At 39.6% G+C, this 144179-nt stretch overlaps 1 protein-coding gene across 4 annotated transcripts; it reads right to left on the bottom strand.

Annotated features, from left to right (window-relative positions):
• Window positions 1-47649: 47649 nt before the first annotated feature.
• On the bottom strand, window positions 47650-142909 carry KHDRBS3 (KH RNA binding domain containing, signal transduction associated 3). 4 transcript variants are annotated; one of them, XR_008731378.1, is made up of 12 exons: window positions 142360-142908; window positions 117488-117606; window positions 105569-105685; window positions 98412-98558; window positions 94166-94305; window positions 83496-83606; window positions 81963-82155; window positions 69796-69878; window positions 55314-55372; window positions 52139-52288; window positions 50717-50773; window positions 47650-48387 (listed from the first exon to the last, which is right to left on the bottom strand). XR_008731378.1 is itself a non-coding variant. In XM_055704909.1 (10 exons), exons 1-10 carry the CDS (start codon window positions 142445-142447, stop codon window positions 52197-52199), a joined length of 1146 nt encoding a protein of 381 aa, XP_055560884.1. In that variant the 5' UTR covers window positions 142448-142909; the 3' UTR covers window positions 51681-52196. The 4 variants fall into 4 exon arrangements, 3 of the variants coding, with proteins under 3 accessions (XP_055560884.1, XP_055560882.1, XP_055560885.1); XM_055704909.1 differs by lacking the exons at window positions 47650-48387; window positions 50717-50773 and having other exon boundaries at window positions 51681-52288; window positions 83496-83603; window positions 142360-142909; XM_055704907.1 differs by lacking the exons at window positions 47650-48387; window positions 50717-50773 and having other exon boundaries at window positions 51681-52288; window positions 142360-142907.
• Window positions 142910-144179: the final 1270 nt, after the last annotated feature.

The raw sequence follows: 144179 nt of genomic DNA, 5'->3' as shown, positions 1-144179 counted from the left end.
GGTGTCTCTCTAAAGACCTGCTAACAAACAGCTCCTACCACCTTTGCAGAGGTCTTAATGTAGTCTGTTCCTATTACTTAAGATTCTCTAGCACATCAGCTCCAGCAAAACAAGATTTGCAACTTGGAAAACAGGGATCTCTGGAGAAAACATTTAGGCCCATTGTCTTTTAAGAAAGTGAAAAGCTGTTTCCAGCAAGCCATTATTTCCTTGTTCCTACTGAATGGAACATTAGGGAGCTGTCTGAATATTAGCTATACACTTATTTTCGTAATAACTGGATTCCATTTAAGACTCTTACACAGCAGACCTGACAATAACTGTGCTATTACTGCACATCAGCCCCATCTCTATGGCAATACTTTCTATTTGGGTAACAGAGCTCCTCCTCTTGTTTAATGCATCCTACCTCGGGCTGCTTTCATAAAGTAGGGGAAATGCAATTAAGTGCATTTTGTACACAGGAGGTGAACACAGAAACACTTCAATGACTCTACATGCAAAGCCTGTGCCACAGACATGAATTACACTCCAGAGTCTAAATTACAGTACTGCTGTAATTTCCTTCCCTCTTCCATTAAACTAAATCTGTCTAAACCAATGTAGCAGCAGATTCTCTATGCACAAGGGTTGTGTTGCATTAAAGACTTTGCCTCTTTGCTAGTCACAGTCTGCTAGAGAAAGGGGAATGGCAGGCAGCTTAACCATGGTGTTGCAAGGTGCAAGGTGGTGCAAGGTGGTGCAAGGACTCAAACAGGTAGGAATCACCTGAGCAAACTTTTTTACAGCAATTTTTACTGTAGATGTCTATTACATCTGACCATGACAGTGCCATTTGAGATATCTTAGAGTCTCCTGTGTTTGGCTTCTAGTGTCTGGTCTCGAAGACTCTCATCTGTGAAAGTACTGTTTCATTTTGGACTTCCTTGAGCAGTTCAGACACCTCAAGCCATCTCAGGTGGCACTAGAAATCTGTTTATAGGCTAATGAATCAAGCTCCAACTTGAATCCAGCTAGTGCCACGGAATTTAGTTGGTGTAGAGTCACACAAGGAAACAATGCATGTCTTTCACACTTGGTTAGTGCTATCTCTTTTACAGCCATGTTCACTGCACACTCTTTGCATGGTCAGCAATTTCCTAGTCCAGCAATCTTTTAATATTCCTCCTTGCATTGCTATAAAAGTGTAATCCCCAGCAAGCTAAAAAAGCCTCATTTCTACTATTTTATGAGATGCTGATTTGGAAAAGGTCAGGAGAAGGGGTTCTTATGTTTATTATGAGTAACTGAAGATGTTATTTTTCAGCTTCTTTCCCTCCTTTTGCAGTTTTTGCCTTCAGGTTAAGGCACCTACTTTGGGAGGTCATCAGCTGTATGAATTATAACCCAGCTTTGAGAAGGAGGTTTAAGTACACAATGTGAATCACTTGATTGATGGCCCATTTGATCAATTGTGCAGTTAGGGTCCTTGCTCTGCTGAAAACCTGACTGCGCAGCCAATACTACAGCATCCCTGGCTGGCAGAAGGATTCAGGGTCAGTAGCTGTACTACAATAAAATCTGCATCACTATATAGCTGGCATCTTGCCTAGCCTTCCCCCCCAGCTGCCTTTCCTTGCTCACGTAAAAGATTTAGGTCTGGGGTCTTTCTTTTGTCCTCCATCCTTTTGCTGAGGCCAGCCTGTCACTCTGTCAGTTGCAATAATTCCCGTTAACTTTTATATCCAGTTAGTTAACCAATAATAAGGTCCCTGTTGCAATGCTCCACTTTCACAGGAGTGGATCTAACCCTGAGCCTGAACATAAGGGACATTAGAAATACCACCAGCAAGATTTGGTCTACTTTTATTTATTTGTTTGAGTTTTGAATGAAGTAAATTATTTGGAAAATCTGTGTCCTTTCTGCAAAAGTTTTTATTTTTTTAAACGACTAAATAAAGGCATTTTCATTTTTCAAACAGCAAAATTTCCTTTTCAAAAAAGTAACACATGACTTATTGGGAAAATTCAACAATTAAGGAAACCGCAGTGCCTTGTAGGGAAGGAAACACAAATAAGGGCACCAGCCTGAGGAAGAGAGGAAAGTTCCAGACTACTCCTGTGAGCCACCACATCAACTTAGATAGACATCAACCAATGCCAAATATCTCTGAGCAGTAATAATTTGAATCGGCTTAATAAAATGAAATATTTGGATGTGACGTGGCTGGACTTGAAAGGCAATATTGCATTTCTGCTCTGCAACGTTCACTCCAAAGGCCTGTTCTCTGGCCTCCCAGCTCTCTGACCCTACTAGTGAGTGGACTTTGTGGAAAAGCAGCATTGACCTCCCCAGAGGAAGATGTGGTTAGGGAGAACTTAAGCTAGCTGAAAATGTTCAAGTCCATGGACTAGGGTGCTGAGAGCTGGCTGATGTCATTGCCAAGCCACTCATCAACCTCTTTGAAAGGCCATGTAGGCTCAGGGTGGTTCCTGATGCCTAGAAGAATTCAGGAATCGCTCCATCTTCAAGGAAAAGAAAGAAAAAGGATTCAGTGGAACTAAAGGCTGGTCATCCTAACCACAGTCTCTGGAAGGTCATGAAATAAATCCTTCTCGAAGTTTCTAGCCACATGAAGGACAAGAAAGTAATTGGAAATGGCCACCATGGATTTAACAAAGGCAAATTCACCCGATGAAGCAGGTTGCCTTGTATGATGGCACTGGCCGTGTGGACAAGTGGAGAAAAAGCGGGTGTTGATTCTGTGTGTCCGCAGCGGGTCTGGGGGCCTCTGTGAGGCGAGGCCGGGGCTGCCCCGGTCCGGCCCCAGCCGGCCCCAGCGCCCCCCCGCAGGGCACAGCTGAGCCCCTCAGCCAAGCCGGGGGCGCCGGGGAGGGGGGCAACAGGTTTCCGCAAGGGCCACAGGCGGCCCAGGCAGAGGAGGAGGCAGCCGAGGGGGGAGCAGCAGCAGAGGCAGCCCCAGGCCGCAGCAGGAGGAGGGCAGGAGGTGCCGCAGGCCCGGAGCAGGGCTCCCCTGCAGCCCTGGCGAGCCCCCGCCGGGGCAGAGCCCCAGCCTGCAGCCCGGGGAGGGCCCCAGGCCGCAGCTGGGGGCTCTTTCCTGCAGGAGCTGCGGCCCTGGAGAGCCCCGGCGGGAGCAGGGGGTCCCTGAAGGGCTGCAGCCCGGGGCAGGGCCCGCGCTGGAGCAGGGAGACGGGGCAGGAGGCAGGAGCGGGGCTGAGGGGCTCACACGGGCCGGCACACGGCCCAGACCCGCCCCGGCCCGGGGGACAGGGGCCGGGAGCCCGGGGGGCAGCTGGGAGTGGGGAGAGTGGGTGGAAGGAACATGTTGATTTCATTCGCCTTTTTTCTCACTTTTTTATTTGGCTATAAATTAATTTCATTTTCCCCAAGTCAAGTCTGTTTTGCCCATGATGATAACTGGCAAGTGACTGCCCTGTCTGTATCTCGCCCCATGAGCCATCCTGTTTTCTCTCCCTGCCCTGTTGAGGAGGGGTGTGAGTGATACCCAGCTGGGTGGGCATCAGACTGCAGTCCGAGTTCAAGCCACAGCAATGTTGTATATCTTGGATTTAGTAAAGCCTTTAATATGGTCTCCCCACAGTGTTCTTATAGCCAAATGGATAAGCTATGAGCTAGGTAAATGGATGGTAAGGTGGGCAGAAAATTGGCAGGACATTCAGCCTAAATCAACAATGATCACTGGTACAAAGTCCAACTGGCAGCCAGTTACTCCTGACTTTCCTCAGGGATCAATATGGTTAGATTATGTATTCAAAATCTAATCACTATATTCTATGCTATTTCAATCACCATATAAATAATTATCCTTAAAGGACTGGAATTTCTGTTTAGCAGCAATCTCAAAGTAGAACTCAGACTAGACATCACAGCACTGTAAAAAAAAGCAACTCTAGGATGCATGTCTTAAGCGCCAAGAGCTCAAAATTTTATGTCCTTCCATTGCTTTCACTTTTATATCAGCTTGAGAGCTTCTTTAGACCTCTTTTGATCTATTTAGTAGAGCTAGCCACTACCTTTCTGGACTGTCTCTGCTTTTGTAGTTTTTTTTTTTACTTTTTGCTCTTATCTTTATAACATCAAGGATATTATTTCTAAGTTTATTCTTCATATATACCCAAACTGTTAGAGCCATCACTCTATAATACCATTATGTCTTATCCTAGTGTTTTCCTTATTCTTTTTTCTCTGCATTCTTGAATTTCTCTACATACCTTCAGCCAACTAATTTTTAAGTCAATGTGTTTTATCAAGTTTTTCTGTTCCCCAGCATTGCTATCCATATACCAATGTAACATGCTAGTTAGCCCATATATGCTGATTTTATGGTTATTCTTGCAGATACAATGGAGCAGTATTCAGAAAAGGGGAAAAGGAATCCCTTGATGCAGTAGATTAGGGGTGGAGGAGGTTCACAGAACCGTGGGGGCTTAGTTCCCAAGAACAACCTGGGAGCAGGGACCTACAGCAGAGGATGCTTTCATATTTTACGTAGCAAAAATTTACCATAAAAGAAAAATTGCAAACTAAACTACATCCCTCCCGCTCTGCACTTCACACCAGTGATTCCTCCATCCCTTTGAGGGCAAAGGTGTTCTCTACTTATGCGGTCCCTGTCTGGTAAAATTACTTTTGAACTCTGTATAGTTGCTCAGCTTCAACAGAAGACTGGATGGAGTTGATCACTGCCACGTTCCCTTCTCTGGCCTTTCGACACTGAGAGGGCAGATCACACCTGGAAACAGAGAATAGAGACTGGAACACCAGGCGAGGATCTGTTTCACTGATGGATCTTCCAATCACCTGGGGGGAGAGGGTGGTGTGTAGGTTTTATAGTATATTAAAATATATTATATTATATAAATATTGTTCTTTTTATACAGTTACAGAGGAATTTGATATATACTCTTTGTTATGAATGCCTATGTATTGTGTTCTCTCTATATAATGTATGTTACATGAAATTCATAGCAATTTATATGCAGACACTACAGAAAATCCTTTTTATAGACATCTAAAAATGTGTTTATGAAGTTGGCTATTACATAAAACCACCAGCAACAGCTTCTTGAGAAACCCAGTTCTGTCACTGTATGTTAGGTAAGATCTGATACACTGCACCGAGCTCCTCAGGAGACGTTGGCCTTGCACTGCCTCGTTCCTGCTTCCTGACTACATTTAGACAAGAGGCAGGGGCTCAAAGCAGGCTGTTTTGAGCCCGAGGAAATTTGAAGAGGCAGGAGAGTTCAAATGTCCACAGCTTTGAACAGTGCCTGAAAAAGAGATGGGGGAATGCAATTTTGGATCTAGACACATCAGTCTCAGTTAGACCTTGCACAACTTGTCGCATCCATGCCCAGATCAAGCCCCTAGGGTATTCCTAGATCTCTATTCCTAAATCCAAAGATCTGTCCTATGATTTCTTTCAGGGCTGCACACCTCCAGCCACTCAAATATTACTTAACAGGCATGTTTTGAGTCATATCTCAGTTAGCAGCTGCTTGTGTAGCTTGGTGACATCATTGGATGAAGTATCTATCTCTAGAAATAAAGTACTGTTGGTTTGTACCAAACCTCTTTGCAATCACTGGAATCTATCCCACTTGTTAATGCAGAAGAGGGAGGGCTGAGCAACAGGAAAATACTCTTAATATAAAAGATTATTGCTCCATGGGGCAATTTGTCAGAAACAGTTGGGAAGGTTGTGATCCACATTCACTCCTGCAAGATCACAGCAAGGGAGAGGACAAGAGACAGCAATTTCTGGAATGAGGAGCAGGGAAAGGTTGCGAAGATCAGGATAAGCAATTCTCAGAAGCTCTTTGGAAAAATATAAACAATCTGGTAAGGGGGAGGAGGTGTGGGAGCTGAGCAGAAGCAAATTAAAAGGATAATTAGAAGAGAAAAAAAAATGACTTGCTGAGTTCATTTTAGCTGGTGAAGCCACGGATTTCAGATGTATTCACAGCAGACAGATGGTAAAAAAAGGAGAAAAAAACCAACAACCATCAGCACACCCTATAATCAATTCCTTAGCATGAATATTAGGAGGATTTAGTTAGGGATAGGGAATAAGGAGTTAGCAGCCTTTAATACACAATTACTTTGTTTTGTATCATTGCAACAGTGGAAGAGGGATCAGAGCACCCAGAGACAAAAGCCACAGCTCTGGTTTGTTGTGGGGCGTCAGCTGGAACAGTCACATAATCTTCACCATCCACCTAGACCGAAATTTTAACTGTAGTTTTCATATTTCCCTATGCAAGTGGTTGGGACTCCCCTTTTCCTTGGACACAAATGTCTTGGGCACCTGGAGGTGTCATTAATAGTGTTTATATATATATATATGTATGTATATATATATATATATATATAAACATATGGTTTAAATAGATAATTCATTTTGCCATATCAATAATCAACGCATCCTAAAGAAAAAAAGAGTAAAAAAAGAGTGGAGATAAAAAAAACAAATAAAAAAGAATCCAAACACTTTATTCCCCCCTCTCTGATAACATCAAATAACAGAAGCTCCAATAAGCAAAACAGGAAAGAAGGAAAACCATCTCCTCAACATGATGAGGAAAGCACATGTCTTCCCAATGCAACAGGTGAAGGACAGAGATTTGCGAACAGCCCTGACTGCAGTGTACCTTCATGGCATGGGGAAAAGACCAATGAGGTGAATTGCTTTGGCTCAGCACCACAAATAGCGTTGTCTTGCCCTGGATGCAGAAATGGTCCATACAAACCAGCTTGGACATCTCTACGCAGTATGCTCCACAGCCTTGGGTATGTCTTAACGCTTTGGGGCCAGGTAAGGTGTCCCTGTAACACACTCTTTGGCAGAGATGCTTCTCTTTCTGAGTTGCTTCTTGGTTTTTAGTGGCTAAACAGAGATACTTCATACAGTATCAGCTTTCTTGAGTGATGTACTTCAAGAGATGACATTTCACCTGTCTAGTCTAAAGCTGAGCTCAACATATAGTCAAGATGAAATGTGTCCTCCTGCAGACTTGGAGATATCCTAAAAATATAAACATTTCACTAAAAAATCCAATTCCCACTGAAATTACTAGCAGAACTCCCATTGATTCAATTAAGAGAAGAACCACAGGGTCTACAGTCCCCAAACCTGCTGATACATACGGAAATCTGACTCATGAGGACAGCAACCAGAGGCAAGCTATTCACACACTTTATTATTGATGGAATCATGACTCTGGACAGCATAGATGAGACCAAACTGATTTTAAATAGAGAAGCATTTTTACAGAAGGCCAAAATTTTCAAATAATTTTGCTGATTTCAACAATACTTGAAATTTTCACTGCCTTGCTAATTGAGGAGATTTACAACAGAAGAATTATTTAATTAAAAAAAAAAAAAAAGAGTAAGGGTTTGGGCTTTTTGATGCTTGCTTTAAATGGAGATGAAAGACAAAAAAAACCCACACAACGTTTATGATTCCTCTAGTGTAGTCCCTCCTATGAAGATGATTAGATTCTGAAGTGTTGCAGCATGCACGTTATTGACTCATGTCTGGAAACACATTGTGGTTTGTGTGGTTTGGTTTGGTTTCTTTTGTTTCTACTGAGGTACTGCAATCTGTACAAAAAAAGAAAAAAGATTTTCCTAAGTGTGTATCTCCCAGACATGTGAGATCAGGAGGGAGGGTTACCCACCCCAACTATGGATCTCCCATATTTCCCCTCACTTCATGCTGTGCTGCTCATGAGCTGTGAGTCTCTGGACACAATCATGGCTACAAAGACCACCAACTCTAGGAGAGAGCTGCAGCCTTCCTGGCCCTGGCCAGGGGGGAGGTAGAGACTGGTCAGACTCTCCCTCCATGGTCTTTGCAAAGTCCATGCTGGGCCATAGCTTTCCCAGGAACCCTCTGGCAGCTCCCCAGTCTCCCCGCTCCCTCCAGGCTAGCTGGAGGAATAACCATAAAACCGGTATGAGTGGTAAAATGAGCTGCATTAAACATCAGCAGCTGTGGAAAGTTTCCTGCAACAGCTCTGATGCAGGTCACGTTTCCTTCAAGCCTCTTACCCTCTTGGCTGATGGACGCCCCAAGCTCCTTTTTTGCGTTGCCTGAAGTACAGAATAAAATGGCCTGGAGGACCTCCCACAGAAAGAAATGTCAGAATATGGTGAATAAGACTGGATACACTGGAGGTACAACCTTCCTTTCAGACAACTTCTGAAATATAAAAGCCTCCATTTCTTCCTGACACCAGGCCTGGCTTTGCAACAGCTATTTCTATACTTCACATGTTTCATCTTGGAGGCTGTGATTCCTTCGTAGACCAGAACTTGCATCACTTCTTCTCCCACTTAACTAATTCGATGAGGAAAATGGAACTGCTGTGGTGGCAATTCAAGTGTACTAAAGAAAAAAAGTTAATGTAAAATTTTGATTCACCAAATTTAAAGTCCATTTCCATTACATTTAATAAGTTCAGCCTCTCTTAGTTCATCTGTACTTATCTTTAAGTCTGCATGGCTGGGTGGCATTAGAAATAAGAAGATTATTCATAGTAGGGTGCTCTGCCTATGAACTTTTTCTTAGCTCTCAGTAGAGATAAAAAATCTTTGCTCAACTGCATATCATTTCATAATCACGAGTGGTCGGCTTTTCTGTTCTTATAAAATCAAATCTCACACCATCAGCCACAGACCTTTCAAAACATACCAAAAGAGGTATAATTAATTCAAACAGAGTAATCATTAAAGTATGAGGACTGTCTGACACATGCTTTTTTATTTCCCTCCAAGCATACATGAATTATGAGATCCAAATCACAGTTCCTGTAAAGGACTAGTTCATGCATTTGGGGGGTGGGGGGGTGGGGGGGGTGGAACTTGCTACATGAATTCTCACCCTTTCGCTGTAAATCCATGCACAAACCCTTTGGGTCTGCAGGCCTGAATCGTGATGTAGTACACCACATCAAAGAGAAGTAGGTGAGGAAGTGAGGCCAAGGAAAAGGCTCTGCAATGACTGATGTTAACATGCTGGGGAGGGACCATGCCAGAAGAGTGCCTCTGGGGTGGCAGCAGGTGCTTAAATTCTGAAAGACTGAAGGAGTGACTGGCGGGGGGGGCGGGGGGAAGGCAAGAGAAAAACTTCTACACAGTCTTGCAGCAGCAGCAGCAGCTGGTGCTTCCCTGTCTGTGGAGTCAAGGAGAGAGAGAGAAGCCCTTGGAGCAGGGAAGGGAGCAGGTGGGAACTGTTATTTGCAGCAGACGTTCCTTAGCAACAACCTTCAGCAGATGGAAGCCCAGGTACCACTGCACAGAGGCTTTCCATCAGCAGCCCCTCGTTCTGCTCAGCCTCTGCCCTGGGCAGGGGGAGGCAAGACAAGACAGCAAAGTCTACCAGAGAGCTTTTCTCTAGATAAAAAGAAAGAGATAAGGAGGTCACCTTTGCTTGTGCTAAGTTGGAGCCCAAAGAGACACAAGGAAATTTCATTAAACAAGTTTCATAAGTACCAACAACATCGTTGTAATTAGATATATAGTAGTGAAAGTAATTATGGAAGTGTCATACATACACATAAGTACATACATATAAACATATTTTTTTACTGTGCCTAACTTGGATTTCTGAGTATGCTAAGAAATCTTGAAAGCTTAAAGAACATGTATGTGACCAAGAGTATCTTAATGCTATCCTGGACTACACTTTGGGGAAAAAAAAAAACAAAAGAAAAGAAAAAGGGAAGATACCAGTTTTAATCTGCATCTGAAGTAAAATATGTAGTGATAAAATATAAGTATATATATAAAAATATAATATGATGGGTATATATATATATAAATCATAAAATATAATATGATGGGTATATATATATAAAAAAATATAAAATGATGGGTAATCCACAGTTAAAAAGGTTATTTGAAAATGGACAATTCACAGATGAAGAGTTCAGAGAAACTCTGCATTGACAGATGGACATATTACCAAATTAAACAAAACAGGAACCTTCTGTGGGATAACTAATTAATCTTGTACATGGAGAATGTGGAGGATCATTAAAGTTGAACACAACTAACAGCAGAGGTGGAGCTGCCTGTGGATAGTGTCCATAAAATTGTAACAAATGCCACCAAGTTGAGCAGGCATCCCTTCTTTCTTCAAAATCAGGTATGCAGCATCTAGTATCCTCTCTTATGCTATTGTATATGTAAACACTGTCTTATTATCATTAAAGGAAAAAAAAAATCTACTGCCTGCATCTGATCTGGCAACATGCCCTTGAGACTTGGTTGTAATCTGCATGTAAAAGCCAGGGGGAATAAAAGCACAAAGGCCATAAAACTTCACAGTCTATAAAGAGCCATAATTGTCTCTAGGGGGAAGGACAAAAGCCCTCTTTTGAGAGTTTCCACATAACAAGGAGTGGTGGGATTTCTTGCACCTTCTCAGGGGCAGGATGCTGTTTGGAACACATCTATGGCCAAATTAGGACTGTATCAACCGTACTTGTGACCTCAATGTCTCTTTTCTATTAATATTACCAGTGACAAAAACCTGATAGATTAATTGATTTATCTTTGCTGATTACATTGATTAATCACGACCTAGGCAAACATCTTAAAGACCAAGGAATAGCTCTGTAGCCAGCAAAAGCAGATAAGCAGTTGATTATGTATTCTGGTGAGTCAAGCTCACCCATATGGGATCTCATCTCCTGTGTCTCCATTTCCCTTCTGCTAATCTAACCTCTTAGCAGCATTTTAGCAATTCCTGTGGGTGATACAAGCAGTGAATAGAAATTGGAAAACTACAGATGCGTCTGAACTTACTTCCATTAAAGCCAATGGAGGCTTTATTCCATTAAGTCAGGGACACCAGTCTGAGTGATAATGGTATTTAATATTATTTCTTTGGCAATGTCTGGACAAAAGGAGAACTCCTTTTTCTTGCTTCTGTAGAGGTATAGACCAAAAACTGTGTAACCAGAGTAAGACTGAAGTTTTCTTTCTTGTCAGAGTTCACTGATTAACCAAAACTGGGCAATTTTGAGGAGATGGTTAGTTTTAGAAGCCTCTTGTGTACCTTACTGGTTTGCCTACTTCAAACCTTTCGGTCCACTTGCTCGTTCACCAGGTTACCAAAGTTTCTGACCATTCCATTTCTTGACAGCTCACCTTTCAGATAGGACAAGATCAGAGCATAGAGCTGCTTCGTGGATCCTCAAGAGCCAAAACTCCCTGTCTGTCAGCTAGCAGACCACTATGCTCAGGGTCTCCAGGGGTTCCACAGCACCTGTTCATCAGCTCCAGAGCCGGGGCTCAACACCCCTTCACATATAATTTTCAATTGCTATTTTTCCTTGGAGGACCAGTTAAATAAAATTTCAAAATATCAGATTTTATGGGAAAGACTTCCCTACCCAGACTCCTTAATCCAAAACCTGGGAGCAGCCTGAACCAGCTTTGGTACACAGGCAAGGTGATATCATTTTGTTAAGGATGTGGCCAGACAAGTGTGATCACGTGGTCTCAGATGTGGCCATTTTTAAATTTCCCAATTACTGTCCTAATCAGGTTCATTTCAATGCCATATGAAGCGAACTGGACTAAACAATGGGGGGTATGCAGTGGGGTGTGTGTGATTATTTATTTGTTTATTTATTTATTCTGCACTGTAACAACCAAGGAGGTTTCACAGAATGAATTGCACATCTCAGCTAAAATGGCAGCAAACTTTAATCAAGAGGCACTACCGTCTTACACTGCTCGGATGTGAGCCCTTGTACAGATCTGGCAACACCTACAAACTGTGCAGAATCTATGTATATCTGCATCGACTTCTCTACTGTACTGCAAAACAGCAGTGTTAGCATTTCACCAGGTACTATTCCTAGCTGCCTTAATGTGAAATAAGTTTGATTCAAGCTGATGTAGGAGTGTCCATGTATGAATTTGCAGTACTTTTGCTGTGTTGCTGGCTATCACTTCTTTACTTAATAGCTACAAGTAGTCCAAGTGGGCAGGTGAAGAAAAGATACAGCAAAAAAGCAGTATTATTATTGTTGTTGTTATTTTAGCACAAAAAAATTTGTGGCTGTTATCTTTCCCGTATCAGTAGCAGCAATTACAACCTACCATCTTCTTAGCCATTATCGGGCAACAGTTCTCAAAATGTAGTAGAGGCAGGGACTAAAGTTAGTGGGCAGTGCCTGTATACAACATCCTTGCCTCACAGCTGCTGCCAGCATGTCCATTTTCCTTTATTTAATTAGGTAATTTAAAATAGTGTCTCCCACCCTTCTTCACACACACAAAGCAAAAGCCACTACTGACATTTCCAGGACAAGAATATGTAGTTTTGTATTCTTTACCATTTTATCCTCGATCAGGGCTGATTCTTTTAAGTGGTAGGAGAGCCATCTTCACGTTTCAAAGAGTATGCCCTTTTTTATGCAAAGCATTAGCTAGAATGACATTTCAGCACTGATCCTGAGAAAAGGACATTGCAAAGTGTCTTTATGGTGAGATAAATCCAATGTAGCATGAATAAAAAAATTTCTAGTGCATTTCCATTCTGATTACATATCTACTTGGAAATCTAGATAGCTTGTTTAAATCATCAATCTACTGGGTTCAATGCCATGGAAATTGCACAGAAGCTCTGCTTTGCAGGACCTCCTGTACTATATCTTGTTGAACAAATTCGAATGTGCCTATGTACAGAGCAGAAGAATTTGATTGTGACATTTCTTTGTATGGATTGTGTCAGTTCTCATACTAAACTGACTTTTTCAGGCTTTAGTTCAGCAGGTTATGTCACTTGACTCCAGAAAAATTATTTTGAAAAGGATTTGTTTTTTCTTTACTTCCATAGTGAATATGTTCTGTTTGGTTTTGGTTTTTTTAAAAGGGTTCATAGGATCCCTTTTGTAAAGGATCCACATATTGTATAACTTACCATAGTCTTATTGTGCAAATATTATTACTTCTATTTTCCACTCATAAAAGTAATAACATGGGAAACAATGCCTTACTTCATTTTGTGAAGGTTCATCCTTTTCTAGAAATTCTGGCTAATCCCTAAAGATAAAAAGGAAATTTTCCTGCCAATGGTATAGGCACCAAATAGCAAGTGAAGTATTTCTAGTGCAGTCATTTTAATTGCCATCAAGCATACAGATGATGACCTATGGGGCAGGGAAGATCTTGCAGATTTCTCTAACCGGCCCTTTGGCTTACAAGTTACTTCTTTGCTTTCAATGTACTTCACTTGTTACATAATGCCACAGTCTTTACAGGATACACAGGTACAATGCTGAGGCTGAAATGAACAATTGCAGAACAAACTTTTATATTTACCTCTGATTTAGAGGGAGGAAGGAATATGATCTCAAAACTGCTATTTAAAAAGAAGCTTTCAAAGAAAGATAAAACCCAAGATGGAAGGGGTCATTCTTGGACACCTTTTCTTTTCTTTTTTCTTTTCTTTTCTTTTCTTTTCTTTTCTTTTCTTTTCTTTTCTTTTCTTTTTTCTTTTCTTTTCTTTTCTTTTCTTTTCTTTTCTTTTCTTTTCTTTTCTTTTCTTTTCTTTTCTTTTCTTTTCTTTTCTTTTCTTTTCTTTTCTTTTCTTTTCTTTTCTTTTCTTTTCTTTTCTTTCTTTCTCTCTTTCTCTTTGTCTCTTTCTCTTTCTTTCTTTCTTTCTCTCTTTCTCTCTTTCTCTCTTTCTGTCCTTCTGTCTTTCTGTCTTTCTCTCTCTCTTTCTCTCTTTCTGTCCTTCTGTCTTTCTGTCTTTCTCTCTTTCTTTCTCTCTTTCTTCCTTGCTTTCTTCCTTGCTTCCTTTCTTCCTTTCTTTCTTCCTTCCTTCCTTTCTTTCTTTCTTTCTTTTTTTCAGTTCTGACATTTCATAGTTATTTCATTCCTTTTTGATTTTGACACAGAAAAATCCCATTATATGAAACTCCCTGTATTTCACTTACAGCTAAGGATACTTTAAAATAGTCTTTTTGTGTGTTTTCATGGCATTTCTTTGAATATATCTTCTTCCTTATTTTTAGTTTTAAAAGTTGTCTCACGCTAAATATTTCAGATGTTCTGGCACACTTATTTCAAGCCTCCTGGCACTTCTGCAGAGCCACCTCCTGCAGGAGTGGCTTATGCTTATCCAGGTTTCACGCTGGATTGCCTTACAATTTCTCAGTGACAGCTATCCCTCTCCTTGTTTCCCTTTCTGAAATAATATAATGCCATCTTCATGGTACAGGGGCAGATTAGCAGCTGTGTCCTATGTCCTTGTGTAACAGCATCATCTCTTCTGTGAGGTAGAGACAAGGTCCACCATAAAGGCAGCACACAGAGGGTAGGGGATAAGCCATCTTAATCTCTTCAGTTAGCTTGTGGCATGGCCTGAAAGAAGGTTGCACATAACCAAGGTCTTCTCAAATCCAGCTTGTCTGGGTACCACTGCAGCTGTAGGTCCATTCTGAGCTCTGTTCCGGACAATTTACACATCGAAGAGGAGTCATCCCTCCATATTCTCCACCCAGATATTAGTACACCTTCACTCCTTTTCCTTAGAGCAAAACTCCACACCTGTGTCCAAGCCTCCCACCACCTAGGACCCAGAGCTATGCCCTCATGAACTACTCTCCCAATACTGTCCCAATACTGTCCCAATCTGCACTTGCATCACTAATTTGATGCTTCCTGCCTTATCCTTCCTCACCCGTTGTCTCTCATTAATCCTCTCATATGCTAATGGCCAAGTAGGTATTTAGCCAGAAGTGCACGTGTTCTTACCCCCCAGCTCAGTTATATCTCTTCCAAGAACCCACCAGCTGCCTTGTTCCTTTTGCATTTGCTTGTGCACTATCAATGATATGGGCACAGTGCTTGATCACCTCTGGAATAAACTATTCCAGACTCCTGAGCTGCCTGTCTATCTGTCTCTTCACTAACAATAAGGTCACTTAAAAATAAAGCAAGGAAAATTCTTCTAAATAGAAGGATATGACCTTTATTTGTTGCACATCTAAGTAAACTGCATAAAAATAACATGAAGACTGTGACATGAGATAACCAAAGATGGTAAATTTAGGCTGACACTTTGTCCTTAACTTGAACTGTTCAACAAGAAAGTATACAGTAAAAAAAAAGATATGATCCTAAATCAGATTCCCTCGGAATGTGTCATTGTGCTATATGCTTAGTGTATTTTCAGGTACTTCCTGACCTGTCTGTTGTATGAGACAGAATCACTGGGAAAGCAGGAATGCTGAAAGACCATCACTGGGGTCAGAGTCCTTTTTAGGACCAGATGCTGGAAAGCTAAATCACAACAACAGTCCCTGCCCAGACAACTCAGAAGTTAAATGCCAGAAGGGATGCAACAGGGGAGCCATTCAGACAAACAGAGGGAGGGAAAAGAACAGGAACTAGATGAATTAATCTGATAACAAAAAGAATGAAGGTCAAAAGCAAAAAGCTTGTGAATCTTGACATGGTGGTTTCTCACACATGCAGAAGCTATGGTAGGGAAAGCATCAGTAAGCTTGAAGAAGAGTTCAAGAGAAACATGCATGTGGGGCTATCTTCTGTTAGTCATCTACAACAGTCTTTTGGGTGACTGGGTTTTTTTATGGTCTATCCAGTTTGAAGCTAAGTGTTTTGAGATTAAAAGCATCTTAAAATATAAAATGCGTAATGGGACACTTGGGCAAAAAATTCTGACGCTCTGAGTAGTCAGGCTGCTTTCCAGCCAGGTAGATAATGTAGGTATTTATTTCAGTTCATATTTGGACCCAGCTGAATCCTCATTTCATTTTTTTTTAATATGTAATGGCTACAAATAGTCTATGAAGTTCAAGGGAAAAAAACCCCAAACACCACAAATTTAAGGCACTGAACTGCCTTAATTGGAGGCCACAGTTTTTATTTATATTCTATGTGAAAATATACTCAAGTTATGAATTACAATGTATTGTTAGCTACAGGGTTGTCCCTTGTAATTAATACTCCAATAAGGCTCAGTGCCCCCCAGAAACTGTCTTCCCAACCCTAATAGTTGCATACCTAACTGCTGGCACACTGGTAGCTCCTGAATGATTTGGTTACTGGAACTGATGCTCTTATTTCTGGCCCTGGGAAACAAGGGGAAGACTCGTGGATGATTTCTCAAAAGGCAAAGTCTCACATTGATCACCGGTGAAGCAGTCATTTGTCATCTGATTGTTCCCATCCAGCATGGCAGAAGAAGAATGGGTAGAAGTTATCTATAGAGGCTATGCCAGCTATCTTAGTACCCCAGGGACAAACTGTTGTGGGTCAACACTGGTGGGCAGCTCAGCCCCACACAGCCACTCACTCAAAAGACCAGAAGTTAGGAAATCCCTGGTATACTTGCGCTCACCGTGGCTTTATTGCTGAGTGGTATGGGATATCCCTGTGGTCAGCTGGGGTCAGCTGTCCCAGCTGTGTCCCCTCCCAAATTCTTGCCCACCCCAGCATCCTCACTGGTGGGGTGGGGTGGGGTGGGGTGAGAAGCAGAAAAGCCCTTGGCTCTGTGTCAGCACTGCTCAGCAATAATGGAACATCCCTGTGTCATCCACACTGTTCTTTTCATCACAAATCCAAAACACAGCCCCGTACTAGCTTCTAGAAGAAAACTAACTTAATCCCAGACAAAATCAGTAGACAAACCAAGACTCGTATCTCTGTAGAATTTTGAATCTTCTTATTAGTACAAGTTTTTGAAATTCAAACGTTGATAACAGGACTAGGAATGCAAACTCAGGAGCTAAATGCCAGGAGGTAGTATACTCCCCAGAGATGGTCTTCCTCACCTAGGAGAAAAAAACACAGCAGAAAACATAAACTGGGGGTGAGGGGTGGGGTGGGGACACAACACAAATTTTAATGTAAGAGGTAGTGAAACATTAGCATATTTTACCATGAGAAAATTTTCAGTCAAAATGGTAATTTTTTGTTGAAGTTATACTGCAGATTTGTAATTTTGCACCTCAAGATGCAACACGTGGATCACAAAAGTGATTCTTTCTGGCCTCAAAGTACATAAGAAGTTGTTTATCCCAGGTAAAAGTATGCATAAAGTTCAAAACATTCTTTCTACTTTTTTTTCTGCAGCATCTACTTTTCTCAGATACCATCTTTTCTTCATTGCTATCTTTGTTAGTCCTTGGAAACCCCTACCAGGATGATGTCAGTATCCTGTTACTCCACATACTTCACAGATAAATAGACAACAAAAAGGTATCCTCTACCCCAAACCTCCTCACAGTAGAGCTGAAACTGAACATCTGGGTAGGGGTGGGGAAACCAAGAAAACAAAGGCAAAAAGTCAGGCTGCAGAGGGGGTGGCTGCATAATGTTAAGTTCTTTGCAGGGTTCCTGATGAAGGTGGACTTTAAGGCTATGAATTTTGCCTTTTGTTGTGGGAAATGCACACCAGTAAGGGAGAGGGCAACAACTGGAAGCTGGCAAGTCATGGGTGGAGGCAGAGGCAGGAGCTGACATTGTCATACTTGTCGAAAGAGACTGGGTGGATAGTTCAGTTACAGCAAACAGGTGCTTTGTTTTGGTTTCCTTGTAATAAGAAAAGAGAATCCATAGGGAAGTGACAAAAGATGTCACGAGAGGGGAGACGTGGTCAAAGTAGCAGCCTGGGAGAGCACTCCTGGCAGGAGTGACTGACACAGATTTGAGGAAGGCAAGCTTGTAGATGATGGGGTGACAGAGAAGTATCTTGCTTATCAGAACAAGACCTGACCAAAACCTGGGCAGGAATGTCAGAATGGCTGCAAAAGCTTTTAGTTTAGAAAAGATGAGGACCTAAATTTGAACATAGCTAAGGACCTGCAAGCCCAACAGAACAGCGGGATTAGGTGTAACATATAATTTCAGACAATGATTGGAGACAGTGCCTTTAATAAGAGCAAGAGGGGGACATAAGCTGAAAAGCCAATCAGGTGTTTTTTTCAGGTTTGTTTTTGTTTTTCTTTTTATTTTTTCTTTGAAGATAAGTGAGATAAAGGACCAGATAGGTCAGAGTAGAAATGCTTGCAAGACAGGAGAGATACTGGGGCAAGAAGAGAATGAGTAGAGTGGATTAAATTCTTCTGCCTCTCAGACTGGGGTAAGGAACCTACATCTACACTACCAAATTTGTTCTTGTTTTGTAGAAATACACAAAGACCCAAGTTAGTGTTCTCCCAAGGAATGGTTAACCCCAACCTCAACTACAATTTAAGCACCAGAGAATCCACATGGGAGGGGAATGCTATGAATTCTCCATCCATACAGACACTTAATAAGAGTAATTATCTTGACATGAGAGTTCACAACAGTGGGGACTCCACCATGCCTTTCACTGCTCACAGAAGCACTTATTAGAATAGACTCAATTACTCAAAATCTTCCTTGGTTCCATTTTTGTATTGGTGCCTTTCTGTTAAAGTGAAAGAGAGATATAACACAAACAAACATACAAAAAACCCCTTGCAACTGATGTTTTTAATCACAGTTCTCTGGGAGGCATGACCAGTGATCATGAGTTATTACATGGTTTAACTCCAGCCAGCAACTAAGTACCGTGCAGCTGCTCACTCACTCCCTGCCCTGCTCCCCTCCCTGCCCCCCCACCCCCCCCACTCCACAGTGGGATGGGGAGGAGAATCATGAAAAAGTTGAATAGGTTGAGATGAGAACTATTTAATAATTTAAATAAAGTAAAACAATAATATTACAATAGTAATAATAACAACAACAATTGTAATGAAAAGGAGATAAAGAGAGAGAGGGAAGAAAAAAACCAAACCAAAACCAAGTGATGCACAATAATTGCTCACCACTCACCGACCCATGCCCAGCCAATCCCCAAGCAATGACCAGCATCCCCTGGCCAACTTCCCCCAGTTTATACACCAAGCATGACATTCTATTGTATGGAATATCCCCTTGGCTTGTTCGGGTCAGCTGTCCTGGCTGTGTCCCCTCCCGGCTTCTTGTGCACCTCCTCACTCACAGATCATGGGAACCTGAAAAATCCTGGGTTTGGCTGGAATAGAGTCAATTTTCTTTTCAGTGGCTGGTGCAATGCTGTGTTTTGGATTTAGTGTGAGAATAATGTTGATAACACGCTGATGGTTTTAGTTGTTGCTAAGTAACATTTTACTAAGTCAAGGACTTCTCAGTTTCTCAGGCCCTGCCAGTGAGAAGGCTGGAGGGGTACAAGAAGCTGGGAGGGGACACAGCCAGGGCAGCTGACCCAAACCAGCCAAAGGGATATTCCATAGCATAGAACGTCATGCTGGGTATACACAAACTGGGGGAGCTGGCCGGGCCCTTCTGATTGCTGCTCAGGGACCGGCTGGGAATCAGTCAGCGGGCAGTGAGCAATTGCGTTGTGCATCACTTGTGGGGTTTTGTTGGGGTTTTTTCCCCTTTGGGATCATATTCCTCTCTCCCTCTCTCTCTTTTTCATTACGATTGTTGCTGCTATTATTATTCTTATATTTCATTTTATTTCAATTATTAACTTGTTCTTACCTCAACCCACAAGTTTCACCTTTTTCCTGATTCTCTTCCTCATCCCACCAGGGGAGGTGGGCACTGAATGAGCGGCTGTGTGGTAATTAGTTGTTGGCTGGGGTTAAATCACGATACCCACAAATGAGTTTGCCTTTGTCTGAGGCAGGAATAACCAGACTTTTTTCCTCAGCGTATTTCTTATGTGCTACAGGAACTTTATCGCCTTCTACAGTATGTAAAAGCTTTGATTGGGCAGGGCCAGCTTGACTGGCAGATCCTCTAGTGCTGACTAACCATGTGGCTTTTGCTGAATGTGAATCACAATGTTTGAAATTCGCACCACCCACTGCTGTGTAATCTTTAACAGTCTATTGTATCGTTTGGGTTTTTTTCAGAGGCTGGTTTCATGACAGGGGATGTGATATACTCACTCAATGCCATTTCGCCCAGGTGTCTATGAGGTTGCCTCAGAAATTATTCCCGCCATCTGACTCAGTTCTTTCTGGGGTGCCATGTTGCCATAAGATTTGCTTTTCAAGGCCCAGGATAGTGTTCCAGGCAGCGGCGTGGGGCACAGGATGTTTCCAGCCATCCGGTGGTTGCTTCCACTGTTTTAAGCACGTGGTGCTTGCCTTGGTGGGTTTGTGGGAGCATGATACAGTCGATCTGCCAGGCCTCCCCATATTTATATTTCATCCATCTTACTCCATACCAAAGAGGCTTTAACCACTTGGCTTGCTTAATTGCAACACGTTTCACATTCATGGATAATCTGTGCAATAGCATCCATGGTCAAGTCTACCCCGCGATCACAAGCCCACCACAAGAGTTGCATCTCTTCCTTAGTGGCCTGAGGTGTCATGGGCCCACCAAGCCCAATAATTCACTCTTATGTTGCCAATCCAGATCCACCTGATTCACTTCAGTCTTAGCAGTCTGATCTACCTGCTGGTTGTTTTGATATTCTTCAGTGGGCTGACTTGGGTGCGTGAGTATCTATGTGACATACCTTCACAGCCAGGTTCTCCACCTGGGCAGCAATGTCTTGCCACAATGCAACAGCCCAAATGTTTTTGCCTCTGTGCTGCCAGTTGCTCTACCTCCATTGCTGCAACCACCCCCACAGGGCATCTGCCACTATTGATGAGTGGTATAGAGACGAAGCATTGGCCGTTTTTCTTGTTCAGCAATGTCTAAAGCCATCCTGATAGCTTTTACTTCTGCAAACTGACGTGATTTACCTTCTTGTTCAGCAGTTTCTGTGACTTGTTGTAGAGGGGCTTCATACAGCTGCTTTCCTTTGGGTTTTCAATGCACTTCATGACTGCATCACAGTGTCACTGGTATGTTACTAACAGAATTGTGCTTGCTTCCTTCAGCAGAATGAGTCCTGACTGAAAAGCCAAACATCTCTGGTGAGAGTTCACAAAACACATCACAGCTTCCTCCCAGCATGAATAAGAAAAAATAATACTGAATGGTCTTCTAAATTGACTGAACTACTTTCCGATCTTATTTGGAACACGGTAGAAATTTTACTTTACTGAGTAGATGGCTTATTAAAGTAATTTTGGTAGATAGTTTTGTACATTTTGACAGTGTAAAAAGCTACTATCAGTTTAAATTTATGAGTTAAAACCAAACCATGCTGTAGATAAATTCCCTTATGAGTACTAACACATAAAGGATTATTCATTTTTTATTTTTATTTTTCCATTTTAACACAAAAGTTTTAATGTTTTTTCCATCCATTTAGGCCCAGCTCCAGTTTCAAAGTAAGATGTTGGAAAATATTGTCACTGTGTAAAAAGTATCAAAACAAAGTGGTAGTTCAGCATGACAAGACAACATATCACTGCCCAGCTGGGATGCCAAGAGGAAAATCAAAGCAAGCACTGGTGTTTGTAGGCTCCTGCACAACATGAAAAATGTTGTGATCTCAAGAGAAAGGAAGATGAGCTCAGGAAGTGTGTAATGAACGGTGCTCTGTCTTTGACAGTCAGCAGCACTAGGAACGACTGTGGTTCCAGTAAAGCTCTGCTACCTAAAACACTTTTATATTGAGCTGTTGTTAATCAATCGCAAGAACTCCTGTTCCTGTATATTCTACAGGAAAGACTCCACACAGACCTCCTACAACAGGTTTATGGCTGATGAGGGTCCTTGAGCCCCTTCCGAGAGCCAGCAAGGAAGGGCAAAACTTTTGGGTCGGATCCATCTTGCCTCATCTGCCAAGGAAAAGCTGTATCTTCTGCAGGCTCATGATAGATGATCCCCCATTTCCAGTGGAGGGAGGCAAGAGATATTTGGTGGGTGGCCAGTCCCATCCTAAGGTGACTCCTAAGGGAGTTGTTCAGAGTCTTGGTGCACTGGTGGGATGTAAGTTTGGTTAAAAAGGGAAGAAAGAAAGGAGAAGAGAAAGGGATGGGGATAGGTATAGGGTGACATGGTTCACTTGTACCATTCCTCCTGGGCTACGCTGGTGCCATTGAGGTCCCTGCCTGTCACAGTGTCCCAGTGCAAACAAGAGGTAGAGGAACTGTCATGCATTCACTACACTGCCCTGTAAAAAGTGTCTCTGATCAACTCAGAGGAAAACATGTACCATGTTACTCAGTTGATCACCAAAACGGCAGAGTGCATGAGGAGATCAGCACTGAGACCAGCCCTGGAAAGGGACAGGGGAAGTGGGGAAGGAGGTCGTACCTGGCAGGTAGCTGACTTTCTCATCCTCATTCTGTGCCGTAGGATGATAATAGCTCCTGTGATTGAAAAGGGGCCTACACATAAATATAAATAAATAAATCAAAATCCCTTGCACAAACATGAAAACTGGGAGTGTTTAATTCAGGCTTGACTGTTACTTTCTTCTCCACACCAGGACTGGACCACTGTGAGATATAAAGAAGCATTGACTCGATTAAGTTTTAGCTATTTACCATATTAATCATAATCCAGCTCACCTTTCAAAAAGTAAATAACATCTTTAAGATTATCAGACTCAGTTTCAAGCAACATTTTTCTTATTAAACAAGCACACAGGACTGGGAAAAATCAATAGCAGAGTTAGACTAGCCTCCACATAGATGGTGTTTGTTATCACCCGTAAGTCACTGTAAAAGATGACAAAGCTGCCACATCATGGAGAAAAGTAATTTTACAGGGCTCAGGTGGGTTCAAGTTTCCATCTTCCCCCCTCCTGTAATTCATTGCATCATGTGTTTCCACCAGCTAAATGAGTCTGCTAGCCTGCCTGACACAGATGGTCACCACAGTGACAAAGCTCCCCGTGTTAATTTCCATTTTATGGGCCATGTTTCCTTACCTTTTCTCTTTAGCAATAAAGGAATTCTAATTCTTCATGGACAGTGCAAGTTGGTGTGATTGGGTGGGTGTAACAGCCCACAGTTGCAGGTGGCTGGCTGACCACATCCATCTGTGGAAAGGAGGGAATTCTCGTTTCAGCTGGCAGAATGAGTGACCTCCACCACATTCATCACCTGGGTGACACGGTCTACCTCCCTCTCTGCTCCAGTTACCTCAAAGAGCTGCAAGCAGCAATGTAAAATCAGTGAAACTGGTATAGTTTAGGCTAAAGTTATCAGGTATAAGAGACATTTTAATTTCCAGATGGCCAGATTTTTCTGTGCAGTTTCATAAATATTAAACTTTAAAAATTAATTAGTGATGGTAAGTTGTGGAGGGAAGGGATGGTTTTGTTGGTTTTTTATTTGTTTGTTGTTAAGGGATGAGGTTGTTTTTTACCTAAACGGAAGTTCATCTTAATTTTTTTCTTGGTGTGTAAGAGCTATTATTTATGAGTATTATAAGGCATTAGAGTTTGCAGCTATAGTGGGAAGATCAGTTGGAACAAGATGAGGTAAGTAGCCATTCCAGATAAATGTTTCTAATGCAAAGGAAAGGTGATAAAAGGAAAAACAGAAGCAGAAAAGGATTAATCAAATTGCCTGTGGTTTTAGAGCATATTTGTGTAAGAGAGAGAATCCTTATATTCAACTTCCACTCAGTAAACTACTTGTAGTGGAACTTACTGTACATAGGTGAAAACAAACATATGTGTGTTAGATGTTAAGGACACTGAGAAAAATAATGATAGCATTAAGAAGAAAATACGTAGTTTGCAGTAGTAACCATTGCAGTACCAATCTCAGACATATAAGAAAGATACTACTTTTCCTTTTCCACTCTGTAGTTACTACACGGGTAGAGTAAAACTCTGTTCTACTAGTGACTTTCAATTTCAAATGGGCACTAAGTTTCGCAGTCCACATCTGTTACCTAGATTAATGGGCTATTATTTCCTGTGTTTGTCTCACCACCTTTGTTAATTCTGACTTGAAATGTAGCTACTGATGATCAATAGAGCCTCTAATAGGCACATATTTACATTATTAGAAGTAATAAGTCATGCATAGAACTCTTGGCTGAAAGTTTACTTTGCTAGCTGTGTTTTCCAGACAGTTTCATGACCTTCACCTCTCCTCTGCACATATTTTGATAACTAGTATTGAGTGACTCTCCAAAGTGAACACTGTAACCTGTATCATGAAGGGGAAGGATTGGGCAGGAAGGAGGATCTGGGGAACTACAGGCCTGTCAGCCTGACCTCGGTGCCAGGGAAAGTTATGGAGCAGATCATCCTGAGCACCATCACACGGCACGTGCAGAGCAACCGGGGGATCAGGCCCAGCCAGCGTGGGTTTACAAAAGGCAGGTCCTGCTTGACAAACCTGATCTCCTTCTGTGACAAGATGGCCCACTTACTGGATGAGGGAAAGGCTGTGGATGTTGTCGACCTGGACCTCAGTAAAGCCTTTGACACCATCTCCCACAGCATCTCCTGGAGACACTGGCAGCTCATGGCTCAGATGGGTGTGCTCTGTGCTGGGTTAAAACCTGGCTGGATGGCCGAGCCCAAAGAGGGGTGGTGGATGGAGTTACAACCAGCTGGTGGCCGGTCACAAGTGGTGTGCCCCAGGGCTCAGTCCTGGGGCCAGTCCTGGTTAATGTCTTTATCAATGATCTGGACAGGGGCATTGAGTGCACCCTCAGGACATTTCCAGACAACACCAAGTTGGGCAGAAGTGGTGATCTGCTTGAGGGTCGGAAGGCTCTGCAGAGGGACCTGGACAGCACTGACTGGTGGGCTGAAGCTGATTGTGTGAAGTCCAACAAGGCTCAGTGCCAGGTCCTGCACTTGGGTCACAAGAACCCCAGGCAACACTACAGGCTGGGGCAGAGCAGCTGGAAAGCTGCCTGAGGGGAAAAGGGTCTGGGGGTGCTGGTTGACAGCCGGCTGAACGTGACCCAGGTGGCAAAATTACCAGTGGCATCCTGGCTTGTATTGAGACCGTGTGGGCAGCAGGACAAGGGCAGTGATTGTCCCCCTGTACTTGGCACTGGTGAGGCCGCACCTCCACTACTGCGTTCACTTTTTGGGCCCCTCACTGCAAGAGGGACACTGAGGTGCTGCAGCATGTCCAGAGAGGATCAGCGAAGCTGGTGCAGGGTCTGAAGCACAAGTCTTATGAGGAGCAGCGGAGAGAACTGGGGTTGTTTAGTCTGGAGGAAACTCAAAGCGCATCTTATTGCTCTCTAAAACTACCTGAAAGGAGATTGTAGGCAGGTTGGGGCAGGTCTCTTCTTCCAGATAACAAGCAATAGGACAAGAGGAAACAGCCTCAGGCTGTGCCAGGGGAGGTTTGCATCGGATATTAGGAAAGATTTCTTCACCGAATTGGTGGCCAGGCATTGGAACAGGCTGCCCGGGGAGGTGGTGGAATCACCATCTCTAGAGGTGTTTTAAAAATGAGTAGATGTGGTGCCTGGGGACACAGTTTAGTGATTTACTTGGCAGTCCTGGGTTGACAGTTGGACTTGGTGATCTCAAAGGTCTTTTTCTACCTAAATGATTCTATGAAATTAATCAATAACACTTGCTATTCTTGATATTATATTCTGAGGACATTTAATTGTACATCTCTGGAGCACACGGATGTTTTAACAGCATTAATTTTTACATTATTATTATTATTATTAATAATAGTATTAATAACTGCTTGACATTAAAAACAAACATTTTGATCCTTTTTTAATGATAAAAAAATTGGTCCTCATTTAATGTAATAGAACTTCTAATCCATAACTACACATTCCATAAAAATTGAATTATTTGCACAACCTTCCTAATTTTAAACTGAAATTCTAAGTATTTACAGAATTACAGAATGGTCAGGGTTGGAAGGGATCTCTGGAGATCACCTAGCCCAACCCCTGCTCGAGCAGGCTCTCCCAGAGCAGGCTGCACAGAGCCACATCCAGGTGGGTTTGAATGTCTCCAGAGCAGGAGACCCCACAGCCTGTGCCAGGGCTCTGCCACCCTCAAGGCAAAGAACTACTTCTTCACATTTGGAAGGATCTTCCTGTGCTGCAGTTTGTGCCCGTTGCCCCTTGTCCTGCTGCTGGGCGCCACTGGCCCCGTCCTCTTCACACTCACCCTTAAGATACTTGTAGACATCAATAAGATCCCCCCTCAGTCTCCTCCAGGCTAAACAGCCCCAGCTCTCTCAGCCTTTCCTCAGAAGGGAGATGCTCCAGCCCCCTCACCATCTTTGCAGCCCACTGCTGGACCCTCTCCAGTAGCTCCCTGTCTCTTGAACTGGGGAGCCCAGCACTGGGCACAGCACTCCAGATGCGGCCTCACCAGGGCAGAGCAGAGGGGCAGGATCACCTCCCTCAGCCTGCTGGCCACGCTCCTCCTCATGCACCCCAGGGTCCCACTGGCCTTCTTGGCCCCACGGGCACACTGCTGGCCCATGGGCAACCTGCTGCCCCCCAGCACTCCCAGGTCCCTCTCTGCAGAGGTGCCCCCCAGCAGGTCACCCCAGGCTGTACTGGTGCGTGGGGCTGTCCCTCCCCAGGGGCAGGACCCTACACTGGCCTGTGTTGAACTGCACTGGGTTCCTCTCTGCCCAACTGTCCAGCCTGGCCAGGTCTCGCAGAATGGCAGCGCAGCCTCCTGGGGTACCGACCGCTCCTCCCAGTTTTGTATCACCAGCAAAGCTGCTGAGGGTGCCTCTGTCCCTTCCTCCAGGTCACTGGTGAGTAAGCTGGGCAGGACTGGAGCCAGCACTGACCCCTGGGGAACGCCGCTGGCTACAGGCCTCCAGCCAGACTGTGGCATTGGCCACAACTCTCGGAGCTCTGCCTTTAAGCCAGTTTTGCTGCAAATTTCCTGCCAGTGAACTGAAACCAGAGTAGTTTGCAATATTAAGATAATTGTAAACCAACATCTGCATTTGGTGTCAAGGCTAAAACATCCGTATGAAAGTATGGTTGATGCACACTAGGAGCAGGCTTTCATTACAAGCAATTGCTATTCAAGGGTAAATATGTGGTCACCCAGAAAAGCAATAAGTGGAGCTGTGTGCTGGTTTTGACTGGGATAGAGTTAATTTTCTTCATAGTAGCTAGTATGAGGCTATGTTTTGGATTTGTGATGAAAATAGTGCTGATAATCCAGGGATGTTTCGTTATTGCTGAGCAGCGCTGACACAGAGCCCAGGGCTTTTCTGCTCCTCACCCCACCAGCGAGCAGGCTGGGGGTGGGCAAGAAGCTGGGAGGGGACACAGCTGGGACAGCTGACCCCAACTGACCACAGGGATATCCCATACCATATGGCATCGTGCTCAGCATATAAACTGGGGGAAGAAGGAAGCGGGGGACATTCAGCATTATGGTGTTTGTCTTCCCAAGTAACCGTCACGCGTGATGGAGCCCTGCTTCCCTGGGGATGGCTGAGCTGACTGGAATTAGTGAATGAATTCCTTGTTTTGCTTTGCTTGCATGTGTAGCTTTTGCTTTACCTATTAAACTGTCCTTATCTCAACCCACGTGTTTTTTTCTCATTTTTCCTCTTCTTATTCTCTCTCCTGCCCCACTGGAGGGGAGTAAGTGAAAAGCTGTGTGGGGCTTAGTTGCCAGCTGGGGTTAAACCACAGCAAGTCATAAGCATGGGAAGGCTCTCTAGGTCTTCTGAGAGAAGGAAAGGCCTCTGCAGCAAAACATCTGCCATCTGATTAGACATAAAATCCCACTGGGTACAGTCTGCTTGAATACCCAGAAAATCAATCTAGGTAAAGCCATATATGATTGTTTCACAAAGACATAATTTATATCTCCTTCTCCTTTACACCTTTTTATTATGGAGAACAAGTTAAGGTTGCCTTTTTGCAGCCGAGCCTGAATTTGCCTACGACCTGCAGATACACACAATGGGCACTGCTCTGCAGTGCCATAATAACTTAGTAGAAGTTTCCACCTTAGGCTAACCTACTGGCTGAGTCTCTTGTGGAGCATCTCCTGGGAGCTCTGCACTGGGTGGAGGAATAATATCCAGTTCTTCTGTTTGGTATTCAACTAATACAGGCAAGAAATCCTCCCTTCCCTCCCCCTGCTCTCTTTACTTCCTAATTGCTGCAACAAGCAATTTTTCTAGGCAGTGGAACACTTTCACTACACAGTTCTTCATCTGTGGAGCAGGTCCAACATATACATGCAATATGTGCATGTATTTGCATAAAAAATGGCTGGAATATAATATATATTTATGAACAGCACCAATTCAGCTGTCACAGAAAATGATAGTTCTAGTGATTCCCAGTTACACATTCCCAGTGTTACACATGTTAAAAAACAGGTAAGTTTTTTTAATTACTAAGAGTAATCTGGGTTCTTTTAAGGTTAAAAAGGGAAAGGGTAACACTGCTTTTGGGTTACAATATGGTTAGATAGTTAAGCTACATGTGGCTGAGATTATTCTTTGGCACAGGTTTGCCTGTATCTGTACTGTTAAACTCTCCCAGCCTGTGAAACAGGGTGGGCACATCCAAACTGCTAACTGGGAATGGTCCCTGCTCTGCGCTGATTCCCAAACTGTGTCCAGGATGCATTTGGGAGAGTGCCAGCTGGCTGGGGCCAAGATCATAACAGGAACCATCTAACAGGACAGGCGATCAAGTTCCTGTCCATGGGAACATTCCCTGGTGCCATTCAATTAGCGAGGATAGATCTAGTCCAAAAGTCTAAACTAATTACCCTGAAAAGAGACAGTAATTCTGTGGCGGTGTTTCATTGCCACATGCTGGCATCTTTTGGGTCTGGAGAGAAAATAAAAACATCTTAAGGAAAGCTTTGCCAAAGGAAAGCTCTAAAAGACAATTGCAAAGGGAAGAAATTTCAGACATCACTTCTGAGACTGTGAGCAGAGTGAAGATGAGCAAGGGAAGCGCATAGGAACGGAGCATGATAAAACAGCATTTCCATTACTTCCTTCTACGTTATTTCAATAGATGGGAAATACGGTGAAAAGCTGAAGAAGCAAAATAATCAATTATTTAAAAAGATGTGCTGTTTCATTTCAAAAATACTCTTTGAATGCTGTGTTTGCATTACTGGACTACAAAGTTAACCCAAACCTGTTCCATAGGGAGAGCTCAGACCAGCTTTCATTTAAACCACATTTCAAGATCTGGTATCCTGAGACTGTGTCCTGGACACAGTTCTTGTGAGGAATGTTTACAAGAAACAGAAACACTTTGTTAAGAAGTCTTACCAGAGAAGGCAAGTGTGCCATTTACGCGCTGGGGACTTGTAAAATTCAAACTTTCCCAGTGAAATGGCAATTGTAAGTGATAAATCCCTCTTCAGGTTGAACTGAAGAGGTCGAACAAATACATATATATATATATATATATATATACACACACACACATTTTAGAAAGATTTATCAACTAGCCCTCCCCCTGGCACAGATTTACAAATGGGGTAAACAAGAAAGTAACCTACTTGCCACTACTGTTTAGGGTAGCACATGTGTTGGATCATGGAAGAAGACTGTACTGTGACACTTCATTTTACTACTGACTTTAGATCCATACCTGCCAGACCTCTAGGGCCAGCAAATGTCTGGATCATGGGAAGCCACTGCATCAGCAATGAGGCCAACAACTAGTGCAAAGGCCATTTCTTGCACTATGGCTCTGCATAGTATCAACTACTGGATGTCCTTTGAATAAAGACTGATCTCCAAAGGGGAGGAAGGAAGGTAAATTCTTTCAGTGTTTACTGGGACACCAGCTGGGGTATGACAAATGTCTCATCCTACTCTTGTTAAACGGAGAATATTTGTTTACTGAACACCTCTAATACAGCCTGACAATGAAAAGAGGACTGCTTATAAACTCTGTCTTGCTGAACAGAAAATGTACATGTAGGACACAATGGACGCAAAAGTAACTTGGTTGCATCTCAACAAGTTCTCCTTTATCTGAATAAATACAAAATTTGCTTGAAACGTCTGCATCTCAGATATGCCCTACTGCCCACTTGTAGCTTGTTATAAGGAGAAGTTGTCACAACATGATGTATATACCCTGTTAGCTTCTACCAACTTCCATTCACTAAATTGCAGGAGATGGATAAAGGTCAATTGGTGGCTGAGAAAATTTAGTTTAATCACAAGCCACCTAAGTGAGGAAAGACATTACCATTTGGCATTATGTAGTACATTAAACTGACTCTTCTCTGGCCTGTAAAGGTCATTGTGCATTGTATAGCAAAGGTTGCACCGTGGAAATGCTAATTGATTTTTAATATTGGCTTCTGGTTTTCCTGTAGAGAGTGTGAAGTGCCTATTGGGAGTACTTACTGACACTCATTCCCAAGTCAATCATAATTGCCACCCCATGCCATCAAAATCAGATGGATTTTTGAGGTCTAGTCCAGCAAAGCTGGAAAAAGACTAAGGATCCAGGTAATAATCATGACTCTGCCACTGAATGACTAGACCAACTCTGTCCAAGTTGGGTAATACACTTGCATCTCTCATCTAGAAAGCAAGACAATCCCCTTCTCTTGCCCATGGGATTCAGAGATGGAGAGGGCAAGTTATTATAATTCACAGAACTGGTCTGAGCACTTGGTGCCAGGTCCACAGGGTTTAAAGTGGTTAGCTCTTACTATATTTCAGCTGACTTAAATGTGAGTTAAATAGCTCAATGCAGAAAATACATCAAGAAACTAGAACAAGTTCAGTGGAGGTCACTGAGATGATCAGGGCTGGACCGCCCCTGAGGAGAGGTTGAGGGATGAGCATTGTCCAGTGTGGAGAAGAGGTGGCTTTAGGGGATCTTACAGCAGACCCCAGTACCCATGGGAAAGTCATTAAGAAGATGGAGTCAGGCTTTTCATGTGGGGCTTGGCGGGAGGATGAGAGACAACAAGGTCAGAAAGTTTCAGATGAGATAGAAGGAGAAACACTTTTCTCAGTGAGGACAGCCAGGCAGTGGAGCAGGTTTCCTGGGTACACTGTGCCTTCTTCATAGCCAAATGGATAAAGTTCTGAGCAATACTAGAGGATCCCATAACTGACCTAGTTTTGAGAAGGTTGAAACGGAGATGTCCTGAAGGCCTCATTTGACCTGAACCTGATGACCCCATGAAATGGGTATGTTGGTGCTGGATACACCCTTTGTGTAAGCTGTCTGGGAGAATGGACAGATGGGATGATCTGTCATTCTCCACATCTAGCACACACACAAATCATTATGAATCAGATGTATTTCCCGCAGTTTCCTAAAACACTGCTGAAGAGGGATACTAGATGGCGATACTTTCCCTTCTGAAAATAAGCCAGTTGATAATCTTGTTTTGCATTTGCATACACATCCAGTCGCCTGCTTCTGATTGTCATCTTCAATGGCATGAAATGCATTTGGATTACATACAGTTACACAGTGTACGTAAAGTGCCTGTTAGAGTCAGATGCATTTCTAGGAAATCCTGAAAGAAGGAAAAATATAAGATTTTTGGAAGGATGTGGCTGACAAGGCCACCTGGCTCATAATGATGGGCTCCAATGACAGAAGAATCCCTAGCATGGAATAGGCAAATTTCTGTATTCATAACTCCCTTAGTGCTAAAATGAATTCTGGAAGGTTAACAATTTGTATTGGATCACTAGTATGTAGAACAGCAATCAACTATGAGAGTAGGTAGACAAGTTAATGATGAAGGCACTTCAAAAAAGAAAAGACCCACAAACAAAATAACAACAACAAGAAGAAAAACAACAAAAACCCACAACAGGAAAAAACGCCACTATTTCAAAACTGTGTATTTCTAGGAAAAAAAAAGCAAAACTGAGACTTCTTTAAATGGCAATTCCAGTAGTTTAGACAACATTACCATTTACATTCAACTTGCCACAGCTTTGCACAAATGCTCAAAATGAGAAAAAAACACACATACTCACACAAGCACAAAAACGAGATGAAAAAGCACTAGCAGGGCTTAAAAGGAACAGAAGAAAACAAAAAACAGCTCACTCCCAGTGCAATCCATGCTCTTTTTTTTGTCAGATTTAAAGAATTTCATCCAATTTCCCCATTAATCAGCTGATAAAGTAGACCTACATTCTGACATGAAGCATAAGATAATGTCAACATTATTTGCAAACTGCTACATTACAGTGACAGCCTAATGTTTATTACTGTCAAATTACTGTCATTTTATTAAAAGGACCAAAAGAGCTGGCTTTACTAAGCACAGCTTTCAGTCCCACTAGAGTAGTGAAGCTGCTCCATCTTCCCCCGTGCTGTTCTCTGTGATGGAGCACAGCATATCCATTCATCTGCACAGACAGCTCTGTGAACATGCTAGCTAACAAACAATGCAGGGAATTTTAAATACCAGGACACCTTTTTATCTGAATCATCCTTTGCTTTTTGATAGTTTTTGATGATATTTTTGTTTGGATTTGGGGGTTATGTTTTTTCCCCTGAAGCCTTCGTATGTATTATCACAACCGTTTATTCTCCAAATAGCTGTTCTTCCTGTAGTGCTTGTGTTGTGAGGGCCAGATTCTGCTAGCCTGACTCGGTTTGAAAAGCTTTCTCTGCCGTGTCATTCCTGGCCCTTGTGAAGTGACACGATATGCAATTTTAGGAAAGATATTGCTATGTCATCCTCTAGATTTGCATCAGCTAGTCAAAGAGAATGCAATATTCTCATCATCTATGCTTTTCCAGTGTAAAATGAAAACACTTGGTATCAGATCTGGGCTAATTCATTCCATGGGTTTGCACACAAACAGCCTAAACTTTAACACTGTTAACAGTTGAATAACAAGAGCTGGAAGCTGGAGACTGCAAAATTCAACCTTAAAATCAGTGATGATTTCCTGGAAACAGTATTGCTGAGAGCTGACACAATGCTTACACAAGGAAAGGAAGAGCAGGCACTGTCTCCTGTAGCCTTTTAAACAAGCTTTGAGATCCCTTTATCCAGCTTTTAGAAAGAATTGCTGAATTTGCATTTTTTAAGGGGGAAAGGACACATGAGCCTCTTCTGCTGAATAGCTACGGGCACTAGTAGCAGGAATGGGATTCTTGTGCTGTCCTCAATGCATTCATAACACAGTAGTTTAGCTAAGGCTTAATAATTTCTTGCAGAAGAACTTAACGTGTCAGATTATCACCTATGAAGGTCAGAAGGATTCAACTACATACATAAAAAAAGAAGGAAAAAATCATCAGAGGTAGATCTACCATGTTCTAGTGGTTCATGGTCACAAAACCACTTTGCTTGGTGTGACCCTTGCCACCACTGTTTGCTTTTAAGGTTAGTAATGAGCAAACTGCAATTAGAGTTGGTTCAAATGAGAGTCAGAACAACCATTTAAACTTCTCAGAACAAATAAAATAAACTCATGACATACCTCTCTACACACAGGTGAATACACTGCAGAAATGCACATTAAATAGCAAGTCTCACAGCAACAAATTTAATACGATAGGTGGAAAATGGAATAAAAGCAAGCTGAAGGTTAAAAGCAATTGGCTTTCATTATCACTAGAAGGCCTGTTAGAAATTCCTGGCTAAAATACTCTCATCCCCAGTCCAGCACAATGCCCAAACCAGGCACCATTCATCTCACTGAATTTTAGTAGCTAATTTCCAGGTAGAAACCCACAGTTTGTGGAATCAACCATTGCAAACCAGAACCCAAAGAAACTTTATTATTAAAAGACACTTGCACAAGAAACGCATGCCTCCTTTCACCACTTCTTATGGCCTGTTCAACTCTGAATCAGAGGGTCTCATATAAAATTTAATTACTTTTAATTAATCTGCTCCAGCACAAGCAAGCTATCAGGCTGCAACAAGGCTTTAACATTGGTCAGATTCTACTGTCTGTGCTGTATCCCCTTCCTCCACAGGCCAGACCACACTGCTCCTCCCACATCCAACCCCCTCCCCCACACTCCTCAGGGCTGTTTAACCACTGAGCAGGAACGAGCTACAGCTGCACATCGTCCATGTCAAGCAACCCACTGCCTCTGGGGCAAGGCCACAGCTGCATGTTATCAATGCTGATCGACCCACCGCCTTCATTCCCCTACATTAATCTATTCAAATTTATGTCCTTGCTTCATTTTGATCCATTATTTGATGTCCACCGTTTAGGAAAGCGCTTCACTTCGTCCTCCAAGACAGTGATCACCACCCCTTGTCCTGTTCACGAGACGCAACTCTTCTCTCCTGTCAGATATCCATTCCACACTGTGGAGATTCTTCCAACCCCTGTTTACAGCAGCCCTTGCTTTAAACAAGTAAGGTTGCTGAGATGAACAGGGCTGTGGAGACTACAGAGCAGGAAAGAGCATCTCATATGCAGAGAACCTTTGTGTGAAGAGATTATCTTATTATTTTTTTTAGGTGAGCTGTGGGTACACAAAGACCAATCCTGAAGGTCTTGGAAATTAGCATCCCTGAACTCTGGAGAATTTTCTAAGTTGTCTTGGCTAATACTGAAAACCAGAAACATCTCATGACTGGATTTTTCTCTGGAACAGAAAGGAGCAATCTTGCATACCACACAAGGCTAATTTGGAATTAAATATCTGCAGCAAGGTCACATCTTCATTGTCCTCATTCTGTGTTATGTGCAATTGTCAAAATGGTGTATCTTCCTTTTTGGAAAAATAGGTACTTTGTGTACATTTGTGTTTTGTGGTGGATTTTTTTTAACATCTCATTTGCATCATAGATTATTTAATTTTACCAAAACACTTAGATCAGATCTTCTGGTATAAACTGTGGAAGTCAGCTGGAAAACTACAGTAGGAATAAACACATACTCAAATTAAATATAACTCACTCCAAGAACAGGCACAAAGAACACATCTGGTAGAATCTTAAGGCTTTTTTTTTTTTTCCATTTCAAATACAAATGACCTCCAGTACACTAAAATTTAATTGCAAGCATTTAGTCTAATTTAGTAAGCCTGAAAGTCTGTCTCTTCTAGAAGAATTTAGTAAATTATTTTTATGGGTGGGGGGGACGTGAAAAGAACTAGTCCTCTGCAGGGATATAATAATTTAAGGACACAACCCTACCTATATCCAAACCATGGCTCTTAAATCTGCAGAAGTCTGAAAAAGATTTTAAAGTCAAATAAGGCGGAAGATTAAGAGCTCTTCACTCCTAGCTCTTTACTTCACACGCTTGAAGAACAGCATTTGCTTTGTCTTCTGCTGAAATGCAGCTATCTCTGGGGTAAAGAGAAGCAGCTGTGTAACACCACATAGGGATGCCACACAGGAGCTTGACAGGGAAGGAAAAATCACACGTGAAAGCACGGTGGCATCAGGAACTTTGCTAGACAAACTCTGCAGTCATTACCCTTTCAGTTTATTGGGATAGATATGGGCTTCCTGTACCACAGGGCATTTAAACACCCTATGTGGCAAAACTTGCAGTTTGATATCTTATTTGAAACCTGGCAACTACCACCTCATAGAGTCCTTTGCTCTGATACTGCTGCTGTGAGTGCTGTTCGAGTGTCATAATGGCAGATACATTTTCATTTAGGAGCAACATTTTGTTACAGACTGAGTATGCTGTTACTAGTATCTTGGGCTGCTTCCAAAAAGGGTTAAAAAAAATGGAAGAAAAAAAAAAAAAAGAAAACAGGAAAGGCAGCGATCCAAATATGAATCAAAAGCTGTGCAACCCACAGAGTCAATGGGGATCTGATCTGAGGTAATAAATACCTGGCTCTGGATGAATGTTAGAAGGCTTAGCAATATGGTTCACCTGCTTCTCAAAGTGGGAAATGAAGGGTGAAAAATTAATGCAGTTTCTGGAAATACAAGAGACAAATACCAGAGGTTTAGGAGGTGGTGATGGGTTTGCCCATAAAGGAACTTTGCTACACCTAATTAAAGCATTGGTAAATGTAAAAGGCATCCAAAGAAGAAATACTGAAGCAGTTCTTGTGAGGCTTACAAATTGCTGCTACAAACAACAGGCTGGTGATCTGTTACTACCTTCCATGGGGTTTAAGGCATCAAAGAGATGCCTGTTTTGCACAGCCAACCTTTGCATGACTTCCTTGAATGGTAGGAGTATGCCACCCTGTCACTAACCTACAGCCTACTCAGGAGAGTAAGAGGTGGCCTTCATACGCACGATTTAGGCTTGAGTGAAGGATTTAGAGACAGGTAAACAGATGCTTTTGAGTCCCACTGGAGGCCTGATCTGTACCAAGAAGAAAACCACCATCTGCAGCAATGAGGGAGTCAGATCCTCTCCTCTAATCCATTGCCTATGGACCCAGGGTCTGGCAGCCTGGAGAACTGATGCATTCCAACTATCCATCCCAAGTTTTGCATAGTAAGTGATGCTTAGATACCTTAATCAGATACCCGTACTGGAGATAGGAGCAGGGGACTTACCCAACCAAACTCCATCTAGAGGTCAATACCCCTAACATTTTTTTTTCACTTTATTTAATCCCCAATATATTATTGCAGTATAGTGTTATGCATTACCATAGCAGTACCATAACTACAGTATTGATCCTGGAGCAGAGCACACTGTTAAATAAAAAGAACTCATGATCAGAAATCATTTCAGAGAGTTATTGCAGAGGACTGAGAAATAATACATGGCCTCTGAGGCAGGGCACTCGTAGGGCTGGTAGGAGGCAGTGACATTTTGGTCCTGATTCCATCTGCCATGTTGGAAACGGAGCAATCAGCTACTGTAGGTTACAAAATGAAAATCACTTAAAGGTGATAATGAAAGACAGAGAATACTATAAATACGTTTCAGACAATGTACTGGGTGTCCCTGTGCAGATATTGGCAGCGGGGCTGGGGGCCTGTGTGAGGCGAGGCCGGGGCTGCCCCGGTCCGGCCCCAGCCGGTCCCAGCCGGCCCCAGCGCCCCCCCGCAGGGCACAGCTGAGCCCCTCAGCCAAGCCGGGGGCGCCGGGGAGGGGGGCAACAGGTTTCCGCAAGGGCCACAGGCGGCCCAGGCAGAGGAGGAGGCAGCCGAGGGGGGAGCAGCAGCAGAGGCAGCCCCAGGCCGCAGCAGGAGGAGGGCAGGAGGTGCCGCAGGCCCGGAGCAGGGCTCCCCTGCAGCCCTGGCGAGCCCCCGCCGGGGCAGAGCCCCAGCCTGCAGCCCGGGGAGGGCCCCAGGCCGCAGCTGGGGGCTCTTTCCTGCAGGAGCTGCGGCCCTGGAGAGCCCCGGCGGGAGCAGGGGGTCCCTGAAGGGCTGCAGCCCGGGGCAGGGCCCGCGCTGGAGCAGGGAGACGGGGCAGGAGGCAGGAGCGGGGCTGAGGGGCTCACACGGGCCGGCACACGGCCCAGACCCGCCCCAGCCCGGGGGGGGAGAGGGGCCGGGAGCCCGGGGGGCAGCTGGGAGCGGGGAGAGTGGGTGGACAGCACGTGTTGTTTTCATTCGCCTTTCTTCTCACCCATGCATCTATTTTACCTGGCTATAAATTAATTTCATTTTCCCCAAGTCAAGTCTGTTTTGCCCATGATGATTAATTGATGGCTGTACTGGGTTTATGTGGTAAGGTTTTAGCAGCAGGGGGGCTGCAGGGGCATCTTCTGCAAGAGGCTGCCAGAAGCTTCCCCTGTGTCCGACGACACAGCCAGTGCCAGCTGGCTCCCAGCCAGGCCCACCGCTGGCCAAGGCAGGGCCCACCAGTGATGGTGGTAGTCTCCGTGACAACATATTTAAGAAAAGGAAAAAAAAAAAAACCCTGCTGCACAGCAGCAGGGACAGAAGAGTGAGACTGTGTGAAAGCAACAGCTCTGCAGCCCCCGGGCAGCGCCGGAGGGGCCGGAGCTGCTCCAGGCCCGGAGCAGAGATTCCCCCCCAGCCCATGGTGAAGCCCACGGTGGGGCAGGCTGCCCCCCACCCATGGAGATCCTTGGTGGAGCAGAGTGATGGAGCAGATCCCCACCTGCATCTCAGGTAGGACCCACGCCAGAGCAGGTGGGTTTCATGGGGTCACAGCTTCCTTCAAAGAATGACTGTCTCCCATGGGAGGGAACCCATGCTTAAACAGGGAAGAGTGCGAGGAGTCCTCCCACTGAGGAGACAACGTGTGATGAACTGACTTCAACCTATTCCCCATCCCCCTGCACTGCTTCAGTGGGTGGAGGCAGTAGAGAAATCGGGAGCGAAGCTGAGCTTGGGAAGAAGAGAGGGGTGGGGGAAAGGTAATTCTACATTTGTTCTTGTTTCTCATTATCCTACTCTGATTTTGATTGGCAATAAATGAAATTACTTTCCGCAGGTCTAGTCTGTTTTGCCCATGATGGTAATTATTGAGTGATCTCCTTGTCCTCATCTTGACCCATGACCCTTTAATCATATTTTATTCCCCTGTTCCATTGAAGATGGGAAGTGATAGAACAGCTTGGTGTGCACCCAGTGGCCAGACAAGATAAATCCAACACAGCCATATCCCCATCTTTATCTCAACCCATGAGCTTAAGATATCTGCTGCTTCTTTTTTTTTTTTTTTTTCCCCATAAATATGGCAGCCCTGATCTGCAAATATGACAATGGTCAGGGTTGGAAGGGACCTCTGGAGATCACCTAGCCCAACCCCTGCTCGAGCAGGCTCTCCCAGAGCAGGCTGCACAGAGCCGCATCCAGGTGGGTTTGAATGTCTCCAGAGCAGGAGACCCCACAGCCTCTCTGGGCAGCCTGTGCCAGGGCTCTGCCACCCTCAAGGCAAAGAACTACTTCTTCACATTTGGAAGGATCTTCCTGTGCTGCAGTTTGTGCCCGTTGCCCCTTGTCCTGCTGCTGGGCGCCACTGGAAAGAGCCTGGCCCCGTCCTCTTCACACTCACCCTTAAGATACTTGTAGACATCAATAAGATCCCCCCTCAGTCTCCTCCAGGCTAAACAGCCCCAGCTCTCTCAGCCTTTCCTCAGAAGGGAGATGCTCCAGCCCCCTCACCATCTTTGCAGCCCTCTACTGGATCCTCCCCAGCAGCTCCCTGTCTCTGGAACTGGGGAGCCCAGCACTGGGCACAGCACTCCAGATGCGGCCTCACCAGGGCAGAGCAGAGGGGCAGGATCACCTCCCTCCACCTGCTGGCCACGCTCCTCCTGGTGCCCCCCAGGGTCCCACTGGCCTTCTTGGCCCCACGGGCACACTGCTGGTCCACGGGCAACCTGCTGTCAAATTAAAGCTGTAAATCTTTTAAGGCTTGCTCCATCCCAATCCAGCTATAATATATTATGGTCAGGCACTTAAAATTCTGACCATTGCTCTTCTGAAAGATACAGATGGACCAGGAGGCCTGTCCTTAAATATAGCTGAGGCTTTTTAAATTTTAAAGGCTCTTAGATGGAGCTAATAGGAACAATACATTCACAGATACATGAACTAATGCAGTGTTGTGTTCTACCCACTAGATATGAAACACTGCAGATGCTTGAAAGAAAGTAACAATAAATTGCAGTTTGCCAGGTTTTTTGGTGTTTTTTTAATACTAAGAAACTCTTTGAAAAATAAATGCCTGTATTTAATTGGAAATGTTGCTTGCTTTCTAGATGTTCCTGTAGTAGAACAAAAGATCTGCAGGGATGATTAATAAGCAGCACTGTTTCTCAAGCACTATCTGATTAACAGCGTTCCCGTTTACACAATCCTCCACTTGAAGTAGCTGAACCGGGTATCGTTGCTGAATGACAATAACGGGTCTGGTGGTGGGGTGGCACAGGGAAGTCAACTCTTCCCTGCTAACATATGCTGATCCCAGGGAAGTTATTTATAATCAGGTCACTGACAGTCTGTGTTTGCGCTGGAAAGAAGACAGAGGAGGGAGCAGACTACATCTTTAGTGTGTTTATTTATTACTAAATTAATTCTATTACTATATTAACAACTGCAATTATTTCAAAAGCTGTTCATGTGGGTCAGTATGGAGGTCTCAGCTGACCTCAGGCAACCAAATGAGGCTTCTAGCATAGACGAGTGTTCTCTTGTTTCTCAGGTGAGCCAGATAATACCCGGCACACCTCTCTCTCCCTGTCTTCAATGTCTTTCTATCACAGCTGCCTGTAAAGGATTCTAGAACATTTACAGTACAGAGTTAAGATCACATTATGTGGGGTCCAGCATAACTGAAACATGTAAGCTTCAATATACACTGGAGACATTTACGCTCCCTAACACGGTAAGTACCTTTGAAAAGCCTGCAGATGCCTACAGCATCCTTCAAGACTGCACTGAACAAGGTTGTTGCAATAGGCCCAAGGCCTGTTGTTTCAGGGAGAAAAAAAAGATATCTAAACATCGCTGTTGTACCATGACCAATTTGAGAAGAAAAGGTAACAACAAAGCATTTAGTATACCTTTAACTTCCTTTTCATGTATTTTTACAGAAAGGAAAGGAGGAAGGACCTCTGTAGGTTCAGGTTCCTCTCAATCACCTTCACTTGAATAAATGCTAACTAACTAGTCCAGTGTACCAGGTAATGAAGAATACAGGAAGATTTGGGAGAAGGTTCATCCCACTTCCCCACCCCTCCCCCCCTCCCCCCCCATGACATATATAAAACTGTATAAAGCAAAAGAATTATGTTCTTGATGCCTGGATGTCATGCCCATCATCAAGGATGAGCATCTGCGGAGCTACAGGCTGGCTGGCCTAACATTGGTCTCTGAGAAGGTTATGGAGCAAATCCACCCAGACTCAAATTTCCAGGCACATGAAGGACAAGAAGGTAACTAGGAACAGCCAACAGGAATTCAACAAGGGCAAATCACACCTGACCAACCTGATTGCCTTCTGCGGTGACTGGCATGGTAGACCTGGAGGAGCGGTCAATGTTGTATACTTTGACAAGTGTGGCAGACTTGCAGTCAATCTAGAGATACAGAGTGGTTGGACGGACTTCAAGACATCTGGAAAGCCAGGCTGTATTGAAAAAATAGCTGGACTCCAAGGGCAGTAGTCACTGTTTTGAAGATTTGGTAGCTTTCAGCTCCTAACAGCATGCCTCATGGATCTATACTGGAGCCAATACTGGACAATAGGATGGAGTGCACCATATGTACACCTGTAGAGACTGGGGGTGGGGGCTGGGAATACATTTAATACATTGCAGGACAGGGCTTTTATTCGGGTAGACCTCTGTCTCAGTGGCATTACTCTGCTATGAAATCACAGAATGGTTGAGGTTGGAAGGGACCTGTTGCGGTCATCATATTCACCCCTGCTCAAGCAAGGCCACCTAGAGCAGGTTGCCCAGGACTATGTTAATACAGAGAACTAAAGTGTGAGAGTTCTTTGTCAGTGTCCTGCTATTCTTGTTTCTACTTTTTTTTGTTGTTGGTTTCCCTCTCAATTGATTTTCTCATGTCTTTTGAGTTGCCTAGCAATACTAGGCATGTCCTGAAAGTCATGCTTTGAAAATATAGTACTTTTTCAAAAAAGGTTTGAAATACTTTATTTTAAAATGAAATAGTAACTCTGTTCTCATTATATGTTTTCCTGCAGACCAGTGTTCTTCTGGGAAAATTTTACTTTCTGAGGAATATTGCACCAATGCTAAATTTCAGTCTTTTTTTTGGCTCTTCTTCTGTATAGTGCAAAATGATCTACCTGTTTCACCTATTCCTTAACACACCCGCACTTCAAAGTTAGTCAATTCCTTAAACGTTAAGAACCATAGAAGTATGAAGTCTTAGACTTCCATTAACAGAAGTGCTGCATATTTTCTGTTTCCTAGTTAAAAGATTTCCTGCAGATATTCTGAAGAAGAGATAATCTTATTTATACAGCTCCGGATAACTGGATAAGTACACTGGAGTTTTTATTTTTCTTCTGCGTAGCATCTAATGGTTATTAGTGAGGTCTGGATACTAATATTTTATACACTAGACTGAAACAGGAAATCTTTTACTTCCTATTGTTCTCAATATTTATGCACAGAAATTTGACTGTTTTTTTCTAGTCTCTAGACTTTCCTTCAGCCAATCCCATTTAAAACTTGCCTTTAAGCAGTGACTAACATAGCATAACCATAAATTCCATCTTGTACAAGTCCTCTCAGCCAATATTCTAGCTAATCCTTAGATTTAAGGTGCTTACAAACAAACAAAAACATGTAGGCATATTTAACAGAAGGCTCTGGAAACAAACACTGAGTATGAAAATGTCCTGATAAATACATATGCTAAGAAGGCTATGTCACAGAAATGTTTGGAGCAGAAGCCATCAAAAGACAGCCTGGCTTTTCTGCTTACAAGCAGCAAGGAAGGATGGAGAGAAGGACAGACAGACAGCAAACATGTTACATACAAATAGGAGTAGGTAAGAGGATGTGTAACAGTCCCCTCTACACTGTGTAGCAAACCTTATCTTCTACACACATTGCTATGAGACCTGTCTTCAGTGACTTTCTCCAAACATTTATCTACTTCCAGACCACACCAACTGCTGCTGTTTTCAAGTTATCACCAAAGCTGGATTTAGGACAGAAATGTCAGTGGGATTCATCACTTTTTTCTTCAGACATCTAAGGTTTAAACTTCCAAGTTAAGTTTAACCACCCTCAAAAGTCAAGGGGGAAGAGCCAGGTGCTTTCAGAGGGCGAGTCACCTGATGTCAATGTACTTCTGTCTCAAAAAGATGAATTATCCTTTGAGCTTGTTTCTCTTGGTTGACTCTAAGGGTAGTGTGGGCAACCAATCAAGAGCTTTTCATCCGAGTTGTAGATACATAAGTTAGAACTCAAATATCCAGCCTGTTTCTGTAACAAAATTCAGACTTCTGTTAACTTCATAAGTAGCTGCTGTTGTTCAAAAGGCAGAATTTGCAAGTTAACAGCAGCAATAGACAAGATTTCTAAATGTTGCTTGCATGAAGAGTAAGAGTTGCGTTGCTATGTTAGCATCAGTAAATATTGATTTGCCAGTATTTTCACTGTTTGTAAAGGCAGTAAGACATGCATAACATATATAAAAAATATATACAGAAATGGAGAATTCATCCTTGTAAATAAAAGGTATTTTGATCATAACTCACAGATTATTAGCCTGCAAATCAGAAAAAGCATTTCCTTGTGATGGGTAGAATTATTATACAACAATCATTGATCCATGACTTTCAAGTTCAGACACAGTTATTAGATCATTCAATCCAGCCTGCGATGTAGGAAAACCAACAGAAGCCCATTCTTCTGTATGTTGCTTGTTGCTGTGGTTAATCACTCTCGTTTGAGCCTAATTTCTCATTTATAACTGCAGGGCTTTTACACACAGCATTAGTTCTTACTTTTTTTCACTACTAGATTAGAGTCATTTAGTACTTGTTATTTTCTCCCTCTGCAAGCAATTATAAACCATAATCAAGCTTTTTAAGTCTCACACAGTAAGATATCTTCTGTCCTTTGAATTATTCTTCTGAAGAGCCCTTACCAAATACTTTAACTTATGTACACATGTATATAAATATTATTCGGGAGTACACAAAGTGACCTTTCAAAGGGGTATTAATTGTGGCATTTACAAAAGTTAGCCGTTTACACCTTTGAAGGCATCACCAAAAATTAATAAGCTATTCCTACTACGTGAGGGATTCCAATGCCAAACTAGCTAGATACAGGGGGAAAAAAATGTTCATTATCATAGACCACGCTTGCGACCTGTTTCTCTCACCCTTCTTAATATTAGGATGCATCACTTCAACTTCCTGGCATCAAAATGTCTAAATCGAGACCGAACCCCTGGGAATAATTGTTAGAATAGTCTATGCATAAAAAATAAAAATAAAAAAAACAAACAAAAAAACCCCCCACAACCAAAAAAAAAACCAACCCCAAACCAAAAAAAACCCCAGAACCCCACAAAAGCAAAAAATGCCATTTTAAAGATTAGCAGCTATTGCACGGCTTCTTAAGCTACCTTAGGGAAGATACACGCTGAAATATGGAGGCTTTCCTCTTCCATTGCAGAATTTGAAATCCCAAATGGCTTTTAGTATTTAGATTGGGTTTTAACAACTTATCTTCCCCACCCCCCATCAAGTTTCCTGTTGTGTAATATGCTTATATTATTTTTCCATTTCCTCAAACATGTAATGAGTGGAAGTGTAACTCATGACCACCACTGTAAGACATACCACAAAACTTTACCACAATCCCTTATGCGTTTATCCCACAGTTCTTTCAAGAGGACTGACTGCCTGAAGATTATCTCTGCTTTCTTGACTCGTACTTCCTTAATTTTGTCAGTCCAAGAGGAACTCTATTCCTGGATGTAACAATGATACACTCTTTAAGTGAATAACGAAAAGAAGAAACAGTTTTCTTATTCATATGCTATATGAGCAAATCATCACTGGAATATTTGAAATATGTTTGGGCATTTTCTATTCAATTTCAAGTTAGAGCCTCAAATGCTGTAGAAAAGTGAAACATACTAAATGGAATAAGGTTAGTTTTCACATGTGGATAATTCTGATCATAATCATTAGTCAGATGAACTCCATGCTGCACATAGGTAGCATTCACCATACTTTAGTCTTCTCATTTGCTTTCAAGCCTGTCATTAATTATCTTGAAAGGTCTACTGAACTTTTAAAAGTGCTTGTATTACGATATGAACATTTACTAAATCATTTTGCAAAGCCCAAAGTCAGTGAATGTATATTTAGCAGTGTAAATCTGTAGCAGTCTTACTGTCTGAAATAAAAGGATCTTCATCCATGGATTTTTGAACTGGTAATTGCATTATCAGAAGAATGAACTTAAAATACATTTGTCTCTCCTTTTTAAAATATATCCTTAATTACAGTAGTGAATTCTGTGAGATGGAGTCCGCATATTTTCTCTCAGTAAGAAACAGCTCCATTCACATTAAGAAACCCCAACTTTTAGTACTAGAATGAAGAAACAAGGCAATTTATCAAGTGAATAAAAAAAGTGTTTGACGAGATGTTTAGGGCATCAGGGTCTTTCACAAACAGAGAAACAGCAACAGCACAAGTTGCCACTTACTCTTTTGCCATAGAAGACAATGGCCTATTGAGTTCATAGGTTGCTGCTTGACTAAGTATTTGGAGCCGCTCACTATGTTTTGTGTAAGAGGGAGAAAAAAAAAAATAAATCAGTCTATGGAGGTCCGTAAAAACCCCAACATCACTCATCCTCACAAAGGGGCCAGCATGTCACGTCAGGTGAAAAGTTCCTTTCTTGATTCTAAATTTCAGTAAGATAAGAACATTTAAGCCATGGGTCTAGGCATAAAGGACTGGTTAAGTGTTTAGCTTTGTAAAAGCAGAAACTCGCATCCAAGGACGGATTTACATTTGATTTCTCTCAGGGTAATAAAAGCAGAACCTTGTTTAGTCAGGAATCCTATCTCAGTAGCTTTCCATCTTGAAACACACGAGTTATTTTGATTACTGGATATAAAGATTCTCCAGAAACTTTGTCATAAACCTTTATTAAATCTAAATTACTTTAATTTCATAATTTTCAAGTACATCTTTGACTGAAAAGTGGAAGTTTCCATTAAGCCTGTTCTCTAATTTGCTATTTTTAGGAATGTCGACTTTTCATACTTCCTAAATACTTTCCCAGTGAGGAACCCAAAAAAGAACTACACAGCAAAGCAGCTTTATTTCTGCCCTTGGCTACAGTTTCTAAGCATTTTTAAAACCCAAGTTTGCTAGAGATGTTCTCTTGACTTGTTTTTGTAGAGAAAGCCTGCCTGAACACAAGGGTCAATGCACTGCAAACTCATTGAAGTATCTGAGGCTGCACAAACATTTATCATCTTAGTGATATGTGCTTTAACACTAAATACCTTCAATAATTTCCATTACCAAAGGGGTTTTCCTCCCCATTAAACAAATGCAGCTGTCTTGGACAAAACTGCTGAGCTTGTGAAAATAATTCTCTGCCCCTTCATCCAATTAATCTTTTTCATAAACTTAAGTCAAAGATATTCTGATCCTTGGTATAGCATTTACTGAGCTGCAACAGTACTGAGGTTATTGGATGTTGTTAACCTGGAAATTCTACTACAAGCTGGGACTTTTGGCACACAATTGTGAACCTACTACAAAAATCCATCTATAATGCTAAAACAGTTAAAAGAGACTGCAAAGTTCTGTGTGGAGAAATGGAAGCAGAATCAGCAAGAGCAGATATGATTCTATTTATCGCCAACCATTATATACATTTAACTTCGCATTTTGATCTTTAAATTTTCAGTTCCTTTGCCCAGAAAGATGAAGTTCCAACTTGAAAAGTATGCTCTACAACAACATTTAGAAAGACATGTGGCCTCAAGATTTGTTCCAATTCATAGTCATAAAATAAAATTTCATACCTTTATTATGTACCTAAATGTAAATGTGGTGACATCCCCACAGCAGGATAAACACTATTGGAAAGACTGTGATGCAGACTGGGCAATCCATTTGAAGCAGCAGGCTCATGTCCTTGCTCAAAACTAAGGCAACGTCATATACAACTGGCATCACACAACAGAGCATCATGACTGTCCCACAGCGCACGTTCAAGTCGTCAATGACAGCACAGGCAGGATGCACGTATATGCGTGGTCTCTTGAAGTGAATGACAGAACTATTCCAGCAAGACCCAAATTTCACTCAAAACACAATCACAAGAAATACACAAACCTCTACCTAGTGATAATGAAAACCAGCAGAAACGAAGGCTTCAAAAGACAGAAACAGTCCGTAAATGTTAGTGAAATGAAGCAAAGTACTTGCAAGATGAAGAGCTGGATAGTCTGCAGTCAACCCACTTCGACTGGACCCCAACAGTTCCTGTTTAGAATCTCAGGAAAAATTAGCAGATTTGCTAGATAGTGCTGACAGTCACATATTAAAGTCATGTTTTAGTACTGACATTAAGAAGCTGCTGTTAATGAGTCAAAGGCTTAATACTCCACTCAAATAGTTCATGGCACTCCTCAAATGAGATTGTGTTGGTAATCCTGGTGTCCAGTCCTAGTTAGAGCAAGTGAAATTGCATTCTGCCTATCTAAATTCCCCCCACAGTATTTATATACAATTTTTATACTTGCCTAGCATTTAAAATGTTAGGTGCTGTCCCACACCAGAGGTTCCTGCCTGTCATTTTGAAAGGAATCATTATTATACATCTCTTGTGCTTATTCAAAGGCTTCCGTATTTTGCTTTTACTTAATAAATACTTACTATTGCTTGCTGTGGAAAACATTGCAGAAATGCCGTTGTAGTACAGTGAGAGATGACGGCTGGGAAGAACTTTCCAGATTGTGAGATTAACTGATAAATTCACCTTAAATATTTGAAGGTTAAAAATAAATATATATTTTTTTTTTACACTGTCAAAGGTTTTTTCATCTATTAAAAATGCTCTCTTACTCAAGACATTTTGATCAGTGCCAGGGTTAACAGGAATCTTGTTTTTCTCCACATACCCATAAATTTCCATGCCATTCTTCAGTAGTCAGTATACGGTATTAGAAGTTATGAATACATGTCAGAGGAGGCATTCGCAACAGAGGTGTGAAGCTATTAAGTGATATTGCTTATTTTCAAAATAAAATAAACTGAAATTACGCTTTTCTTGGGATGAATATGAAATTCAAAGAAGAAAAATACATCTGATAAACATGTGAGGAATGGGGGACTCAATTTGCAAGCAGGATTTAAGAAAAAGAACACAAGAAATTAAATTATCAGAATTTTATTTCTGTTACAAATTATCACAATCACAATTAATAGAAATCAGCACTGAGGAAACAAGACTTAGATACAAGATTTATCAAGGTGTAAAAGCCTTATCCAAGACTCTAGTACTAGAAAACCTGTGACTGTATATTACAGAAAACATTTCTATGCATCAAACATCAAGTGAAAGAATAAGCAGCATAGTATATTTGACAGGGATTAAAACACCTTCATGTTATACAAGTTTCTGAACAAAATTGGAGTATCATTTCTACCCGAGAATCTTGTTTTGAGTAGACCTGTTCACAATTAGCTATTAAGAAAAGCTTCAGCATAAAACACCAATCTTCATTTTAACTTATCTATGTTGTTCATACATTAGACAAGCTATTTCCAAAAGCATTTACATTCTAGTCATGAGACTCACACACTCTCTTTACACTTGCTGCATAAGGCTAAAAAGAGCCACTAAAGGAACATGAGGTTGCATTATTGCTTTGTAACAGGAACTTATATGAAAATTCTTTATTGAGCTCCAAATAAAACATTGTCACATCACTAAACAATTAACAGTTTAAGTATACAATTATTTTAAAAAGTGTATATTGTTATACACTTTAAGGCTTTAATACAAGAAATACTGAACAGGATTTTCATACTCCGTAGCCTGTCTCGTTGTCTAGGCACACGGATAAGTACAATGCTCTAAGCAGTCCATATTTAACATGGCAGAAGTTCCTGAAAAAGAGCAAAATATCATTTGTATACATCCTGAGACTAGTGACTATTAATTCTCTGAAGACTGTCAAGAGTAGTGGGATCAGGCAATTATGCCTAAAATAAATTTATGTAGATTTATGGAAACCATTGCAGAAACTGCTACCATTGCTATTCAGCGCAAATGTGATAAAGGTTCAATGAAGGCAAATTAATTATATGAGTAATTATAATCATTAACATTACTTGTTTGACCAGTAACATACAGCAATTAACCAGCGTCAGAATACAAAACCCTACTAGAATGGATAAACACTTCTAGGTTAGTTTGTCACAATAAAAGAAAGGCTGCCTTCTACACGGATTTTTTTTTTTTTTTAAGTTTAGAAGACTTTTTAGATTTCATTCCCCTCTGTTCAAAATCTAATGGATTACATATCAGAGATTACTCCAAAGAAAAAAACCCCACACAAAAACCCAACAAAAAACCCAAACAGAAATTCAATAGCAGAACACAATGCTAGTGCATGTTATTTCAGGAACTGTCAAAAGCAGTTTTGTATTGCAAATGTGTAGTTTCTAAGAATATCTAATACCAGCTGTTTGAACTGATGTAGCTTATTGTACACACGTGTACAGGACATGAGAATTGATACAATCTTTTTTTTTCAAGGACATGAAAACACATTTTCTTAGGGGAAATAAGATGTATCAATGTGGAGCACTGGAAAAGGGAAGACTATGGGTTTAAAATTCATACCACTTATGCTCAATATATGTAGACTTAGATCTTGCAACTCAAAAGAACAAAAATGGACTGAAATGGTTAACTTTTCCATCAAGGTGGGCCACAGCTACTTAACAAGAGCACCATGTGGCTACAGACTACTCCATCTTGTCAGATACACATTGGGCACACGACCAAAACAATCGCTTCTGACCACAGGACGGGTGTGTTCTTAGTCAGGAAGGGGATTTTCTTTTAATGTACTGGTATGACCTTCAACATGCAGTCATTATGCCACCCTGTCACACAATGGTGCACTCAAAACCTGAAACAATTTAAGGGTTTCCAGGACTTCAGGGCAGAGCAGCAGACGTGGCACAAATGCATGATGATTCACCCTCCATATAGGGGGCACCAAGGAAAGATGGCACACCAAAAAAAACCACCACCACCACCCCCCCCAAACCCCGGAGTTGGATAGATACAGAAGACTGAATTCACTTCTGATTCACTTTTTTGTCTACTAGCCATCCTTCCTACTAGATATTTTAGTTTCAACCAATCAAGTCTCATTGTATACAGTTAATATAAAAGTTTGTATTTGCAAATGAAAAGTTGTTATGCAACTCATTATGTGATTTAAGATGTGAAGAGAAATGAGATTTAGCCAATACATGATTTTTTTTAAAGGTATTTATATACCCAGTTTTGCCATAGTGATTCTAACAGCTGGTATCAAACCTTTGCCCTTTGAGCCCCAGAGGGAAGAAATCTTCTCCAAGCTCTCCTAATCTTAAAAGGGTCCTTTGCTTTAAATCTCTAGAATACTCTCAGAATTGTTGTAAAGCCATTTCGTATGTATAAAAAGTTACAAAAAGTTTAGCCTGTGACAGCAGTCTTTTAAATTTACCATGGTATACAAAGGCAGTACAACGTATGCAATATTTCAAAGTATAGAGCTCTGTTTATCTAAATCTTGGCAACTAAAAGCACCGAGATCACGAGGTCAGTAGGAAGAATTACCATTCCAACTAGGAAATAAAAACCAAAACCCTGTTCTATTTAAAATATACACAATGTGAACATAACTTTAGATCCTGAATTCACCAGAAACAGTAAAGCTAACTACTCATGTTCCTCTATGGACTTGTTCTTCATTTGTGCCAAAAAAAAAAATCAGTCTGCTCCTTGGGCAGAAATGCTTGACTTAGAAAGCCATCCTACAAAATGCTTTCTTCAGTTTTGGAAAACCATTTTAGACATGTTTGCTGACCAGATTAAGAGTTTTAAATTCCTATTTGAACACTACAAGCATAAAACCACCTTTTCTTTCACCTTCCTCTGCCCAATGAAATACTTAATTAGCTGAAATGTCAAAGCTATGTATAACTTTCAATAAGCAAACAGCCAGAGGACAGTGTCCACACACTGGCACAGTTTAATGATCATTTAAAACTATGACTTTTCCCACCAGAATTGAACACAGCCAATGATTTTTGCTGGTCTTCAGCTCAGTACCTGTGATCATTATGCAAATTAAAGCCTTGTGTATAAAGAATTAAGGACGTGATTGATGGCTCCATTGTTTATCTAATAATTTCACAGAAGAGTAAAGATACCTACCAAAGCATGGGAAGATTAAGGTTTTTGTTCTCTTGGCTGTCCAAGGAGTTGGGTCTCCTGACAAGAGAAAAAAAGATATTTTTACTAAATTTCAAAGACTTTCAAATATAAAGAAAACAATGTAAATCAAACTATAATAAATACAAACTTAATGATTAACAAAAAGCTTTAGATAACATTTGTAATGTTTAATTTACTAGCATTTATGGAAAAATAATATATTACAAACTATTGGTTATGAGGTTTTACTGTTGTTTAATAGGGAATAGTTTGTCCAAATTTAACTAGCTAAACTAAGGCTTTTTAGATTACTAACACAAATTAAACGTTTTAAAATGAGAATTTAGGTGTCCTCAAAGTCTTTCCTACATTCTAAAAATGAAACTTTCTAAAGTTGTAACCTCCCTGTTTTTATTGGTTATATTAAGATAAATTAAGTGAGATTAAAATCTTATTTGATTTATTTACCTTTGCAAATGAAGACCGTTTTAAGGGTTACAGATCCTCTGCCTCTGAAGAAAGCGACCTCAATTAGTCAAGTCAGAAAGTCTTTAAAAGCTTTGTGTTTATTGCTTCCAGCACGGAGCGAGGTGGTCATTAACGTACCAAAATTCTCATAAAAAATCCAAAGTTGCACTAGTGAAAAAATGCTCAACAAGATGAAACTAGTCACATCTTTTTCAGAAAATTCATTAGCTATTTTAAACCACTTTTAACAGAAATATTTTGATTTAATGTGGCACTCGAGCAGATCCATACCATTTGGATACTTTAAACAGCATTTATATCTACTGTGAATATATATATGTATATACATTTAGGTTTATACCATTTTTTAAATAAGTCGCGCAATGTTTAATATGAGCCTTTTATGCTGATCACTGTTAAACATTTCTCCCTGTTTACTACTATTTATGAAGTTTTATTATAAGATAAAGCATAAAATTAATCTCACACACACTGATTTTCTTTCAAAAGTTTATTTAGTATCAAGCAAGGGTAAAACTTTGCTTAACACTACAGAACATTTCAAGACTTGAGTTACAAAATACCACATTATTTGCATTTGTAATTTGCTTCCCTTTTTACGCATGTTTGCAAAGAGAAAATCTAGCAAATGGCTGAAAATAAAAACTAAAAACTAAATTGTTGAAAACCTTTAAAATAAAAGGTTACGCTTATGTTAAAAGAATGAACTAACATATTTAGTAAACCTATTTTTTGTTTAACACTAGTTAATCAAAGGTTATTTTTTTGATCACCTATTTTTTCAAATACAGTTTGGAAATAACAAAGTTCCTTGTTTTACATATCTTTCTGTCCAGGTTGTTCTTTCAACAAAGTATTTTAAGTTCAGTCCATCCATTCAGATTTTTATGCGCTTTGATTTAATAAAAAGGGATTGTTCATAGAAAAAATTACTTTGAACAGTATACAGGACTGGTGGAGATTGGATATTTCACAACATCAGACAGTACAATCAGTATCTGGCATATGGCTGGTCTCTGTAGACTCCTTTTGTTGTCCTTGCAGAAGGTGCCTTGTGTCGTGAGTTGGTCCATTCTTCTTGCCCTACAAGAAGGGAAAATATAGTTAGACCCCTTCCAAAGTTCTCAGACACTGTACTGATTTTTTCCTTATTTAACTGGGAAATAGACAGTGACATTTTATGTACTGAAACCAAGGTATGCCAAGTTAAGTCGAACACTTGGAACTACAAAATCTGGGCACAACACACCTATATGAGCTACCCAACAGTGCTTTTTCAGCACATAATAGCAAGGAGTGTGACAGGCTAATATGGCAAAAATATGTAGGGCTCTGGCATTCTGGCATTAAACTGGACCTGCAGAAATGGAAGCTACAGTAGCAGACTTACAAATAATGATGCTAGGATGAATTGAATGAAGGATATGAATTATCTACAAACAACTAAACTACCCTCTGAAATGAGCTTCTTTGCATCAGTACCGATTTAGGCTTAATTCAAATATGCAATCAAACAGTTAAAAACCTCAAGTATCACTACAAACACCTACAGCTTCTAACAATCTAGGCATACTATTTAACTTCACTGTAAACATACACTTCCCTCTTAAAAGGACAAGGGAAATTGCTGCTTTGAATTTTGACTGTAAGTTTGTGAAAGCCTTGTGCTATATTTGATGCCTCCTAATCCTACCACATTTACGTGCTTCCATATCTGCTTTTGGAGAATTGCCCTGCCCTAAGCAGACAGATGTCCAAGTGAACCCAATGCAATCCAGAAACTAAAGGGTGGAATCCAAATATACAGTAACCTAAAATGTTGGCAGCACTTTGTCTTTTCTAGTCCATTGAAAATAAATAAATAGATGTCAACAGTCAAAGAACCCTTGCACTTTGAATGTTAAGGTCACTTGCTCCGACAGTAGATATCTGAAATTAGGTGTCAAGAATCCTTTTAAGTTAAGGGTCCATTTTCACAATTTCTTCATAAGAGTCTCATTCTAGCTACTTTTTAAAATTTAGGTGGTTGCCTGCAGAGTCTGGGTTATATATTATACCTAGGTAGTCAGAACATTTGCCTAGGAGGTAAAAGGAACCAGTTCAAATTTGGTGTCAGGCTGAAAGAATTAAACTTGTACCTCAGGCAAGTGCCACAGGAATCTGATAAAAGAATAACATACATGAGAAGCAACCTCTTGGGCTTCTTCATTGCACAGAAAGCAAGGCTTCTATTAAGCAAGGAAAAGAACCCTAACCTGACAGTAAAGGCAGCTGGCAGAGGGGTAAGAATTAAAAATATCTAGCTTTTAAGCACCGCTGCAAAGACTGCTTAAATGTAAAAAGCAGTCTTAAAGAGTTTAAGGGGAATACTTGCTCCTCTTCAAGCAACTGGTCAAATTGGTAGAGTAAGAGTCACTTTACTTTTTATCAGTTCATTTTGGTGCCACTCAGGGCTCTAAATCCTAAAAAATACTGATATTCTTCCTACATCCTCTGGACTGGCAACTGAGCTTCTCAGGGAAGGAAAAGTTCAGGTCCTTCCTGGGAATCTGTTTCCTCCTGGCCAACACTAGGCAACCAACTGCTCACTATACAGTCTTACAGACTTTAGTTTGATACACCTAATGTTCCTTACACACTCTAAGGGTGATTATTAGCATCTAACTGCATTTAGGGATGTACTGGAGGGTCAGCTAGTTAAGAAATGAAGTGTATAACTCTATTTGTATGTGCAAAAACTTCAGTGGCTGCAACCCATAATCATCCCTCAAGGTATTTATAGTCTTCCTCTCAACTTGAGCAAGTACATTACTTAATATTCTGAGTGGCTGTGCTTTGATAAATAGAAAACCAATTTGAAATCCAAAAGCAATGAAAAATCTGTACTTTCAACGTTAAATACTGCAATCCACGTTTTTCCCTATCAGTCTATCTAAATTAAGCAGTTTCATACTTTCCCCTCCCCCCACCAATTCTGCATTCATGGAATAGTCTTAGAAGTATCAGGTTTATAATGGCAGTTTATTTTAATGCTGAAATAAAGTTTTAAGTGATATATCTATCAACACCAATTGGAAGTGCTGTGGGGCAGAGGAATTTCAAGTGACCTCTTTTGATAAACTGACTTTCCCCTTAAGGAAAATGATTAGTTTAAGCAGATAACATTAAGGCATTTATCACAACTTAGTTGAGATCCTTTTGGTTTTCAGCAAAAGAAGCACTTCCAAATGGAGTTCAAGAAACACACCATGGACAATTTCACATACAGCTTTAAAATCATTTAAGCACTCATTACCCAGAATCACAACTCTATTACACAAGTTACTAACAATCCTCGAATGTTTGAGATTTGAGTGATTTAGATTACATTTCTCTGATCTCTAGCCAGAGATTTAACATTTTTCCCTTAATCAAAGGTGCCTTTTAACATGCTTTATGCTTCTAATCCGTAACAGATTTCTTTAATTAAACCTGTCACTACCATACTTCTAACTTAAAAAAATGTGATCTTCACCACTGGCATATGTTTTTTTGCTTCATTACACATTGTTTTGTCTCTGTGTGAGTCACCCAGTGCCCTCATGTCTATTAGCTACCTGAAGTACTTTCATAACCTTTACATAATGACTCCCTGCTTGATTTCCCCAAGACTGATGTATGAAAATGAACTAATAGAAAAAAACCATACAAGACTAAAATGCACTCAATTAGGCCCTGATCCAACTGAGAACTTCAGCATATTCTTACATTGTACCAAGCTTCAGTGCCAGTTGTGTCACACAAAGCATTTGCTTTCAGCTCCAAACAGCTCCTGAAAAAAGGTCCTACACCCCCATTTTTCCCCTTAAATCTCATTGAATGTGACATCAAAAGGGTACCTGAAACATGATTTAGATTTTTTTTTTCTTTGATTTTAGTTTATGTTAGCTAACAGACCACAGAAACTTTCTTCAGTAGTTTTCTCAAACACATCAGGAGCTCTGTGACAGCGCAGGAATCCCTGAACAGCTGTTATCCACTGTAGAACTTAAGCTTGCCTTATGGAAATTCTTTTTTCATATTTTTTCAAGAGTCTACTACTGCAGTAATTCAGCTGAAAGCTACTCACCATAAGAGTCGTACGTTTCTTCACTCAGTCCATGGCCATAGTCATAGTAATCTGCTCCACTGTATGGGAGAAGGGAAGTAGGAAGAAGAACAAGAAATAAAGCAATTACATTTTAAATAGCAATGCCTATCATTACACGTTCTTTGAAAAGAAGAAAGCTTGAAGGATACAGACATGCCCTTAGGTAAGAAAGGTAAAGCATCCATGTGACAGTGACAGCTTAGGTCTTGTTTGTTCATTGATTATAAAAGAGAAAAGAAACCATATTAACTTTTGTTTAGGATTCTTTTTCATCACTGAGCCGCTGGTCCACAGTGTATATGTGGATGTGGGCATTTTGTATTTAAAATCATACTTATAGTTGGCAAGGCTTAAGATCTTACAAGTGCCAATGAAAGAAGAGCAGGAGGTGTTGGTACTGAACCAATTCATTTGTTGTATGAAAACCACTTTTCATTACCTACTGTTGTCTAGTAGTTTGCTTTTGCATCTTTGAATTCACTGATAAAAATGCAATAAAGGAGAAGCAACTTGCTGATCAGAAGACTATATAGTTGCTATACTTGTACAAGTTCCAGTGTCTTCAAAACAAGACAAATGTGCATGTATGTAAATGCTATCACTTTAATAGGCAGACAAGAAATGACACCAGGAAGGAAAAGCAGAAATCTGCAGTCATTAGGATTCAAAAGTATGTAAGAACCCCGTAGCCATGGCCTAGAACAGTCTTCTGTTTCCTAACTGCATTTCTATTTGTATTAAGACCACTGAATGGAAACTGAAGAACAAGCCTTATTACATACTACTTTTCCATTATGCTTTCCTATTTCATGTCGGTAAGGCTATGTATAGTCTTTCACATAGCTGACAGCACAAACGTCTATTAGACATGCTTGTAGGACATCAAAAGCAACTTTTAATTGTTTCTTTCCTTTTCTTTCTAACCACAGCCAGACTCGGGGCTGACTATATCTGGAAAATACTCCACAAACTGATGCTACCAGTCACGACCTTCTGAGTAGAGAAGAAAATCGCTAATGTATGATCATTAGAAAGTAATTACTAATATTGACAAAATGTTTCTAACATTTGATTGCTAATAAAATAAAAAACAGAAAAGAACAATTTATAGCACTAACATGAAATTAGCAGGTAAATCATTTATACGAAAACAACATCACTATCATTTCTAAACTGACACAAGACAAGGGTAATTTGTTGCATTTGGGTTGTTCGTGTTTTAGTTTTTAGTGAAAAAAACCCAAACCCACAACGACATTTTATGGGTTTTGAAATAATCCAGGGCAGAAATAATACGGTTCTGGCATGTACAAATGTGTATCTAAAAAGTGTGGGTGAGTATTTGTTATTGCTAGTGTAAGGCTTCCTAAACAATTTAACCACAATGTACTATGAAGACCCACAACACAGTATCTGCGTACAACCTAAATGTTATCTGTGGTTTGTTGGTCCATGTGATGCGGACCCCAGAATAACAAGGGAAAAGTTCGAAACATAAGAAATAACATAATTTTTCCCTGAAGCAGCCAGTGATAAAATTCTTTATTCTGACAACCAAAACTGACATTCACTATCCTTCCACACACTACTTGATTATTTAAAGCTGTCATTAAGTTTAGAAGCCTATAGCAGCTGAGTTCTATCCCTGTATCTGTTAACCCTGTCAGAATGACTTTTGCAGGGTTTCATTTCATAGATCTAAAACATCTATAAAGCAAAAAATGACTCATTTTATAGCATGGAAACTGCAAAACAAACATCAGAAAAGAAAAAAAAATCTTTTACTTATACTCAAAGTATATCATGACCAATCTTTATTAACAGAAAAACCCTTCAAACGTTAATAATCTGTCCAAAAAGTACAAGTTATAATGGGAAGTAAAGTTGCCTAGTCCAATTCAAAACTCTACTCTGACTGCTTTATTATTTGTGGTTATGAATAATTCCAACGCTCTTGCAATTCAATTGTATGTTAAACAAATTTAAAAGTTCAGATAAGACAACTAAAGACTGTAACCCAAATAAAAGGGTACATACAGATGGCTGTAAAGAAATCAGGGTAAAGAAAACATCAAAATTTGTTTCACCTGTAACACAGTCTAATAGCCCAGAGTTCACAACGAAGTCCAAAGCTAACTGAGGTTTAGAGGAATTACAGAAAAATCTACTACTGTATATGAAGTTAAAGCTTACAGAACTATTTTTTTCAAAGCAATTACCTGCCAAAAGGAAACCTGGTAAAAGGAACCTGCAAACGCCAAACTTCTGAATTATCCGTTTGAACTCACAAACTGCGATAGTTGAGGTCAATTCTGAGAAATCAGCAGCTATATTAAAGAATTCCTCCTCCAGACAGAAGGTATGATTTCAGGTTTTGTTTTAGAAGCATCCTTGACATCTGTGCATTTTTATATAGGTTCTTTGGCATCTTAGCATTGTGACTGAAGACTATTCAAACTGTCTTTCTCTAATGGATTTATTCTGTAAGGGGAGCCCTTTTCTTTGCATTTCTTTCATTTTGTCTCAGAAAGGAGAACAAAACCACAAAACAGGTTCATTTGCTTTACCTCACGTGCCTCCCTCCTTTCAGAACAAGGAAAAAACATGCCCTGGATCCTTTCCATTTTTAACCTAGCAAGATTAAACTTGGAGTTCACCTTGAGTTCCTATGTTTTCACATGTGAAGTGTCTTCTTCAGGCCACTTTCTTCCATTTTCTCTTTTTAATGTTTCCTTACTTCTTCAGGTGTATACTTTGTAAATGGATAATGGCATTATATGGCGCAGTAGCTGAGTTTTCAAGAATCTTCCTAACCATCAAGTAAACAAGTGCAATCAACACTGGAGTATCAGATGTGATTCAGATCTTTTGTACATACAGAGCCCTTGCTTGTATCTCCTCACCTGTAACGTCTTCTGTATTTCCATTCAGCACTATGTCTTTGGGCTGACAGGAGACAATAGAGATCGCAAAGACAAAAAATGGTGGTTTTCCACTTCAACATAAAAACTTGGAACCACCTAACGTTAATGGAAAGATTAGCAAGCAGCAATAAACTTAAATATGTCACTTCTAATTGCTGAGGGCTGGCCATTAATCCTATAGTGCTTACAGGAAGTGTGAGGTGAGGCTTAAGTAGTTTAAATAAGGCCAGGGAAGTGCCTGTTTTCGCTGTTCAAGAAACAGCCTGAGATAGAGAAAAGCAACCTCAGATTTTAGCACTGCATCACTGATGAAGAAAAGTCTTAGAGCAGCTTTTTTTAATCTAGTAAAACAGAGGACTGGGAAGCTTCCTGCTGTTTTTCTAGAACTACCGTGCTGTGACAAGTGTCTTAAAATACTTTAATTCAGAGGTATTCAACAGAAGACTTCAAAGGTCTTGTGGAATATGACCTGAATTTCTCAGGCTTTTCTGCTAAGCTGATTGTTTCTGGAAATATCTTGATGAACCGTAACAGAAGAACAAATCTTTATGAAAAAAACCAAACAGCAGTAACTGCTCTTGACATGATGGTTAAGTCTTAAGCAACTCTTACCTTTTATTAACTATTAGCTTATTCTGTCCAGAGAATATTTTCTTGGGACAGATATGAACAGAATGGTTGAGTTTCAACCATGAAGATGATCATGAAGATCTCCAAACAGGTCATTAGGCTATTTCTGGGACAATGCCAGAACAGGCATGTCAACCACACGGTGGAAGTGTTCTGTAGTATTTAAAAAGAACGCATAAAGATAGTCAAAATATATAGTGATTAATGAATGCAACTGCCATGGCTCTTTAGATTTGATGCAAGCATCTTTTAGAATCAGCATTATGCCATTTCTGTGTTTGAAACAAAAGCGGTATGGCAGGGAGCCTGACTGCTAAGGGGAGAGTAAAATGTCTCTGACTGAAAGCTTGTTTACTGGAAAAGCCAACACTTAAACCTGGTAACTAGGCTTGTCAGTGCTTAAGCAGTGAGTAAACTGAAACTTTCTTCATCTTCAGTGATGAAAAACAGCCTTTGCAATCAATTCAGCTCCTTGTAACGCTTACTAGGGAAAACTGGAAAAAAAAACCCCTGCTTTTCCTTTCACATATTAGTATGACAAGCAGTTTTGGGATGGGTCCCTTCAGACAGAAGTCAGGGCAGTTTCACAAAGTGACAAAAACCCCCATCCAAACACTGAGGTTTCCTTCTGTGCGAAGAGCAGCTCCACAAGCATCACCTCTGTCTTTCTACACAGAGGTTGCACAGAACAGCAGCAAAGCAGAAATAACAAATGAGTCTCTCTCTAGCAAGAGGTCTGATATGATAGACCCTGACTGATATGATCACATCTGAATAGAGTTCTTCTACAAGGACAAAACTCTTTCTATCATTTGTAACAGATCTTCATGCTCAGCTGCCTCTGATATCAAAAACCAACCATCAACAGTAAACAGGAAGAAGCATGTCCCAAATGTTATTGTCAAGAAAACTAATTGTAGTGAAGCTGCTCAAAACTCTGTAATTGTCTTGAATATTCGAGTTGAGCATCTGTTTTTAATGCTTCCGTGGATCACTAGAACACCGTATTCTGTAACCCAGCTTACAGCAGGGTAGCAGAAAACCAGCATATCAAGAGGACACCCACATCTTTTCTTGCATCTTTCAGACATACTTTTATTTAATGCCCAGTTCTACCACTTCTTAGCAGAAGTTTTTTGGCATATACCATCATCCCTGCATCTCAGTCTATGTCTGTAAAACAGGTAACAATCTCAGAAAGCAACTGAGACCTATACGTGAAAGCTTTATAAAATACAGAAAAATGATGCAATCTTCCTTATATTCTATTTCATTGTACTCTTATATGGATAGTAACAATAGCAAACCTAATACCTATAATCCTAAAAGGTGACCAGAGTTGCCCCCTCTAGGATTCCCTTAGCTATCACTATTTAAAAATTACTTTTTATGGCAGAAATTGTAATAAATTTCACTTCTGAACAGTGAAATGCCCTTCAGAGGCATCTGCATTCTGGTGTTACCTACCAGGCACAGAATTACGTCTATCTACAGACTTCTACAGAACACAACACAGTTCCCTAAGCTTAACAGTTTTAGCATCCCAAATGTCCAGTTATTGCTGTCTGAACTAATTCTGTGTTGTCCCCATCCCCCACTCTCTACATCCCATCCCTCAAAACAAGAACGGTACATGGCAAGTAGCAGAGGCGACTAAAGCACACAGTACAAAAGGCTTCTGCTCAGGAACCTTGAAAACTATGAATAGAATACAGCAACAGACCATTCCTAAACACGACAGATACTAAATAAAATGCCAGAAATTTGCTAGATCAAACAAGAAATTTTTGCATTGGCAGAAAACCTAAAAATTCAGGCTGTGTGAACATCAGCGTTTCTGTTTGGCCTGGCCTGTGAATTAGAACCAAGCCCCAGCTACCACACATCACATTTGTCTGGTTTGCAAAGTGGTTTGGGGAAAGTGAACTAGATTGCTAACAGAGGGAATCAAACTGGAAATCTTAAGCGATCCAGGTGTGTACCCAGTGTTCCAGCTGTTAAATGGGGAACAGAGATGTGAACCAACATCAACATTAAGATCCAAAAAAGGATGTGCTTTCTTCCCTTTTCCTCCAAACAGACAAGACTACTCAGGACACTGGAAGCAGCAGAGCACAGTGAAGATCAAAGAAATCTTTAGACCATCCATTTCAATACTGGAAAGAGCTGTGGCTATTATTCCATTTAATTCTCTGTTATCCCTTGAGGTCTGCGTAAGCTGTTAAGAGATCCAAGTTGGCATTACTTGTCACAGACTGGAGTACGGGACAATACTGCCTGTAATACATAATCCACAAAAACTGCACAGACGTTATGTCACCATTCTGTAATTAGAAATACTAGTCAGTAAGATATTTATCATACCTTCTTGTCCTTCTAATTTATCGAAGGAACAGTACAATTTTCATCAGTTTCCTATAAATTTGATACCCTGACTCATCAGTTGAAATTGAAAAGCATTTGAGAGGAAAAATATCATTCCATCGCACTCTTATGTGATTATAAATAAAAAATAATAAAAGTGCCATCAAGGAATATATTTGGTTAAAGAAAGATTGCATTTGACAGTTTTCAGGGCTGTATAACCCCAAGCATCTGACAGACGTTACAAGCAATGCACTACCATATTTAATTATCTTCCCAGTGTTTCCCTCATGCCCCTAATGCCAACAGGGTCTGAGCCTTGCCTCTCCAATTACAATAAGGCAGATTTTTTCCTCTTTCGTTGAAGACAATGCAATCCATTTAACTGCAAAGACTTGTTTCCTGGCCTTACGTGGACTCTGCTACTTCTATCAATATGTATTTTCCAAGTGCATTATATACAGCTCTCACCTGACATGAGTACACCATGATACACCTCAAATTCTGATGGTTACTAAACTGTATTTTTCATGATCTGTCATTTGAATGACACCAAAATTGTGCTTAGAAGTACTTCTACTAAAATAAAATACAAAGACAACAAGTAAGACCATTTTGAAGTTTTCCTGGAACATCTTCCTTTTCTAAAGTTGCTCAACTAAACAGGTATTTCTTTATCAATGGAAAGTCATCAGATTTTTTTCCCCCCTTGAAAGCAAACCGAATACTACAGGATAGTTGAAGAGAGAAAACTGCAATTTTCAATTACTGCTAGTAAACAGACATAGTATGTTGACTGTCAACCAGCCAAATAGTGCCCAATCTTCATCTACAAAAATGTGTTCTGTGACAAAAACATGTTCTGAACTGATAAAGCCTTATTTCTCTTGCATCTCTCATTCAACTAATAGTCCTTGTGAATTTCCAGTGAAGTTCCTTCTCCACCCCACACCAGTAAAGAAATCATCCCTAAATATGGTCTTCATTATCTACTGAAGTGCTAATTTACGATGTTGTCCTTTCTCTAGTCATAGAGAGACTATGTAAGTCTTTTCCTTATCTTGGTGTCTCCATGACACTGATAGAAAGTTAGTTATTCTGTAACACATCTGAAAAGTCATTTCTAAATGAATAACTTTAATTTGTAAGATTTGGAAGCCTGATCCTCCAAGTTCAGTCTCTAAAGACCATACATCTAGCAGCACTGCTGCCTGGCAACTGGATACTCTCCTTCCTCTTTGTTACCTCCATCAAAGCTTAAAGTATGATTATTATTTTTTAAAATCCAAAACACTAATTAAATTGAAACCCTCATAATATTTTAAAGCTATCACTAATTCCACAAGTTATCATTAATAACTACAATATAGCATTTAATATTTAAAAAATATTCACCATTAACGAGTTTTTCTTCCTATTCAGGACCTCCTAAAAGATCTTATTTGACTAACCATTTTCTCATGTATTCACCTGTGTAATCAGTCAAGGAAAAAATCCTAAATCCTACCAAACATTAATCATCTTTGATTATATTGTGGGAATTCAACCACCCAGTTTAAGATGCTCTACAATCACTAGGTAAAATTAAGCCAATCATGCAAAATGAATGCTGATTTTTATTAAATAAATATTTTTTTTGATTTCTCAAATACTTAAAATTTCATGTTACTACTTTTTGTACTCCTATACCACCTCTATATGAGTCTTCTCCAACAGGTCTCGTTTTATTTTAAAATGCATTTTTACTTGCTTTCTAATCACTGAGGCATAGTCATAATTAAGTTTACTAGGAAAGCCATGAAGAAACCCAAAATAGTCTTTCTATCTCAAACCATTTCATTAAGTAGTACAGACGAAAAGTAATCCAAACATTTCTTAAATAGTGAAGTAACATACCAATGTCAACATGACAAGGACTCTAAAAACTTCTCCAATTTTATGAGCGCACCATAAGATATACTTGTGGGTTTTCCATCATTACACTTTAAAGTGCCTTAGTCTTATTTCTGTTCACTGATGTTTCAGACCATATTTCTGTAGACCAATTAAAAAAAATTCAAACATGCATGCTAGACTCACAATTACAACTACCTGTGCTATGAGGCACTTCTGAATATTTTGTCTTGTCACATTTTAACAGGTGACAAAAAAATGAAGACATCTACCTAAACCTGAAGAACTAGATGTGAAAAGCTGCAGAAAATAATCTCATCCAATAATATGAGTGTAGAAATTAAGCAGGAAACCACATGGCAGGTATTTTCAGTTAAAGATACATTAGCTTGTTTATGCTAATGCTTTTGAGGATTTATTTGAATAGAATTATAACCTCCAATAAGCTCATACGTACCAGGTGTTCATAAGGAACCACAATTGCAAAATACCAGCCATTTCCATTGTCCCCAGAAATCAAAGTGCTGTGGATTGATTTGATTTATAAGTCAGAGCACGAAATACAAACAGCTACTAGCATTAAAATAGAGAGAATTACATCTTGAAAAACTACAGTAACAGACACCGTTTTGCATATAATGCATATTTATACATCCTGGAAATGCATGATTGCTGACAAACTTAACAATGTAAATTTAAAACACTGAGCATCACAAACAGAATGTTAGCAATTAACTTTCAAATACCAATAGCAACATCTCCATAAGCCAATTTCAAATCCATACGCTCAGCTCTTTATGAAAATCCTCCTCTTACAGGAAGATTGTCATCTTTTGTATGACTACTAAGCACAGTCTCAGAAGGTACCTTAAAATTTGAGCTCCTAGTGGAAAATGGGGAGGGTCTCACCAAGAACTACATACTAGGAATCTGCTTCTCAAAACTAAGGTGTTCAGGAGTGGCATGAATTCAGGGATTTAGAGACTTGAGGGATTTTAGTAAACCAATGTAGCTGTATTTAGGCCTCAGCTGAACAATGGCCACTGCCAGATTCCAAGGTGTTTTTTTTTTTCTTAGTTCTCTCTTCAATCTGATATCCAGTTATTTAGTTCTTAAGTAACTCTCACAAGCTGTGAATCACAAGCTTCCTCAAACCTTTCAAACCGCAGGGTCTCTGTGCATAGCCTTCCCTGCTTTGCAGAAATTTTATGTCTTGAATCAGTCACTGTTGAAACGACAGGTAAAGACTAAGGCCTCACTGCATGGCATTCACAACACTGCATTTTTAACATGCTTGGGGATTAAAACATCGGCAGTTACCTTTTTATGCTTTTAGATGAATGATTTAAAGTTGCAGCATGTACTTAACGCAGTAACCAATAAACAGAGAATGAATTGGAGGCGCTGTATAAACATAGGTATACTAAAGAGAATTTGCCAATTCCCTCAGACAGGCAGCTTGCAGTTATTTGAATGTATCACATTTTGGTATGATTTGAAATGGTAGCAATTATTGTCATATACACAAGAAGAGCAAAAGAGAAACACTGTTTTTAAGCCAATGGCACAATGGTTGTTGCCAAGAGAAATCTATAGCATTAAATGTAGAAACCAAAAAACATTGCAGAAAACTGACAAAGCCAGCAATTACTCTAAATCCTTATTTTTCCCCTTCTCTATCAGTGTTTAAATTGAATTCTGCAACAGAGTGAAGATGAGATCACGCTGACTGAAGATCTAAAACAGTTTTAAAATTTTAAGTTATAATTAAACACAAAATGAAACTACTACATGAATGACTTGTTCTTGCCCCTAAACAGACACAGGTATGTACTTATATAAACGATCCCTTGTACAGCTGAGCCTCTGTTGTAGGTAAAAAACAATGCAGCTAGACAAAAGCTTCCCCCACCCACACCCACCCAGGAAAAGATGTATCCAGTTTTAAATGCTAGCAGACAAGCCTAAAGAAGTTATTTGAAACTTCTGACTGCCATGAAGCAGACAGATGGGGTTCTCCACATCGTTTTGTACTACAGTAAGCTGTGCTAGCCATTCTCTCGATAGTAAACTTAAAAGTACCCAGTAAACCTTTAATGCTGTTGGAGAGGTAACAAACCCAGCCCCCCTTCTCAGCAATCTTGTCACATAATCCGAATTTTAGTAACAAACCTCATTCTCTGGCATGTTAACTCTCTGCAGCATCTGTCACTGCTATGAATGGCTGATCATAACTACCTCTGTAGTCATCTCAATGCTATTAAGCAGATGGCAGCGCTAAATCCGAATGATGTAGTACATCTCCCTTGTGGACTTTGTTTCCATACACTACCATTATTCTACAGTTCCTCAGTGATAAATCTTATGTATTCTAGAGAACATTAAACAGTGAACTGACAGAGACAATTGATTTATTAGCATCCATTTACCCTTGCCCTATTATTGTCTTCACAAACACTTGTGCAGATCATGTATGGAGCCACTGAGGGACAAAAGCACTTTTGCTCGATTTGAAACGTATTTCAGAGATTTCAAATAAATAGATTTTTCTCTTCATGCTGAAAATGTTTAAACTGATCTACAAATTTGAATGAAGACCCAACTAAATGCTCCTGCTTCCTCCACAATATTCTTGTCTGAATTTTCGTAATAAAACTGGTCTAGCATTAACATCAGGCCATTAAAACACTTGGTAATATCTGCAGTAAATCCAAGTAAAGAATTACAGTTCTAGACAGATTTGGGGAAGTCCTTCAAGCGTCAGCTAGGTTATGTAAGGATGCACACACGCCGGTGAGGGAAGCTGAGAAGTCTACGTGTATCTGACATAGGCAAGCATCAGCACCAGGAGTCATGAGTATCGTTTTTCACACTTGGAATTCACATTCTACCGTAAGATCCCAAAAAGGTTTCTGGCATACAACTGCACATGTTAAACTACTACATATGTATACAGAAGAAATTTTATGAAAGAATTACTGACTGCATCATGTGATATTTGCCCTGCATGAGAACATAACATTCAGCTTAGTCTTGCTGCTCTCCTTAGCTAGGCATTGAATTATCAACCATAAATGATAATAGCTTTTGACAGCATTCATTATGTTCTATTAGGGTAAAACTGTCTCAGCTGCTTCAAGTGTTTGCTAGCCTTTGGTTTTCAGAAATTGAGATATCTTTTGTTAAAATTTTAGATTGTTTTGTTTTTTATAGCCATACCAAACAGCACAGCTTATTAACCATCCCAGTTCATACTGGTAAAACCAATATCTAACAAACCTCTGCAGAAAAACTATACATATAATTCAGTCACATCTCTTCTAAAAATCAGCTAAGATATCTAGTCAAGCTTAGTATAGCTCCAAGGGATTTTTAAAGGTCTTCTCGACCATTAAAATTAATTCTGTTAAAATATGTCCTGAAGCACTATTTGGGGCTTTATTGCACAAACAAAAACTGTGAATAAGAAAATGTTTTAAAGGAAAACAATTTTTATAGGATTAAAGGGCATTAAGATAGATGAGAATTCGGAGAAAACAGGTTTTAACTACAGCTTCAGATTGCCAAGCACAAGCAAGGATACAGTCTCACACAATGTCAAATAAAGTCCATTAAACTGAAAACACACAGGATTTGGTAGCAGCAAGCAGTTAGATTATAGAAAGGAAGAATTGTTGGTAGAGGCATTCACATTCTCAGCTACTTGAATGCACACAGAAATACACAGTGTGCTATTCTTCATATCTGAACATACCACTCCACCTAGTCCACCTTTGATTTTGACATTTCTGGGAAATACAGTAGAAACATCAAAATTAAAACCAATAAAGGACAGTCATGATGTGTCATCTTGAATGGACAAATCTGGAGAACGTACTCACTCCTGCGCACAGATATCAAAGATGTGCTCTCATGCAACGTTACATTATACACCTAAAAAAATTCTAGAGATATTTCCAATTCTATTGCAAGCTTCCATCTTTAACAGATGAATCACAAAAATAAGCAAAAACATTTAAACAAAAATGAGTATTTCAACTGCCTCCACTGCATTGCACATGTACATTGCTCACACAACGTACACTTGTGAATGTGAACCAAGACTGATGGGGTGCAGGAAGAGTTCATATTAAATTTGCAGGAGTTTTTCAGCATGAGTAAATACATCTTTTTGGTTTACTATCTATTTCTCAAGTTTCCTGTTTAATACACAGTACCATTAATATCCCAATCTTCTGGAAAAAATAGTATCAGAAGACATGCTAGAAATACTACTACTTTAAGATTACTACTTTCAACTTGCACAAGAGGAAAAGTTATTTACATATGCTAGTCAATAAATGGTGCATTTTAAACACACAAATGCCCTCTATGTGCAAATGTATTTTCTTTCCATGTTTCATGAGGGCAAAACATCAAGAATGACATAAGGCTGAACTATGAAAATATACTTTTCCCTAATTTCCTTCATAGTAAAGGCACTGTAATGCACCTAAATATGGTAAGTATCTCTTAGTTGTTATAAAATTACATTCTGCAATATGGGCTACTATTTGATACTGAGATTAAAGATAGGAATGCTGTTCTAGGTAGCTCAGATGGCTCTTTATAGTTATTAGGTTTTGCCTGCCAGTATAATCCTAAAAATCTTTTTGCTGAGCCAGAAAATATGTCAGAAAATGAGTGTCGATACCCCATGAGAAACATACAAGTGAATCGTTTCCTGTTTTCTTTTACCATGCAGCACTTAATAAAATTAGCGGAAAAAAGTGAAATAATCATTCAGTAGATAATGAATTCAACAAAATCAAACTGTGCATGTATTGTGAAACTATGGGTAAAATACAAAGTAGTGTCATAATTTTATGAAGAATCTCCTTCCAAGCGGCTAAGCATATGTATCTGTTATATTTAAGAATATTATACATTCTTATGTGTTAGTCCTTTACAAAAGCAATTTCAATTCTCAGGAGATTGTTTTTGCTAATTTTAGTTCAAAGGAAAAAAAATCTTAGTGAAAACCTTCTTAACATGGAAAAAATGAAGTCCAAGTAATGTTTAGTTTTGGCTTAGGCAAATGACTTTGTAATGAAGTCCAAATGTTTGTGTGCAATAAACCCATTTACCAACACCAGCAGCAGTAAAACAGAACAGAATTACCAACATAAAAGTTGAGGACTATTTTGGTAATTTTCTTTTTGGAGAAAACACCATTACCAGCAGCTGCTCTCTAAATGTAACATTCTATAGAGCCTCATATTTTGGAAGTCCTACACTGCTTGTTTCTTAAGTCATATTATTTTTATTAATTTTCAGCAGGTTACAAGACTCCATAGGAGCCAAATGTCAGACAAAAGTACTTTCATTCTGTTAGCTCTCAACAATAATGACACTTGAACTTTCCACTAAGCTTTTTCACACTGTTGTTCAGCACAGGAAAATATGCATTTATACAGTAAAATTTAAGTTAGTTGTTGTCATCCGTACAGCAAAGCAGATGGCGTAAACAGCTTTGTTCTCAACTTTGCTGTGAATGGTTCTGTACTATTTCAGATAAGGCTACACTGTAAAAAGAGTCTTAACTATTTAGCAGAAGGTAAAACAGTCTAAGCAGTACTTATTTATCAGTATCACAATATCCACCACTATCTCCCTTTCCTACTGTCATCTTCTTCAAAGTGGGCAAGGTTTGAAACTTTAGTCACCCCAAATAACCAAAGCAGTAATACAGAACTGTAGTATTTTATTTTATCTTTTTCTCAACATTGTTTCTAACATTTCCAGAAATCTTCAGTATTACAAGATCTAATACTGATCAAACTCTGAATGCTTGGTCTAAGGGCAAAACCAGTAAGAATAAATTAGCACTCAGTAAATTGTGCACAGAAGTTCCCTTTCCAGACATGCACATTAGAAGTACCTAATGCTGAAGATGATCATCACCCGAGCTGCTAAAAAACATGTCGTGTGCTATTTGCCATTGAGTTCAGACTACCACTTGTACTATGAAGTACAAGTAGTTTGTACTTCATAGCATTTTTCTCATTTGGACACAATATTCCTTGTAATTCATGGAGTTTCCAAATAGTGACTCCTTTAAAGAAAGCAAAATTTTACAAAGATAAATCAGAAGATACTGCTGAGAATGAAGTGAGGCAAGCAACACCAACAGCAAGAGGTTCAAATTTGTCACAAAGAATTCCAAAAAGGATTAAAACAAACTAAAAAGAGGTTACTTTTTTACAGCTAAACAAAGGTAAAATACAGGAATATATGCACGTTTAAGAAAATGCAATCAGCTCTGTTTCAGATTATTTAATACTTTTTATAAAGTGGGTTTTTTTCTCCTCTCTCCTCCCTCCCAAACTAAGTCCAAATTAAGTTTTCCTAAATTTCCTGAACATTTTAAAGACTTTCTGATTTATCACTTGGCATCACAAACTCTGTTTCAAGTTCTCATTTCTGTTTCTTCTCAACCACTCAGTAACTTGACTTTTTAAACTTGTGTGATGCTAGAGACAAGTAACACTGGAGATTATTTCTAATAAGCATCTTATAACATTTTTGCTATTTGAAATTGAAAGATTTAAGTAAAACTTGCCAACTGTGAAATATTTTAAATGTAGTTACAGAAGATTTGGAAGACTTACCTTTGTGCTTGAGTGCTATAGCTGTTATTATAGGAGTCATAGCTTTGTTCATCATAAGCAGCTCCGTAACCATCATCATACTCCTGAAATGATATAAAAAGAAAGGTAGTTTTAACCGTAAGCACACTCCAGAAACAAAGCAGTAACCTAGTTCTAAATATGAAAGATAGTACTCCTCTGAAATGCATATATGACACATGTACACCATGAAACAGCAAAAATATTAATGCTGTTAATAGTAACTGCTTCCACATAGGAGGCCACATACATCTAAGACTGTAATGACTTTGAAGATATTTTGAACTATTGGCAATGTGCTTTGAAAAGCCTTTTTTTAGTTAACACTGGCTTGTGCAGAGACAGTGCAAATGCTCCATGGCTCCGTGTACTTGAATTTGAGATGAGTGAATTACTGATCTTCAAGAAAGCTCGGGGAAGCATCTCAGGAATCAAAACATCTGAATAAATATTGTGCAACTAGCTTAGGCAGCTGACATTTGTGGACAATAAATTCAATATTCTATGTAGACTATGGATGCGAAAGAAATTCCCTGGAGACAAGACTAGTAAGAATGATGGGTTTACTTCTTTGAATGCCCTCTGTATACTCTTCAACTTGTGGGAGTTTAGCATCCATTAGGAAACTAAAAATACGGATTACTTACTCCTCCCACATTATCCGTATTATTTAAGTGTACATTGTAGTAACACCCTTCCCAAAATGGCACTGAATTTAAATACCAAGTTGAACAAACCTTTAACTCAGCTACAAGCCATACAGAAGTCAAAGATAAAAACAAGTTACAATGATGCTATGCTTTACCAGAGAAGGATGAACTACATAAATCCAAAGAATTCTCACTAATTTATTGTTTCATCCAAAACCAAGCCGAACTGAGCTAAGAATGAAAAGTAGAAGTGGCACTTCCTTTGCACTGATTCCTAGGAAATCCTAATATCCAAAATCTATCCAAATATGCCAAAGACCTCAAAGGATATTTAGGGGTATCATGTTCAGTTTTGCCAGGTGAAAGTGACCTAACGAGGAGACACTTTGATGATAAAGGGAACCAGAAAAATGAAAATCTGGTATCCTCTTATATATGGTGATTGCTGAGTAAGCGTGCAGTGAACCCTGGCAACATAAGAATAAAGTCTCATGAAAGAACAAACTCCCAGGAAAAGGAACCTCTAAGAACCTTTCAATGATGACAAAACAAAACCAACTAGTGGTATCAATTAGGTAGGGATGACAAACGATGGATTATCCAACTCTAGTAGAGAACATCTCCAATGACTGGAATATAACAGCTTTCTAGACATTGTAAGGAAAGCTTTCCATAGCAGAAGCTAATGACATCCTCAAAACAACTGATAGGAAACTCATTTTACTAAGAGTTTTTAGCATTTTTTTCAATTTGAAATTGTTTATAGGAAAACCAGGCAACTAGCCCATCAATACTGCTTCACCACCACTAGATCAGTGAACACGATTGTTTCCCAGCAGAGGTTAGTAGAAGGGTGCCTATGAGTGACACAGATGAGTGACAGCCTATTCATAGGGGTGAAAAGAAATGAGGATACTTCCAGTTGTCTGTTGTGAGGAGATCCATAGATAAATAGTCCCTCTCAAGAAGGAAATGCATTGCTTTCTCTTTCCATAACGCACTGTCCCGAAACTAAAAATTAATAGTCTTAGCACTTTCTTTGCCCATCTGATATATGGATTTTCTTGACAAGACACACACTAAACCCACAAAACCATTGCCTCCTGGCAGTTATTACAAACAAGCACTTTATTCCTTATTGATGCAATGCACAGACATCTGTTAACAATACATTGATCAACAGCAGAAACTGTCTGAGCCAACTTATTTGCTCATTTCCAGAATATTTACATGACATTTGGTCTCCTCCTATAGAATCTCCCAACTGTGAAGCAGGCATCCTTAAAAGGAGCCCCCAAACTTCAAACCATGCACACACAGTAGTGACACCAAATGAAAGCAGAGGACTGAAATTAATCTCTTAACATTTTAGGAAAGCCTTGCCACTAAGGAATCATAGGTCTGATTGTTTAAGAATTCTCCAATTCTTCACATTTATGTTAACTATTTTAGTAAAAAATAATTGATCATGAAAGAAAAGTGGCAAACAGACTACTCTGAAGTTATGGTATATCTACGATTTCTTGGAAGACAAAGAACAAAGTAAATTGGAACTAGAAAGACCCTTAACCAGATGTCCAGCAGAACAAAAGGAAAAACTGGGGGAGGTCCATGCTGTATCAGATTTAAGTGTTTCTAGTATTAGCATTTCTCTTCCAGAAAAATTTTGCCCACAACTCATTACTTTCACCATTTTGTGTTAATAAATTGACTACTGCAGAAATTAAGCCCTGCATTATTATATTGATGGTGGCTCTCACAAGTTTGAATGGAAAGATAACTGGTTTGTAGTTTGTATGTGGGACTCCTGCCACTTAGCATTAGAAAGATCAACCTGTGCTGTTGCAATTACTATAATCTGCTTGAACAGATCAATTCTTCCTTTTTATTGCTGTATTTACATTTATAAAACCAAGATAAACTTCATGTGCAACAGCTGCAAATACAGAATACGTTTAAAGAGCTGCTTTCAATGCCTTGCTCTGTTAAGAGATAAGAGATTCAAATTCCACAACATTTGTTTACTGTGCACTACTCCCTTAAAGTAGCAATTAGGCAGGGGCAGCTAAATTATGTTTTAGAGCTTTCCTTGAATTAAGGCTGACAGTATTTTCTCTTAGTCACACTGTATTTGAAAACTTTCTCTTTCAGGAGGTTACAAATACAGTTGGCCGAGGCAGAATGTTTTACATTTTGGATTAAATCCATACTACTTGAGCATTTTCCTTCTGAAACGCAGACCTCTTGTAGCTTCAACAAATGTTTTCTTTAACCTTATTTAGTATCTAAGTGAAATACCTTTGGCCACTGGGCATGTTTCAGTACTATAAAATATCATGCTAACTTAAATGAAAATAATTGTAATTTTTACACATCTATAAAGCAAATGGACAGGACAGATCTTAAATATGCACATGTATCCTGTACTAAAGTACGTCACAGATTCACTGGCAAGCATTGCTATAGATTTCTTTCTGTGTACTACAGGAAGAATTACACCTTCATAAGAATATTTTAATCGCATTTTTCCTGCTTATTTTTTGGCATGTTTCAGGTACCTATAAAAATATTTTTTTTTATTTAAAGCCACTATTCTTCTTCACATGCAGGACAGCATTTGCTTTCCTACTATCTACCAAATACAAAGCAATGGACTTCCGTCTCTACTCCAACTGCCTATGTCTATAAATAGCTCTTCCTAAAGATACTCAGTAATCAGAAAGTTTACTGGCAAATGCATATTTCCTCTCTCACTCAAAAAAACCCCAAACCAAGACCATATTTTCATCCCATGAATGCAAGCATTTTGTTTCTGTTAGTCATTATTTAATTTTTCAGGATAACCTAGAAAACTAACTCTCACCAGATTTAGTCTGATCAAAAGAAGGTTAAGTGTGCTGTACAGTTTGAGCTTACAGCAAAAATGTAGACAAAAAATGAGCTGAAAATGGCAAAGTCCTCACATATATTTTCCACACATCATTGGAAATATCAGTTAGGAAGGTATCGGGAACAATTGTGCTCATTTCTGTTAATTTCAGCCTTAAGAATCTTCTCCCAAATTAACAGAACAACTAGAATTACAAGACAGATCTTCCGAGAAGAATATGAAATTATTCTGTAAAAACTTAAACCCTATATTAATAAAACTTCTTTATTAAGCCAGCCTATAAGGCAAAATCACATTACTTCTTAAAGAAAGCTTCTGCCTGCAGTTGTCTCAATGATCATGCATGCAGCTGATGTAAATCCAAAGAGCAGCACTGGTCGCAGTAATTGTTCAGTGCGAAGTGCAGAAATCTTTCATGAACAGATCCAAAGGCAATGTGTAAATATGCACCTTTCAAACATGTTAAATAGTAAGTTACCGTCACAGGTCAAAAGGCAATAAAAGCAATCTTTGTCAAAACCTCTGCGCTACCCAAAACATTTTAAGTCAGGCTAAGCCTTGCTCATCACTTTCTCTAATAATTATGTACTCTAAACGTATCTTGCTTGTGAGGAATAGGAAATGGTGGCTTTAAATTATAATCTGCTGGCAGTGACAATGACAGACTAGTGTTTGGGCCCTCTTTAGGGGAAAAACAACGTTTCAAAGAGAACAAGACAGAAACAGGAAGAAAGAAGGTAAAAAGTTCATTTTAACAAAAAGGCCATTTGCAGTGCTGGAAAAAAAAATCATGGAATCAATAAGAAATCAATTTTCCAGCTCTCCAACTAAGGAAATCCATCCAAGGGAAAAAAAATTAAGGCTATTATCACTACAACTAAAAGGTTGTTGTTTCTTTTCCTCATCATTCTCTGAAATTAATACTTACACCAGTACTTTATCACAGCATACTGGCTGAATGTCTTCCTTTTAGATAAAAACTATCACATTAAAAAAAAAGTCTGCACAGAGATTAACTTGAAGGAGAAGGAACATGAGACATCAGTGCAATGCAATGGAGAATTTTTTTTTTGCAAATTAGAATTGTAATCTTCCCATCATTTAATCAACAGGGAATATGGGGCAATCAAAACAAGTATGGGTAGCTACTACCATCTAAAGTCTGAGTGGTAACATTAAAGACATTAGCAGTGAACACGCACAGACTGTAATCTCTTATTTTGCAGATTTTCATCTGTCTTCATCTAGAAGGAGCCTAGTGCATGTTCAACCAAAACAAATAAGGTTTCTGGAATGAGAGATGTATCAGGGGAGTGTCTTTCATGCACTTCAAAAGAAAAACAAAAAGAAGGAATGTTGCTAATGAATATAGGCAGCAACATTTAAACCAAGTTAATTTCAGGCCAAAACAATTCTGTCTATGTACAACAGCTGGGAGCAGTGTCAGAAGACAACTCAGGCTCATTCAGTAATACCAAGTCATAAAACAGTCATCCTAGATGAGCAGCTTAAACTGAAATACTTCAAAAGAATATTTTATATGCACATTATAGGTGAACTTTCCACTTCAAGATAGACAGGTGGAGAAACTTTTCAGCCTTTCCTCCACAGCCAAGGCTGCCTGAGTTACTGAGAAAAAGATTTTCCATTATCTATCCACTTCATCTTGAAAACCCCAGAGAAGGTAAAAGGCTCAAAATAAAACAAAACAATTGAGGGACTTTTAAATTTAAAACACTTTTTTAGCATTTATTTCTTCTTGCTTGGCCTATTTAGCATGAAAAAGAACATTATAATTGGCAAAAAAAAGCCAAAAAAGAATGCTTTGATGTTATGAACTTGCTTTCCAGAAGCCTTACCTGAACTCACCCTGACCTTAAGAATAGTCTGAGGACTTCTGAAAACCAGAAGTCAATAAATAAAAAAGGCATTGTGGTTTCCACTTAGGTATTACATTATCCTAGAGGGGATACAGAGGGGAACAGAAATGGAACAGCCACGTTTCTCTCATTCTTCCAGAAGAAAGCTACCTCAGGCCCTTTTCCAGGAACTCAAACAAAAAGCTTCACACTCAACACAACCAAGCAAGTAAACCCATTTGGAATTAATGTTACATTTTTAGGAAACCATCAACATTCAGAAGAATGAGGTAAATTAAAACATGGTGTGACTCTTGCAAAGTGACCTTAAAATTAAAATTATACTTGAATTCTATTCAGGGAGAATTTAAATTCTTCTCAAATGTCATCTGGAATAGCCCTTTACCTAGTATTTTGCCACCCCAACTCCAAGAAGCATTCATCCGTAAATAAAAAGCTTGGGGTATATAAAGTTTTTGCTCTTTTTTTCCTACAGATTTTTGCTTCTTCAACCATGAATAGCAAGTGAGCAAGTCAATGTTAATGAGAAAAAAGTCTACTTTAAAAACAGTTCACCATGCAAAATCAGCATTGTATTAAAAAGCTCCAAGAAACTGCTTCCACATTAATTCTACTTTTCATCTAAACTAAAAATTGTATCAATGAGGAACAGGAAATTCAAGCTCAGTGCTGGCGATTAAACCAGAGAATTTGCACGAGCTTTCTAAGAAGATGCACTAAATAATAGGCTATAGGTTATTCAGCTGAATGGGCTTTCACTTGTAAATAGCAAGACTTCGTCTTCATTCATTTCACTAATGGATACATACATGCATATTTTATAATTATTACTGGATCACGAAATCTTTGCTGTTCTTGGCCATCCAGCCAAATGTTATTTGCAAACAAACTTCCCTTAAGTCTTCCCACAAATCTGTAAGGATTTCATGCAAAACTGAAAGAACAGAAGCCACTGCTCCTGGTACTGTGTATGCTGAGATGACCAGTATCCTGGTGGTCAGCACACCACCTCCAGAGAGAACCAAGGGAATACAAACACCTGCAACAGGAATTTGAACTAAGGGCCTTCGACTACTGGAGGAATACTGAGCTTTCAACTAAGACAGACATGTAGCACCACATCATCTGCTCAGTGTTTTGGGTGAGATCTTGTTAGATAGTGTGTTACAGTAATGCCTTTTGCATTTTCCCCATTACTCATGGAAAGCAGTATAAACATAGTCTTACACTATTGTAGTATCTATTTTATATATATATGTACATCACAGTATACATAGTGTAAGTATATACTTAAAATATAGACTCAGTACAAGAATTAAAAACTTAAGTCTGAAGCACTGCTTTGTCCATCAGTAAAATAAACCTATTTCTGGAAATATCCAGAAATGTACACTTAAGGAAATACAAAGCTTAAAAACATAGCAATCCCTAAGCTTTTGGATCTTCCAGAATCGAGCAGTAACTAAACACAGATTTAAAAAAAATAATTTTCAAGTTTTGTTATCAGTATCTATTTTGCATCCAAGTGTTCTGTATGTAGCCTGTATCTGTATCTTTAAGTTAAAAAATATCTTGCTATGTAATTGGAAATAGTTCATAAAGTTCTTTTTCAAATTCCAATTTACTTAACATTAGAAAAGCTCTCTAGGTCTCTTACTGGTAGACATTCCATCTTAATTCAATTTCTTATTACACAAAGCCATCTCACTGAAGCATTCTAATTTTCTAATTGAAACATTCTAATTGAAGCATTAACTGCTAGAAATTATACATGTGGTCACTGCATTAGAAAAATCTGCCACTGAGGTAACCCTTGTCTGAACACAAGACAACATTACCAAAATTGCCAGGAACAGAAATAAAGTTCTGCCACAATCTTCCCACGACACGCACTTGGGAGGAAAATTTAGATCCATTTCGCTTTCCAAAGTAGTGTTGAAGCAAGTCTTGGCCATAACTTCCTAGAATAATGAGTTTTATTTTCCAGTGCAGACATTCCACACTCACAGCAATGGAGTTCAAATCCACATTAAAAGGCCAGTGCCTAAAAATTTGATTATGAACTCAGATGAATTTCACTTTGCATATAACACACTTAAGCAGCCAAGATGGGACTTGACACAGCATCACCACAAATATGGTGATACAAACTTTAATATTGAAATATTTACAGAATATTTGCAAAATATCTACCTTTAAATTGAAAATAGCAGCAAATAAAGATCTATTCTTCAAAGAGCTTCATTCACATTGCTGTGTTACTAATTTGGAAAAAGCATCAAAGGTTTGAAGCTGGTAAGAAGAGGACAACACAAGAGGCAGAGCAGCAACTGTTACTAGACAGTAACTAAGAACAGTTATGTTCTAACCTATGTCTGACTGAACATTCACTAAGTAATTCATACTATTAGAGAGTAGTGAATTTCTCACATACTCTTACTAATTTCCTGCTTATTGAAAATTATGGAAAAGCTATTTCCAGCTAGTAGTTAAATACAATTTCCATTTCTTACCTTAATGGAATAAATTGCCAACTTAAAAGTACATGAAAATATTTTTGTCTACTACACAGTTTGCTTCAATGAGAAAAATTCTCATATAATTAAGAGAGCGATGTGCCTGAAACTATCTGTAAGTGCTTCAATAAATCTAGCAACCATCTAGTATGATTTCCCTTATTCAAGTGTTATAAAAGTAATCCTGGCCAAGATTCACTAGTCTAGATACTAGGCTTTCTCCTGACCTGAGCAGCTGAAGACATAAAAATGGGAGGCACGTTAGCCTTCAGAGAAAGTTTATCACACTGAACAGAGCAGCGAGGTTAGAATAGTGATTATAAAGCTAGCTGGCCATAAGGGCCTGCATTTTTCCTATCATTTAAGGTGATGTTACAGCTATTAAAGACACAATGTTCAAGGAAAACGATAAGGAACTGTCATTTAGTGGCTTCAAAAAAATCATAGTACTAACAATATGGTGATGTTCCAGGAAAAACAGGTCCTGGGACTGAAAGATACATGAGTGAGACTAGCAACAGTGGAGTGGGAAAACAAGTTATATTGAACTGGAAAAATGTACAGACATTGCTGCTAGTCCAATATGCTGCATGACTACAAGCATTCAGAGACAGCATTAGAAGCATCCCAGAAAGCTGACAGACAACAGAGATTGCCTACCTCTATGCAGAGCTTTCTGTAACAGGCAAGTTCTGGACAACTTCCCTAGGGGCTTCAAGCACAGGACAGCAATGGCCATCTACTTTTGTTGATCTTGAGCCTACATTAAAATGCAACTACATTCAAATTAATGATTTTTTTGCCTGTGGCTTGATTTTCCCCATGTACCTCCAGAATGTACCCTTCCAGCTTTTCAGAATGAAATAGGTATTCCCCTTCCCATTTTGATATTACCTTTCAGAAAAAAACTTCCTAAAAAAATCAAGAGGAAGACGACAGATTAGGGTAAGCAGGAAGCAGAGCTGAGTAAATTCCACATAGATGTTAAAGACTTACTGGTCTCAAGGACTGCAGAGAAAAGGTAGCGAAGAGACTGAAGGCAAAGAAGGCTCTTGTGACTCGATGGCCACATTTTCTGCCACAAGGTATGCATAATAGTATTCCACAGAGGAAATGGGCAAGGACATTATGTACTGAAAGCACTACTTCATCTTTGAGATATGTACAGAGTTACACAAGGAAGTGGCTGAAGGCTTCCATCCAGAACATAGTTTCTTTCTGAACTTGCATAGCTTCACATTAATGAGTACAAAGCAGAGGCTTGGAAGCTTAAGCAAATTAAAAGCTTCACGAGTCTTTGCAGACTTTCCAATCCTCAAGGGAAAGCCTTCTTGTGGCGGGCTGGCCCACGCCGGAGGGCAGGTGCCCCCCTGCCCGCTCTGTCCCTGCCCTCCTCAGCCGGGCAGGGGGCAGAGAATGTAACGACAGGCCCGTGGGTCGGGGTGGGGGCAGGGAGAGATCGCTCCCCAGTGACCGTCACAGGCACAACCCAGGTCTGCCCCGGGGAAAGTCAGAGCGGGCCAGTGAGAAATAAACCCGACCCTCAAAGCACCTTCCGCAGCGCTCCCTTCTCCCCGGGCGCAGCTCGGCTCCTGCCCGTCCCTGCCCCCTCCCAGCAGCAGCACAGGGCTACGGGCACTGAGGGCCGCGCTCAGCTTCTCGCTCCTTGTCTCCCCCGCTCCTCGTTCCTCTCTTTCCCTGCCGCAGCGTGTCCCCCCCGCGGGCGCAGCCCCCCCGGCCCAGCCGGCCCCAGCCCCCCCGCCCCCGGGGGCACAGGCCCTGCCCCAGCCCGGCCCCAGCCCGGGCTCCTCCCCGCGGGGCCACAGGCCCTGCCCGGAGCTGCCCCGGCGCCGCTGCCCGCGGGTCACAGCCCCCTGCGGGCACCCCCTGCCCCGGGGGGGGCCCTGCCCGGGCTGCGGGGGGGGAGCTGCTCCCCCGGGGGCTCCGCGGGCCGGGGGCGCCGCGGGCTGGGGGGGAATCTCTGCTCCGGGCCGGGAGCGGCTCCGGCCCCTCCGGCGCTGCCCGGGGGCTGCAGGGCCGCGGCTCCCACACAGCTCGCTCCTCTCCCGCTGCAAGTTGCTGTGCGGGTTGTTCCCGCTTCTTCAATACGTTCTCTCAGAGGCGCTGCCGCCGGCGCTGATGGGCTCGGCCTGGGCCGCCGGCGGGGCCGTCCTGCAGCCGGCTGCGTCGGCTCCGTCGGACACGGGGGAAGCTTCGGCACCTTCTCACAGAAGCCACCCCTGTAGCTCCCCCGCTACCAAAACCTCGCCACACAAACGCAGTAACACTTCTAAAGGCCGCTTTGTAACCTCTCTGGATATCCCCAGTCTCCATGGCTCTGAAACTATATGCTGCTTAAAGTAACTTCTCACGATACCCACAATCTCACTGATGTTCTCATTCTACAGACACTTCCCAGCAAACAGTGACGCCTTACCCTGCTCAGATACTCAGATTGGCAAACCGGCACTTAATACTAGATACAGCTAAACAGCAATTAGTAAGGAAAGGTCAGAAATACTATTAACGACTCCTATTATGTGACCTTAACCAACCCGTAAAAGATACAGTTAAGGCACTTTGATAATGTACTACAAATGACCAGGTAAAAAAAATACCATGCATTAAATTTAACATACAATACACTAATGGTTCATGTTCTAGCAAAACTTTATTCTAATGAATCTCCATTCACAAAGGAGACACAGAAAATATGGTAATTGTAAAATGGACCAGCTAGCATTGCTTCATCAGTTACAGCTTTAAATATATATATCCCAGTTTGGAAGATAAGTGATTCAGTTCTAGAAAACATCCTTTTTCTAAGTTATTTAGCATAGTTTAGTACTATTTTCTAATTATTCTCTCTCAGAAGTGAAGCATACATCAGGATATTGATTCAAACAGCTGTTATTTCTATGCCACTTCCATATACACATGCTATAAACAGCAGATATGTATCTAAATATGAAGTTAATAGATGAGGTTTATTTTCTACCACATCACCACATGTTCTACAGCGTATGACCTGGAAACAGGCTGCTTACTGAGGACTAATACCTTTGAAAACATTGTGAAATAACCACTTATTGCAGTACCCACCTTGACTAGTCAAGTCAGGTCAGGTATATAGCCAGAGGACATTAGATACATTGTTCAAGTACTAGTTCCCATAAAACTAATAGACTACATTAATTTCCTTTGAATTTTTCAGGTATGTTTATAAATGTTTGTACTAACAAACTAACAACTTCTTTCTGCATAAAGCTGTAAGAGTTATATAGAAAACTACCTTTCTGATCAAAAAGGACAAAGGCTGCGGTTTGATTTAGAGGGGTTAGGGGGGCAGTGAAAGAGAGGGAGAAGGTGGAGGAAAGGTTGAAAGAAAAGAAAAAGTGTCTAAACAGCAAAACCATTTTCTGGAACTCAAAAACTCCTTTTTTGCTAGTCTGAGTAAGAGACACAAAAGTCCAGACAGACATAGCTATAAAGAGGGCACGCTAAAAGCTTTAAGATACATAAAGCATTAAAAGCATTGTCCTTGAAAATGTTATTTTTCTGCAAGACTAAATCCATTCTATTACATTATTTTGATTTAATAAGCTTTTTTCTTTGTCTCACTGCTCTGTAAGTTCAATTTCTGTTAAATTTACCCCAACAATTCATAACTGTCTATAATTTTCAGTCATTTAGAATACAAATTTTGGTATTTTTAATTTTTAATATAATAAAATCAAGTATGTACGGCTTACGGAGATAAACCATACACAGTTAAAATTTTAGTATCAATTCTGAAGTTTTCATAGAAATATTTTTATTATCTAATCGTTGAACAGCTATATGACCACAAAGATAGGTTTAGGAAGAAGAGTGGAGTATTATTCTCAGTTTTAGTTGAGAATTAAAAAATCTACTGACAATGTGATTTTTCAGATTTTCGTAAAGCAGAAACCCAATACAATATTTTAAGAGGTACACAACTGTTTTGCCGAATGCACTATGTCTATCGTAGTACATATAACCTGAAGTTTTATTGCTATGAAACACCAAGTCTGAAAAGGTGAGAAGAGATGACCACATCTGCCATAGAATCTGGGTGCAAGACTTAATTAGGTACTAATTAAAGAGATTCTACCAAGTCCTTAAGAGATAGTCAGGATCACCCCTCCAAAACTAAACACTTTACACCTGGTAGGTCAACAGATCAACTTACATATTCACCATAAGTCTCCTGTGCTGGAGGTGGTGGAAGGGGCCGGTAGCCTGCCGGTGGAGGTACTCCTCTTGCTCTGGGTGCTAGAAGTCCACGGCTACGACTGACTGGTCCTCTACTGGGAGGCACTCCTCTAGGTGCTGGTGCCCCTCTTGGTACTCCTGCTGGTGGTGGAGGCACTCCTCCACGGCCCCTGTGAATATATGGATCACTTACCACTAAATATGACACCCATGGCCTCTTTTTCAACAGCTCCCTCCCCCACAGCCAGCAAAAGTCTAAAAGAGATTTGTAGTTTGTCATTTTTCTTTACATTTTAGTGCAAATCCACACTATGCAAAAAATGCTGAAAGATACAAACTAGACATGATTCAGTGAACTTCTCACTAGCTTGAGTCATTCTCACATATAGAGACACCCAAACCAATTTGCTGGAATCAGTCAACTTCACTAGAATTTGACTTACAGTATGTGAAATCACAATCATAGAAGAAGAGGTTAATTTGAAGCTGTCAGGCTATATCATACTCAAACCCTGCACAGAGGAATCAGTTGCAGCTCCCTTCTGATCCTGTATAAGCTTCTAAATGCAATCCAAAGACCACACTGCATGTAAGAGATTGAGTGGGTCAGAAAAATTACATTTTCTTCTGCTTTCAAAGAAGATATTTCCAGCTGCTGCAGGAAACATTCAAACATGTAATAAATGTGCAGGGTGATTATAGGATATAACCTGATGCTCTGTACACACTTAAGAAGAAATAAGAGTATATTTTGGTTTTAAATTTCTGAAAGAATGATGGGCATTAGCTTGCGTTCCATTACTTTGGAGACTTAACATATGGATGAAAAAAAATCAGAGCTAAACCAAAACAGGTTTCAAAATTATTTGATCCATTTAGAGGTGGCATGTCCCATCCCATGTCTCCCCACCCCCCCCCCCCCCATGGTAAAGGGAGAGACCTAGAGGTACAGTCTGTGAGACATTTGCATCATTTACTCTGTTTTTAACAGGATGTCTAAAGCATTGCTAATAGAGATCACCTTTTTAAAGGAGATCATTTCACCCCATGGACCATAACCGAGTTTAAATGACTGCTCTGTAGGCAAATAGACTTGTTCCAAGGAAGTCACACCCTTACTGTATACTGTAACAGATACACAGAAGAAAAACAAGTACAAGCTCTACACTACCCTATCTATCAAGCCATCATCTAAATATTCTTGAGAGTACTGAGTGAAAATACTCTGTCCCAATTTCAGTAGAAATTTCCAATTTAAAAGATCCAGATTTGGCCTTAAGATTTTCTATCCCTTTTCAAGTCAGTCACATAAATTCTCATTGGCAAACTTATCAGAAAAAAATTGAATCATTTTATCACAAATAAATATATTTGAAAAACTGCATCACTAAATGAAGAATGCAAATACGATCAGGATAGACTTTATTAATTCTAATCACAGATCAAAACACGGTCACAAAGTATTTTAAACAAGCCTAGAGAGTAAGTGATGTAAAACTGTGCTTATTACTTGGTTTTGGCTACTCTGTAGAATGCCTCCTCAGGACAGGGTACCAGCTGCTTATTTGACTTCATTGTAGTGGGGGCAGGGGTGAGCAGTGAAGTTCCCAGACACAGCCTGCTGAAGTAATATAAAGAAATAGCAAATGTGATACTTTCCAAGTGAAGCCAAAGAAAGGGAAATGCACCTATTGGCATAGACAATAGTCAATACCAAGTTAAAAAAAAAGTCAGTAAAAAGATTCAAGAATGACTAGCCATAATCTTCACAGCATCCTTCAGACAGGGTGCAAGTGAAAGCAGCAGGAAATGGGACACGCTGAAAAACATGGGGAAAAAAACATTTGAGGGAGAAAAAAAATACATTTTTTAGAGCCAGCATAGATTTATTCTTGAAGAGTAATTAGAACACCAGATCCACATGATGAGAAAGTCTTTTCCGCATTTCAAAAAACAGTTAATAAGATTGCAGTGGTGATGGGTGGGAAATAATCTCTCCTATATTATGAGACAATTTACATGCTTTTTTTAAGAGTTAGTGTAGGAAGAATTAACAATCTGAGATGTATAGTTCTGTACTGCAGCACTCAGATGGTTACTGACCCAGGCTGGAGGAGACTAGAAAGGTGCAGAGATAGGAAACCCAGTAACAGGAGAATTCAATTACCACCATGTAGATTTGAGTCATATCAGGGCATGATGCTAAAAGCAGATTTTTAAAAACAGTAGATTGTTCTTAATTCATTAAGAAGTTCTCAGGGAACTACAGAAGTTTGATTTACATGAATGATGAACAGGAACTGACTCAAAATATTGAGGAACCACTTGAATAAGAACCTTTGCATACCTTTGTAAAAACAACAGATCAGTTCCAGTATTGCTTAATTTATATAGCTTCCCTTTTTCAAATTATGTTTTAAAAGATTTAAAAGAGTGAAATGTATATACACAATATAGGAAGACATTTAGAGAAACCTATGGGATGTCACAGTAAATACATAACTATAGTCAAAAAAGAAAAAGCCTGAGAAAGGGCAAAAGGAGCTCAGTAAGGTGAGAACAGCAGGGTAAGGAGAGGTATTAAAAGAGGTATTGCTTGAAAAGCTGAACCCACATCTAACCTCAAAGGACAAATGCTAATAAAACAAATGTAAAATAATCAGAAAAGCAGGTCAGAGACAATTTAAGGAATTTGTCAAAAGCCTAAAAAAAAAAGTCCTTCAAACATTCTAGAATTGGGAAACCTGCCAAAGTGAGGCTCAATCACCAGTGAAAAACAGTAACATATGTATAGATGTATGTATACATTAAGGTTTTTGCCACACAGTCAAGAAAGCCTGGACAGGGTTCTCATGGTAGAGCCTTTCCTTTTGGGGAATGCATTGGATGGTGCTGCCAACTGTCCTAGAGACAAACTGCAGAACAAAAGGAGCAAATAGAAGTAAATGCTTTCTATAAACTACAACAGGACTTCAGGTGCCTAGCTCTTTCATCTGTAGCTGAATCCCAACCTGAATGAAAATAGCAAAAAAAAAATTAAAAGCAGCAAACTATAAGAGGGGACACTCAGGAGTTAATATACACACATATATATAAACTTGTATGTCCTAACATTGTATGAAGTAATAGATGTTCTACCAGTAGTGAATAGCGCAGAACCTGTAATTAAGATTGGCCCAGTGGTCAGGATAGTAAAATCTAATATAATTTTAGAAATACAGAGAACAGAAAACGTTGTTACTTCTAATTTGGAAATAACATAAATGAACTGGAAGTACATCAGAAACTATGTTAAAGATGACTGACAGTATAGAACAGCTTACAAATAAGGAAAAACTAAGTAGATCAAGGCATTTCATACTACAAATGACAACTGAGGCTTATATGATAGAATCCAATGGGAACCATCAAAGGAATGGAGAAGGGTGAGGGGTGACCTCATCGCAGTCTACAGCTTCCTCGAGGGGGGCAGTCGAAGGGCAGCTGCTGACTCCTCTCTCTGGTGACCAGAGACAGGACGAGGGAACGGAATGAAGCTGCTTCAGGGGAAGTTCAGATGGGACATCAGGAAAAGGTTCTTCACTGAGAGAGTGGTCCATCACTGGAACAGGCTCCCCAGGGAAGCGGTCAGGGCACTGAGCTTGGCAGAGTGCAAGGAGTGTCTGGATGACACTCTTCATCATATGGTTTAGTTTTAGGTAGTCTTGCAAGGAGCAGGGATTTAGTCTCCAGCCTGAAGGGTCCCTTCCAGCTTGAGATATTCTAAGGTACAAAAGGAATTACACAGCAGTCATTTCCAATGTAAGAATCCAGGGCTATCAACATGCAGGGATAGAACAGACTGCCTTACGGCCTCAGCCACTATGACTGCTATGACACAATCACCAAATGACAGACTGGTTTAAGTTTGAAGGGACTGCTGGAGGTCACCTGATCCAACCTCCTGCTCAAACAGGACCACCTAGAACCAGCTGCCCAGGATCATACCCAGGTGGTTTTTGAACACCTCCAAGGATGGAGATTTCACAACATCTGCGGGCAGTGTGTGCCACTGTCCTGTCCCTGGGCACCACTGAAAAGAACCTGCTCTTCTCTAGGTTGAACAGTCCCAGCTTTCAGGCTCTTGTCCAGAAGAGATACTCCAGACCCTTCGTCATCTTTGTGACCCTTCACTGAACTCTGCAGTATATGCCCATGTCCCTTTTGTACTGGGGAGCTCAGAAAAGGAATCAACACTCCAAGTAAGATCTCACCAGTGATGAGCAGAGGGGAAGGATCACCTCCCTCAGCCTGCAAGCAACACTAATGCAGCCCAGGATGCCATTAGCCCTCCCCACAGCAAATGTACATTGCTGGTTTATGTTCAACTTGGTGTCCACCCAGGTTCTCTCCTGCCAAGCTGTTTTCCAGCTGGGTGGCCTCCAGCATATTCTGGTGCATGGGGTTCTTCTCCAGGTGCAGGGTTTTGCACTTCCCCTTGCTAAGCTTCATGGGGTTCCTATCAGGCCATTTCTCCAGCCTCTCAAGGTCCCTTCTGCATGGCAGCACAACCCTCTGGCATATCACTCACTACTCCCAGTTCAGTGTCACCTGCAAACTTGCTGAGGGTACACTGCCCTGGACCCAGCACTGATCCCTGGGGTACACTGCTTGTTACTGGCCTCCAGCTGGACTTTGTACCACCAATCACCACCCTCTGGACCTAGCCATTCAGCCAAATTCCAATCCACCTCTCTTCATCCAGCCTACACATCAACAGTTTCTCTATGAGGATCTTACTAGAGACAGCCTTCCCAAAGTCACAGCAGACAATATCCACTGCTCTCCCTTTACCCACCAGGACAGATGTTGAGCAAGTATGACTTCCCCTTTGTAAATCCATGTTTACTCCTCCTGATGACCTTGTCATTTATGTGCCTGGAAATTTCCACGATTAGCTCCTCCATCACCTTCCCAGGGACTGAGGTGAGGCTGACTGGCCGTAGAGTTCACCAGGTTCTCCTTGCCATTTTTGAAGGGAAGTCTCATTTACTTTCCTCCAGTCCTCAGGCACCTCTCTCAATATCCAAAATTGTTCAAAGATTGAAAGTGGCTTCACAATGACATCTGTCAACTGCCTCAGCACTCATGGGTACATCCCATCAGAGCCCACAGACTCGTGTCCAGTCTGCTTTGCTATTCTCTAAGCTGATCCTCTTCCAGCAAAGGTAGTTTCCCCCCCCATCTTTGGGTCCTAGGATTTCAGAAGGCCCCTCTTATTAGTAAAGGCTGAGCCCAAAAAGTCATTAAAGTACCTTAGTCTTTGCCATGCCCTGTGTCACCAGGGTCCCTGTGCCATTCAGCAGTGGGCCCACATTTTCCCTAGTCTTCCTACTGCTACTTAAGTATTCATAGAAGCACATCTTGTTGGACTTTGACATCCCTCACATCACTTATGACTCCTTTAACCCATCTCTACTCATGCCCATGCAGCAACGTGTCTATCCATGGGGGCAGAACCAATGACCCTAGGGTGGTTTAGTGCCCACACATCCCACAATTCTCGTCTTCTGTCTATGCTTAGCCAACACAGCTCTCAATTCAGATCCATCTTGTCTACTCTTGTTTTCCATTTCAATTCTTTATAATTTCTGTATTTCTCCAGGTGTTTAAGGTTGAAGTAGTTTATTTTTAAGTAAAAGCTTCACTCACACATACTCGAATGTAAGCAACCACTACTACCATTAAGTTTAGTGAATGTGTTAATAGACTTTTCCCTTTATACCCAGTGGTGTGCAAATATACACCGTATTAGAAAGCACTTCCAGTAGGTATCTAATGACTTTTCAGCTAGATTTCCTACGAAGTTTTTCCACATAGTCCATGTTGTATTTACCATTTTTGATCCAATGACATTTTCCTTTTAGAATCTTGCTCTTTCACTTTCCTGGGCTTTCCCCTCTCCTAATGAACTACTTTTGAGGGGTATCCATCAGCTTCTCAGGTCTCTGAAAAAATTGCAGGCAGTCTTTTCTCTACCTTTTTCTTCCACTCTGTCTCACCTATCTATTCAAAAACCTTGGTGCACCTACTAACATTTAGATTCATTTTTATACTTATTTCATCCAAATCAAGATATCGCAGCTCTGAGCTATCACATTCACAGATACACCTTACCATCAAATTCATCATGACTCCCAGTCCTTCCAAGTCTTTCACTGCTTGCTGGTTTGACCAAGGACATCATTCTGCAGGCCAAATTTCAGCTGCCATCACCAACTCTTGTCTTTGCACATGGCCTACAGACTTTTTTCTTTATAAAACCACCTAAAATAACTTTTAGTTTAATTTGAAAAGAAAGGCTACTTGGCATGGAGATTTCAGGTGACATAAAACTTTTAAAACAAGGAAGAGTTCCTCTCCCAAAACCAAATACTCTATCATGTTAATTACAGGTTTAGAAAAGTAGATTTTGAAACTCAAGCATCAGTGATTAGATACCAAATTCCCGCTTAAAAATATAGCACATTTGTTCAAATAACTATGAAACAGTCTTGACCCACAACTTTGGTTCAAGTACGTAATTCATGATTTCACTACAAGCAGCATAACTACTGGAAGTAACTTCCTTTTGATAAAGAAAACTGCTATATTAGCTCTCAATTAAAATGCTTCTGAATCTGAAATTTGATCAGTTAGCCCTCTTAATCCTTCCACTATTTCTTTGTTACAGAAGAAAAAAAATCTTTGTTTCCACTTCTACAGGCCACAAAGCATTATTCCCAAACCTTGAACGTTGTACATTATCAAAACTCATTTGTCAGCCCATGTCAGACTTGACCTGCTCATATTCTGAAGTACAAGAAGGGTCTTTCTGCTTTTATTTTCCTTCCTCCCTACCATGCTGTCATCTCATTCCCTTTCAGAAGCCTTTTGAATATCCTCTTTACCCTGGTGCTCATATGAACATATTTTATGTATTCTGACTGCCAACATATCCAGGCTAATTGTGTGCACAAATGGGCACAGAACCTCCCACATACCTGTCTTCAAAGTTTTTGTACACACTGATTGTGTAATACTTCGAAACAGAGTTAACGTGCCGTATTTTCAGGACATGTGAAATAAAAAAGGTCCTTGCTGGCAATTCCTCAGTTTTACAAGACTGCAAATACAGGAGTACTGAAGCATCACAGAAGAAACTAGTGTTTGGTTTTCTTTTTGCTACGGTTCTAATTAAAACTCTACTCTTCTGAATATTAGGACAGGATACTATTCAGAATCTCACAGATTTCTTTGGATGAGGGCAGCCCTACACTTTAAGTACCTATTAACTGTATTTTCTACTAAATATGCTTTAAATAGGCTTTACATGTCTTTAAATAGACAGTACTTAAACATACTCAGCATATCCTAGCTTCTAGCCAGGTGCCATTATTGTCACCTCCAGACATGCTTTAGCAACTGTGATTATCTGTGTACTTGAGACCATTGCATCCTATTCTCAAAGAAACATTTTACTGCTGTAAACCAGATTATTCTGGCTACAAGAAACTTTGAAATTTTCTTACATCTTTATCATTTTGGTTTTGATTTTCCTGGATTTATTAATTTGGCAGCAGTGAATCCAGTGAAGGAAGTTAACTCTTCCCCATTAAATACACAAGTAATTTAGGTGGTTAATTTAAGAATAATTTTATTCCCAAAGCTGGGTAATCACCTTACAGGCTCTTCATTGCAGAAAAAGGTCTTTTTCAATCTGGTTACCATGGTCTAGACTAAATAAAGCAAATCCCAGTAACTCATTTAATATCTTTTGTTTCACTACACAGAACAGTGTACCAACATAGTGGGGAAAATAATAGAATTTAACTCATATGTCACAGCATTCCTTTAAGATAATGTCATGAAAACGATTTCTGCTGGAACCTGACTCTTTCCCCCATAACATTTTCTCATTACTTATACTTGCAATTTAGTATGTGAGAAAAAGAGTAAATTAAGTACTTAATTTCTGTAAAGGTACCATAAATACCTTACAGAATGAGAGAACAAGCCTTTCACAGAAGTATTAGAATGCGCCAATGTGATTTGTAAATCCAGTATCAAAATTATCTTCTGTAATTACTATATACAAAACCTGAAAAGTGTACCTTACTGTGTACAGTTAAAGTACTACTGAAGCACTGCATTTTGTGATTGATCAACCTCTCACTGTTTGAGTAGTTTAATGTGTGGAAAAACATTCTAAAGAAAATCTAATACCATTTAAAATCACATTATACTATGTTAGAAAGAAACTCAAAAAATCTGTGAATGTTTAGAAGTACAATTGGATTAGTACCTGTGAAGATTGCCAATAAAATAGTATTTTACCAACTCATACAACTAAAATGTTCCTAATGTTCCTCAAACAGTAAATATTTTTGTTCAGGTTTTGTATTAAACATGTGAAACAGACCTGTTATTTTAAAATGTCAGCACCAAAATACCAAACACATCTGGATACCACTCAGAGCTAGGCTTCCTGCCTTTTAATTTTTTTTAAAATGAGCCACTGTTGAAGTTACTCTTATGCAAGTTTTATTTCACATTTTTAACTTAGAACAGTCATATGTATGTCCATGTTTCAGTTTTGTGAGAATTGGGAGATTTATCACAAGACTAAAGACACAAAACACACCGAGCATAATACCTGCCTTTGTCCTGGATCCTGAACTGGCTTTGCCAGTTCAGAATCTTCTGCAGCACAGTACCTACATGCTCAACAAAAAGTTACTCTTCAAAAAATAAACCAGTCTATTCCAGACATGACAGGAGAACAACTGGAAGCTGTGAAGAACTGCAGCAGTGATCCACATCACCTCATATTACTTCTGACATGTAAGACAGCAAATTCTAACCTACAACAGTTATTTTTCCCCAGGTAGGGTGACAGTCATTCAACCATTAGGATTCCAGCCATGCACACACTGAAATATGAATAAAAAGAATAAATGGAAAAGTAAAAAATCCACACACTCATGCAAGCATAAAACAGAATTTTGTTATTTCTTTAATTAGACTGTACCTACATGTTGGCTTTGTAAGCAATTACCTTTTCCTTCCCCCATCTTTGTGAAAACCAAGTCTATCTGCTTCCAAATACAATTCATCTCAATCTGGGGAGTGAACCCAATCAACTCTCCCTTACTGTGGCCTTTCAACATTTAAGGAGTGCTGCTTATAATAAAGATGGAGACTTTTAGTCAGGGTCTGCAGTCACAGGACAAGGAGCAACTGTTTTAAACAGAAAGGGGGTAGGTTTAAATTGGACATAAGGACAAAATTCTTTACAATGAAAGTGGTGAGGCACTGCAACAGATTGCCCAGAGAAGCTGTGCATGTGTCCAAGGCCAGGCTGGATGGGGCTCTCAGAATCTTTCTTTAAAAGATCCCTTCAAACCCAAACCATTCTATGATTTTAACAGTGATGTCTAGCTGTAAGTAACATGAGCTGTTCCCTCTACCCAACCCAAGGTAGCGAGGAAGATTATCCATATGCTCAGGCTTATTATCATCATCCTCTAGAATTTCACTTTCCCAGTATATCTTAATTTGAGTCACAATTGAGTGAGCCTTAAATTTTATGTTTACTTATGCTTGCAATAGGAATGTGAATTTTTAGAGAGGAAAATGCTACTTTATTGGCAAAATGTGCTTAAATGTGCACATTAATAAGAATGGTAACACATGTTTATTTTGAACCTGTAGTTAATCCAGAAATAGCAGAATAAAAAGTTATCAAATTACAACTGTTAGGAATTTACTTACCATACCTGTGCACAAGCTAGAATTTGGTATGCAAGCACAACAAATGTATTGTTTTCTAAAAAGTAAAATTTTGGTATGGAGCTAAATATACACGTAACAAGTCTTCTTAAAAGAAGGCACTTGATAAGATGCATTATCTCCAGTTTCAACATGTCTAATAAGGAGTAAAAAAAGGCATAAATTAGTACTTTTTTAAAGTGAAAATATTCAGGAATAATATAGGCTTAAAAAAATTGGGAACTTAAAACACATTCAGATATTGCATCCTCAACAGGACGTTACATGTATCAAGGTTGATACCTTAAAAGTATTCTATAGATTATAAAGGGAGGTTAGGATCAAGGTTTTAGGCTTCACTTTACAAGGCCAGGAGAGGTTAAAGCAAAGCCTGAGAAATCTCAGGGATGCTCGCTATTAAACCGTTTTAATACTAAGACAAATACTTTAACAAAGCTTTCCTTCAAGAAAAGTATTACTTACTGAAATTAATTTGTGCTAAAAAAGCATCAGAGCATCACAACTGAGTTGAGAACTTTAACTGAATGGCTGTATTATCTCAGTAGCACTGAATTTCACTTAAGGATTATGCTAACAGAGTGCTTCAGTTTCTGAAGGGAAAAAGTCTTTGAGTTTAAGACAAGCCTTGAAGTAAGGACAAGTCAAACCAACAACGTTTGAATTTTCTTTCAAACATTTAAGAAAAATGGAGATGACAAAACCACAATTTTTAGCTGTCACCTCCAAGTCAAATACTAATAACATTTAAATTTGCCTTGAAGCCATTTCAATAGTTGTAGGCCAACTACAAAGGATTTTGTGAACTATGTAACAGCGTATGTGTCTTGCATAAATTGGAGATTGAAAAAAATAATTTACCAAAATCCAGAGGATGGAACTAGTGATGTTAGGAATTCAGTCCTATAAATTAATTATGCATTCATGTACTAGATACTAGTAGTGGAAGTTAGGTATCAAGCTTTAGTGGTAAGATCAAACCAAACAACTTCTATATCCCAGAAACACTAGCTTAAGGACATGAAAAATGAAAACACAAATTAGAACTGTAAGTGTATCTGTAGCGAATGTCTGTAACAACCATTACAGGCATCTACGGCAAAGTTAAAAACAGATATTTAAGAACTGAAGTCAGATTAGCAAAAAACCAACCTCCAAAATCAAATCAGGTCTCTAATTCGCAAGCACTTTTGTATGACTGATTACAGGGCTAAAGAAGTGAGCCTTGGTCACTTGGAACCACTGCTCTGAACATTAAAAAAATCAAGAAGCAGAACAGATATATTACACAATTATTACTTCATAGAAGAACAAAAAATTGTTGATTTAGAGAAAATAGTGATATTCTTACAGGACAACCATCAGTAAGTAAATTCTCTAGATTAAGATCCTTCTGCATTGTGTTTGCAGTCATGATCAGGATACATGTAACTGTGTAAGTAGATCTATATAAATGGAGTAATTCCTCAGTGCCTTTTTTCCCCACCACACTTAATCTGAGTTAAAACACTTCAGAATACTGTTTTGAAATTTGAAAACCTGAAATGCAGGTTTCAAGCTTGCATTAGTAAGAACCATAGCTACAACTGAAGGAAAATAGTTTACTGTAGAAGAGTTACACTTAGCTGCTGCAGCCACAGTCTCTCTGTACTGTAACAGAAACAGTTATGCACTTTGTTTTCACACTTCAGTACTCAAAAGAGTTGTAGCTGTCATCTCAGTACTGCAAAGACAGGGGATGCTAAAGTAGAAACAAAACATCTCCTGTGTCAAAGAGAAACAAAGCAAAGCAGTAGACTTGCCTATTCCTGAATCAAAAGCCACTTTTACTAAGTGCTACTCAAATGAGACTAAATCCAAATTCTACTACCAAAGCACTTCTGTAACTTTCATCATGACTACAAGAACTTAGCAATACAGTAAAAAAGGAATGTGTATTCCATAGGTTAAAGAAATTGCTCTGAAATTTGTATGTCAATCAAGGCAAGCTAAATTTACCATTTTTTTAAAGCTGTGAGCTTCACTGCGCCCACACATAGACCCTAAGTGCACCTGAAGGAACAACCCAGTTAGAAGTCAAGCAGATGCTCACATTAAGACTGAACACCTTGTGTGATGCACACCGTTTCTTAACATAGGTATCATTCAAGTTTCATGCCACAAAACCCACCACCACTGTTAATGCAGTCTAAACCAATTAGGCTATCTCCAATGACTCGACTGTTTCCCTAATCTTTTGCTCATATTATGCGAATCCTTCATGTATTTCACTGGGTACTTGGGGGTGGGGGCACATGGGTAGTGTTGTGTTTAAAGGGAAAAGCTTAAAATATGTACATTCAAATGAAATTCCACTGCAGCTCAGATACTTACCTGGACAAAGCAGGAACTGGCACTCCTCTTGCTCGAATAGATGCTTTTCCACGAACTACTGGAACTTCTGCATTTTCTGAGCCACCATTTAAATATGTTAATTCTTGAAGTTGTGCCTGTCTGATTTCATCATTGTAATCCTAAAACAGGGGGGGCAGAGCGAGAAAAACAAACTGTTCAACCACCACACCAAGTTACTACCAGAATACACTGCTCCTGAAAGTTTCCTCTTAAAAAGCTGAACATCGCACTGAAAATTTTAATATTCATAATATAATAGGCATATTATTCAGTCAAAGTTTCTAAAGGAATTCTACATATTAATTGCAGGTTTTGCTGAGGCATTATTTTCCTTCCCACTGCATATTACCTCCACATAGCTTTACCAATTAAAATGCCAATGTTAGAATGCCATAACTAGGGTGAAACAACAACAAAATCAAGGTGCCATATTCTGAGCTGAGATCTGGTTTGTAGTTCCAGTTGTAGAATGATGTATTAAGAACAGGGGAAATGTCGTTGCCTGGTGTTGCAAAGCAGTAACAGAACCCACTCTGTTGAGAACAGCCCCTCAAAAAGAAGGAATAGATTATAGATAGCTACACTTTTAAAATCAGGAGTTAAAGATTAAACAAGGAAATTCATTCAATACACACATGCACTATTGTCTAATAAAAAGGGCACCAAAAATTTAAATTCTACAATATGCAACAGTAAACAAGCTGAAGACACATGCCTTGTCCCTTATTCTGCACAAAACCTCTTGAGGCCTATGAAAAAGAAAGCTGAAGTTATTTACATGGGATATTAATATGTTATTTCTCAAATAAGCAAGAGTTTTCAGGAACCCTGAGCCAACCTCCAAAACGAGCGCATCACAGTAACAGATACAGCAATGAACTCTTGACATTCCACTTTCCTTAGACTTCTATGAACAGAAATAAGATTTCCTTTACATGCCATTGAAGAAAATAGTTACTAGCATTAAAAAAGTGGCACTCTAAAAGCATTTTGTTCAAACTGTCTTGTACAGGCTCTTAAGTTTAACCCACAACTGCCCATGTAAGATCATACTTACTTAGCAGCAGAAAACCAACCAGTGAACAAGAAAAAAGTCTGAAAGATGAATCAATTGTTTCAAACTGACTGAAGCTTTGGAGAAACCGATTCCATTACAAAACTGCTTGTACCCAAAGCACAGCCAGGCCATCACAAGGAGTAGAACACAATCAGGCAATTGAACACTACTCTGGCCAACTACTGTACAGAAACTCGTTTTATATTTGTAATCTGTTGCTGGACCACAACTGACTAAAAATACAAAATTTCTATGCAACAAAAATTCAGCTTTGAAAGAAAATGCGAAGGAACTGTACCACAAACATACAGGTCTCAAAGTTCTGACATGACATGTATGAGGGATGCCCTTTATATCTTCTGAGAAGAATGTCTTGGGGAGAATTGGGCTCCTGGAAAATCACCTTTGATCATTTCACAATAATTACATTTGATTTCTTAACAAAGATGTGCTTAGGTTGCCAGTACGCATGTTAAGTCCTTATTCTTTTCTCCCTGATGCTTTCTGATTTTTCCAGTAGCATACTACCAGACATACCAGCCGCCTCAGTCACAGACAAGGACTCCACTGTGTAAAGGCAAAGAACCGAAAATATGGTCCATATCACACACGCCAGAAGCTGCAAGAGGGTACAGAGCAAAGGGGTAGTACAAGGAAGCCATGATAAGTACTGTTAATCCATTAGACTGAATTGGATTCTTCAATTAAAAGTAACAGATGGTCAACTTCTGACTGCCCACTACTGGAAAACAGTACACTTCAAGTCAACTGAGGAGACAGCAATCTTTTCCTCACCTAGAACACACGATGGACTTGGAAACCTTTAGACTGTACTCATCCCTGTACAGTTCATGCTGAGGTGACACTCAAATTTCAGTCAAATGTTGCTGACAAATTTCAGTTTAATAGATGTACTCTCTTCTTACGAATATTGCCCATCCTGACTGACTACGGTCTTCTCTGAACATGGAGGATGTTTTCTTCTGTAGGAGTGACCGAGTCATCAAGATACATGCAAGATATTTTCTCCCTACACAGCATTAGGAACAGGACTGAACTAAGCAAATAGTAGTTCTATAGAGAAGACAAAGCTGCTCCTTATTGCTTCCTGGAGCAGCTGCTGCAAGGGCGAGGTGGGCAGAAGAGATTTAGGCATTTTTAGAACCATTCGGCTAAGATTACATTTGAAAAGCCAAAGGGAAATTAAGAGTGCTTGCTTGATTCCATAGTTCCAAAAAGATTATGTAGAATCAGTTCAACTCAGTACAATAAAAGCGCAATGATCAAATGTTGAGATGGAAAAGTGTAAAACCAATGAATGGAACTGCTCATTATCAGTCTAATTCTACTGGCTTCACAGCAGCAGAGTAATGGCTAGGTTTTGACAAGCTTACTTCATTTATTATGATTAGGTGAATCAAGCCTAACAAAGACAAATAAGATCTCTGATGAAGAAGGCATGCAAATACCAGATATATCCTTACTTCCAGTGCATGCAGAAAAGCACTCATCTATAATTGATCATATTTCCATCTAAAAAGAAAGCAGGTATTTGCTCACTAGAATAGCCAAGAAGTTAATTCTTCCTTATCACTTCATACAATCGAATCACAAATCATGCAACTACAGTAACCTTCAACATCATAACAGGCCAGCATTCCTTCAAATATTCTGTTCAGTATCCCCAGATCAGTTAGGATGTTTGAACAATATGTTTTAAATTTACCTATTCGTAAACCTCAAGACAAAAGCCATGTGGAACCTGTAGAAAAAACTATTATGCAGTGCTTGCTTCTTTATAACATGAGAACATAATGCTCAAGACATTTAGTTTTTAACCATCAAAAGCTGCACCTACATTAGTGCGTTATTTCACATCAGGATGTATTCCTGAATGAACCTCCTGATGATCATTACTTACCATGCTCTGGTTCCTGCCATGGAGCAGTACTGGGGCATATGAATTGACTTTCATTGAAAGAAAAACATGCCAGAAGAAAAAACTCAAGGAGCACACCATCAACTCATTGACTTGGGGACTTCAGTTTCATGGGTCTGGACTAGGTTTAGTACAAATTAAAGTCCCCAAAATGCATACATACTGTCAGGTCATCAGCACCAACTGTTTCAGCTCAAAGTAGAGCTGGCAGTTCTACCCACAACAGGCTGTAGTGGCCAAACAAGAGGCATCCATCCCCAGCTGATCCTGAAGACAGCTACACTGACTATACCCTCAAACATTTTGATGCTGCTGTCACTCAGATTATACACCTTAGCAATGTTTGCTTAGCTAGGTCTCCCACATTTCCAAGACCTGACACAAATAAAGACTAACACTTGGACAACATTTTCAGCAGTAAAAATAAATATTAGTCAATGCACCTTGAGAATGCTTTGCTTTATTCATTCATTTGATAACCAATAAAAAGTTAGGAGCTTCATGCCTCACCTCACCTTCTACCCCAGCTTCCACTCAGCTGTCCCAGCTTGACAGTTTGGAATTTTCCAAGCAGTTTAACATCGCAAAGCAATTGAGGTCAGTCCTTACATGAGAAACAAATAAAGGAATCTTCTGTAGGACACTGAAAACCCTGCCATACCACTGCCTATACATATCCCAAACCTGCAGTACACCCTTATGCTGGAAATCACATCTCCTTTTACCATTCATACATCACAAGCTGAAGTATACACCAGAAGTATAACCCATGTATCAACTAGCTATGTGAAAAAGATAAAGTTGTATTGATTCTCAGCACTGAATACTAAACCAGGATTATGGGTGGAAGCAATACTACATTGTCAGATTTATTTATTCTTAATGAAACATCTGAAGCATCAGCATAGGGTTCTGTAACAGGAACACAGAAAAGCCATACCTTAATCGAACAAAGTTGTTTTTCCACATTTTACAAGTTTTTACAATTATCTGTAGACTTAAAATATTTTGCACATAACCAGTTAAGAATAAGTTGCTCTTTTACTATAGGTCGTATCATGAGATGCATGTATATGGACAGTTATGCATTCACCCAATAACTGCCTATATCACAGGTGAAGGAAATCATGCAACATGACCTGACCAGTATTGTGCAGTAAGTTAGTAAAATACACAAAATTTCTCACTCAAGGCTACCAAAATTTTTATTCAAAAATTAAAATACTAACAGGGATAAGGAACTTCTTGATTTCTTCCAATGCATGTCCCATTCTGGCATATGCTTCTGCTGGTGGCGCAAATACTTCAATTAAAACGTGTAGGTCATCATTTAGGTGGAAGTACTTTGCCTCTCCACTTTTTCTCAACTCTTCCTCCTAGGAGATGAGAAAAAAGTTGGGTTTTTTCCATCTTATTTTAAACATATTATAGAGCTGAAATTGTGTCAGAGGCATTTGTACATACTGTTTACTCATGGTCAGATGCAGCAACTAAAAAAAATGTATAATTACTTTTCTGATACACTTCAATCATGTTGCTAAAATAACAGAATAGTATCAGTTTGCTTATCAACATTAAATGATCAGTAACACACAAAATAGGACCCATCAGCTTCTGTTCACATGAGGAAACTAGCACAGGGGAGAGTGTTCCCAGGAGTTTTCCCCAAGTGCACCAGTTTCATATAGAAGACACTGAGAACCATAAGTTAACTTGAAGCCTCTTCTCAAAAGTAGTCTTTAGAAATAGGTTTGATCTAATATTCTGGAAGAGCAAGATTCTTTTACCAATATTATTTTGATCTTAGTGTTACTGCACTGCTCAGATACCTCTGTTTTCCTATTCTCACCAAGATTTCTACCCGACAAGTACATCCTTCACAGAACTGCGCTACGTGGACATGAGAGTAACAGCATGAGACAAAGGAGGAGGACATTAGAGGAAAGAGCTCACTAGCTATTTCAGAAGAGATTTTCTTTTATTCATCCACTTCAATATGACTGAGAAACTATGATTTCAATGTAGTGGAGCAGAGCTCAGTTCTCAAATACTTGCATTCACATGCAAAATGTTCACAGACCTAAAGGACATCATTCATTAGTGTCAGATAGGTTGCCCTCCTCCCATGTGTATGACAGGTGCACTCCAAAGAGACTAAACATCATTAAAAATTTCATTGCATCACCAGATAACATTGTATCAAATTCTTAGCAGTTCTGCTATCTGAAAACAAAAGCCCTAAGAATTCTCCCCTGCTGCTTAGTGTATGTAGCAAGAACCAGGTAAGTACTTCATCCTTTAGGTGACTAAAATTATAGTTTAACAGTTGAAATCTCCCCCCATGCACATCCCTTAATTATGGGTTGAGGTTTATAAGTAACAATCCTTTTCTGCTTCTCATAAATAACATTTTTGTCATCATACTTCACATTTAACTATATGGATGTTTAAAAAAATAAAACAATCTAGTTAGCTGTTAGAGCATTCACAGCAAAAGTATTAGAGGCCAGAGTCAGCAGGATTAGACTTTGTCAGCAAAATCATTCCTTGTCAATACAAGTAACAGATCTTGGAAACTGGAAGTAAACATAAACATTACAGCTCTTAAACATTTTAGTTTTAATAGGAACTGTTTCTCACAACTACTTTAAGACGAACTTATCTATATGAACTATTATCTAGCACTGGAAGCTAGATGTTTTCATCAGTGGAGTTCCCCATATACATTTTCTTTGGCTTTTTAGTACATACATTCTGTCAAGCACTCCCCATCCCTCTTTTAAAGGGAAGAAAACACTGTGCATTTAGATATGCAGAGAACTGAGAATTAAGAAAATCCATTTCTGTGGTTATCAATCAACTTGCCTGGTAATAGCAACAAACAATAGAAAAGTCACAATTTCATCTGCAATCCCTGGTGAAAGGGTTTCAATCAGGAATCTGAACAAATTATGTAAGAAATTTCAATGCAGGTTGTTCTAAAATCTTGCCCATAAGCAAGCTTTTTAAGTAACTTTATCCTTTTATCTTGCTTCACTTGCGAAGTTCACTTTATTATTTTTTTTTAATGCTGTAACATGATTTGGCAACACACTACTCTCCACAACTAACACCACACAAATTAGTTCACTCACTGGCCTACACATCCCAACCTTGGGCATACATGAAGCATTTCAGGTGTTTTTTATCCCCCATGATGACCAAGACAAAAGCCACAGCTTGCTCTCATTCCAGTATCCCTCACTGACAATATTTTTAGCTCCCACAAAATCCCCTGCCTTCCATTACCTGATGGCACATACATTGCCTAGGCTTGCCCAGTGCATGTGGATGCTGCCAGGCTGGCCAAAACAAAGAACATTGTTTTTCCTCACTGTAAGGGAGATCTGAGAGCTGCTGAAAGGATGAAAGCAAACCAGATGTGGAACAAGTGAGCTGAAAGACAGCAATGTCACCACCCCACCTTTTTTCCCGAAAAAAAACCCCAACAACTAAATCCACAACCCCTCCCCTCAAAAAAAAAAGAAAAATGAATAAACCCCTGTCCTTTAAGTTTCCATCTTCTTGCACAAAAGTTATCACACTGAACTATTCATGGTTTGGACAATCTGATTTAACTTTGTGTTTTCCGTACAGACACATCACTACAGTACGGGGCTCTGGAGGCCTTACAGGAACGCTTACCCTGTTTGCTTTGTACCACGTGCTGTTGTAGTTCATCCCTTCATGGTCCAGAACAAAGCACAGCACCAGCACGGCTTACAATGCACAGCGGCACAAGGCACCTGGCAACATGCCTAAGACAGTCAATACACACTTTGCTGTGTGTTCCATTGTACCTATAGAACCTTCTGCTTTTCATCCTACTTGTCAAGCCATCAGGAACCAGATACAAGCCCTAGAAGTCTACTACTTTAAATCAGAAGTTGCATAGCAGTATTTATTAACATATGCTCACAGTACTGTCCATTTTCACCTTCACTACATCTTTGATTTAGGTTTTAGATTTCTTTAGGTACTACCTGATACCTATTTTTAATGGTATCTTAAATTTGGCTTCTGTCAGATTTTATAAACCATTCAGAATATTTGAGTTGTTGAAAGGCCTGTACTAGTGTCAAAGTATTGGTAACACATGAATAACCAATTAGTATGGAAGGCTTTAAGTTATTTCTTCAGATTTACAATATAAAAGCAACCTTTTCATGGAATAAAGAAATTCTGAAGCAGGTCCTTTTTATTTTTTCACTTGCCTATAGACACATGAAAGCCTGAGTAATCTAGCAGAAGGTATCTCAGTACCGACTAGTGAGAAGTCAGCAATAAAGTGACAGCACAGAGAATTACTGAATTTAGATACTATATATCACAAGTAGATACATTAAATGGTCCTCCAGGTGTTGACAAGAGATGGAAATAAAAGCCTAGACTGATTCTGGAACTCAGTTGAAGGAATAAGGAACAAAGATACAGAACAAAAGACTTTCCTGAATGTGCTCTTAAACCAAAATGTCTTATTAGGGTGTCCACTCTGCTTCCTAAAAAGCCAATTACAAGTCAAGAGCTAGAGAAATACTGTTGCCCAAAATGAATTTAAAGTCAGACTGGTTTATCTGTATCTCTCATACTGGTTTATCCAAATCTTTCCTTAAAGAACTTGCACAAAATAATGGTGATCTTTGCTGCATGTTCTTAACCTTTCGCACTAATTAGCTTTCTCCCAAAAGCCTTTGAAGTTCTCACAAAAGTTCAAAAAATTTGAAGAAAAAAGTATTTAGAAATTTAGTTGAGAAATCTGTGAAGCTTACTTCCACTGTTTCTCGGAAGAGGTAACCATCATTATTCACTTAAAACTGGTGATATAGCAGGTATATGAACATGTTAAGTGTTTAGGAATACCTGACAATCTGATCCGAAGCCTCCACCAACTGGTACATCCCAGAACCTGTGATGACCATCACTAAGCAGCTATACAGCATATGCAGTCTCACTTCCAGTGACAGCAAAGGTGCTGCAATGAACTTGTTAAAGAGACAACAGATCAGATCCTCATCTGTTTTGCGGGGCAAATCTGGCTTCAGTGTAAAGAGTACTAATTTATCAGCTGAAGTTTTTTATCTGTGACAATGTAATTCCAAAGATTTTGCTGTCTAACAAAAATTCTAACCACAACAGTGCTTTGAAACTGAAAATAGGGTTTTTCCCCAGAATTTTTTTATTTTTAAATGACAGTTTGTGCCATTGAACATTGTCTTATAATAACGATGCACTTCTGAAAACAAGGTTTGCTCCAATTTTCTGTTCACCAGGAGCAAACAATATTGTTCAGGAGATTTCACTTTCATCTGACCCTTCTATAAATCAAAACCTCAATGAGAATTAGAAGAAAATCCTACATAGTGGCAATTACACTTTTTAATCAATTTCTCCTGTCCTCTAAGATGAAAAGTAGCAGGCTAGGAACTTGTGGATTTTCTGTTTGGTCAGAGAGTGCGTTAGGAAACAGGGAGAAGCAGCTATGCTGGAGAGACTGCGTGGTAGAGCAGGAGCCACATGTATCTCCCATGTGTGTCTCTAGGCTGGCTCATTGCCTTGGTTCACCATTTACCTTCTCCAGACCAGTGCTCTGAGCACTGCCAAGGCAGCACTGAAATTGCCTGTTTTGGCACCTGATTATTTGCAACCAGAAAAATTAGTGTACACTATTTACCTATTATTCTCCTATAGGAGCAACTCAGGTTTCTCTGCAGATTTGAAATGTATCAAACAGTGCAAAAGTAGGGCCTGTAGCAACAGGACAAGGGCTAATGGTTTTAAACTAAGAGGGTAGGCTCAGGCTAGGAGTAAGGAAGAAATTTTTTACAGTGAGGGTGGTGAAACATCAGAACAGGTTGCCCAGAGACATGGCAAAAGCCCCATTCCTAGAAACATTTAAGGTCAGGCTGGACCAGGTTTTGAGCAACCTGATCTAGTTGATAATGTCCCTGCTCACTGCTGAGGGGGGTTAGACTAGATGACCTTTAAAAGGTCCCTTCCAACCCAAACCATTCTATGATTCTAAGAGTGATGTACTTCATTACTTGTCAATACCACACTAAAGACTCAACTAGATTTTCCAAGTAATGCAAAAACTGTTCATGTGTGAGAGCTTGCCAGCCTTTCTGAGCAGAAGTTTGCTGACACCATGTAATTCAGTCCTGGGCTTCTTTTCAGCAAAGACCACTTCTTTCTCATAGAACAAAACTGTATAATTAAGGTTAAATAAGGTTCTCTTATTTGCTAGTTGTCTAGACAAGTTTAATGCAGTGGTTTCAAAATGCTGAACAAGAATGTACGAAGATCAAGGCAAAAATTTAGTTATGTTAGTGAAAGAGGTATGGTTGAAACAACTAGTACACAGATAATCTACGTGAATCCAGAAAAAAATAATCTTAAATTCTTATTGGTTAAGTTCTCCACATACAGAGTGTCTCTGGCTTGCTGAGCCATGTCCCCAGAGAACTAGGCATGAGTGCAAATTCATTTAGGATCCCTGTGCGGCAAGAGTACTTTCTTGCACATATCCTGTAGGTTCAATTGAGTACTCAAACCAGTGTCATTAATTTACTTTGCTTTAGTTCTGAATGATGCTTTCTGAAGGACTAGTCCAAATAGGTACGCAGAAGCTATTCCAGCTGTATTGTTCCAAAGTATCCAACTGGTTCCTCTGCACTGTCCCTTTCAAAAATACAAGCAGACCCACAATGACAGGAATCTTACTGTTTCTGAACTCAGAATTAATCATATTTAAGTTCTCTGCAAAAAATAGCTTAAACTCACAACTTTATTGACCACAAAAAAAAATTTAAGCAGTTTCAGCTAGCATCTCAATCAAGAAAAGTCAAATAAAAATGTGCTAAAAATATACACAGTTTAGGAAATTCAGTAGCCAACCCTCTAAGTCACTCTTCCATATGCATGCCTATCAGTCTTTATAGTGCACAGTATTTTTTAAGTTTCAGATTATTGCATAACCACAGGAATATTTCACCAGAGGCCTATAAAACATGGTATGCTACAGGCAAGAAATAGTTCAGTGTTTTAACTTGCATCACTAGGAATGCTCCAATTAATGCAGCTTACCAGACAGGTGATACCTCCTCACTGATATACACTTATCTGCTACAAATATTGCTAGAGATCTAGGTCAGTAAAGAGTGACACTGATTATTAGTACCCCTATCAAGCTAAAGGTTTCTCTTCGGCTGTCTACTTCAGTTCTTGTAATGGATATGTCCACTCTTAACTAAATACTTCCGATAGAAACAACTGCAATTTGTCAATTGCTTAAGTTGCACAAGTCATCTTCAGAGCTGTGACTTTTCTGGGTGTATTTTATCTCCTAGACAGATAAAAACAGATGATGAAGTGTTATTAAATTTACATGTTTGGTGTAAATTTTTTTTTCCTGTCAAAAAGTTTGTTTGGATCTATCTAGAACTCAGGTTCCTTCAAAAGTGAGGACACTGCCATGCGCACTTGGGCATTACTCAAGCTGTACAAGACCAATCTAGAACATGCTACTGGTAATGCCCCACTTAAGTCCCCAGGATCACAGTTTGGGTGCTACGCAAAATATGGGTGGTATGTCAGTATGGCCGAGTCAATCATTTTACCTCATAAATAGTGGACAGCCCAGAGCTTGTTGAGCTCTCCTGCATGGCAGTGGGCTGCACACCAAGATCTCCCCTTGAGCAGGGACATCTCTCAAGGTCACTCATTAAGGTTGAGAGATTCCTTGCCACAACAGGTTCTCGGTAAGTGATTAACAGCATGCTAAACTTTGAAATCCTAGCTAAGTGGTATAAAGGATTGATTGCGCATATATAATTCTTTAGCTAGAAACTGTTGACCAAGTCTGAGAAGTCTGGATCCAGGTGCAGCTAAACTCCCCCCTGAGGAGTTGAGAAGGCAAGGGGGTCCTTTCTGAACCTCCCCCATGACTCAACAGGAGGATCGTCTTTACAGTTTTATCTGACCCTGTCCTCTGTGCAGTAAACAATCCAGTGGACCTTGCCACTGAAGCTTGTGTTGCTTTCACACTGTTGCATTCACTATCAAACTTGGTTAAATCTGTTCTACACCAATAAACATATTGCTGCTTCTCTTACCAGTGAAATGCATTACTCCATTTTGCGATTATGTACAGCTCATGGTAGCCTCAAAACACTCACTAAAAACAGAGACCTTAGAGAAAACAGACTATCTGAATCTAGCTAATGAGAGGCTAACCTATGCTTTTTATTTGCTGCAATTTTTATCACAGTGTTTGTTCACCTCCCCAGAAATATTAGATAAGTTATGAATTTCAGGTATCAAACACTCCACTAACATACTCAGGGCTTACCTTTGTCTTGTCCCTCATAGAACCCTTTCCCAAAATAGACATTTTTGTCAGTGTTTCTTCCTGTAAGCGCTTTAGAGAATTGCCACGTGGACCCAAAAGTTTTCCCACAAAGTTGAACTGTAAGAAAACAAAAAGCCATTAAGCTCAGTGGATTTTTAAGCATAAGTATGCAAAATGGAGTATTTTGCTGAAACAATTTTGTTCTGGGTGCAAACAAGTATTAGATCATAAACTACACAGTCATTAAGTACAACTCTGTAGGACAGTAACAGCATGTTAGCGGCTCCACCAGATGTCAACAGAAACAAGTATCTGAACTCAAAGAAATCAAATAGTATGAAGAGAACTTTGTGTTTATCCCATTCAACATTGAGAACAGATGTGCTCAAACTGCAATTCAGGTTTTCAACAATTGTTACCAGGTACATGACCATAAAAAAGCTGGCAATCTCACAGATACAAAAAGCTATGAAGAATAGAGATAACAAAGCTCTGAAGAAAAGTAGTATCTTAATTGCCTTGTCCTCCCTTGGAGATTTATCAAGTAACAGAAACAAGCACAGAATTAAATCCGGAGAACATAAGCATAAAAATCCAGTCCCAAACCAGAACTGCTATCTTGTCAACTGCCACTCATACCCCATTATCACTGAAGTTTACCAAAGCCAGTGGTGTTCATACCCATGGCATTACACCATTAAGGTAACTAGGGAGAAGAAAGTGGTGAGCCACAAAAACAAAGACAAAGAAACCCCAACTGTTTCTGTTCATACAAAACATCAGAACATACAGCTGGGTCTCTTTCTGCCCAGAAGGTGCTTCAGAGGGAAAGCAGGCTAAAGAAAACAGGTATCAAAAAATTCATTAAAAAAAACACAGAAAGGGAGAGTCTTCCTATTGTCATGTCAAGGACACAAAACTGGACGTAGTAGAACAAGCAGGTGTGAAAGTTCTCATGAGCACTGCTCCATAGGGCACATATTCCCAGTCACATACACCAGGAGAAAAGTTGTGTACATTCAGCAGTTCTCTTCTGTTATTGCTGCACTGCATTTTGGAAGGTATATAAAATTTGAAGGCTAGCTAGATAAGGATTCACCTAGTATGCAGAGAACTATTTTAGTTGGGGGAAAAAAAAATCACAAAAAAAGATGATAATCATGAACTATACTTGGAAGTTGGTCTGGAATGCTGTAAACACTTGCTGAATGTAGTAATTTATTCCTGTATTGGATTTACACAGCAAAGTTTTCATAAACACTTGCTGAATGTAGTAATTTATTCCTGTATTGGATTTACACAGCAAAGTTTTCGTAGCAGGAGGCTGCAGTGGTGACTTCTGTGAGAAGATGCCAGAAGCTGTCCCCATGTTGGATAGAGTCAGCTCCAAGACAGACCCACCATTGCCCAAAGCTTGGCCCATCAGCTACATAGCACCTATGTGATAACGTATTTAAGAAAGGGTAAAACCACTGCAAAGCTGAGACAAATGAGAATGTGAGCACAACAACTCTGCAGACACCAAGGTCAGTGAAGAAGGAGGGGGAGAAGGCGCTCCAGGCACCTGAAGACCATGGTGAGGCAGGCTGTGCCCCTGCAGCCCATGGAGAGCCACAGTGGAGCAGATATCCACCCTGCCACCCATGGAAGACCCTACACTGGAGCAGGTGGATGTACCCAAGGAAGCTGCAGCCCATGGAGAGCTCATGCCAGAGCAAAGTTTCTGGCAGGTCCTGTGACACCATGGGGGACCCACACCAGAGAAGTCTGTTCTACAGGGTACAGTTCTTCAAGAAGGGACCCCCATTAGAGCAGTTTGTGAACAACTGTATCCTGTGGGAGGAACCCCAGGATGGATCATGGGAAGAACCTGAGGAGGGCAGAGCAGAGAGTGTCATGAGCTGACCAGAACCCCCAATTCCCTATCCCTCCATGCCACTTGGGAAGGTGGTAGAAGAATGAGAAGTGAATTTCGGTCAAGAAAGAACAGGGGGGTGTAGGAAAGGCAGTTTTAGTTTTGTTCTACTTCTCACTATCCTTCTGTTACAATTAATAGGCAATAAAATCATCTTCCCCAAGTCAGGTCTGTTTTAGCCATGACTAATTTGTGAACCATCTCCCTATCCTCATCTCAAGACACTGATTTTTTCATCCTGCTTTCCCCCCTCATCCGCCTATTGAGGGGGGAAGTGATCAAGCAGCTTGGTGAGCACCTGCCAGCCAAAGGTCATCCCACCATAATTCCTGTCAAAACACTGCAATAGAGATTATTTATCAACAAGCAACTATTCAGGAATATTTACTATCCCAAATGCAAATCCGTAAAACTGGGTTATTCACAGTGTTGGAATCTATAGTGCCACAACCATGTTAACATAACGATAGTTCTAGGCACAAGTAAAATATAGTCACAGAATCACAGAATGGTTTGGGTTGGAAGGGACCTTAAAGACCATCTAGTTCCCACCCCCCTGCCATGGGCAGGGACACCTTCCACCAGACCAGGCTGCTCCCAGCCTTGTCCAGCCTGGCCTTGAGCACTGCCAGGGATGGGGCACCCACAGCTGCTCTGGGCAGCCTGGGCCAGTGTCTCACCACCTTCACAGTAAAGAATTTCTTCCACTTATAGACATGTATGTATATATTCACACACACATATATATTCTTCCTAATATATACAGTGATGCTATAGAGCAAACAGGCTTAAAGTACTTGTTTCACAATTTTTGGGCCACAAACACTTTGTAAGCTCTTTGACTGTTCTTCTACTACTGTTTCACTAAAGGGCCAAGATGGGCTTCTTTGATCTTCCTGTTCCTCTGGAGGAATCTGAAAACACTTAACAACGGGGTAGCTGCAGCTCAAAATCTTTTTTTGCTACACTGGAAGTGCTGATGGAAAACAGGCCCAGCTGCAGTCCCCCTACCACATAGAAAGCCTACAGCTCCAGTTCACCTGCTTCAGCTTTAACCAAAAGGCAATGCAAGCATTAGGCCTACTAAATATGAAAATACAGTTTTATTACCCTTAGTACTTGCAATTTCAATTCCCAATGTAGGCCTGAGTTAGAACCAAGATACAATTGAACAAATTGCTTATGGATGACTGTAGCCCACAGAAGCTTTTAAGGCCTTGCATGAACTAGTCTTTTCTGAAATTATCAGGCCAAATCTCAAGAAATCCTCAGGCAATTTCTTTATATATACATTCTTTTTTCTAGGTATATTCCTTTTTTTTCTTATAGGACCTAAGACACAGTGAAGGAGACCATTCATCAGAAATAGGTTGCCCAACAGAACTGTAGAAATCTCCCTTGCTGAGAATATTTGGGACTCAGGGTTGCTGATGGGCCCTTGTGTGATCTAATTTACAGTCATGATTTCAACAGAAGCTTGGACCAGATGTTCTCTAGAGTCCCTTCCAACTTGAACTTCTGATTTTATTATTTCTGGAGGTATAACTGCAAGGAAAGCAAACAAATTGAAACAATTCATAACAAGTCCAAACTTCGAGAATTCAGTAACTCCTCGTCAACAGTCTCCTTAAATAAAGGATCATTACCTAGGGAGTTCATAGTTAAGCTCAAATGAAAGCTTTCATAGTGGAATACCACACCAATTTTTCAAGTATTACTTAAGATTACTTATGTTTACTTTAAAATAGCCTTGTAAGTTAAGAATTAAAATAAACACTGCATACTTTAAAATGAGAGGTTTTCCATTTACAGTAATGTATGCTGAAATTATTTCAGAATGTTGAGTACCTGCAGTATGATACAGTCTAAATTTCTAACAGTAATCTTAGTTAAAATATTCAGATGAAATTTTACTCAATTTTTGACTGCAATTTAGGAGTAGGCAAGCATGTATTTAACTATGTGATGCATAGCTCTAAATATCATTTCCTAACTGGAACAAACAACTACCTGACAATTAAAATACAAACTACTAGTCATAACAAATGGAAGTGCATAGCTGCAAAAGTGAAATCCACTTTGCATGTAATCAAAGTAAGAGGTTTCTGTGCTCAAAGACGACTCAGGTGTTCCAAAACACATTTGTTTATTCCAGCTGTATTGCTTATTTTAATTAATAGTTTAAATGTTGTGCATATCTAAAACTTGACCTACAAAACTAATACCACCAAAAGTTGTCATCTTTTCAAAATCGAAAAATCTCTAGCATTGAAGCCAAGACATTATGGTAGCTATACAAGTAGCTGCACAGATGACATGTTCTAGACAACACATTTAATGAACATGAAAATGTATTAGCTGTATCCTGAGATCCACTGAACCATTCTTTCCTGTGCACCGAGGCTCCAAATATTAGATTTGACAAGTCTGAAGCACGAGAACCCTTGCTGCAAGTCTGAAATTCTGCTGATTTGAAAACACAGTACCTCTAGATGTAGCTTAAAAACACAATGAACACTGAAGGTTACTAAAAAATTGCTTACAATGCAGTCCCAAAGCCTTTTTGTTCCCACATAACAAAGCTGAAAAGCTTTGGAACATTTCAGTTGATTATTCTATAAATAAAACCCATTTATGATATTGAATTAATCTTTCAGTAGAAAACATTTACTTTGAACAGGTACCGAATTTTGCTTGAACTATTTGTTTATCTCCATTTTACATCAAATTGTAAACTTCTGATCAGCAAAGGTTTGTTTAGAAATATTTCATAGACATACAGGAACACCTAAAAAAAGGTATCAGCCACTAAGTTACTATCATTGATTGTAACACTATCCCCTGTGATCAAGGAGTGGAAGGACTCAAACCTAAAGGTACAGAACTACCACCCGTAAGACAAATTTTCTTTACAAAATTAACAAATCCAGCCTATCTGCTGGTGAAACAGAAGCAAATAAGCCTGATAGCTCATGTACAGGTTTCATGGGTGCTCCCCATGCTTCACATTCACAGTTTATTTGCCCAAGAACACAAGAACAAAATACAAATTCAGGCCTAGTAGCCAACTCAAGCTTATTAACGATCTCTGAATTAAGAGGCACTGGATAGTAACAAAGACATCTGAACAGCTCAATACCAACCATTTCAGTCCCATTCACTAGCCTGGCTCAGAGACACAGCAGACTCTCCTCTTCGCTTGCCCTTCTCTCACCCTTCTCCCTAGTACCACATAATCATATCCAAACTGCTGTAAATACCCAAAACCATCCTCAAGTTCACTAGTTTCAGCTTAACAGTGCCTTAAAGCAGTCATCCTGCTTTCCAGCACAAGCTGGTCTGGAAGCTGTTGCCATAGCCAGAGTTCAGCTACCCTGCAGAACCATGAAGAGCCAGCCATGAACATTATTCTACACTGGACAAATCACTACATTACATCAAGAGTTGCCTCTACATTAAGACAGCTTCTGATGTCTTAGATAAGAATCAGGATACTATGGATGACAGTATATAAAATGGAGGATAAAGCCCCCAACTTAAAGTTACTCCTAGACCACCTCTGAAGGATGCACCAAATATGGTACCTCAAACAAAATTACAGCAAAACATTTAAGGCAGCTTTGCAAAGACAGTATCAAGATTCAAATTAACAGACCTGGGAGGAGACAACTGGAGAAGATGGGGAAAATTTTTACCTCAGCAACAGTTTGAGCCAAATAACACTCCAGTAGTAATGAATGGTACCCTCTGCAGTCCTACATCATATTGAAGTAACACCAGATACACTTTAGTTTGAGCAGAAGGATGCAAGATTTAAGAGGTGCTCTTTCCTAAAACTGGTCACTGAAAGCGCATCCTCCTTTATCTACACCACCGACTTACTGTACAGGTAAAGATACACCACAAAGTGCTGCAGTGCCTTCCCAAACTCCTCAGATATGGGATTCTATCCCTTGGCCATGGAGCCCACTAGCCCACAAATACTGGTTGACTACACTGAAAGCATCTATTTGTTTCCCTTTTACAGATACCTAAAGTACTGTGTAACTAAAAAAATCTCCATCTGAAAACAAAATTTTTAATAGAAAAAACCTATCCTAATAGAAACAGAAAAAATAACCAATAATCATGTTTTTGCTTGAAAACTGTTTCCTCTCTAAATATTCACAAATCCTTATTTTAAGAAGCATTTTTGCAGATATAGTACAATGGAGATTATGGACATCACTGCTTAACACCCATTTCTTCAGAATCCCCAAATCAGAATATGACTTTTAACAGTTAAGAGTTTTATTTCCTTACCAGGTTGCTGCTTGAAACTAGTCCCTGAAAACAGTCCTGGAGAAAACACAGCTACAAAGAGTATACTAAGTGAGACATTCTCTTCATAAGGATTAGATCTACTATATGAATTTCAGCAAAAAAGGAATTAATGCCAATGCTACAGCATTTTTAAATGTATATATTACAGGAAGGGGGATATAATACAAAAAGTAATCCTTGTTCATCCTCACCAAGAAAAGTCTGCTGCAAATGGCTCATCCAGCTTAAAATACTTACTGGAAGTATAAAGGTTTGACCAAATGCTTTCCTGTAAAGCTCTAAGCAAGCCATTGTCATTAAAGCCATAGAAAGCTTCCTTGGCATATTAGTTTTCTGCAGTAGCTGCTCTGTGATACAGTCACTAGAAAATATAAAAATAGATACAGAGCACTTCCCCTTACAATGACCTGAAACCATGAAAACCTCCAAGATTTTTCTTCATCATAAAGAAAAGGTAAATACTTCAGGCATCTATGCTGTACCACAAACTATGCTCTCCTTCATACAATGCAGTAATAGGTCTTTAAACATTTATTCACAACAGAAAGCTTAGTCAATTACTTTGAAGTCACCAAAAAGTTATCCCTGGTATTACATTTAATGCTTGCTCTTCCATGTCACTTATGGTTATACAACCACATTTTCTCATTTCTACTCTTAAGAAATCCTTAGAACTAAGCTACTATCAAAAATTGTTTTCTAACTAGATATGTTATTAAAAAGTTAATCTCTCCATGACTTTACATAACAACTGCAGATATACTGTACATGACAAATTTAAAAATAAATATTTTCACTTTAAACATTGAGCTAAATTACTTAAATGTTGATACCAGTTCCATAAGTCATTAACTTTTGAGAATATATATTTATGTACATACCACTGAATATATATTTATATATATACCACTTCAGGGAACACAGAGATCATTTCTCAGTGGCTTCTAAGATGTACACAGTATTTAAATGTATATCTGTGAACAACTTAAAATGGTAGCCTGTCACAAAACGGAAATTGTTTCCATATTTTTGATCCATCTCATGGAAAACCATCATCCATAGAAGTTTTTTTTTTCTCCCAATTCATAAGACAAGTTCCCTAAATGTCAAAGCAAAATCAGATTTCTGAGAATAAACTACTTCACAATGCATATTCATTAAGTGCGTGGGAAGGAGATAACACCCTCCTGCCTCATTTGTACGTATCTAGGAAAACACCTTTCACACATGCTGGCATTTCATAGCAGCGTCAGGATAGATCTGAAGAATCCCTTCACCAAGACAGCCACATCATGACCTTCCACAGCCAGCTCACTACTTCTGCTAAAGTTTGTACATTTTCAAGCATGAAATGCAACAGAAGTACAGGTTTAAGGGTCATATTTTCACGCTTGACCTAGAGTCAGTCGAGGTATTCAGCTGATCAAATAGCAAGTCACCCTGAATTCCATTGCCTAAACTGACGAGATCTCATTCCACTAACTACAGTTTAGACGTCAACACCCATGTGGACTCCTACCTACAGGCAACTTGATTTAGAACTGAATCCTACCTCAGAAAGTCGGCCCTTTTCCTATAAGCTTGCATAAAATCCCTAACCTTTCAAATCCTTGCTTGTAGCACGTCCCAGTTACAAGACTACAGACAGCATTACCAAAGCATATTCAAGCCCCACCTAAATACCTCAGATTAATTTCTGCATCACAGCAATTCAGGCTTTTCAGAGGAATCTGTAGAGCTGGACCAACCTGAAAAATTCATAAGATCATATACAATCAGATTTTGAACCTGCAATCTATAGAAAAAGTTTCTGTGGGGTTTTCTTTTACCAAGACTATGTCACCGTATCAAAACATTAATTTACTGTTTTTTCATGTGTACTGGAATCTAAAGAACAAATGAAGAAATTCATTGAAATGTACAACCAGCCTCAAGGAGAAACTGAACATAACTTCTGGGATTATCTTAAATTATTTCACAAAGCACACGGAATAACCAAGACAGCCTGAATTTTATCACCTTCTACCAAGGTTCAGATGTAAAAAAAAACCACAATCAACATTTAGGCCAACTAGCTCTAGCATGAGATACTAGGTCTGTTAACACTGCCAAGGTTTGAGCAGGACAAAAGGTCCCAGCTAAAGGATATAAATATATAGCACCACAGGAGGCAAGTTAAGCATATGACCACAGACAAAACTTTCTGTGCAGTAAGCAGAAGACCAGAAACTCCCAAGGTTTTTCGCAGGGAGAGCAAAGATGCCCATAAAATTGAAATACCTACTTTTGAATCTGAGGTCTACCAGATTCTTTTCCAATAGAAACCCAGCTGCTCCGAACTTCAGTTGCATAGCTTTCTGCTGCAGTTAACCTGTCACCTTCCAGGGCTGTCAGACATAACGAGGCTGTATTTGAACAGGACCCAGCTACGAGCCCATGAGAATGTGTCTGTCAGGACAGGTAATGTGAGCAGGCATCACCCAGTGCCAGGCTGATCAGATCAGAGCTAGGACTGCCTGACCCATGCTGAGGCTATTATTTATTCAAGGAGTCACTGTTAGAAGTTTGAAAGAGGAAAGGGGCAATGAAATACTTAAAGGAACTGTACTTAACCCCATGTCAGGTGGGTAGGCTGCCTGAATGGGGGTAGTGCACTGGTGGGCTGACTTGGTCCAGAGACCTCATTTATCACCGAAATAATTATGATTGATATTTCATTAATCCTATCTACCTGAACAGCAGAGGCATCTTTGCTTGCCAGAGCCATCACTGGCAAATTTAAACAAAGGAAAAGTTTCTGCTAGCAAATTCACTTACATTTGTAGTTAGTTTCATTTTCAGAAATTAAATCCTGTTAAGGATTTAATAACTTTAGTAACTTGCTTTTTTGATCCTGTTTAAAAGCAGGATCATTTATTTGGGGAAGAACTATTCTATTCATAAAGTTGAAACAAACTTAGTTTTTCCTAACCACTTTCTGGATAACCAAGTATGCCAGATTCAACCCAAACTGGTACCCCAATACTAGTTTCACAGATTTAGCAGTTGTAGAGACTTGGTCAGATTCAGACAGCAGATTCTCCTTTCATTAACACCAAAAAGACTACAACTCTTGAAAGACTGGAGGTATCTTTTTGTTCAGGATCTTACATAATACCCAACAGCACTAGCGTGGACTGCAGGCATACAGAAACAGATGCCAGCTTGCTAGGAAAACTGCTCTGAATTCAATATTCACATGCAGAAGAGCTTTTTGCACAGATTTCATCTGTATTTAAGTCTTAAGTTTCATTCTTCTGAAGGATTTGTTACCAATCCTGATCAGTAGGAAGGAGAAAATTGCTCATAAATGAGAACTTAATCTTTTAACCATTTTTCTGAGGAACTATCACTTGGCACCTTCCACAAATTACACATTTGCACTAATACTAATACCTTTTGTACACAAAATGGTCTAGGAAACTGCACAAGTGCACAGAAAAGAACCACAGAGGCATAAAGCATTTATGTGCATTATCATTTCAGGTTTTATAAACACCACATAAGCAGAAAGTATTAAATTCTACAGAACTGAATATACAATGCGTGCACTCTTAGTTACAGCTCAGTGAAACCAAGATGACTGGAATAATTCCCTATCTACCCCAAAAGACAAATTATTCCTAATTTCTGAGCCCTCCTCTGAACACATCTAACAGGATGAGGAACAGTCTTTAGAGCAAAAGCTAGGATGCAAAAATTAGGATGTTCCCCTGTGTACAGGCATTCAAAACTCAAGTCACTCACTGCAGACTACAGTACACGAGGATAAGGCTCTCAGTTTGCTATGTTGAAGCTGTATCACTTCATATAATGTGTTTAAGTTCATTAGATCTCAGAAATAAAACCACAAGCATGGTTCTAGTAAACAAGTTATACTAAACTGCAGTGACTGCTGGTGGTTTAGGGTGGGTGTTTTTCAGAAATGAAGAGTACCTGTCATAAGTCTGAATTCATATTCACCTCCCAGACTACTCCTATACAGTGAGAAATTTTAATTCCTTTTGACTACACAAAATCTTTAGTAATTAAGTTTTAACATAAATATCCATTTGTATGTAATAAAATGGAAATGCCTAAAAAAACTGAGCCCCTGTATCCTGGGGTAAAATATTCTTAGATAAAAATACTTAAGGTTTTATTCACTGTGGCACAGAGGAGATGTTTGAGTAGCAACACCAGTATTCTGTGGAGAAAGTCATAGTGGAAACACAGGAACTCACATGGCATGTCTATCCTGCACAGCAGTTTTACTCTGTGCTCCATGGATCCTGGTGGTCTAGACAGAGATGGATAGGATTATAAAGCTCTAGCTAGATATAAATTCTGGTTTCTTTCCATAGCACATACCAGGCTTTATTCTAACTCAGACAATCAAAAATTGTCTCCATGCACCAGAACTACTAAGCACACGGCAGAGCATGCCTGCCCATTCAAAAATGGCAAGGGCTTTCCTACTACCTATGCTAAATAAGAATTGTACTGTTTAGTCCTTTAAAGGAAGTTGACAGTACATAGAGAAGCAGAAGCATTTCTCAAATGGCAGTTTCCCCTTTTAATACCCATTTTGTCTTTCTTCACCTTGAGCTCAAGTACGTACATCTCAATACTCAATCCTGATTACAAACAGTGACCATCTAAGTTTCCCCTTCCTTTACCTTCCCATCTTTATGTTTCTGCATATTGCTCTTCCCAGTCATAAAGATGACTTCACTAAGCGTTCCAAAGAGGTGCCCACATAAATGGTATGCAGTTTCAAATTCACTGAAGCAATATTTCATAAGACTTTGAACAGCAGTAAAGCAATCCCTGAAAGTTACCCAGTACAGTCTTATGAGAAACACTGACGGTGTGGGAAAAAGTATTTAGAAAGTCTTCCTAAACAAGTGGTGGAAGGAATGAAGGAAAAACTTTCCTCCACGAGGAGGAGCAGAAGCAGTCTTGACATTTCTAGTAGGAAGAAAAAGCCATTTCAAACAAGTAAAAAATGCTAATCTGATTTTCATAACACTAAGCTTAAAATTTTAAACGGGACCAAAAGAATAAAATTCCACAGCTTATTGGATGTTGAATAAATGCTTCCAGGCAGCAATATTTTTAGTGCAGGCTAATACTTGGCAGTAAAGAAATGTTAAAAATTCATGGTTGTGAAAGTTGTTATTAAAACAGTCCCTACTCCTCCAGAACAGACTGCATGATTTAGTAGCGTAGATACAACTAATTCAAGACTAACAATGGCTGAAACTTAAGATGAGAAGAAAAAAATTACACAGCAAGTTCCTTAATGGTGCATTTTAAGCCACACTACCTACAATAAGAAAGTTTCAAAGCCTGGCATCAGAATCAACTTAAATATATTTCATTCCTTTTGATATTCTGAAAAGGAGGATCCTACTATCCTGAAAATATGATTCATTTATCATTTGTTCTCAGCATACTGTTTTATGTGATTGACACCACTTCCCTGCACATTCACTCCAAGAACCATTCCTACCTTAGAACTTCTATAGAAGAGACTGCAGAACAGCATCAGTAGACTTAATAGTTTAAACTGTGGGGTTTTTTTAACTGTTACATTTAAGATATTAGTGGAATATCTTTTGTAAGCACTCAGACTTATCAAATATGAAAACTGGGCTTACCTTAGGGAATTGTTTTACTGGAATCAAAACTTTTTGTCCCAACTTCATATTTTTATTGATGACTACATCAATATACTTTTCTTCTTCCTTTCCTTCCCCTTTTTGGAATTTTTCAATTTCTGTTAAAGGAAAAAAGTTAGTTATTTTCTTAGTTGAATACAACAATCTAAAGGCTGAGAATCTTCAAAGTCAGTATATATTAAAAACTTCAGAACCACTGTATGGCATAATACATATGGTATATTGTGTAAATACATATAATTGGTTATATAGGTCAACGGGGTAAACCATGTTTTGCTTTTCCGGGCTTTTTTAATAGTCATGTTCATATCAGTACCTTGAATTACCATTGCAAGCATTTTTAATGCTAACTTTTAACTTAACACTTAAGATACATTTATGTTTTATATGGCTTAAGCAGTAGAAACTATTCTTAGATACCATTATTTAAAATTCAAAAACTTGCAACAGTTTAATACTTGACTTTTATTCCTCTACACTATAAACCAAGTATAGACTTTTAATGGTGGTTGTCTACAGTACACTGATGAGTAAGCATCAAATCAATGTTTGAAAGTTTCAGGAATGTAACTGAAGCACATAGATCAAACCCAAAAATCTGAGATTAGTGTTACACCAATGACAACATAATTAGGAATTATTTAGAAGTTCCAGATGAGGCTGCATGACTACTTATTCCAGAGATTCTTGATTATAATTCTTTCCAACTACTGACTCTCCAGTGTGCTAATGAAAAATAGCAGATTTCATTTCTTTGGTGGGGAAACATGGGGAGCACATATGGAATCTAAAAATGAAGCAGTGCTTCAAGTCTTTGCTGGTTGGGTCCAGCATGCTGTGGGGGTTGCAGGGTTAAATATGTCAGCACAGGACCACCAGGATCCAATCCATTTCAGAAGTGCAACAGAAGCTCTTCTACAGACATCTAGCATTTGTCCTCCACAATTGCCTTCAAATATCTTGTTAGTTTTTAACAAGAAACACCCTTCTACTCAGCCAGTAGAAGTTAATGACTACAAGACCTTGGAAGTTTCTTTAGTGAGAATTTAATCTTACATGAAAAGGAGACAGTAACAAAAACTTTAATGCCAGGAAACTGATCAGAAATATAGATGGATAAAGCATCCTTTAGGTACGCTGTAAAAGGTAATTTAGTTTGAAATGTCCAATGAAAAAACAGTAGTAGTATAGCAACATATTTCTTACTACTGAAAAAATCCATGCATCATTAGTAGCTTTGTTTAATGCATACCAGTCCATTCCCATTTACTACAACAGCAATGAAGATGCTAACACCTTTGCCAACGACTGAAATGCCTGTCTTCCATGCAGGTTTCCACCTCGCTAGCACAGAATGAAAAAAAACCCAACACTAGTTTGAATAAATGAATTGTGACTGAAGAACTAAAAGCCAAACTAGCCTTCAGACTAGCTGAAGGCTTTGTGAAAGAAAAGCCTTCCCCAGCTACACTTTCAAGTCTTCCTGATAAATCTCTAAAAAGTTTTATTTGTATGGATTCTAGTACTGTAAACATTCCGGAGAAGCCCTGTTAAAGCAACCTTACTCTGGAGTGTCCTTTATGTTGCAGCACACTCAGAAAAAACTCCAAACCCCTCAGCCCACAGGCTGACAACAGCTGAGAAGCACATTTTAACAACTGAATCCAGGTAAGAGTGGAATTCACATGTTCTTTGCAGATGCCACTTTATGGACTAGAGAATGATGGGCAATTAAATAAAAGTGAAATGACATGAAAATTAATTTCTAGATCACATTAAGACCAAAATTTTATAGGGGCATGACATTCTTACTGTGAAAGCAGGTGACTGGTATTTTTAGAAATCAAAGTTTCTGAATATCACATTCAGATGTAAGAGTGTAGTACTATCATTAGCACTCAAATACAGATAAACTACTTTTAACACCTCAGCTTCCTGATATAACAAGGGCAGTTATGATAAACCTCTGATTTCGCTTGGAAAACAAGACTAGATACCTAGAGGTTTGTATGTTTAACAAGTGGAAAGCGGAATCATGACACTGACTCCTAATGCTGCTGTTTGCATATGCTACTAACAGCATAAATATTCAAAGCTCAAAACTGATCAAAAGTATGCTGTTATTTAGCAAGATTTTATACCAGCAAGTACTGAATATTAAAATTGTTATAAAAATACACCTTTTTTATGAGTGAAGCAAATGCAGTTACAACAAAAATTTGACTTTAAATGTTAGTAGAATTTGTTCAGAAAATTCAGAAAAGCAGAGTTAACTCCATTCAACATTAAAAATTAAGGCACTGCGCTGTAGTATTTTGGAACAAATCAGTGCAGAGACTCCTAGTAGTTAGACAAAAGATCTTTAGGAATTTTCAGTAGTTACAATCACTGTTACAGCAGACTTTCCTTAAGTAGTCTAAACTTAAAAAGTTCTTCTGACATCAAAGCCCACCACGTTTTTAAGAGCTACTGAAGCAAAAGATTTGGTTTCTCCTGTTGAGTTGTACGCTATTGTATGTACCTACATAGTATGGCATATACTGCAATCCCCCTGCCTACCTGAACATTTAATTTCATAAAAACTGTATTTCCAGAAGTAGTAAGGAATTTTACTTAAAGCGAGGGCTTTTTCAGGAACATTCAGATGTCTCAGACTTGCCAATGTTAACAAGTATTTGGAGAATTAAGAGTAGAGTTCTAACTTCAGTAACATTCCACAGATGAGCCAGCTGCATAAATTCATTAAAAGATCAATACACTGTTATTTGACTTTCCTAAATATTTTAGCTTATGTTATTTCAATTTAGTATTTGAAGGACCTGACTGCAACAACTTTATTAATGCTAGACAGACTCATAATTCTGTAGTACTTTGATTTAGTTAATACAAAAAATTTTAAAATATCATAGAAATATCCTCCTTCTAATAATCACTCAACTTGAAGTAGCAGAATTATTAAAAGAAATACATTCATTACAGTGGAGATCAGTTTTCCTACCCCAAATAGGAAAATACTTTTTTATTGATCATTATCAGAAAAACTATTTATTTATTCTTTAACTGTCACTGTTTAATCAGCTTGCCATTTGCTTGAAGAAGCTACTGAAACACAGAAGAGGCTGTTGATCAACTCAAAGTAGAATGGATCACCATTTTCTCTGTTTTAAAGTCAAATGACTTGTTTTTCCTCTAATAAAAACAGCCATAGCCCATTGCCATAGCACTACAAAATATAATAAAATAAATTCTTCCTATTATGATCCTAAGTAAAACAAACTGACTTAAGATTTCATGCATATTCACCAGTATCATATACTTTTATTTTGAATTAAAGTCAAGGCCACAGAATTACTGAAAATTTATCCTATTTTGAGACTACGTTTTATCTCAGATTTTTCTTGTCCTTTCTTTACATTCAAATCCAAGATGTACATGAAATAATGTCAAGCATTAGACTTTTTCCACATCTGCACAGTTCATTCAATATTATCACTCACATACATCAATCTTTAGATAATTAGGGAAAAATCATGCCAGATCACACAGGAAATCCAATCAGATTTTCAAGGTCAAATGGATAGCAAGATTTGCCTCTTCCTAATCCTCAGATTACATTCTGTACTGCTTAGCTACATGAAGCAATGACATTTTGTAGATCACAAATAGTAAATAAACATGTGATTAAAGCTTCCCATAATACTAGAGATTAAAATCCCATGTTCTCAGACGAAGATGCAGCTAATGCAACAGTCCAGGAATTTAACTGGATGGAGTAATAACAGCATGGATTTTTTCCCTTTACGTTTAATCACGGCAGAGCGATCTAAGCAATGATTACTCCTCAGCTAACTCACCAAATAATGTTGCTAGATACATCAGATAATGACAAAGTTGAATTGTTTCACATTAATCTTCAAGCAGAATTAATCTTCCTGTGGCATAACTACAAGTCAGGATCACTCTCTGCTAAGCCAATACAATACTTACGTTTAATGCAGAACAAAGTGATGCTCTGCATTTGTCTGTAGTAAATAAATATAATCAACGTACAATCAAATGTCAAATTCAAAGTAAAGAGAAACGTTTATTGAATTTTTCCTTAATACCATTTTTCCAAAACACATGATCAGGAGGAACAGGAACCAGGTAAATTTGTCTGCAAATTCTTAAGAAACATTCCGCTAATATTCCTTAGATGCAGAAGTTTTATCAGACATCCTATTAAATCTACATCGTTTCATACTGTTATGGATGGAGTGATGCCCTTCACTGGTAAGGGAGAAGTAGCAATATTTTTATTGGTATAAAACAGATTTAACAAAGTTTGATACTGAATGCAACAGTGGATGAACAACGTTCAGTGGCAAGGTCCACTTGAGTGGGTACTGCACAGAGGACAGGGTCAGACAAAACTGTCAGGGGGACCCTCCCGGTGAGTCATGAGGTTCAGAAAGGACCCCCTTGCCTTCTCAACTCCTTCTCAGGGGGGAGTTTAGCTGCGCCTGGATCCAGACTTATCTCAGACTTGGTCAACAGTTTCTAGCTAAAAGACTACATATGCGCAATCAATCCTTTATACCACTTAGCTAGGATTTCAAAGTTTACCATGCTGTTAATCACTTACCGAGAACCTGTTGTGGCAAGGAATCTCTCAACCTTGAGGAGTGGCCTTGAGAGGCATCCCTACTCAAGGGGAGATCCTGCTGTGCAGGAGAGCTCAATGGGCCCTGGGCTGTCCACTATTTATGGAGTAAGATAATTGACTCATATTCGCACACTGACTACAGAAGTTAGTTTCCTTCACCACTTGAGTGGGACCTTGACCAGCACTGTTAAGTGGGCATGTTGTTCACAGTAGCCCTTGGCTACTGTGTCATTATGTCCCTCCCCCAGTACAGCCATCCTGACCTGGATCCATCCATCATAGCCACCACAGATGGTTATCACTTGAGCATAGTCACAGAAACAAAGGTCAGGATGCGGGGTGGGGAGCACGCTGCCACACAGGTTTTTTGTACTTCATATGGGAGAACAAATGAAGATCCAAGGCTCAAGTTCTAGATTAGATTAGATTAGAGCTTCAGAAAAGAGGGTTGACAACTGCACTGCAATTTCACTAGAAATATTTTCCACATTGATTTTGAAAATATTTTAACACTAGCCTTTATAAATATTCCTAAATAATGCCTGACAAATACACTGTGGTTTTGGAAAACACTATACAACAGCAATATATTTTGTTTTATTTGGACAATTGTCAATTTTATTAGCTTATAGCCAAAAGAAAGAAACATCAAAATTAAATTAAGTCAACTAAAGTTTGTTATACAATTGCTGAAGCATGCCCCAATAACACTTGTTTTCAGTAACTTCTCAAGACTTCATAGTTGACTTACATACCATCTTCAACTCAAAAAGCTCTTAAGTCAAATTGAAGACTGTGGAAGAATTTGTATATACTTTTCCTGTCCTTTTACTTCTTAAGAAAAAAAAGACTGCTGCTGACCATTGCAGGAGAAAACACTGAGCTAGATGGATATCTGGTCTGACAGTATTATTCCTTATGGTTTCACATTAGAAAAGAAATCAAAATTAGTGCGGTATTACAAAATATAACTTTGGCTTATTGGTTTGCATTTTATAAAGATCTCCTTTGAGGAATGCACCCCAGCTTTTATTGAACACATGCTTCCAGAGGAAGAGGGAGACTCCAAGTCAGTCATAGCAGAATTTCAGAACAGTTTTTCTTTAATGGAGGAAAAAATGGATAATAGCATTTCCATTTTGTCAAGCTTTCTACAACCCTTCCCGTTCAGAGTATCATTAAGTAATTCTGAAACAGTCTTTGGAATTAAAACATTACTTTTATACCATGGGTAAAGTTCCCCAGCATTTTTAAAGTTTTCATTGTGGCAAAATCCATACTTTATCTCACAAGGCATGTATTAAGCACACCTATCCTGAAAATACTGGCAGAGTTTTTGCAATGAAGCTTTATTATAGAAAGTCTATGCTGGACAGATTTAATGCTCACAGTCCTTCCATGACTTGTTCTGGTAAATCCAAAGACAAACACAACAGTTCTAATTTTGATGACATTTGATGACAGCTTAATCTCATTCTTGTCATAGTAAAATAGTCTCAACTGTGCTTCAGATTATACATATCTTACACACTGGGCTCCTTTATTCCCAGCCCCACTAATGAGATGACTAGAAGTTACCTGAAGCTACCTCTCCCACACGTATTTGTCTTCTCAGCTGAAAGTAGTACTACATACTACCTTGAACCATGTCAAAAGGCTTTCTGAAATAAACCCCACAGACTTCCTGAAAGCAGCCTCTAATGGACCTACTACTCAGTCTCCCTGTCGTCTTTATCAGCATGAACCTGGACAATCCTTCCAATTTTTGCACTGAACAGAAGAGGTAAACAGCCTCTTGCCTTTGAATATCTTAAAACATGGTCTAGTTAGCTTTAACACAGTTTCACTGTATATATATATATTCACAAAAGATGCAGAACTCAGTTTGAATTGTATATAGCATCCCAATCCCCCAGGAAAACACAAGAGCAGCAACTAAACATTTTCTGATCTAAGTGCTTGGACACATACCCCTTTCCCCACCCCACAAGGCATTTCCAAAGCAAGTACTAGTGTATCTTCATGAAAAAGGCAAATTAGAGAAGTAATAAAAAACAGCTTCAAAAATTTTAAAGTAAGGGAGCTAAGTGTATGTGGAATGGCTATACCTAGCTCCATCCTTAATGGGTCTGTAAGATAAATCAAAATGCAATATAAATTTTTAATGCAGCTGCTCTACTACTGCACACATCCCCATTCTATGAACTTCAGAATATTCTCACCTATCCTCCTCAGCCATCATTTTGATACTTTAAAAAAAGCCTTTTTAAAATCAAATTTAGCCTCCACAGTAGGTGCCAATTCTAAACTGGCATAAGTAGTAACACATTAAGAGCATGAACTGTTTATAAGAAACAAAGGACTTTGTTTCAAATGCACATTATTACAGAAGTTGAATTCAGAATAACTGTCTTTCATATGCCACCTTAATATTGTGGAAGCAACTGACAATCTAATTTGAATTTACAATAAAATGAGTGGTTCATGCTAGAATGATGTGTCTAACAGTTGGCACACTCAATATCCCTGTTGAAAGATTCAAACCAATCTTTATTTAAATTGCATTCACAGACATTGTAAGTTTTGTTTTACAGTCTAAGTACTACCGACTGCACTGATCTGAAAATACATTTCCATCACCTATATGACAAATATTTTGAATAGGCCTTTATTTAAGCAATTCAGAATTAATTGAACACTTATTACCTTCACATCAAAAATGACTCCACTAAGATCTGTTTAGATTGATTAATACTAGCAATAAAGTAGAAAGTACCACAGTAGAAACTGTCAAAAGTAACGTAAGATATTAACAGATGTTCAGTCAGTTTTGCTCAGGAAAAAAACAAGATGTAAACACAAGCTTCAGTCCCATATACCCACCTTGCTCCACTGGATATTACTATTTACCTCATTGTGAAAAGAGCTTCTGAACTTACAAAGTTTAAGGTTTCCTATATAATCTACAAACTGTGATTCTTTAAACACGCTTTAGATTAGCAAGGTCAGGTATCCACCAACTGCAAAAATGGCAACTCATTTGTTTTGTAACTTAAAAATTAAAAAATTCCAAAGGCAACTTATACATGTGAAGAAACAGTACCCGGTGTTCTACACAAGCAATTCTAACTTGGATACTACATCCTATCAGGACAAAAATACTTGACTGACATGTTCTTTCCTGCTTCAGGAACACCTAACCTTGCTGCTGAAGTATCAACAGGAGCATTGGCTTTTGCCCTGTTTTGAGCAGGAGCCCGAACCTTCAGAGGTTTCTTAAAGCCTTGGGCATCTTATGAACCTTTCCATAAGTCTGTATGTGAAAAGGGACCCCCCTTCCTGGCCTGTTTTTACCTACTGTATCTACTGCACAACAGCCTGTAGATAACATGATTCCCTTTCTCAAGTACCTTTTTTGTGCTTGCATGTAAGAGCACAAATAGCCCCCAAGCTCCAAAGGCCAAGCTTTGGAAGCCTTCTAAACCTCGGTGGTATGGCAGGAACAAAATGGAGCAGTTAGTATCAAGTGATCTTTATGCTTAGAAGCCATTCTTACGGAGTTTTAAACATAAGCCTGAAGTAGTTATCTCAAGAAAGCAGCATGAGCAAACAATTGGCAGTACAGATGTAAAGACTTTGGATGCAGATTTGAAATGTACAACTATGACCATTTCATAAGGGGATCCAACATACAGATCTTACACTTGGGGCATAGGGCTTAGACAAAATGAAGTTAGTATTTTGTATGAAGAGCCCTTACAACAAGCTGTTATATCTTTTTCATTTATGTGTATGAACACTATCAGGTAGCCCTTACATGGGATTTAACCTGTTATCTTAGCAGTTCGTCAAGAAGGGTCTGTATCTTTTCTTCCTTATGTACACTGCACTAAATTTTCTGCGATTCCTTTGACAACTTTCATAAGGAGGAAAAGCACAAATCAGATCTTAGTTGAAAAATGGGTACCACTTCCAGCTCTTTATACATATATCACATTTTAAGCTATTGCCAAGTTGAAAGACTAGCCACAGCACATCCAGTTATTGAACCCCAAAGCAGGCCGACTTGAGCACTATTGAAGACCATACTTAAAGCTTTAGGGCACCGACACAGAATCTAGTCTAAAAATCAGCTGACAGATTCAAATAAACCATGTTTAATACTGAAAGATACTTACACTACCAAAGCATGGTAGTAGTGCATCTTCCATCCCCATATTTTTTATAGTTGACAGTTACACAAATAAGCATACAGCTGTTTACACAGCATTATGCAAGATTTATGTAGCCATCAGCAAAACAAAGTAGTGTTCTCTTTCCTTATTTCTCTGAAAAAGTCAACTTGAGCAACTCTAGAGCTCTGCCAGCACCATCCACCCCAGCAAACAGATGGCCAGGGCATAGAGCCTCACACTGGCAATCCTTAATTCAGTAAGGTGTCACATCCTACTGATAAATCCTAATAAAACACAACACACCTGTAAGTCAAATTACTTGGAATCATCACTAAACCCAAAATTTCACACAACAGCCACAAGTGCTGAGGGAACTGGCTGATGTCATTGACAGGTCACTCCGGCTTCAGAAGATCATGGTCATTGGGGAACGTTCTTATAGCTGAAGCAAAGCAAGTATCACAGTTCTATACTGAAGAACAAGGAGGAGGATCTGTGTAACAAGATCTTAAGACTCACCTTGATGTCTTTGAAGGTGATGCAGTAAACAGACCTGGAAAACCTTTTCCAAGCCTATGAAGGACAAGGTGATTGTGAATAGCCCACACAAGTTTATGACAGGGAAGTCACACCACACTGAACAGCATTCAACTATACAAGTACCTCTGTATCAACAATATGAGCAGCTCCACAGATGGGAAGAGTCATTGATGTCCACCTCATCAGTAGTAGTGCTTTTGATACTGTCTCCCTTGTAAACCCATGAGGTACAGGCTACGGACAGCAAGGTGGACTGAGATCCAATTTGCCTGTCTCAAAGGGTTGTGAATATGGCACTACAGCCAGTACAGCTGGCGGTCAGAGTCTCATGGTGTGCTCCAAGGGTCACTATCATTTATCATCATCAATTACCTCAATGAGACAGTGCAGCTTCAGCAAGTTTCCAGATAATAGAAAAGCAGAAGAAGTGATTCAAACACCAGAGGGTTGCGATTGCAGTCAGAAGTACCTTGAAGAGCTGGAGGAACCAGCCAACAACCATCTCATGAAGTCCAAAGGGAAGTGTGCAGTCCTGTGCCTGTGGAGAAATAACCCCATGCACAAAAACAGACTGGCAACCCAACAGGTAGGAAGCAGCTTTGCAGAAAACTACCTGGGAGTCCCAACAAGCTGAACACTAGTGAGGAATGTATGCTTCCAAAGGCCACCGTTGTCCTGGGCTGCACTACAACAGCACTGCCAGCACTTTGAAAGTGGTGATCCTTCCTATCTAGTCAGCATTGATTCAAGTTTTAGCAAGCTGCTGTTCTGCAGAAGAGTTCTGAAAGGATCTTCTGCAGGTAAGATTTGTTCCACCTTTGGTATTTTTAAGAAATACTATTTCTAGTGAATTCTGTCCCAACCCCACAATTTATTTCTTATGAAACACTGTAGCCCACAGCACCATGATTTGTTATCTGAAAGCATGCTAGAAATTCATTTGCATTAAAGACTATTGTTCAAATAGTGCAGAGAATCAGATTCAGATCTAGAGTACAGCAGCCCATGTTTCCCCCCCCACCATTGCTCTGCACAGCACTGGAGTATACACATTCTTCCAAAGTCACACATCTCCTCCCACTGCTTCCCAGAACATCAGGCTGCCTATAATACATTTTCCAACAAAAACTCGTCATTGTTCATATTTCACAGTGTTAGGGGCAAGGAAGAGAGATGAGGCCATCACAAGTGCCTGCAATGGTACCCAAGTTCAGTGAAACTCAAGAGTTGGCACCAGACACTGTTAGGACTTAAACTCGTACGCACTGGATCCAACACAACCATTACCACCATGCTTAACCTCACTCTTACTACAGAAATTGATAAAAGCTTGTGTGTTCTGCCACATTGCACTTAAGTGAACTAGGAAAGTGAATGCTACCCCTGCTTTGGAGCCTGTAAAAGATTTACTATTGAAGTACCTTCACAGTTATCTGTCTATCCAACCTGCTGTTCATGATTTTCTCAGCTTGACTAACACAAGTTTCCTGGTCCTTTGATGAAGTCTCATGAGTCTGAGCAGTTTACGTGTCTGCAACTTCGTTTACCATAAGCACAAGCTACTGATGTGCAAGTAAGCTGTGTGAAAAGGTCAATGTACAGAAAGAACATGAAACCACAGGTGAATGTGAAGGGACATAACACCATGGATAGGTCTTATTTTAATCCATAAAACAAAAACATAACTCAAGTATATGAAAAATGCTTTCAGAATACTTATGAAAAGGTAACCACCCAAAGATCCTAAAGTATTTGTGTATTCCAGTCCACAGATGTATGAGCCAAGCCTACAGAGGTTAATCGGTGCATGTAAAGAGGACCAATTCCAGCACACTATTCCCAATTACTTTAACACACCTCTAATCAGAAAGCCATTACTCCCACTGCTGGTAGATAAGGGGCAAACCACTACTTTTGATACAGTTATTGTAGGCAGTACTTTTTGTTTTATTCCTTATCATCCATTACAGTCCTTGGCTGCAGTCACATAGATTGGCAGGAAAAACATCAAGTCATCTTGTACACCTACTGCCCTATGGGAAAGGGCAGCTTAAAAAAATTGATGTGGAAATTTTATGTATGAGCTTCAACATAAATTGAATGTTAAAAACTCTTTAGCACCCAAGTTAAAAATTAACTAGCAGAGGGATAACATTAACTACTATCCTTTCCACATGCTCAGTAGCAGGTGACTCCAAATACCTTTTCTGTGTATAAAGATACATATTACACAGAATTAAGCAGATTGCTAGCACATTCAATTGTTTCCAAATACTATTTCATTAAACTTCTCATGAAATCAGTTTAATTACTTCACAGAATTTTAAACCGAGATCACTTTCCTGGAAGTGTGATAAACCTTGGAAGTCCAGCTTACAGACTCATTCCAGCTGCAACTCAAAACATCTCTGCCAACAGACCAGTTTCTCCAGGAAAGTAGCAAGATCCAAGTCTGCAGCAAGCCTGCTCTCTGTAGGACCACGTGCTTATCCATGTCATACCTTCACTGAGGAAGGTACTTCCTTTCAACTTTGATGGCATCTGTCAGTTTCTTAAAGTATTTCTAGCATGCACTTAGTAGAACATTACTCAATTTTCCAGATTTAAGCAGCAATGAAACAGATCTTCATGACTTATGCCAGTAAGCTTTTGCTGAAACATACCTTATAAAGAAAGTAAATATACAGTTTCAGTGGCATTTATGGTACAGTTTTACTTGACATAGGAAACAGTTCTGAATTACAATTTTATCTAAAGAAAGGGTCTTCATGTTTAGCTTAAGTAAAACTAGCAGTTACTTCTGAATAAGTCATATTTCAGGTTAGCAAATTATTTATAAAAAAGCATCTTCAAGTATTTTTAAAAGCCCAAGGTCAGGTTTCTTCCAATATACATGGTTATGTTACAGCTGTAAGCAGCATAATACCTGCATGATGTTCTGTACACCTACTCAGCAGTCAAGATATCGCAAATTCATTTATCTTACAAATTTGTTTTGAAGACAGTTTAAAGTCAAGTGCTTTTATAGAAGTGGAACATTGATGCCTCAGTTTTACTGCAGTTTCAGAAGCCACATTATCTCATACAGTTATGTGATGAATTCATTTTAGAAATGTTACTGTCTTCATTTTAATCCAGCCAATTTCAAAATCCCAGTTTACACTGAACGCTACAACTTCTCCCCAGTGATGATTGTGTGGTGTGAATTTTCATATGAAAGTAATTCCTAGATTTACTAGTTTGTATTTCACTGCATTTCTACAGATTTTACACAGAATAGTCAACTACTAGTAAGTGTCATAAGCACAAGGCAGCTGACATCTTTGAATGGAACAATTCACAACCAGGGAAGTATACCTACATTCAAGGTGAGACAGCAAAACCAAAACTGTTCATATTGATATGAGTAGCACTAGGGAAAATGCAAGAGCTGCTCTAACCACAGCCACCTGCCCTGCCTGCTCCCCACTGGCCTTTGTAATCCCGTATGTTCAAGTTACTGCTCCATCATCACTTGTCTGTCAAAAAACAGTAAGAAAACTGCCAACACCAGAACCCTGAAGTGCCATTATCTCTTGGTTCAGCGATGTCTGAATTCCTTCTATATGGGAAAGACTCCTGATGCTCGGCTTTCCAAAATCATAGAATCAAGTTAACTTTCTAGATGTGGCAGAAGACAATGGGGATGCATTTAAAAAGGTGCAGCTGCCTAAGAAACTGAGGTTCTGGGTACCCAGAAGAAGACAGCTGAGACAACAATAACCACTGAATACAGCAGACTATCACTCCTTGCTACTAGAGAGAAGCAAAGCATAAAAGTGCATTTGGGAAGAACAAGAGACCAAAAGTGTCATAATGGGTACTTACCATCCTGTGAACGTGTATTCCTAAGGAATGGTTCATGTGTATATTAAGTTTCAAATTTCACTTCCCCGTCTTGATTCATTGATTTTAGAGCAACTGCAGGAATGACTTAAGTGGTTACAAACAGAATAACCACCTAAAATGCTGGAATGTCCTGCTCTGAATAAATCCAAGAAATAAAGGTGCTTAACTGGAAAAGATCTGACTGTCCACTAAAAAAATCTGGAAAACATATACCAAGAAAGAAGTTAATTCTTCCTCAAGCCATCAAGAGAAATACAGCCAACAAATACCTCTACCAAATTTGACATGAGGGTTAAAAGACCCAGTGTTTCACAGAGCAAGAACATACCATAAATGCTGAAATGAATCTTCACCGACTAGAAATGGAGCTACATTCCCAGGATCTCTTTTGTAGCATCCCTTTCTGAAGCAACATACAACTAATTTAACAGGTTACTATTCCAATTTACTATAGCTGTGTCTTAAAAATATGAACATGACAATAAATCAGAGCTGGGAATGAGGAAAAGCTTTTTTGTACTAAATTTGTACAGCTTTCATTTTACCCTTGCATAATTACCTATTGGCAGTACCTCTTGACAAGAAGCAAGGGATTAACTACATAGCTGGCCAGGAGCATCTATTCTCTTTAATCTATTTTTCTGAAGGGGCCATCTGCTCTTTATTTCTTCATTTCGTGGCCTAGCTTGAAATTGCATTCACTGTTCTGCTGGGATTTCAATTAGTTAAGTGTAAAAATTTCTCCCATGTCAGAATAGAGGTCTTGAGGATGAAATACTGTAAGGTGAAGAGGGAAAAGGGGTTATTTCCAAACACGGATTGACTATAATTGATACGGCTCAAATAGCTAATTAGTCATCAATAAAATGAAGGGTTTCAACACAGCTTGACATCCATTACTGACAAGTATGCACAGCCATGTTTCAACATGCTGAATGGGAATAACTGGACAGCATCTCCTGCGTTCTCTGCACTCAACTCTTTTCAGATGACTCCACAGAAAAACTTCCTATCTCAGATCTGTCAACAGTACCAAAACCTTCCAAATGAGGTGCCCAAAACTACATCATACAAATGCTGACAAGAAACCTACATGATTTGCATCATTTGCACAGACTTATAAATAATGAGTACTTCTGAAAAATTTACTCACTACAAGCTACAGGTTTGAGCTCTAGACAGGTTTTACTCCAATACAAACAAGCTACAGGTTTGAGCTCTAGACAGGTTTTACTCCAATACAAACATATTAAGCAAAGGATTCTGAAAGTACTGTATAGAATGAAACCTATAGTTTTACATCCTACTTCATCCAAGTGGGAAAGAAAAGTTTCAGATTCATTTTTTTCTATTTCACTGTTTGCAACAGCAGAAAGACCAAGCAGGAAGCTATCCAGCCAGCCAAGTACCTTCAGTTAGTGCCTAGAGTCACTAACTTCTCAGCATCATCTTCATGCAAGCCATCATAACAGGTAGCCTTCTAGCCTAGACAGCCAGCCACTGAAAGCTTCCATCATTGCTTTCAGTAGATTGACAAAAATAAGGGATCGGTGCCTTGAGAACCTACAAGCCACTCAGAAAATACATTATGTCAGCATGCTACTGAGTTCTAAAGAAACTGATTTATTGGTTAAAGAGATAATACCCATTGTCCTCTATTAGGGCATTAATTTACAAAGGATAATTTGTCTAGAGTTCTTTGTAGAGCTGATCTCACAACCAGCTACTTGCCACTTACGTGATAATAAAATATACATTTTTAATTAACCTTATATTGCACCATTACTTAGTATTCCAAACTGCTTATTATTTCAGTGGATTTGTAAATTCTTTAAGTGCATATATGAACAAATAGTTTATAAATATTATGGTAGTTTCCCTGCATTCTCCATTTAATCAGCTGATAGTGTGAAGGTCGAAGAGCCTGAAGTTTAAAAGCCTGGCAAAGTGTTTTTTTCAAAGCTTCACTCACTTATCAAATTGACTTGACTGACAACAGTCTTACTAGTTCAAGTATGTGTCAAAAGAACAGCACAGGCAAAGCTGTTTCAGGTCCCATCCGTATCTCTAATTGTAGCTGGAAACCCTGTGTCCAAAGGTAATTCAGTTCTGTTACAGCTGCAGCATTCGGTCTGTATTGGAGCCTAAGCTTGTGATCAAGGTATGAGCACTGAAGAAATACCTATGAGATGGATGAACAGAAAGATGCAACCAGAGAGAGTTTCAAGCAGGCCAGTTACCAATTAAAGCCTTTACACTTTAGGCATCAATTTTTTATATTCACATAGTGAAGCTACATGAAAAGCAATATTGATGAAATAGGAATAAGCCTCAGTTAACTACATACTGGCTTTCAGGAGGTACCTCTGTTTTAAGATGCAGACAGAACAGACCTAGCTGCAAGAATTATTGTGAGAAGCCAACACTGATGGTGCACAGCACTCATGCAGCTCCCACAAAAGCAGCTCCAGGCTTTCTTTTTGCCTCCACCACAATGCCACCCCCCAGGAGCCCTGGTACGGCCGGCTCAGCCAAGCACCAGCACCCACTGCGGGTACAGCACCAGCACTGCAGTCATAGGGATGTCACACTGAAAGCATGGGCTGTGTTGTGTTTTAAGTAATTCTAAAAAACTGTCCACAAAGCCCTTCAGAAAAAGCTCCACACAAAATTAAAAATCACATGATTTCTCTAATACTTCATGACCAACCATAATACAATAGAGTTTCCCAACACAGACACAGCACTCAAACCTTTGTGAGTAAATTATGTCTTCAAAATTTCAGCATAGCTGTATTTAGGATGCTCTATCAAAGTATCTTACAGGAAAACCCATTGTGGAATACTTCCACTCTTCCCAGAGTGTGCTCATATTAATACTTCATAGTTGTACAAGACCCCCAAATTCACAGAAAAAATAAGGCTGGCAGAAGTTTTAGAAGGTCATCAATTCCCTCACAAGCATTTTATGTGACTACACTTACATAATGGCCAGCATTTGTTTCACACAGTATTAACAGACTTCCGTGAAGACCAAGTGCCTGAGAAAAAAGTCTGAAGAACAGATACAGTAAGCTTTAAAAATGTGATAAATCTTCCCTTGTATGCTTTTATACAGTAGGCCAATAAAAACCTAATCATTTTTCCAGACCATGGATACATGGTGTAATAAAAAGGTCAAGGGTATATGATAAGTGAGAAGAATCTTTAAGACAAATTTGTGTTACAAAAGACAAGTTAGACCACAATAGTCCTTTCCAGCCCTAAGACTTGGTACTAAGGTGCCGTATTTCACCTTGCAGACTAGTCTGCCTAGGGTATAGTTAGGGTATCTCTAGAAAAGCAGCAAGTATTAACTAGAGCTAAAGATATCACTGCAACCTATCTGCTGTGAAGCAGAAAGCAAGGTCTATTAGCTCCTCCACACACATCAGAATTTCAACAGAGAAACTGAGTCAAGCCATTAGTAAGAAACTCTTTCACTGAGTAACTCTTCTACCACAACAGTTTTGAGGAACCCCTGTAAAAAAGAAAACTCAGCTGTGACACTACTTCCTGGAAATTAAAACTTCTGGATCCTAAAAAACAAAAGCAGGCTGAGAAGTGGTCATGAAACAGCCATATAATTAGTAAAGTGAAAAACCACTCTAAGCTTCTGAACTTCCATGACTGCACAAACAGACCACAAACATTGTACTCCAACTGTGTTAAAGCAAGTCTGAAAGAAGAACCTGTTCTCCTCGGAACTCCAGAAGTATAGACATAATTACCCATAACAAAAAGCCATGAAAGAACAAACAGACATGACAGGCCTTAGTGTTTTTTGCATTTGCAAAAGTGGAATTTATCATTAGTTCAGAAGTAGGCAGAAGGGTGCTTTTTTTATTCACTGGTTTATCCCGTAGAGCTGTATCACTCAAGTCTCCATACACAGGAGCACATGATTCCTGCTTGGTAGCAGGAGAAATAAGAAGCTCCTTAACCCTCAGATACAGAGGATCTGATCTCAGAGATCAGAAACTGGGCTGCTGACCAAAGACACATCAAGATTGGTGCTTCATTGCCACCTCTAGTTAATTAGGGCAGATCAAAAATAACCAGTAACAAACTTTTGTCCATTATCAGTAACTGGAAAAAAAAATGTCACAGGAAATGAAGAATGACTACATTAAAAGTAGTCCTCCCATTTCTAAGTCTTTTCAAGACATCATTATTATCCTAAAGCAGCAGGAAAAATTGGCTGAAGATATCTAGTACTTTTTGCTTTTGAAAATATCTGCATTCCAGGGTACTGTGACTAGATAAGAGGCAGTAAGAGACTACAGGTGCACTTACTGCCCAAGCAATCAGTAAACACTAGCAGTATCAGAGCAACAGAAGCTATTTTGACTTCTGTCTTGTCCACAAAAAGGCATCTTCCTCTACTGACTATTCCGTTTGTACAATCCAAATAGATTAATAAAGTTGAAGAAAATCAGTGCATCCTCAAAGGATTTGCAACTTCAGATTTTCATTGTCACTACATTACACCAAGATCAGCACAGCAGCAGTTATAACCAATTTTCTCTTGGATTAAGTGAAAGAACAATAGGTTTACTAATATGATATCTAATCTTTTAGGTTTCCAGTTGTTAAGAAATTCCTAGAAAATACAGACATATAAACACACCTATACAGGCCAAAAAACCCAAAGATTTACAGTCTACAAGAATTAAACTGACATTTGTTTGCTGTTGAGCTACTACCTGAAGCCTTAAGCCTGATAAACACATCAAAATAAGAAATGGAAGGCAGCCAACAAAACAGCAACTGGAAGCAGAGAACAGGAAGGAAGGGAATCCATTTAACTTTCTAGTTTCTCATTAATTTTTACCTTTACAATAAAGATAAAAAATGACAGCACAAAACTGAAGAACAGTAAGTGATAAATATAACAAAGCTGCGTTCAAGCAAGGGAGTATTTTAAGATAGGATAAACACAAAGAAGAAAGCATACACTGCTCAGCTGTTGAGACACTCAAAAATACAGCTTTCTCAGCTTAAAATGTTTCTCCATTCTACCTCTCCAGTTGCTACTTTATAATTTGCCCCTTGACAGAAACAGCCAGCCTACATCTAGTGTATATCCGAAGTCATTGACAGTTCAGTAAAGGGCCTAACAATTTAGTCAACATCAAATGTCCATAAATGCATCTTATGCTGTATTGAAGATGTCAAGAAATGCAAAATCTACCAGTTCTTATATTTGATTTAAAAGTTAGTCATCCATTGTTAGAGCACTGTGCTTTTTTTCATCTGCACTTTTTGGCATGACATTTCATCAGTTTAAAAGGCCTCTTAGTACTTTTATTTACCTTCTGAAGGCAGTAAAGCACCCAAACCATAGGTTAATGATCACTTTCACAAGCCAGTCAGACTAGCAACAGCCCTACAGACCTTCTCAAGGTTGCAAAGCATTGTATTTTCTCCATGTTCTTCTCAAAGATTAAGACAGAGACTTCCATACCTAGAATGTCACAAGAAAATAAGATTCCATAGTCCATACGCCCTTTATGACCTTAGATGTTAATTTTCTAGCTAGTGTTGTACTCAGGAGTCACTACTCTGCTATCAATACATGCTTTAAAGTGATTCCCAGAACTATGACCTCCTCACCATGAGGTGAGACACCTTTCCAGGTCTCAGGGGGTAGGCAACCCCACTTTATCAAGATACTCCACTCAGTGTAAGTGTCCTGTCCTTTATCATTTTCTATTTGAAAAGCAGTATTAATAATGTAAACATTAAGCTTGCCAGACTCCTGCAGAGCTCAGCTAAGAACAGTCAGTTAATTCACCATAAAATATTAGGTGTGTCAGTTACCAGTTAATCCATTTAAACATGCTTTTTACTGAAACTGCTAAATACTAACTGAACAGTCATGCAGTACCACACTGGATACTTGAGAGAGGCTACCCAACTCTGAACTTCAATACCCAATTCTTTCAAATCCAAGCACATACTAGATTCTTTTTTTTCTTAATTATACTTGAAGTCAAAGGGAGGGGGGGGGAGGGGGAGAGAACTCAGAGGGCAGAACAGTTGCATAGATTTAAGTACAAGCAAGTTAAGCCAAACAAGCCACAGGCCAGAAGAGCAGCCATTCAGTGCTGCGACCTTCTCTCCGATTCCTCCAGTAAATAAGTACTCAGAAGGTTACAGTTTTAATTTGCATGGCTAGTGTCAAAAACTATTGAAAGTGACAAACCATGTCAGTCTAAATTTGAAACCTTTAAACTCGATCTTCCTCATTGACTGCCAAAGTAAGTGTGCAAGTGAATTAGGAGTCAGCTTCAGACTCTATGTGATCATCAGTGAGTGGCTGCAGGCTACAGACATGCTTCAGAGAAGATGAGCCAAGGGTGAAGTGTGTATGATTATCTTCAGCTGCATTTCACAGCAGCCCTGTTAACATGACTGGAATACCTGATAAATCACTTCCCCAGCCTTTTCAGAGACCAAGACTGGAATCTACTTGTTAACAAGTCCTATGATTTTTTCCAAAATCGTTTCACTGCAGTTAAAGCAAAGAGCAACCATTAGAAAAATGTGAACTTCTGAAGTGTTCCTGAAGGAAGGCTGAGAAATGAGGGACAATCACTGAAAAATCCCTTCTTCACTTCAAATCTTATTAATATTTCCTTAAAACAGCATGAAAAGTAATAGAACCAAAGTCAGCCTTCCCTGCTTTTATGGTGCTACTGTCACACCATATCCACTCCTATTACTGTCACCTACATTTCTCATCGCACTGAGCCTGCCAAATAACCAATTCCTCCCCCACATTTTCATACTGTTTTGAAGTCTGATTACTAGACGACAACAGGGGTTTCTTCTTCCCAGTTAACCACTAAGAAAAGAACTGAGTGACCTTCTATCTGAAAAAAAAAATCTGTCTGAAGGGCATATTAAAAAAATTACTATTTCATTCAAATCAATAGGATAATCCAAGTAGTCTTAAAACCCCATCAGCTTTAAGTTGTATCTGCTTTACAAAACACCTATGACCTTCATAAAGTGTTTTACTAGCCTCTAAAAGCAGTATACTTGTTTCAAGTGTTGCTTATATGATCGAGACTATAATGAGAAATAAAGAAAAGTCTGAGGTTACACAGCAGCAGAGCACATGTAACACCATTAGGGACCGGGCAAGAGCAGCACCACACATGCCTGTTCCATGCCATGAAACACCTGTCCTCAGAGAGAAGAGTTATTAAGTAGCAAACTGATCATTTATATCACAGCATATATAGGGCACTTCACAATCAAGTACGTCCTTTTAGAGTTGTGAAAATTAGAATTTATGAAAAATTAAAAACCCTGCTAAGCACTCAAGCCTTTGCATACCAAGACAGATAAAAAAAATCAGTAACAGCTATGTAAACTTTATAAATTAAGTTCCTACTTCAATCATTTCTACGAAGCTATCCCTTACCTGCTAAAGAATCACAGTTAATATCCTCCACAACGCAAAAAGTCAGCAACTCTTCTTCACACTCCAGTTTCCCCAATATTTAGGAAGGTACTGATCACCAGTTGTTGAACTCCTACTCAAAATGTGACACAAGAAACAGCAAGCCTCTATTGATCACTACTGACACATGGCTCAGTGAAGTCATTCTGTATACAGCTAGCACATACAGCCATCTACTGATAGGAAGGCTTGTTACTCCTGTACATCATCCAGTTGGCAATTTAAAGGAAGCCTCAGTTTAAGAGGCTACCTCAGATCTCAAAGTAGATAAAATGAGCTTTTAAGAAAGAATTCCACAGTCTACACAAGTAAAAGTTGTCTTTCAAACTCACTGCCTTCTGACAAGGATTTCAGCTACCCTAACTTCAATTACAGGGCTCTCGCCTAAATATTTAACATTACACGAATCAAACAAGTGCCATGCACTCGCTTTAATGTTTCCCCTGTTACAAAACATGTCTGGAATCAACATGTTTTATTTAGTCAGCTTCTTCCATTGCAGTTTCACAGAGTTTTACCCAACATTCATAAAAAAATTGTCATAAATCAGTAATATCCATAGTTGTGAAAAGTATTTCTCTTACAGATCTCCCAGTATTTTTTACAGCATCACTTGTGAACCAAGTTAGGACAATCAACATTGCACTTGCACATTTACCAACATTTATATACAACCCCAAGTGCAGTCAGCCTTCAAAATAAAGCTCTAAGATTGAAAAGTAAAGCTGCTTAGCGCCTTGCAGTGATAAACAAACCTGATTTCAGAACAAACATCACTTCAACATACAAAATTATTTTTCAGATTTTACATAAAGATGAGCACCTAAGAGCTGCAAATAGGAGAAATACAGACACACATGCACTGAGCTTTTGCTTCTTCACAGAAGCTCACCTTCCCCAAGGTTCTTTAATTACAGAAACTAAGATAATAATTGGGAATAACATTCCAGTTCCCATTATCTGGTACCAGCTACAAATTAATCCTATTAGCATGGTCACCTTACAACACATGCAAAATAGATCTACTTCTAATATCTAACATATTTAAAGATTTACAGATAAAAATACCCCTTTTTAAGAGGACTTAATGTTCAGTATACAAGTAAATCATCTTAGAGCAAAGCATAGTCTAGCCTGCTGCAAAGGATTCCTACTGTTCTAAGGGGAGAAGCTGAATGTTTCAATGACTGCTTAAAGCAAAATTTAAGCACTAGGGTTTATATTTGTGTCCCAAATAGACAGGTTGTCAATAGTTGAGCAGAGTTTAACAAGAAAAATCAGCACTTCCATGTGCTACACAGAACAGTGAAGGATCCCGATTTATGATTTTAATGCTTTCCAAATGCTTAAACCAAGGTTTTATTAGGGCAAATAAAAGATGCTGTCATCTCTTAATTCTGAAAGATAGATCCGCAACACTGGCCACAAAAGTACTCTTGCAGGTTCTTAAGTTATCTCCACATTGTTCTTTTTCAACTCAGAGGCTACCCTGGAACTCAAAGCATGTCAAGCTCCACTTTTTTCCTGTATCATTTAGAATTATGCAATTTGTGTGCACCCAAATTACACTTTGTAATTATAAGCATAATATGCAAATGTGTCTACTTCCATTTCAGAACTATAATTAAGAGATTTTGGAAGTCTAGTCACAGGACTTTTCCCTAGAAAACAAATTTCAACATGGTTAGAAATTTGTTGGCAAGTTTCTAGTATATACACTTCAATTCCTCCAACACCTCAGAAGGATTTATTAATTGAACCGTACAATTCTTACTAGTCAATCTTGAGTTTCTGAAGGAAACTGGCTGATCTACAGTATTTATGTTTAAATACAGATAGTAAATGCAATACTATTAAGGCCTCAAAATGCTATTACATAATTAAGATTGTTATTTTAAGCACTTAAAACCCTTGCTAAGACATTCTCACATATGCTTGGAAGAAGCCAAACTTAGAAACATGTTTCATTCTAATTTGAAGGGCTAAACAAACCCACTTTAAAAACATTAGATCAGCCATTTCATTTACCTGCTTAGTAAACTATCATAGAAGGAACTCAATGGACCTAATATATGAAGTACAAGCCAGAACTATTACAAACACATCTCCACTAATAATTGCCTTCATTTAACAGCACAGAATTGTTGCAATTTAGAAAAAAGCCACTGATAGCATCATGACAGACTGGGTTTGTAAACCAGCCCTTCCTGAAGTCATAGATTTCCTACTTTTATTACAGTTACTTCATCTTATTTGGTCTTTGGTGACTCTACAACTGCCCGAAATACCCATTTCAAATCAGGATTATACAAACTTGCATTTTCAACCACAGCCAATCAGTCACCCTGTTTAATTTTGTATGTTCAAGAAGTGAAATACTTCAGATGTAATGCAAGACTTCACTTTCAAAGCAAGCAAAATATCTAGGGACATACTAGAAAAAAGAGGTTGGATCCATGTCCATCTACATTCAATTTTTCACTGACAATATAATTTCTTTTTGGAGCTGTACATATGCAGATATCGAATATTGTGTTAAAAGCATGCAAAAGCTTGTCTGTCCTCTAATTTCTCATTGAAATGAGAACCTCAGAAAGTATCATAGTTCCAAGGAATCACAGTTTTGATAACAGCCACAGACATATCTATTTCTGTAAGTGGTTCGTAAAATAATAAATAGCATACTTCTGTAACTTCCAAAAATAACTTACATATGCAAAAGAGATCCTTCCTTCCCTGTCTGGAGAGGAATTTCACTAATTTAGAGCCTGATTTCTCAACCTTCAAGCTAAGTTTTAGCAATATTTCTATTTACAGCAAACAATGCCAATATCTATTTATTAACACAATTCTCATTCTTCCACCACCAACAGTGCAATTTTTACAAAGTTGGGAAAAAATGCAAAATACCAACCATCCAAGGACACAGCTACAAATCACATGGCACACACATTCCACAGCTGAAGCTGCGACAGCTACCCCTGACTCCAGACTGCTGCAGACAATAGTTGATGCTCCCGATTGAGAGATCGGCATTCGCAGCCTATTACACATCGAAAAGTACAACAGTGCATTAAAAGAGGCCACATTGATTTAGACCTATTCCTGTTATAGGAAGCAAAGTCCACCAGCATGGCTTCGTAATCGCTTCAATTGAAGATACAATCATTCTGGCTGTCTTTAAGTTATATTAGAAAAATCAAATCATAACTTATGTCACTTGACCATGCCAAGCACTGTATCAAGTCTTTGTCTCTCCAGATCTGTACTTGGAACTCACCTGCCAATTATACAGTATTTCCAAGTTTACATTACATCATACCGTAAGTCACACTGATTACTTTTTTATTCAGTATAGCATCACTGAAACAAAGAGCTAGCACTAAAGCATACCCGACATGTCACACACAGAAGGGGTAGGAATCATTTATTAGTTGGAGTTACATAACCGCAAAAGAAAACATGCTTCTGGGTTGTTAAAGGATTTATCAAAACGTACTGTCGGTTCCCTAATATTTAAGTTACAGAGCCAAAAGTTCCTACGAAAGGGCATTGGTTGTAGGCTTCTTTTTAAAAAGGCTCCCGCATCCGCAGACAATAAGCCGTATTTACTGTTCGGAAACACGCTAGCGGTGTAAAACAGCAAAACCATTTGGGGTTTTTAATCGACTTAAATCCCAAGCAGAGCACAGAAGACCCCAGCCGTTCTACACAGCAATTCAACTCCGAATAATTTATAACTCACAGCAGCGAGCGTGCCCTCGCTATCGGAAAACGGAACAGCACCTGTGAAGGAACAGGTATCTGGGCAGGCAGTCCGGCTGCTGCTGCTGGGAGAAGCGGGGCCTGCCGGAGCGGCGGGCACCGGGGCGGGGGGGGGGCAGGACCCCCCGGCCCCTCCGCGCAGCTCAGCCAGGGGAAGGAGGCGCTAAACACCAGCAGCCTGACCACAGAAAAAACCAACAACCCACCAAGCGGTGCAAAACTAGGAGTTAACCCCCTGCCTGAGCATCCTCGGCGGCCGCCGCTAACTCCGGCTCGTCCCCACGGCTGGACGAAGCGGCCCCGCTCCGCCCCCGCCGGTCCTCACCTTGGTTGACCAGCCTCAGGGCGTGGGTGAAGGACGGGTCCAAAGAGTCCTTCTCCGCCATCAGCTCGGGCAGGTACTTCTCATCCATGGCGGCGGCGGCCTGGAGCGGCAGCGGAGCCGGGGCGCCGGGTACCCCCGCGGGGAAGGGGGCGGCGGCGCAGGTCCGAGTCCCAGGCGGCGGTAAATCCTTGGAGGCAGCGCTTCCCCCCGGCCGCCTCCCGCCCGGGGCTGCGGGGACGCATCCAGAAGGAAGCGCCGCAAGCCCCCGGCAGGCAGCGGGGAGGGAAGGGGCGCGGGTCGGGGGCCGACCCCCCACACCGGACAAGGGGCGCGGAGAAATCCCTCTGCGGAAGCGCACGGGGCCGGAGCGAGTGAAGGAGGAAGAGACGCGCCCCCGGAGCGCTGACCCAGGCGGGACGGGCCCCCGCCTCAGCCTACTGCACACACGCGCGCGTAGAAGAAAAGGGAGCCCGTGAGGGGGCCGGCGCACACCGCACACCCACACCTCCAGCGGCGCCGCGCCGACTGAGCGAGAGAACCGTCCGCGCCAGGTTTAAATACCTCCACTGAGGCCAAGCCCCCAACCCCCGGAGCCTTGCCCCTGCCCACCGAGCCCCGCCCCGGGATGCTGCCCCACCCCTCGGCTCCTCCCAATGGGCGGTGAGAGTAGAGCCTCCCTCCCTGTCGCCTCGCCTACTCGAGTGAAGACTCCTATTGGGTGCTGTGACTTGTCAGTTAGGGGTGGGCTGCAGCTTCGGATTGGTGGCTGCTCTCCCCGCCTCCCGCGCCCTCCCGCCCCTCCGCGCCGCCACCGGTGTGGCAATGGCGCTAGTGCCGGGCGGGGGCGGCGCTGAGGTAACGTTCACACAGCGGCGCCTGACGGGGAGCGGCTCCGAGGGCTCCGGCGAGCCGCGGAGCGGGATCTGCGGTTAGAACGCACAACGAGACCTTCTCCTGAGAGGAGGCCTGGCGCTGTTCCCCTCCGGGAGCCGCGAACGCCTCACCGGCGCCGGCGGCTGGCGGGCGCTCGGCCTGAGGGGAGAGCTTCGCCTGGCGAGGGGGCGCGGCGCTCGCTCGGGACCCGCTCCCCGGGACAACGGGGCTGTGAGAGGGCTCCGGGGGCTAGGGCAGCGTCCTGGGGCGCCCTCTCGGCTCTGAAGGGTGCGGGGGACGAAGAAAGACAAGATTTGTTTTCAAAGGAAGAGTAAAACCGCGGTTTAAACTTTTTTTTTTCTACCTCCAAACAGCTCTACTGTTTATTTATCCAGCATTTTGTACTTACGCCTCTAGTAATACAAAGCATTTCCTAAGTACTAGCCAGAAAATCTTATTTACAAAGAATTACACCGATGAGCCATTGTAAGTGGGTTTGTGATTCTGTAGAACAGGAAAGAGAAGCAAAGTTTAAAAGACCTTGTTCAAGCCTATTTTCCTATTTTTTCAGCGGATACACTTGGTATATTAGATCATTATTCACTTTGATCTTTAGCTTTGAGGCTTTACATAGCTTCCTTATTAGACCTTAGGTGTTTCATCAATGAATCTTTCTTGACAAAAGCCCAAAGGAAGCAAGACCTACTATTCTCTCTAACAGAGCACAAGGGCAAAACAGAGAATTACTAAATCACTGAAGCCAAAAACATAACGCTAAAGTAACGTTTTAAACCAACGTTTACTGGAAAAGACAGTAAGGAAATTTAAGTGACAACTACAGTGAAAAGACTACTGAAAATATTTCTTATATATGTGAATTGAATAATCACACATTTACCTCTGTATTCTGTACCAAAAGAGAAAAAAAATCTTCAAAAAAAAGCTGG

The sequence above is a fragment of the Falco cherrug genome, chromosome 3, assembly GCF_023634085.1.
Source record: "Falco cherrug isolate bFalChe1 chromosome 3, bFalChe1.pri, whole genome shotgun sequence".
Taxonomy (NCBI): Eukaryota; Metazoa; Chordata; class Aves; order Falconiformes; family Falconidae; genus Falco; species Falco cherrug.
The sequence above is the reverse complement of the archived record's forward strand: the minus strand, read 5'-3'. Positions and strand labels throughout refer to the sequence as shown.

Bases quoted from the DNA above. Each gene is read 5' to 3' on its own strand.
- KHDRBS3 (XM_055704907.1), bottom strand. From the start codon at position 142,447: ATGGATGAGAAGTACCTGCCCGAGCTGATGGCGGAGAAGGACTCTTTG. The intron at 98,559-105,568 runs GTAAGCCCTGAG...CTCATCTCCTAG, and splicing joins CTATGAGGGACAAGACAAAG to GAGGAAGAGTTGAGAAAAAG. The intron at 82,156-83,495 runs GTAATAAGCACA...ATATATTCACAG, and splicing joins TACAGAGTAGCCAAAACCAA to GGGCCGTGGAGGAGTGCCTC.